Source organism: Clarias gariepinus, chromosome 1 (genome assembly GCF_024256425.1).
Source record: "Clarias gariepinus isolate MV-2021 ecotype Netherlands chromosome 1, CGAR_prim_01v2, whole genome shotgun sequence".
NCBI lineage: Eukaryota > Metazoa > Chordata > Actinopteri > Siluriformes > Clariidae > Clarias > Clarias gariepinus.
In genome coordinates, this window is record NC_071100.1 from 23,583,339 (window position 1) to 23,699,650 (window position 116,312).

At 36.9% G+C, this 116,312-nt stretch overlaps 4 protein-coding genes and 1 pseudogene across 7 annotated transcripts; 2 read left to right on the forward strand and 3 right to left on the reverse strand.

Annotated features, from left to right (window-relative positions):
• Positions 1-1,933: 1,933 nt before the first annotated feature.
• si:dkey-183c6.7 (urea transporter 1) lies at positions 1,934-16,880 on the reverse strand. Of its 2 annotated transcripts, none has more exons than XM_053491741.1 (8): positions 16,740-16,880; positions 15,422-15,606; positions 15,187-15,315; positions 14,910-15,102; positions 12,109-12,256; positions 2,992-3,126; positions 2,594-2,643; positions 1,934-2,508 (listed from the first exon to the last, which is right to left on the reverse strand). In XM_053491741.1, the coding sequence occupies exons 2-8, from the start codon at positions 15,586-15,588 to the stop codon at positions 2,332-2,334; spliced, it is 999 nt and encodes a 332-aa protein (XP_053347716.1). In that variant the 5' UTR covers positions 15,589-15,606; positions 16,740-16,880; the 3' UTR covers positions 1,934-2,331. The 2 variants fall into 2 exon arrangements, with proteins under 2 accessions (XP_053347716.1, XP_053347726.1); XM_053491751.1 differs by having other exon boundaries at positions 15,422-15,611.
• Positions 16,881-28,045: 11,165 nt separating this feature from the next.
• On the reverse strand, positions 28,046-33,764 carry syt4 (synaptotagmin IV). Of its 2 annotated transcripts, none has more exons than XM_053491735.1 (4): positions 33,550-33,764; positions 31,409-32,268; positions 29,944-30,064; positions 28,046-29,391 (listed from the first exon to the last, which is right to left on the reverse strand). In XM_053491735.1, exons 1-4 carry the CDS (start codon positions 33,581-33,583, stop codon positions 29,081-29,083), a joined length of 1,326 nt encoding a protein of 441 aa, XP_053347710.1. In that variant the 5' UTR covers positions 33,584-33,764; the 3' UTR covers positions 28,046-29,080. The 2 variants fall into 2 exon arrangements, with proteins under 2 accessions (XP_053347710.1, XP_053347701.1); XM_053491726.1 differs by having other exon boundaries at positions 28,047-29,391; positions 31,403-32,268.
• Positions 33,765-46,970: 13,206 nt separating this feature from the next.
• LOC128518549 (E3 ubiquitin-protein ligase TRIM39-like) lies at positions 46,971-87,499 on the forward strand (annotated as a pseudogene).
• LOC128518612 (E3 ubiquitin-protein ligase TRIM39-like) lies at positions 53,017-62,673 on the forward strand. Its single transcript, XM_053491796.1, has 8 exons — positions 53,017-53,113; positions 54,681-54,757; positions 59,747-60,303; positions 60,447-60,542; positions 60,668-60,901; positions 60,998-61,160; positions 61,274-61,309; positions 62,095-62,673. Exons 2-8 carry the CDS (start codon positions 54,691-54,693, stop codon positions 62,640-62,642), a joined length of 1,701 nt encoding a protein of 566 aa, XP_053347771.1. The 5' UTR covers positions 53,017-53,113; positions 54,681-54,690; the 3' UTR covers positions 62,643-62,673.
• Positions 87,500-106,640: 19,141 nt separating the features above from the next.
• On the reverse strand, positions 106,641-109,428 carry LOC128518619 (E3 ubiquitin-protein ligase TRIM39-like). 2 transcript variants are annotated; one of them, XM_053491816.1, is made up of 6 exons: positions 108,829-109,428; positions 108,593-108,688; positions 108,238-108,471; positions 107,979-108,141; positions 107,830-107,856; positions 106,641-107,195 (listed from the first exon to the last, which is right to left on the reverse strand). In XM_053491816.1, exons 1-6 carry the CDS (start codon positions 109,411-109,413, stop codon positions 106,648-106,650), a joined length of 1,653 nt encoding a protein of 550 aa, XP_053347791.1. In that variant the 5' UTR covers positions 109,414-109,428; the 3' UTR covers positions 106,641-106,647. The 2 variants fall into 2 exon arrangements, with proteins under 2 accessions (XP_053347791.1, XP_053347783.1); XM_053491808.1 differs by having other exon boundaries at positions 107,830-107,865.
• Between the last annotated feature and the right edge of the window lie 6,884 nt (positions 109,429-116,312).

Consider the following 116,312-nt stretch of genomic DNA (forward strand, 5'->3'; position numbering starts at 1 on the left):
AAGCAACTGTGTAGCCTTAAGAAAACCATTAATCAGTGAGACTATTCAGAGAAAAAGGCTTCAATTTGCTTGGGAGCATAAAGGACTGTGAAAGGACTGTGGAGCAATGGAAAAAAACATCAGATGTCCTTTTGATGGGCTCAGATTTATGTTGTTCCAGAACGATGAGAGCATCAGAAACGTTTTTTCCTTTTTTTTTTTTGCCAGGCAGTGCCTTATTATCTGTTCTTTTGATTAATATTAATAACCTAGGCTTTTAAAGTAGTATGGGGAAGCAGAATTACACACTATTATATAATAGCTAATTATAATGTTAATGTAATAATATACACATATTAGTCATAGCATTAATATGAATTTCTTGTTACAGTGGCACCTATTAAGAGATGGAATATATTGAGCAGCATTTTCGAAATGACAATTCTTCTGCTCTGTGTTTCTCGTACAGCATGCAGTGGTTAGTTTGTAAGGAGGGTAAACTGGTGACAGTGTCATGGGCACCCAATGCACACTGATGCAAATAAAACTGAATGCTACAACTTTGAATCTGGTCTCACAAAAGATCTATTGTAGAAAAGCTAAAATAGTAGAATTTATTATAACATTAGAAAAATGTTAATGCTGGCTTTGATAGAAATCTGTCAGAACATACAATGCATTGTCACTTGCAGCATGTGGGGCTGTACACCGATCAACAATAAGAATACAATGCAAAACATTATTCCCAGTACTGTGTTTGTTCCCCTGATGCCCTTTGGCAGCTCTGGCCATGACTTTACAAGACCTCTGGAGTGTGCTGGGGTGTCTGGCACCAGGTTGTTGACAGTGGGTTCTTTGGATTCTGTGGGTTTCAGGGTGAAAACTCCATAGATCAAACTTATTTGTCCAATGCAGCTCATGGGTTCTTGAGTGCCCTTGATCCAAGTATTTGTTTACTGGTATATAATTATATAGTCAATGTTAATGTGTTAACGTTAAGTGGTGTTGATGTTATAGCTGATCGGTGTATAGCCAAAGACTGGACAGTGTGCCCATTTTAAAACCTCTCCACTGCAGAAAGCTCCTACAATGAACAACTAAGCATCAGTATTGAGATTAACTATTTAGATCAGTGAAAAGAGAAACAGCAAAGTAGGCAGAAACGGAATGTAATGTAGGGAGATATCACTTCATTTTCACTTTGGTATCACATTGTATGAAGTGTGCTTTGCTCATCAGTTTTGTCTTAGCTATGGAAAAGACACCTCATAGAGTGTGTTGTTTAGAGTGTGAATTTTAGATCGTGTGAGACTGTTGAGGGCTGTAGGCGTTTCCAAATTTTTTTTTAGGTAAATTCACATGCAGTGAAAGAAACAAGGCACTGCCTTGTATTTGGCCTATGTAGTACAGAAATTATACAACTTCTCAGCACATCATACATGTAAGAATTTAAAGGGAAAAAAATCTACTGTTTTCTCCTACACCAGTTTGGCCATTTTTAAAAAGGCTTTAAATTCTGCGTAAAAAAAATAAATAAATAAAAATAAATACCAGTTTTTAAAAAATTCTAATAAATAAAATACTTATCTGAATGGCAATGTAATATTATAATTACTAAGGTGTGTTACTGTTCTCCAGGCTTGTACTTAATATCATCTGTTTGATAGTTGCTGACTTTTTAGTGTATACAATCGAATATAATTGTATTCTTTTTGTATTCTTTATTCCATAAGGCCTTAGTGACCACTGTCCAAGCCTCTGGAGGTAGCGTTATGCTTTATAGTCTTGCTTCATTAGGTCAGGACTAGACTGTCAGTAATTTTGTGTGGCAATAAAATGCCGTGTTTCATACTAATCGAGCTTTTCTTCCCTGATGGCACAGGCATGTTACAGTGTTACATGTTACATTTACTCAAATTGGTAAATAGTGTTTCTGTGGGCATGACGAATCATTTTCACACATGAACTGGCTGCTTCGATCAAAGCTAAAGTTTATTGAAGGAAACACTAGAGTGTGATTTTTTTTGGCCAGGCTGATGATAAGTGGTGACAGTGACAGTGGATCAGCCTGTGAAAAGTCATCTGTTCGAGTGGGAGGCAGAGAGTGGGACGTCACACAGAGAGCACAGAACCATAAACTCAGTTTGTCTCGATCCTATTTCCTAACAGTGTTAGCATCAGCAAAGTTGATGAGCTGAATCAAGCTGCCCACACACGCTTCTATCTTAAGAAGTGCTTTTTATTGCAAACCAAGTTTACTCCCTGTGGGATGCATTCATCAGATGTTTCCGGAGAAGCGATGATACATATTTAGTAGAGGACCGGACACGATTAATAAATATGGTGTTTGTGTCACACTGAAGTACTGTCTGTATTAGCCACAGCACATTGGCTGGGAGTGTGTAGGAGGCTTCCAGGTGAGCTGTCTCGGCCAATGGCGATGCGGTATTTGGAAAGGCTCTTCCCACTAACTAACAGCATAAGACTGATAGTTAGTGTAGATCCCCAACTGCTGGCAGGGAGACCCACCTACACACATAACACAGATAAATCAAAAGCACAAACAGTATGACTGTTCAGGTGTATCTCCAACTAGTAAACACAGCCTACTCACATTTGCCAGGAGATTGCTCAAGGCAAAGTCTGCATAGGAAGAGAGGAAAGCTGTGAATGGAGAAAGGTTTAATTAATATGCACAAGCATCAATAAATAAAAATGAATGCACTCTTACCCTGAGGCCAGTGCGTTTACCGAAATGAGAATATCACATAATACCTCTGAGATATTTCATGTTTAAATACTGCTTTGCTTAAAACAAAGGATGTGGAAGCGAAACAAAATTAATACCTTTAATTACAGGAAAGAAAGGCAGAACAAATTGATCATAAGTAAAGTAGACAGCAAAATAGACATTGAATAGACATTGAAAGATGAACAGATCTTTTTTGGCCTAAATGGATAATTGGGCAAAATCTGAGCATTATCACAGGAGGAGGAGTGTGAGTGTCTTACCACAAATAATGGAGAAGACATGAGTTTTCCATCTTAATGTGAATAAAAGCCCTCCGACAGCCATACAACCCAGAGCTCCATTAAAACTGGCCAGGCCTGTGTATAAAGCCTCCTGCTGCACTGCTACAGAAAGTCCTGCAGGGAGACAGACGCAGAGACACTGACAGAGTAAAAGTCTCCGCATCTTTCAGATAATGATTTTTTATCATTGAAATGCTTTTCACAGATATTTCTCAGCTACCTTAATTCTAATAAATATTAACTTATTTTATTTTATTTCATCATTTTGTGTAAGATAATACAATGTCAGGTTGCACTTCTTAGCACTGCATTTTTAGACATAATGTGTATAGAATAAGGACAGAAAAAAGCAGGGGATAAAGAAAGGAAGAAAAAAATTGGATAAATAAATAATAAAGGAGAGCAGGAAGAGAGGAAGAATCGAAGGGAGGAAGAAGAGAAGAAAGGAAGAAGGAAAAAGAGGGAACAAATAAGGAATAAGACGTGGAAGCAAAGAAATATAAAAGAAAGAAAATGGTTCAAATTGTTCATATTTATACTTCATTACTTCATTGCTTTAATTACTCTTAATTGCCACTTATCATCAGGAAACATTAAACGGGTATATACAGCATTTCTGCACTTGCTATAACAGTTATTGCCTGCAGGAGGCAGTGCAGACCCAGACATGGTTTCCTTGTCCTTTATCATTTTCTATCTCTCATGCTCAGTGTCCAAATCTGGTCCCTACTCCCTACAGAAAACAAATTGTAGGTATTCTTTACTCATTACAATATAATGTTTGGACACTGTCTTATGTGGGATTGAATCATATGAGTGTACTGTACTGGAATCAATCCTTCTTGAATATGTTGCTAAAAAACAAAAACTCTTAAAATACTGTACTATACTATAGGGTGTGGTTTTGTACACAGAAGATACGCATCATCTTTCTCTTCTCTCTTTTTCTCCCTTCTTATTACATCACTCTTGTTTATCTTTTTAAACAAAAAAAGGAAAAAATTTTCCTTTTCTTCCCTATCCTAGGCAGTGTCCACTGAACAGCAGTGAAAGTGTGAATGGTGAGAGACTGCCTTTGGTAACCACAGAGTAGCTTGTCAACATTCACGCTGCATCTAGCTAGACATTAAGCCTGGGGGTTTGTTCTCTCTGTACTGTCAGACTGGAGAGTGTGAATGACTGTGCACTTTGCCCCTCCGGACCAGGGTAAAGTGGATGTGCTCCACACGCACGCACGCACGCACGCACGCACGCACACACACACACACACACACACGTCACAAAGAATTAAAGGCCCACACATTGCGAGTATCATAATGCATACATGGTCAGGAATAATTTCTTTTTTTTTTTTTACTTTTTCTTTGCATAATTGCATCTTGCAAACTCTAGCATGTGTACATTTTTTATTTAATATTTTTGTTTTCAGCTTTGCATGGAAAAATACTTTGTAGGCCCTAGCCCTCTCTCACCTTAGCCTTGATGACTAGTTACTATGGAAACAGAAATGTGAACACTAGGTTTCGAAAGTTATGAGAGTAAGCTCCCGTTTCTGACTGTAGAAATTATTTGTGAGCTATTGGGGTGCTTAAGAGAGACACAGTAGTTTAGAAGATTATATGGATCTTGTTTCAAAGGTTCAGTAAAATATAATAATTTGCATTATGGGCTGATGTCCCTGGATTTGATTGAATTGGAAAGAAAAATGCAAATATCATACAATAATGGGGTGACATGCCTCATGATTGGAAATGATTGGAAATTATTACATAGAGAAAAAAGGACACGCCCAATTTCATGCCATCTATCTCTCTCTCACTCTCTCTCTCACTCTCTCTCTCTGTGTCTCTATGACCACACCTGACCACTACTGCAGCAGAACAGTGTTTCTTTTCCTCTTTTTTCTTTTCTTTATCCATCTTAAACCCAGTCAAATGTACAAATGCGCTCCATAATGCTCCATAGTGTAATACAATTCTGTTCTTCTGTTGCAAATAGCACTGTATTGTTACTGCCAAGACAAGTTGGGTTATCTTTTCACAGAATTTATGCATATTTGTAAACAAGACTAAAACGTTTATGAATAGACGATTTGATTATCTATCTCTGTATGGCTAGTATACACATGCTTGAAAAGCAATTTATCTTAATTTACTTGAAGCAATGGCATGTAGCCAGTTCATTAAGTAGAAATGAATATAGAAGACTAGTTTCATTTACACATGCTAATTCTGTTGGGTGGCAGGATGGTGGAGTAGGGGTTTGTACTGTGGATTTGTACCTCCAAGGTCAAGGGGGTTAAATCTGTGTCTGTGGTGTTTGCATGTTCTCCCCATTCTTGGTGGGTTTCCTTTTCACCCACAGTCCAAAGATATGATTAGACTAAATGTTGTTACCAAATTGCCAGTAGTGTGTAAGTGTATGTGCTTGTGCGCTCCAATAGACTAGAACCCCATCTTGGGTGTACCACACCTTGTTGCCTCAGTTTCCTGGTATAGGCTCCAGATCTTTTGCAACCTTGATCAGGATAAGCAGTATACAGAATAAATAAGAATAAACAAGTTATTTTGGGGGGGAAGGAAAGCTAACACAGTGCTATGATGAATTTATTCATGCTTTTTAAAATATTCAACTTACTCCCCTATCCATAGAGATTAAGCTATTTTGATATAGAGGGGTCTAGGTGGCTGATTTAATACTCTATGTCTCTCACCAGTCCCACAAACCCACACTCCCAGGCACTTTACCAAGGATACTGCATAATAAAATCTGTTTTTATTCCTAAGCATTTATCATTCTGTTGGTTTTTGCCCAGATGCACTAAATCAATGGTTAAACTGCACCCCAGACACAGAGGAGAAACCTTTGTGATTCATCAGTGATAAATGACTTGGGGACAAATGATCTGCCGGATGCTGGACAAAGTCACTGGATGTCTGTCTGTCCCTTAAAACAGTGATCCTTAAAAGTCATTTCGTAAATGGCCTTTAAAAGTTTATTGGGTGCTTCACCACGTTTTTTTGCCCTTATTTTTTTTTTCTTTTAATGGTTTGAACATGAGAAAAAAATGCTCATAAAAATGTATTTGATTTGCAATTTTGTTCAATTGCAATATGAATGTTAATAAAAAGCTTATATATCATCGATTTCATAAAGTGTTTGGTTACCACAAGCCAGGTGAACAGCTCGGGTGTATCAGGGCACAGATTTTTTTTTTTACTAGTCTCTGGGTCTGTACTGGTGCAATAAACACTGTTCTATCCAAAGACATTTCATAAAGAAGTCTTTTTTAATGATATAGAGAATTGTCACATTTCTCTAACACACTTGTACAAATCCAAACAATTGGGATGTGATCTAGTGATTGACAAGGACATAGAATTTGATATACATTGTTTTCATCCTGCTTAAGCTATTCAGTGACTCAGTCACTGTGAAAGAGCTCCCTGCCATCAGGGCAAAAATCTGTCCCCATAATACTGTATACAAGTGATCACTCAGAAGAACTTAGTATTCTTGTAACTGTGTATTGATTTACAGTGACCTTTCACTCTGAATAAACTAGTGGCTTCAAACCATGTCAGCACAAAATGTCACTGTTTTTTCTTCCCTTTCTGTCACACACACACACACGCACATGCACGCACACACGCACACGCGCACACACGCACACACACACACACACACACACACACACACACACACACACACGCACAGTGCCAGTAGCCAGTAATAATGACTCAGCATGTACCACATCACTTCCCATGCAAATGCTATGACTCATTCATCTCTTATTCCATTAGACGTGATGTCTTCTTCGGCATTTTTTCCTGTTTATCTTTTTATCCATCATTCTCTCCCTACCCAAAACACTTGCAATATCTCATGGAGTAAAACACAATAGCAATGGCTGCATTAGACAAAGCATCCCACACATGTCATACAAAGTCAGTAACCTAAATTCTGTGTCTATGCCCTTATACGGATTCAAGTCCTATTTTCAGCATCACCATGGTGACTGTGTGTATGCATTACTTTGTCCTGAAACTGCCTCCAGCTTTGGAGTGTGTTATATTTATTCATATATAGACAGTCGTTATAAAGACAATTGAAAATTACTTGTACAGTTAAGCCCTGGATTGTTAGCATAATTTGTTCCGGAAGTGTGTTTTTAATCCAAAGCACTCTTATATCAAAGTAAATTTCTCCATAAGAAATAATAAAAAACTTAGATGATTTGTTCCACAAAGCAAAGATGGGCCATTTACTACAATTACTAAAAAACAGTCAGACAGAAAAGAGAACCACTGGCTCAGTTGTGATCATGTGACACTAGGCAGATAAAGCATATACTTGACCCTGAACTCCTCAGATTACAAAAGGATTTGGGATTCAGTCAGTGTTAGGAGCTAGGTAGCTTTCTAGCTCACCTTAGGCGTAAATACAACAACACAAAGGCAAATTAGCAGACTCCCTTATCCAGAGAGAGACAAAGTGTTGTTTAAATTGACTTGACGTTATAATATGTGTTTTCTTGCAAAAAATGCTTCCGTGACTGGTATTGAATGTGGATTTTGTACAATACAGACCTACTTTCACCCATACTGGTAACCAACAGTTAGTTTAATTAACAATTGTAGAACACCTGGTACAATGAGTGATACATATAGTTACTGTAAAAGTCTCCCAGGATTCCGTCTTCTTATAGTTGCCCTTGATAGTTATAAATCTACCAGACATCTCTTTCAGTGTTAATGAGTGTTATACCCTATGGGTCATCTGCCTCTCTTGAATTTCCACAGAAGATGCAGATGGCTATGGAACATTCAGACACCATCATGTGTGCTGTGTGTACTGTATGTGTATACATGTGTGTATCCCTTTCTCTGTCCTGACGTGAAGTGTCAAAGCTGACAGACAAGCATATCAGAGAATGGTAGACACACCATGCAATTCTTCTCTGATTTTTATTACTTATAACCTTAACAAGCTAAAAAGATTTCACCCCATCTTAAAATGTATCCTCTATTTACTGTGACAGGTGTGTATAGTTAGTTATATTCAGCTAAGATTGGTCAATCATGGCTTATAGGAGGTTGCTTAGTTTATTATATATATATATATATATATATATATATATATATATATATATATATATATATATATATATATATATATATATATATACCTTGGTGTGACAAACTATTTGCCCCCTTCCTGATTTCTTATTCTTTTACATGTTTGTCACACAAAATGTTTCTGATCATCAAACACATTTAACTATTAGTCAAAGATAACACAAGTAAACACAAAATGCAGTTTTTTTTAAATGATGGTTTTTATTATTTAGGGAGAAAAAAAAATCTAAACCTACATGGCCCTGTGTGAAAAAGTAATTGCCCCCTGAACCTAATAACTGGTTGGGCCACCCTTAGCAGCAATAACTGCAATCAAGCGTTTGCGATAACTTGCAACGAGTCTTTTACAGCGCTCTGGAGGAATTTTGGCCCACTCATCTTTGCAGAATTGTTGTAATTCAGCTTTATTTGAGGGTTTTATAGCATGAACTGCCTTTTTAAGGTCATGCCACAACATCTCAATAGGATTCAGGTCAGGACTTTGACTAGGCCACTCCAAAATCTTCATTTTGTTTTTCTTCAGCCATTCAGAGGTGGATTTGCTGGTGTGTTTTGGGTCATTGTCCTGCTGCAGCACCCAAGATCGCTTCAGCTTGAGTTGATGAACAGATGGCCGGACATTCTCCCTCAGGATTTTTTGGTAGACAGTAGAATTCATGGTTCAATCTATCACAGCAAGCCTTCCAGGTCCTGAAGCAGCAAAACAACCCCATACCATCACACTACCACCACCATATTTTACTGTTGGTGTGATGTTCTTTTTCTGAAATGCTGTGTTACTTTTACGCCAGATGTAACGGGACACGCACCTTTTAAAAAGTTCAACTTTTGTCTCGTCGGTCCACAAGGTATTTTCCTAAAAGTCTTGGCAATCATTGAGATGTTTTTTAGCAAAATTGAGATGAGCCTTAATGTTCTTTTTGCTTAAAAGTCGTTTGCACCATGCAGGCCGTTTTTGCCCAGTCTCTTTCTTATGGTGGAGTCGTGAACACTGACCTTAATTGAGGCAAGTGAGGCCTGCAGTTCTTTAGATGTTGTCCTGGGGTCTTTTGTGGCCTCTCGGATGAGTTGTCTCTGCGCTCTTGAGGTAATTTTGGTCGGCCGGACACTCCTGGGAAGGTTCACCACTGTTCCATGTTTTTGCCATTTGTGGATAATGGCTCTCACTGTGGTTCGCTGGAGTCCCAAAGCTTTAGAAATGGCTTTATAACCTTTACCAGACTGATAGATCTCAATTACTTTTGTTCTCATTTGTTCCTGAATTTCTTTGGATCTTGGCATGATGTCTAGCTTTTGAGGTGCTTTTGGTCTACTTCTCTGTCAGGTAGCTCCTATTTAAGTGATTTCTTGATTGAAACAGGTGTGGCAGTAATCAGGCCTGGGGGTGACTACAGAAATTTAACTCGATGTGTGTTAAACCACAGTTAAGTTATTTTTTAACAAGGGGGGCAATCACTTTTTCACACAGGGCCATGTAGATTTGGATTTTTTTTTCTTCCTCAATAACGTAAACCTTCATTCATTTAATTTATGTTATCTTTGAATAATAGTTAATGGTTTTTGATGAGGAGAAACATTTAAGTGTGACAAACATGCAAAAGAATAAGAAATCAGGAAGGGGGCAAATAGTTTTTCACACCACAAAAACTATTTGCCCCCTTCCTGATTTCTTATTCTTTTGCATGTTTGTCACACTTAAATGTTACAGTGTAAGATTATTATATATATATACAGTGGTGTGAAAAACTATTTGCCCCCTTCCTGATTTCTTATTTTTTTGCATGTTTGTCACACTTAAATGTTTCTGCTCATCAAAAACCATTAACTATTGTATTTTATTAAATATTGTTTAATTTAGCTACATGTTCTTAAAATTGGATTATACAGTATAAAAATAAGACTATTAAACTTATTTCTAAGCAGATTTTACAGCAACATTGATAGTTTTATTGATTAATTTCTTGACAGGCGCAAAATTCCCTGCTGGTAGAACAAGACACCTTCACTTGCAACATTTGACTAGTAATACAAGTACTACTATTATATTACGCTTGTCATTGTCATTGTCACAAAGCAGCTTTACACAATGAAAAGAGTTATTTAAGTTTGCAGGAAATGTGAATGTGCATGAATCAAAATAAATAATAAATAAATAATAAATAAATAAATAAATAACGGTTTGTCGTGAACTTACTGTATTCTAAGAAATTATAGATTGCTTTGGTTAGACTCAAGAATATTTCCCATTGCTAAGATGTAATTTTTTGCAGTTTAAAAACAGTTTCATATTTCAACATTAAAATGTGAATTGGTTGAATGTAGATTTTCTCATCCTCTACATGGTAGAATAAAAAGAAGAAAGTAGATTGTGGTTATACTGTAAGTGTGACATTATTCTACTTTAGATTTCACTCTTTTTAACGCTCACCGTGCTTTTCTTACAGGAAATGAAACTGAATAGTAGAGGAGTGAAGTGGGAGATAGAGCACAGAAGGGAAATTGATACAGGCTGGTTCTCTTTGCAGAGATGAAGTCTGTCTGGTCAGGGCTCTCAGCCTATTGATCCAGATTCCATTTAGTAAAAGCTAAGGCTATTGCTAATCCAGGGAAAAACTATCTGTGAGTGTAATCACAGTCTTAATACAAAATACTGATCCTAGATCTGTATTTTATAGTCTGTTTACACCATTAGCAATAGTGATAGCACAGACAAGAATCAATGGGGCTAATCAATAAATGTTAGAACTGAGTAGATACTCTCTATGGCTCGCAATCTCTGGGCTATGCAGCACTCTGTAGCTGGCTTCAGAGGAAAACAATTTGCATATTTCTGATTTTGCTAAATTGGCTTTCTAACTGGCATCGGCCACCTACGCCCACGAGGCCGGGCATGCATGGCTGCTGATTAGCTTGTATCTGTGCTTTGTGCATTAGCTATGTTTTAATAAGTCTCTGGAGTGTGTATGAAAAGATTATTTCACACACTTACAGTACACAACCACAAACAACATCTTAACATAAAAATTTCACACACATACACCCACGCACACACACAAACAGACATGCACGCACGCACCCATACACACACACACACACACACACACACACACACACACACACACACACACACACACACAGTCTAGTATGACTCATTCGGTAACAGACTGGGAGGTGCTACTGAGGGTGGTGGGTGTGTGTGTGTGTGTGTGTGTGTGTGTGTGTGCTCGCGTGTTCTTGCAATACAGTGGGGTTGAGCAAGTGGGAAGAGAAAAGAGAAGGACACAATGGAGTATTAACCCCTCTATGTCTCCCCTAAAAGCCTCAATTATTTCAGCCTGATTTATCTTTAAGTATAAGGTTACACAAAAAGGGATGATTTCCCATAAGACATCAAACCAACTTATGTAACTCATGGAAAGGAGAATAAGTAAGACTTATAATCTACTAAAGTTCCTTGGTGAAGGAAAAGCCTCTGAGTGAGGATATTATCTCAGTGATACCATGGTTACATACTGTACAAGCAATTAAATATAGATGCTTTGAACAAGTGTTCCTTCCTCATAATACAGTACAAACCACTACAGAACGCACACACTGCACTATTATTTTTATGCCAACCGTAAGAGTTATTTCATGCTATTCCTGTCACTTATAATTAAATAATTTCCATGAACTGTTGTATGTAAATAACGCCTTGCATATACAGTACATCAATCATTTTTATTTTCTTTGTTTAGCAAAACAATGGTGAATGTGAGAGAGATGTGTTAGTATAAGCCTACTTAGAGCTATTATTTGTGCTTGATTATTACATTCCAGTAGGGAATCAAAGCATCTGGAGCACTGATCTAGGACTTTTTAATTGCATTTTTGACAAATAATGAACATTAGTCATCAACAACAACTCTGGTACTAATGGATGAGAAAGTATTCTAGTGGTACAGAATGAAACGAGTACCTGCCAGAACCCCGAGACTTGATCCCAGCATTGCGTGAAAGGCCTGAACTGGAGAGTACAGCAGCACTGCAGCAAGAATGACTAAGGAGGACCCTAGATTATCACAAGCATAGATCTGCCCCACTCCCAACACTGCACCCTGCACAAGCTAACAGAAAGCACAGATATGCCCAGTCATGCACCACAAAGCAGAGACAAATTCTAACACAACAACATAAACCAAAAAGAAACTACTTATATTTAGATCCAACAAAACATCATTTGGCTGAAGATATGGAAAAAAACAGCAGCATTTATTACATCATTAAAATGCATTAAAATATGAATAACACAAGTATACAGGAGCCTGTGTACAACCCTTGGACTCTACATATCTATGAGAGGCAAACTCAAACACTGATTGCATTTACTGACTGCAAATGTTTCATAAAACTCATATAATTTGCAGACCTGATTTTTAATTCATAAGGCCTATTTTATTGGGTTTTCTCAGTTTCCTGCCATCTCCCAGTCAGATAACTGACAACCCTAATTTGTCCATTATTGTAAAAGCATGTGTCCATGGGGCTTTGTGATGGACTGGTGTCGCATCCTGGTAGTAGTCCTAGTGCTACTCTGTACATGAACATGATAATGAAAATGATGCACTTAATTCAGAACTAATAAAAGCTATTGCAAAATCTTATTCTTGGTGCTCATTATTCAGGAAACCATTACACAAAGCAGAGCTGAAATGCTTTTTACCTAAATGAAATGAAGAATCTTTAAAAAATTTTTTTAAAGATTACAATTTTTTATTTAAAATGTTCTGTTTCATCACTAAACATTTAATTGGTACCACATACTGTGCATGCACCGAACATATCATTCACTGTTATCATATCTAAAAGCATCTGATATCAGGTAATGTAGTATGTCCTTCTATGCATCCATGGTGGAGTTTTCAACAACATAATAAATATGCATGATAGTACAAAATTAGTTCTATCCAATTAATCTGATTGGATGTGAGGCATTCTACGAGTGCTGAAATTGTACTGAATTGCTTAACACAATGCTGAATCACTCCCCAGTCCCTGATAAAGGGCCCTATTTGGTGTGTTGAACAAGGGATTGTACACCTTAGTGCACTTACGCTCCATTTAATGCTATTTGGGATTTAGCCCTGGAACCCAAAGCTGATATTCTACAGTGAAATAAATGGAAATACTGTATAAAGAAACCTTACAAAATGTACAGGACTGTCCAATACCGTACTTCCGTAGTTTATTCTCCTCAGCTTTTGGCTGTTCCCTTGTGCCTATCACATTCATGCTAATAACTGAAATGACAGCAATTGCTTCCATGTAATATTTCTTAATTGAAATGTGTGTGTATTTTTTTTTTGTTAGTTCAGATACCTTATATCTACTCACCCTATAATAGTCTAAAAGGTACAAAAGAAAGGTTCTTGATAACTGAGTAGAATGTACTTCCTTTTTTATTTATATGTTTAATCTAATTTTCCAACACTGTGCTATTTAAATAACCAAAAAGCGTTGTGCTAATGTTTTATATTTTTGTAAGTTCCTACGGATTAATAAAGTATTCATAAAAAATAATATAATACCATAGCTGGATTTACAATGGACCTAGTGAAAAATGCATTTCATCGCCACTGAGACTTACAGAAGTGAGTGGGAGAGCTGTGGAAATTTCCATTCGCCGAATAGGCTATTCATGCACAGGGCAGTAAAAGAGCTATAGCTGTACAAAAGTTATGACTCTTTCTTTCTCCCTCTCTTCACACCCTTTCTCCAGTGCTCGCTCTATTTTAGCTCAAGGTGTCTCCATGGAGATGTGCCGGATGCACTGGATGCTGTTAAACTGTATATTTACGAGATCTGAAAGAACCGCCACGGGGTGCAACTTCATTGAGGAGGCTAAAAGCAAATCACAGAGATGACCTGACACAGCGCAGGCCAGCGTGAAGGCAATGTGGATATAGATTCTTTGAAATTCAGACCAGCAATGAGAAGATAGAATACTGGAACATTTTGAATTATAAATAGGCTCTTTTTTTCTTTCACACCAATACACACTGAGACTTGTGTGCTTCTAAATAGAGAGAGTGCAGATGGAAGAAGTAGAAAAGTAAGGCAAAGGCATTGGCAGTGTGATGATAGCAGTATGAATACATATTCATGTTGCAGTCTACTATTATTATTATTGTGCATATTATGGTGGTAGTTCATAGCTCCACAATTCCTGAATCAAGTTTAGGTTTCTTGTAGAGTGTCACATGCTCTCACCATGTCTGGAAAAGTTTTTTTTAGGCTTACCTCCCAAAACATGCCAGTAGGTGGGTTAGTTATTTGGGTTATTGTGGGTTAGTTAATTACCCTTATTAGTGTAAATGTGCATAGACTGGGGTCTAGGGTCATTTCTCTTCACACCCTGTGCTCTGGAGACACAGACAAGGTTTGGATTTACTACAATCCTAACCAGGATGAAGTAGCTACTTAAGATGAATAAATATTTTGGGTACAGAAAATCCTAGATGTCATATCATGCCAATATAAATATTGAACAGCATTCTTTTTTCAACTAAGTCACAAAAGCCAGCTGATTTTGACACACTGGGGTCTGTTGCAAATTTAAGCCTGAACATTTTTTAACCATAGAAGTGAAAACTACAACAGCTAGGAAGACAGCTATCTTGGACAACCATAATCGCATTTTCCATATCCAGACACATTTTCTACCTTCATTACTGAGAGCAATGTTGTTCAGTCATGCACCGCTTTAGTATCCCTTCTAACCTGTGGTATGTCAAGGTGTGTGCTGTTGATGCTCAGTGTTGCCCCTTGTGGCAGGACTGGATGATTGGGGTAGTATGGGTGCCCAGGACTTGTGCAAGCCAAATACCACAGCAGGACAGTGTTGAAGGGAAACACGCTTACAGGCAAATCCCACCTGTCCAGCACAGCAGCCAGGCCACTGTGTACAAATGTACTAAGAGAATGCAAGAAAGAGAGAAATATATAGGTTTATCGAAAACTCTGCTTGTGCTACATACAGTATGTGTTAGTGTCTTACGTTGTGCCTCCAGCAAGACATGCAGGCAGCAATAACCACCAGTACCAGTCTCCTGCATTGCTGAAAACACCAATCAATAAGGCCACCAGCATCCCATTATATCCATGTTCACCACTGGAAACCTCTGCACTGTGGCACACATACATGCCCCACCATGAAAATGCCTGAAAAATTACATCAAGCTATGGTGTATGTGAGTCTGTTTATGTGTGTGGAACCTGTGGTTTTCCCTCACTGTTCCTGTCCAATGAAGATTGCCATGATTGTGGAGGAGAGGAGTCCCAGGCTTCCCAGCAGGGCCTGCCATGGACTGGAAATTGACAGAGCAGTAAGAATCAGAGCTCCACTCAAAGGGTTATTCACCATGATCACACCAGAGACACCCCGCAATAACCACTCCATCAGCTGCAAAAGGAAAGCCTGATCTGACACACAGACAGGGACAAAGAAGCAGTGGAATGCAAAGTTTAGCTTCGACCATAGTATTATTAATGGAGAAAAATGGAAATTTACATGAATATTACCATCTACTTTATCTATCACTTATAATTATTCTTAGATGGTAGAAAAAGACAAACCATCAAACAAATGTTTTGTTAAGAACTTCTCTATCCCCAAACCTCTTTTGAAAGAAAGGCATAAAAATTTATTGGACAATGTTTGTGTCACAAACCTTCCGTCGTAATATATCCACATACAATTTTACCCTTTGATTTAAATATGAAACATAACTTGCCTTTTGGGGTCGGAAATGACAAGCTCACCTGATTTAAGCAAAGGGGAAAGGAACAGTGAGATAGAGAAATAGTTTGAGAAACAGTGAAGGACTGATTCATCAATATCAAATGCTTTCACCACGCATTTCTTTACATTAATAATATCTTTGTGGGATGAAAGCTGACATTATGTTGCAGTTATTGAATTCACCTTTTTTTTATATTGCTCATGTTTTATTATATTGAATGTATTCAGCTTTTATAATAAATTCCCTTACACAGTTCTGCCAATAAATCTCTCTTTAGATGAATTGAGAGAGAAGAGGTTATATATTGCACTTATACACATTTTAATCTTCATTTTTAGGTTAGTGGTCAGTCTAAAGCAAAGAGGTGAATAACCAGACCAGCTACAGTAGCTTGTATTGTATAAGTAAAACCGTATCATTGCATTATGGAAATTTCTGACAATTATCCCTTAAATTAAACATTTATTTACTCCTAAGGAAAAAATAATCATTTGGATCTGCACTAGCAATAACATTTTGCTGCCATAAGACATAATCACAAACACTTCTCACAGAAATCTTGAAAGTATAACATTAACCAACCAGGTTTACTAAATACAAATATATATATATATATATATATATATATATATATATATATATATATATATATATATATATATATATATATATATATATATATATATATATATATATATATATATATATATATATAAACACATTTAATGTGTTTTGTGTGGTTCTTTAAACTTTGAACTGTTAGTGTTGTAGAATTTTCATGGTGTAGGGCTGTAATATGGACTCTTACCCTGCATGTACGTGTGGAAGTGCTCCATTTCTCCTGTGCAGTACAGCAGCTTCTGGATCAGGTGCTGCTTTAGACCTTTTGGCTTCTCATATAGTTTTTTAGTTTGAAACATCACTAACTGAAATGTACAATAATCACACATCTAAATCTCTCTCTCTCTCTTACTCTCTCTCTCTTTTTCTCTCTCTTTCTCTCTCTCTTGCTCTCTCTTTCTCTCTTATTCTCTTTGTTGTAAACAGGTTTATTTTAGTGTCTCTCGCTTTCTTACTCACACACACACACCCACACACACACACTCCCTCTCTTTCTCCGGCTTGGACATTCTCTGCTTTACTCTGATGGTTAATGTTAAAAACAAAAAACAGTAAGGCATATAGTGGCACTTCATGAACCGTAATGAGCAAAGTCCACTAACTTCTGTCCTTCCTTTCCAATCATACACTCTTCTGTTAATGTCTCATCCTGCATTCTGTTTTAGAGATTTTTTGTGTGTGTTTTAAATAGGAATAAATTATTTTGAACAAATAAATTATAGAATGAGGTGGTACAGTGTCTTTAGTACTATGGCTTCACATCTGCAGCGTTAAGGGTTAGATAGATAGTATACAGTAGTACCCTGTCCAGGGTGTAACCCACCTTGAGCCCACTGTAAGTCTTCCGGCTCCAGCGACCCTGTTCACAGAACAAACTGTATCCAAAATGAACAAATGAATAAACTTATAGAATAAAGTTTTACTTGCAAATACTCAGAAAGAATGAACACTAGTCGACTGAACTAAATTTAATTGATTTTCCCTGAATATATAGAAAAATACACTTGGATTTAACATTTAAATAGTTTGTTATCATTCAAGTCATTTTTATCTACAACCTTTTGACTACACCTCCTACTCAAGTCTGATACCCAGCGTAACACTAAACGGTTTTATGATGACTACTACAGTTTGGGTATATGTGACTAATTTCCTGATACGACACCACATGAGAGAAACAGAACTGGTAATAAAAGATAAATATAAATAAGATGAATGAGTGTACAGTACTGTATATATTCTTTGGTGTTATTTACACCAGCCTTGCAGCCTAAAGAAGAAAACCTTAGAAGTCAAACATGTCTTTAGTGTTTTTAGCCTGAAATGGAACACATTTTGCTTTCTGTGTAAATAAAGGCAGCCGTGGTGATGTGTAGATTGTAGATTACATGCTGAAGTCTTTTAGTGACAGCTCACTGTAGCACTAATTGTATAATACACAGTTTGGGTTGCACATTCTCATGTAATGGAAATTAACGGGTGTTAGGACTCAACGCTTTGTGTGCTTTTGGCAGGGGGGGCCGCGGGGGGCATTAACCCTTAGTATTCCCTTTTTAGTCGCTACTACATGGACCATCCCAGAGCAAGCCGATTTTTGCATTAATTTTTTAAAAGTTTCAGAGAGATAAATGCTGAGTGTGTGTGTGTGTGTGTAGGTGTGTAGGTGTGTGTGTGTGTGTGTGTGTGTGTGTGTGTGTGTGTACAGCTCCAGATGAGTCAGCCTGGTGACAGAGAGGGCAGCTGCACTCTGTGCTCGACTAATCATTGCTTTATAATCAGGTGGTCTGGCAGACAAATCTGTGTGTGTGTGTGTGTGTGTGTGTGAGAGAGAGAGAGAGAGAGAGAAAGAGAGAGAGAGAGAGAGAGAGAGTGATATATGAGCGTTAGATGTTTTAGGACAGGGTCTGCATTGACATTCTGCTCTAGGTTTAAACTTAATCAGAAGCAACTTCCCTCTTTGTCACATCAGAACACGAGGCCACCAACATTTAAAGGACACAACCATGAATAAATACATTAATAAGATGGTGGTTAAGGAGATGAAGGTGATTATTTCCAAGCCAGAAATAAAAATCTTTGAAACACACTTATATACAGTACAGGCCAAAAGTTTGGACACACCTTCTCATCTATCTGTCAATGTGTTTTCTCTATTTTCATCATGACCATTTACATTGGTAGATTTTCACTGAAGGCATCAAAACTATGAATGAACACATGTGGAGTTATGTACTTAAAAAAAAAAAGGTCTCCACAGTCACTGGACCCGAACCCAATCGAGATGGCTTGGGCGGGGGGGGGGCTGGACCGCAGAGTGAAGGCAAAGGGGCCAACAAGTGCTAAACACCTCTGGGAACTCCTTCAAGACTGTTGGAAAACCATTTCAGGTGACTATCTCTTAAAGCTCATGGAGAGAATGCCAAGAGTGTGCAAAGCAGTAATCAGAGCAAAGGGCCACCCCTATTTTGAAGAAACTAGAATATAAAACATGTTTTCAGTTATTTCACTTTTTTTTGTTAAGTACATAACTGTGTGTTCATTCATAGTTTTAATGCCTTCAGTGAGAATCTACCGATGTAAATGGTCATGAAAAAAAAAAAAAAAAACACATTGAATGAGTGAAGGTGTGTCCAAACTTTTGGCCTGTACTGTACCTTACACACACTGGCACATTGCATCAGATGTCTAATATGCAACAGTCTAAAAAAAAACAGTACGAGTTGTGTGTATGTTTGGACGTACTCTTGAAATGCAAGAATATAGAGATGTTACCACTGTCTGCGTGTGTGTGTGTGTATTAGAGGCATGTTGAACAGAATAATTTTCTCTAAAATGCCACCTGTTTGTGTGTCCCTGGTGCATCAGTTCCTGGCATGTGTGCGTACAAATATGAACACACACATGTGAACACACAAACATTGCCACATCACACCCATCTGATTTCTAACACACCTGTTTCCTGTTTTTCCCTAATCACTGTCTGCTTAATCAGCTCATCAATCAAAGGTTATTTGTTAGAGTTTGACATTCTGCCATTTTATTCTGTTTGAATGCTGTCTGAGTTTAGACTTTTTGGTATTTCTGTGTTTTGATCATGACTTATTATACTGTATAATGCCCTGTTTGCCTGATCGTTTGACGCTTGCCTTTTGTTCACCATGATTCTGTCACCTGACATTTATGCTTACGTTCGCTTGCCTCAAATTAATTAAAAATATCCTTTAAAGTAGATTTAAAAGTGTATAGTTATAATACTTAGATTTCAAACAGTAAATTTTGGATTGTGATCTTATAGACAGATTCTAGAATTTTAGACTGAAACCAATAATGGACCTGCATCCAGAAGAAAAAGGCTTTCATGCCTCTGTGGTTAAGATGGTGGACGACTCTTCAGGAGGCCACAGGCACAAATCCAAGCAATGCCAAGCTGCCTCTGCCCCTTACCCCTTTAATACTTTGTTATATACATAAAAAAAAAAAATAATAATAATAATAATAATATCACTTTAGTAAATGGTCTCTACTTTATTTAAAAAGTTAACAATCGGATCGTGTAGGCAACGTGAACTGGTAACCAGTAAAATGATAAATAAAATGTCAGATTGCTTAGTTACAGTATTTGACAATTTTCTGCTTTTTTTTTTACAAACACTACGATTCTTTATTTTATTGCTTCATTTCCTTAGATAAATACAATTACCCAATACAGACGTAAATGATGCTCAACTTATCTGTAAAGTTTTGGCCAATATCTGCTCAGTTACAGCACCTAGACTCCTACACAGGTGCAGTAAATATGCAAGCATCCATGTACACACTCATTAATGATGCAGAGGCTCAGGAGCTGGTTGCCAATCATTAGCTCTGCGTGTATCCGGATGCAATTACTTGCCTGTTTATTGCTTTTGCTAAACCCTTGGGAAAGCAAAATGCCAATTTGGGGTGAGTCTTGTCCTCTGTGTGTCTGTGTGTGGGTGGGTGTGTGTGCGTGAAAGAGAGAGAGAGAGAGAGAGAGAGAGAGAGAAGGGGAGTGCAGGGGTGCATGTGTGAGCACTGATGGTGACACATACCATAAACAATGGCCATCGCTGTCACTTTGCATCGAACAGACTGCACCTCTCAGTGCCACCGATTTTGAAACTAGTGTGTGTGTGTGTGTGTGTGTGTGTATACGTCTGTCTGTGTGTCTGTCTTTGAAGGTTATTCAGATAAATGAGTGAGGAAGCCGTCTGCAGTTTGATTACTGCTCACTGTTTTTACTGCTTTTCCAATTGAAACATTTCCTCCCCTTAACAGTCCCAGAATAAATCAGAACCAGCACAGCAATCCCCAGCTTTGGTCTGTTTGGAGGCTGATTACTAATTTCATTTCATTGCATTAAACTAAAACTGTGCTCATTAAGTATAGGGTTATTTGTGGTTAGAGCAGATAGATTGTTGTAGGATGATGGACAGATGTGTTGTGGTTGGATTAAGGATACACTGTGTATGGATGAGAGCACATAATGAGCAGTTGTAAACAATCAAAACAAGGACCCAAACACACAACCGTGACAAGCCAGTAAAAGAGAGAAGAAGAAATGAATTTACAGACTTTGTTTGTCTTACAAACAGGGTTTAAATATAATATGTCTTTAGAATAATCCACACAGTTGTTATAACTTAGCGCAGGATCTTCTTTGAAAACATGAGCTGGATAAGAACTTGATCAAAATGTATAAAAAAAAAAAAAAAAAATCAGAAAATCATCAGACCTCACAGGCATTGATAAAGACAAAGTCCCTGGCACATGGCAACAAAGACAATCCGGGAATGACTAAATACAGAACAAACTGGAAGTGGGTGCGGTCGGGGAAAAGACAAACAAAGGAAGAGGGCGGGGCTGAACTCAGGGATATGGTAATCAGAAAATGAACAAAGAAAGCATGGTGAGAACATGGATTTCATAAATGACAAAAAAAAAAAACTAAGATATGTAGAGGATGGTTAAGAATAGATAGTGAGAGAATGGTGGCACGATGGCTTAGTTGGTAAGCTCTGTCACCTTGAACCTCGAATCTTGTATCAGGTCTGTGTATATAGTTGATAAGTTGATATGCTCTGCTCATGCGTGGATGGTTTTCTCAGGGTACTCTGGTTTTACCTTTTTGACTGTGAGTTCTACATGGCTTGATGTGGAATTTATCAGTAGTCCAATGTCGGAGCTACCAATGCCTCATTTAATTAATAGGGTTAGTATGTGGGGGGTTAATGCTAGATAATTAGTATTTGGTGTAGATAATGCCTTGTTTAAAATAAATAGTATGTTTGGGGCATATAAAGGCTGGCAGGGATAAAGTGTGCGTGGATGTGTTAAATATTGGTTATTTATGTGCAGATACTGTAGTGGGTGGTTGGAAATATAGTCCATAGAAAGTAAATACTGAATTGTTAAAGGAAAATAATGAGGTTCTTTGGTTAAATAGCATATAGAAAAACTTTATACTGTATGACCAAAAGTATGTTCTCAGACGTGGAAGAAGCAAAAAGACACATAGTTTTGTGATACAATCTCGGCACCAAAATGTTTTAACAATATTCGTTACCTTCTTTTCAGAGCTGAACACACCCATCTTTCATGCCTAGAAGTTTAAATTCCAAAGGAAATTTTCACCTCCAGGATTAAGGATTTGATTCTTATCTGGTCAGTTTGCATGTTTTCCCCATGCTTGGTGGGTTACTCCAAGGACCCTGGTTTTCTCCCACAGTCCAAAGACTTTAATTATTCTAATTGGTGTTAAAATTGCCTGCAGTGTGTGATTCAATGTGTGTGTGTGGGTGTGTGTGTGTGTCTTCCTGTGTCCACTGAGATGGCCTGGCCCCCTGTTCAGTGTGTACCCTGCCTCAAGCCCTGGGATAGGCTCCAGGCCTCTCGCCACCCTTTACAGGATAAGCAGGATACAAAATGTATGAAGGAATGAATGAAATGAAAACCACTGACATTAGATATCTGCCAGAAGACCAGATTGTCAGTCAGTCCAAGAGTCGACTGTCTCAGAAACACTCACTCTCACTCACTCATCATCATTACCGCTTAATCCTGTATTCAGAGTCACGGGGACCTGGAGCCTATCCCAGGAGTCTTAGGGCACAAGGCGGGGTACACCCTGGGCAGGGTGCCAATCCATCACAGGGCACACATAGATACATACACTTACACACTATGGGCAATTTTGAGAACACCAATAAACTTAAACTACATGTCTTTGGACTGTAGGAGGGAACCAGAGTAGCCGGAGGAAACCCACCTCGCACGGGGAGAACATGCAAACTCCATGCACACAGAGACGGCAATCGAGCCTGGCCAGGAATCGAACTCGGACCCTGGAGGTGCAAGGCGACAGTGCTAACCACTACACCACAGTGCCGCCTGTCTCAGAAACAAATAGCTAGAAATCTTAAAATACCTCTTTCTACAGTACTTTTAACAGAGTTTAGGTTTAACATAAAGAAAAGAGCAACACATAAAGAGTGTGACCTGAATCTGTTGAGTGAACAACCCTCCTTATCCTTAAAAAACTACTGTAATGTGGTGAAAGAGAGAGAGAGAAAGAGAGACTTCTGAAGAGAATTTTAGCAGTTGGATGTGTCATAGAGAAAGAAATCATCAGAGAAACCTCTCTCACTCTCCCTCTTACAAACACACACACACACACACACACACACACACACACACACACACACACACACACACACACACACACACACACAAACACACACACACACTTTAGCTGGTGCGAATTTTCTAACTACAGAGAATATGTGTTAAAGCCTATGTGTGTGTGTGTGTGTGTGTGTGTGTGTGTGTGTGTGTGTGTGTGTGTGTGCGTGTGCGTGAGTGTGTGTGTGTGTGTTTGCACACTATATAATATACACACTCCTCTGTTAACACATTAATGAACAGGAACAAACTGGAAAATTGAAATTTCGGAACAACAGAGCTATTTAATAGTCTACAGTACCTATAGGTTATTTTTGTAGTGAGAAAAGGACACAAAATGTGTGTGTGTGTGTCCTGTCTTATCTCTGCAGGCTTTCTTAGTCATGCCGAGAGGAGGCATCTGTCATGCTGCACACTGCTAATGGTTCTCCTGGGCAATTGCAAAATCCACAGCAATGTTTGTGCATGCCCATGTGTGCATTGGTGTGCGTTCTGTGTGTGGGTTTATTCTACACTCTTGAGAGATCACATAGCAGAACAGCATAGTAATTTGACTACGGAGAACTGTTTACACCAGTCTATAAGTGAAGTATAAATAAACTTTCTTCCCCTTATCCATCACTCCTCATTCATTAAATCGTCTCTCCATCACCATGACAACCAGGACCATCTGAAGGTTGAGTAGGATTGCATATCTTTACTGCACAAAGATGTAAGATTCATTATTTTTTTGCATTTTTTGCTTCATATATTATTATTATTATTATTATTATTATTATTATTATTTAACTACTACATACTTCACAGCAAACCAACAGATTTTAGATATGACACAAACCAAACTTAATATAAAGGTGATAATTCTTTCTTAGCAAAACATACCTTAAAAATACATTAAATTAAATCGTTTTTAATTAATGGCATAGAAGAAAAATATGGAATCGTTTAATATTGAGTGAAAATGTATGTAATCACTTTATTTGCAAATTAGTTTACAGATTAAAGAGAATGGGCTGTTGGACCTGACTGAAATAAAGCATGACTGCAATAAAAGTGATAAAAGTGTTGTCAGGCGAAACTAAGGAAATAATAATAAACATCCTTCAAGATTAAATTCCAACACAGGATGGTGGCTGAAGATGTTGGATGTCTCCAGTTGTGTCTAAAATTTGGTGCAAGTGTAAACAAATTAACAAGGTTATAGAAGATAGAACAAAAGATATATTGAAGCATTGGGATAAAAAACCTAAAGCCATATGCTTTGAAAATAGAAAATGTCTAATTTATAGTATTATAGATGAGATTAATATAAAAATAAATATTATCCTATAAATATGATTTAAATATTAAAAAGCAAAAAATAAAAAACAGCAATAAGGCAGCTTGTTATACTGTGTGTAAACTACATATTTTTTATTTATTTTCTATACAGTTTATCCCAAAACTTTGGGCTTGAAACAGGGTACACTATGGACAGGGTGACAATCCATTGCAGGGCGTGTGCACACACACTACAGGAAATTTGAGAATGCAAATTAATTTAAATTAATTAAAAATCCAAATGTCATTTGGACTGTGGGAGGAAAGCAGAGTACCCATACGAAACCAACCAATCATGGTGAGAACATGCACACTCCACACCCTTCTGAAGGGGTATCAACCCCTTGATCGTGGAGGTATGAGTCCTCAGTGCTAACCACTATGCCACCATGCTACCTGGAGGAAAAATATATATTTAGTGTTAAACTCAATGCCATGGCCAAATGCTGGGTGAACCACCACTGGTGTGGTGATTCCATAATTTTTGCCTGGGGCTGTATTCAAATATGTTCAATATTCAACCATGTTTAGATGACTAGAATGGCCTGCAAGTGATGATAAGGTAGAGTTTACTAGATCAGGTACTTATGCATAATATCATTACAGAGACTAGAGTATCCATTTTCTCTATCATAATGTGCTCTGGCATCAAACAGGTGAAGTCAAAACAAACTTTTAATAATATTTGTTTTGTTTTCCATCAATGTTACCATTAAAAATAAAATTGAAACGAATATTGATGATCGTGGTTAATCCCCCCCCCCCCCCCCGTTAAAGTAAATGATATTTTACATCTTCCTGAAGGTCTTATTGTTTCCATGTGTGATTAGACTCCCATGCCCATATTGTCTACATACAAATTCCTCCCTTTGAAAACATATTCCTTTCTCTGAAAGGACAAACAAATCAAATTTATAGTTTGATCTGCTAATAACTTGTGTTAAAGTTGCACTACAAAAGTGCATACCCTTTTATAGAGGCCCAAAATTAGCAGTGGCTTCCATGTGACCTCCTTTACTCCAGAAAGACAGTGAACAACAACCCCAGAGGAACAGTGAAAATGGCCTCCTGACACACAGCTAAGGCACAGACTGCAATAAAGACTTATTACAGCTGTGCATTAATGTTTTTCAGTCCTTGGAGAGTTCAGCATGGCACCCTGTGGTGCTTTTCCTTGGCTAACACACCTGATTTATTTCACCGTTTCAGTTTCATGGCCTTGTGCTGGGAGGGAATCAAAGTGGAATTATGCAGTGCGGGACATTATAGCATACTTTATAGATAGCTTTACTGTTTTCCTATTTTTTTCTGTTATGATTAATCACATTTTAATGATGACAAAGAAATACACATTATTCACAGCTTCAGTAATGTGCCTTTATGCCTTCTGCACATGCACTATGATGCAAATCAATTAAACTTGCCCATCATTAACACACTGCCAGTTTTGCTAATAAAAAAATAATAAATAAAATATATACTTATGGTTAGTTTATTAACAATTAAAATTAGAAAAAAAATAATACAATCATACGTCGGGGAGAAAACAGTGCTAATGATACCAATATGATATTGACCTTGCTCAGCTCTACTTTATATGTATGTCTGGGTATATAAATTCTTTTCATGCAGAAGGGCTTTTTCTTCTCTGTGATCATGTCTCAGCTCACAATGTCCCTCTTTTACCTCTTAAAGTTTAATTGTCTTCTATCTTCTTACCTAAGTTACCCTGTTCTGCATACTAAGCAGTCATCTCTCTGTCTGTCTTCATAATTTTCATTCTTTCTCTCTCTATTCTGTTCCTCGTACAGTAGTTTCCTTATCTTTTTGCACTATACATTTTACCTTGTTTTCTATCTTATCACAGCTTCCAATATATGTAATACTTTCTGATATTTTCTCTTCTCCTCATCTCTCTGCACCTCTCTCTGCTTTTTTTCTTTAATTTCTTCATCAACTCCAGCCCAGATATTCCCATCATCTGCTGGGGTATCATTCTTTGTCCCTTTTTTTTTCTTTTTCAGCTCTGCTCTGGTTTCATATTCCATGATTTGATTTGTCTCCCCAAACACTCTTTATACTCGCTCATTTCTCTTTGTTCTCTCATTTTCTGCATACTCCCAATGATTATCTCTAATGTACCAGGTTGCTTTCATATAATTCCTTTTTTTCTGATCACCTTTTTCTTTTCTCTTGTGCCCCACCCTAGTGCTTCATCCTTTTTATACTCTCTCTCTCTCTCTCTCTCTCTCTCTCTCTCTCTCTCTCTCTCGCTCTCTCTCTCTCTTCTGTCATTGTGTGAGGTGTTAGCCCCAAGAGAAAGGCCCAGGCTCCAGGCCATGCTGTAAAATATGAGTTACTCTAAATTGCATTTGGATGCTCAAGCCATAAAATCTTTCTCGTGTCCACTCTCTATCTTTCCTTCTCTCTCTATTGCCCAATAAGTTATTCTCCAAGGCCTTTGTCTGCAGCACAAATGAGTCCTTGACTAGATTTTCTGAGTACTCCCGAGTACTGCTAAAAATACAATCCTATCAGACACATAAGCACATCCTAGAAGTAGATGATGCATTTTCCACCATTAAAATGCATATTTGATAATGGCATCTAAAACAATTTTAGGGCCTCTCTCAGGATCCATGTCTCAGAATCTGTTATTTATTTATTTATTCACTTACTGAATTAGGATGTATGCAGATATATGAAAATATTTTTTTTTCTACGATAAACCCAGTCGTTTGTTGTTTATATAATAGTAATATTAATATATATAATTTACCTTTTTTATCATCTCTTATTCTTTATTTCTTTGAAAAATAGGCCAAGAATTTAAAACTATCCTACACTCCCTAATTATACAGAGTCTTCAAAATATAGAGATCTTTAAATATATTTTAGATATTTTAAAACAAGCTGTTTTGTTGCTTTTTTTCCCTGGTTTAAAGTACACTACTGTCTATAAAAACACCAGTGGAGCTGTGTGAGCTACATATCTGAATGTTCATGAATATTTCATGTGATGGTGCAGAACTTTAAATAAAATAGCCTGGGGATATATTTGGCTGAGTGATTGCATGTGTGTTTGTGTGCTTGCAAAAAAATAATAATAATTCTCTGGCTGTTCATATGCAACCTCATTAAACAAGGAGAAGGATTGTAGTAACAGGACCTTAGTGCTACAGAGTCTAAGGTATGGGAGAGAGGTGTGTGTGTGAGAGAGAGAAAGAGAGCATCCAAACACATTACATCATACCACAGCAGCACTATCTATTTTTCAAAATTCTTGGCTCATTACTGTTAAAATCTGATGATGGAAATGGAGTAATGTGTCAAACCTCATCATTGTGATATTTAATAGGTAGCCAGTAATTTTAAGTCAATTTGTTTTATTTACTATTTGTCAATCTTCTCTTTACATTTTTACACCTTTTTTATTACATATCCATCCAGAGGACATTTTTAATTCTAGGACATACCAGTTTCTATAAACAGGAGAAAAGATATGTCAACTACTGACAAGTAACCAATCATGAAGCCATGTCTACTCACCTCTTGATCATGTTGGCTCTGAATACAGTAAGCTTCCTTTCTTGCACCAGCATTGTACTAATTGCTAGCCTAGGCAGTGCATGGATGGGTTTTGGCAGTAAAAGGTTGGTTATGTTTGAATTTAAATCAAAACAATTACTCCAGCTACCTGCTTAACAGCTAACTTTGGGAATGAAATAATTCGGAGGCACAGTGTCTTTCTCTGAACTTGACATTTTATATTAATGTACATGTACATTACATTCTGCCATTGTGCTCCTTGTAAAGATAGCTCTCTCCAAACAGAATCAAATACACATAAATGCACACTCTCATACATAATCTCACACACAAATAGGCAGAAGGGTCCCATACATACAAACAGGTATCTGTAGTTCATGCAGTCAATCGTTCATAAAAGTTGGCCTAATTTAGGCAACCGCCACATAGCTGAAATATGAGATATGACCGGCCACTTCAACTTACAAAAACACAGGCAAAATACCCTGAACCAAAAACACTTAATGGAGTACAAAAAAGAGAATAAATCTTTTAAAAGAGAATGCAATTTGATAAAATAAAAGGCCTTTACAAAATATATGGTTCATCCACATATATGTACATATATATATTGAGAGTAACTGTTTTACTGTATGTTTCCATTTTCACTGTTTTTCCCTACATTGATATTGATATTGAGCAGCAAACAGAGATAGACATGACATTTGGAACTGCACAATGTGGTGACCAATTCGCTATTAGCTATGAAGTATGAACAGAAGCATCACTTTGTGTTGCAGATTGTCTTTGGAATCATTGATTGGCTGGATACAGTTGCTTCCTTCACTTCGGAAGAAGCCCCATCGTAATTACATAGCCAACAGATGACATCACTCTAGGGTAAATTCCCTAACCACCTAAAGTCCCACCTAATTTCTTTTGCATTCTGACAGTTCTTGAGCATTTGTTGTGTGTCATGAGCTAGTCTTCAGCCAGCGCATGCCACTTGGCAATCTGCCGCCGTGGATGATCACAGATCTCGCGCCAGTGCTCGCCAGCAGTGCCTGGGGAGGACGTGCCTAGGAGGAGGCGACCTATGACAGGCGTGCGTGCCGTTCTATCAGAATCCAGCAGCAGAAGCTCCACACTGGTGTCCCGCAGACCCTCCTCTGACGGCACGTCAAAGACAAAGAGCTCGTTGAAGACGGGGTTTGGCGTGCACTTCTTTACATGTGTCTTCTTCTTGCATACACGTTTCTTACCCTGGTACAGGTTCACTTTCACATAGGGGTCTAGATAGTCACAAGAGGAAGGAAACAAAAAGAGAGTAAGAAGAAATAAAAGAGGCATGGCTGGATCTTACAGTGCAGAGATCAATAGTTGGGTCGATGCAAAGGAAATACTGAGTGCTGTTGAGAAGCAAAGCTTGGTTTGAGGTCATGACAATGCCTTTGTGAGCTATTCTGGTCTAAGAAATGGGCTGGAGCACAAAGATTTGCTCAATATACAAATATAGTTTGGAACTGAGATACACAGAACATGTAAGGTGTGATTTGCAATATTAACATGCTATGGAAATGTCTTCTAGATAATTTATACAGGTTTCAGTATGGTTTGTATTTCATGCACTATGAAATTCTCTCCAATGAGGCTATTGCAGAAAACTAGCTTTTTAAATAAACATTTATTTCTATAATACCCCAAATTCATCTGGCTCCCTTTTGATAATGTATACATAGTTTACCAGTGTATTATTGTGACTCTTGCTTACTTTTGTGCTGAGAAAAAAAAATCATTGACATTTCTCTGACTACCTTTTGTATCATTTCTACTTATTTACTCACCTGAGGGACCGTTGTGATCTGGCTTGGGCAGGTGGCGCGCCTTAAGAACTACCACAGTAAGAGTGCTGGTGGTCGACTGATAACACAGAGACAGGAGCAGCTCTCCTCTTCCTGCACTCCTCTACAGAGAAAAAAGGTGGATTTAAAAACATTTAATTTGTACTCAGTTCACAACACTTATCCAGACATTTTTTTTCTTTGTGCATTTGCAGCCATTTTATGCTTTATCCTGCTATGAACAGATATCACAATTCCTAATAGCACAATATATACCACCTAAAACTAAAACTGTTCCAAAGACTGAGAATGTGACCCAGCATCTCATCTCATCTCCATGGCCTACCCAATACAATAAACACTGGGTCTATCCAACACATACAAAGTGTGAATCTGGTGACATATTCCCATGGTAACCAACAGCAGGGTTTTTTTTTGCTGCTGTGGCAGTGACTCAGGATGTGTCTCAACCTCTGTGAGTGATTACAGTCAAAAAGAGTGGTTATATCCAACTATTTTGAGCTGTTTTTTACCAATAAAAGATAATGACTTCTCCTACTATTTTAAGTGAAGTTCATTATCTGTGCATGATGAAGGAATCATGTTGATAAAATCACGACATGTCTCTGGCATTGCCGATTGTTCTGTGTTTTGACAGAATGTGTCAGGCATTACTATGTGAGTCATCCAGCCATGAAAATCAGCATGATCTAAATCAATAGTCAAGTGGGTGCTAAGATCAGCCCATAAATCATCCACTGCTGAAAAAGAAATTAGCTATCCTTCCCCTAGAAAAAAAAATCACAAAAAACACTGGTCCAATTTCCTGATTTGTATATCTTAAAAAGGTGCTTCAGTCTTGTGCTAAATAAATGGCAATCATACATCCTAAATGTAAGTGAATGTTTAAAATTCACAGCATGTACACTCTAAATATGGTATGTATTATTCATACCCAAATGTATTTATAAAGATTCTTGCCAATATTTCAGTGGTCACCCTTTAATGTGTATAAGAGACATAGGTTGTTCTGTTAGAGTTATAATTAAATATTTAGAGCTTGTGATTCAGTGGTTCATATTTGCCTCAATATATCAGACATATAATCCTTTTTATTGATCCCACCACACTCAGCCATAGAGTATTAAGTGTCTTAGGACTTATGGGTGTGTCTTTAGCTCTCTGTGTCCTGTAGGCCTAATATTGAGCTATTTTAATGGTTAATTAGTGAATAGAGGACATGGTAGCTCGTATAAATGTTTGCATTGATTTGATATCATCACATAGGTATAGGCTACAGTATGTCACTTTGAAAGTAAATTATTACCTATATTTGCTTACTGTCTTGCCATGAGAATTATTATGCTACACATTGTTTACAAGCTAATACTATTTTAAAAACATGAAAAATCCTCTTTAGTTAGTAAATACTTGTTAAATTATATCAAACCCTAGGCCTTACCCTTACATTCCTCTTGATGATATCACGACTCATTAGGACCCTCCCTTCAGCAAGGTCGACATCGGCCAATGGTACAAGTGTTTCTCCGATTACCTCATCGCGGGAAAACCGGTCAAAACTCAATACCATGAAGTGCAATGCCAGCTGAGAGATACGAGTATATGGAATGCCATAAAAGCTGAAGGTCTCATCAAAAGCGGGATCCAGGGTTTTTCTGAGTACCCGTGTCTTCACCTTGTGCTTTTTTTCAGGAAGCAGAGTGAGCTTTATGTAAGGGTCAGAGGTCAGAGACTGCTCATCAGTAGCAGATAGGCCATGGGCTTCTTTGATATGCACAATGAAGGCCTTCTTCTCAAAATTGTACTCAAGTGAGAATGAAAGTGTGCCTACACCACCACTGTCCTTGTCCTCAGTCTTGTCCAGAGCTGGTGTGGGTGTCTGACTTGAGACATTGCTCTCTGAGGTTTCATCTTCCTGGTATCCCCCATGGCTCAAGTCAGGGTGTGGGGAAGAAATGTCCAAATCTGGAGAGCTTCGGACTTTGGGATGAGCAACAGGTGGTACAAAAGTGAAGTTGCCATTTAGGTCTCGTTTTTCCAGGTCTAGGTGAAGTGCTGGGCGCCCACTGCTGGGACTTGGGCTTGTCTTTCCCTGTGCTGGATCTGCCTTTTGCTCTTCAGCAAATTTTTTCTTTCCATTTAAGCTCTCAGGGTAAATGTCCACACCCTTGAGCATGTGAACAAATTTGTATGGTGGGGTCTTGGCACTGCTCTTGTTGGTCTTGCGCTGGCAGCAAATCCAGGCAAAGGCAGAAACACTGAAGACAAGACCAAAGACGCTGACAACAGTCACACTTAATGGGACCTCTGCAGGGGAAACAACACAAGACACATTAATGTCAGCTAGTTTATCTTAAAAAGAGCAAGCATAATAAAAACAAATGCCAGCTTAAAGCATATTAAGGAAGGTCTCAACCCAAGTTGCCACTTTTATTCAGAAAATATGGTTTGTTGTTTGTCCCAGAGAGTCAAAAAAGGAAACATGAGGGTGTGAAAAACTATGATTCAGACAGTCTCAGGTTCAAACCCCTGTACCACCAAGTTGCCACTTTTGGGCAACTAACTCAAAAAATAAAAATGGAAGCTGATCTGGTTAAGGGTGTCTGCCAACTATTGTAAATAAAGCCATTAATTTTGCCATAACCTGATGAATGTGGGGAACATAATGTATCTTTATTTGCCAAATTAAGTGAGACTTGTTCAATTATGGATGTATATGCTGGTGCTCACTGAGATTTGGTTACTTCCCCTATTATTTTTCTCTTCTTTTTACAGTACATAATCCCATTTTGTAAAATCTGTATTGTTGCATCAAAGCTAGCAGACAAATAACAACAGCATGACTGACGTAGTGAAGCATGACTCAGAAAAACCACAACAAACTGAAAATAACACATCATTCACTCACAGGAATAAAACCTCTCAAGAGATTGATCCTGTTTGTATATTATAGGCCATGTATCACTATAGTCCACTGTGGTGTTCATACAGTGGTGGGGAGATCCTCAGCATTCATTAAACATAGGTGAGTCCTTAATGACAGGTTAGTGGTCTGGAAATTTCCTACTGCATGGTGGATGTCTCTCTCAATGGAATTGCATCTCAGTGGACATCCACACCCACACCCACCTACACCTCCCCCACACACATAGGATTCTTCCAAATCTAATTTACCATGTCCCCGCAAATATTACTTACATTTTTATTTATGTAAAATACTGTTTTTAAATTATACTATCCATGTATGGACATATGGACCATACCAGACATCACCTATTACCACTAAAGTACCACAGGCGTACACCCACACATATGCAATTGCACACAAATTCATGCATTGTACACCGCAAATAGGTACGCTCCAAACAATTACGTCATTATCTACTTATAGCTATCTCGCGCGTCAGAGAAACCACAAGCACGCACAGAAACAGCGCCCGCGCCATGTAATTAACTTAAGAGTTAAATATAATTCAGGAGGAACAACGATCTAGGATTCCCCAGCCTATAGTTTATGTTTCATATTTTACTGTGCATCTATATATGTATAACACACATTATCTCCGAGTCTGCCTTCAGGCTACTCACCGACATGCCCTCCTTCCGCGCTTACAGGAGCCATTGCGGTCGCTGTTCGAGGTGCTGAAACGGCCGTTAAATCTCCAACGCGGCCAGAGCGAGATTAACTGTAGCTTAGTTTCTGTTTTTTCCCAAATTAATTACTTTCCTTTCTAAAATGTTCTTCTTGCGCTACAGGTTTTGTTGCAGTCGTCCTGTGGAGATGATCCCCGCGCTGAGACTGAGACGTTATACACACAAACACACACACACACACTCTTACTCTCTCTCTCTCTCTCTCGCTCTTTCTACGTGTGTGTGTGTCTCATCTGAATTGGGCTCTGACGCAGTTCTGACGAACACTGGTGCTCTGAAATCACCGCCCTCTGCACAACAAGACCCAGTCAATCATTAAGACTGCTCAAGGTTTCATCGGTGTATGAGTGTGTACGCGTGTGTCTGTAAGTCTGAGTGACGAGGACACAGGATTGAGCTGCAGGGTCAGTATTACACAGTGACAAACACCGTAATATCCTCTAAAAAACATTTTTTAGACAGAAAAAATAAATAAATCCTGGGATCAGTTTTTTTGTGCAGGTAATCAGTACTTACTAGTTATTATGGATGTGCATCGGTGCACATTTTGCTAATTATTCTATGCTTTCCTTTTGGATGAAACAACAATATTCTGCATTAATATTTAATGGGAACATTTCACTCTTACCCCTGTTGTTTCTCACATAGAAAAAATAAAAATACTTGGTTATCTCAGTTTATGTGAAACTGTGCAATAAAAAATATAAATGAAGGGAGGACACTGATATTCTACATCTAAAAAAACATGAATATCATGAAAAAGTTGATTTTTTGTAATTAAATTAAAAGAAATGAAACTCATATATTTTTTATTCGTTACATGTATATATTTCTTGTCATTTCTGCTTTAATTTTGATTATTATGGCTTACTAAATATAAAGCTATAAAAATAAATAAAATAAACAAATATTTAAGTCTGCCTTTGATTAAATTTCTACTGATAAAGGATAAAGACAATGTATCTCTCAGTGAAGTTCATACTCATACAGACTTGCTGACTTGACAGTTGGCCAGAAGATGATTGTCAACACCTTCCACAAGGAGGGTAATCCACAGAAGATCATTGCTAGAAGGGCTGGCTGTTCACAGAGTGCTGTATCAAAGCATATTCATGGAAAGTTTGACTGGGTGGAAAAGTATGGTTTTACAGTTTTTCTCGATTGCTGAGACACATTCCTGGAAAGCTGCTCTCCTTTTCCCTAAACTGTGAACACAAAACCCAATTTTCAAGCTACATTCACAAAACCTTTGGCTCTTCTTGCAAAACCAAACTTTCACCCCAAAACAGTTTAATCTGTGCTCAAAACTTAACTTTGCTGTCAAATCATGCCTCAAGTTAATATAAATTAAATACTCTACTGAGTAGTAACTAAACACTACATAGAAAAAGGAAAACACAATGCTCAGGACATGAAGCGGTAGAAAAAAATGTTTATTTAGACTAAATGCATGTTGCAAAACAAAACACCTGGGCATTTTAACACTTGTACATAGAAAAAAGAATTAGCAAAAAAACCAAAAACCTGTGCATTTACATGTAGCACTTTTACAGAGAATTAAAGGAGAAAAATATACAAATGAAGTACAATGAAAAGAAGTGCACTACTCCGCCACAGCATTATTTCTTCACGCTGGGTCAGGCCACAGGACTTCATCCACATCACAGGCCACATTTTCTCTGGCCAGGCCGGGGGGAAAAAACCCTGGCATGCGGTGGACCATGATTGCTGATGGCAGCACACAATGTGACATTGCCACCACGCTGCCCAGGGACACCAACAATGGCCCGTTGTCCAATCACACTACGGCCTCTCCTTCTCCTTTTGGTGAGATTATACCCAGCTTCATCCATGTAGATGTATTCATGGAGTTTTTCCATTGCATCCAGTTCAAAAACTCTCTGTAGAAATAGATATATATTTTTGTAAGTGATGTAGGCCAACTACAATAAATCATTACTTACAGTAACCAACATTTATGTGTCTGGACATATACCAACCTGTACATACTTAAATCTTTGCTCTTTGACTCTGTCAGAGTTGCGTTCAAAGGGCACTCTGTACAGCTGTTTCATGCGCAGTCTGTTGCGCTTGAGGACACGGTCAACAGTAGAGAGACTGACACTGTCGATACCCTCAAAATGCACATGGTCCTCAATGATCCTCCGCTGAATTTCACGCAGTTTAATGGTGCTGTTCTCACGGACCATGTCGACAATTAGCGTCTCTTGGTGTGGGGAGAACATAGATGTCCTGCCACCCCCATGTGGCAGTCTTTCAATTCTACAAAAAGAGAACATGCACTTACAAAAATACATAGATGGAATAGGCCTACAAACAGTCAGACTAACCCTTCATTACAATACTACAGTACACTGGCACAGTGATGTACTAAAACATGTTTACTGTGGTACAGTATATAGTACAGTCATTGTACATATGTACTTGTTGTCAACATTTACATATTATAATGTCAAAAAAGGTAACTACCTGTTCTCTTCTCTAAATTTTCGGATTATGGTGGACACAGTGAATCTACTGATGTTTGGTTGTACCCTTAGTCCGGCCTCCTTCACGGTCACACCATGGACAAGAACATGGTCAATTACAGTAGCTCTGATTTCATCTGATATTACTGTTCTTCGTCCTCGCTGACCACGCCGACCACCTTGACCTGCTCGACCTCCTCTCACACAAACTCCTCTTCTTATAGATTTTTATCCATTGTGGTGCCTCACAAACCAGTGCTTTGGCTTATATGTACCCTCACATCATTAGCCACAAGTGTTATAAATTTTGAGTTGTTGTGTTCAACTGGTGACACCTGAGCTTTAATTGTGACTTTTGCCACCTGTGCTCACCATTATGCAACACAGGTGCATCACAATGACAATGTGTTGACAAGATGTGTCTAAACAGGTGAAAAGTGCTTATGGTTTTGCCAAAAGAGTGACTGATTTAATAAGTGGGTTCATGCAACTAAGAATTTGGTTCAGACAATAGGGTTACGTGTTTTAGCAATCGAGAAAAACTGTAAAATCTGCACAAGCAACAGGGATGACTGCAGCTTTAATAAAATTGTCAAAAACTAATTTAAGGACTTGGGAGGGCTTCAGAGGGAGTAGAAAAAGGTTGGAATCAGTGCACAGTGATTAACTTTTCTGTTTCATCTGTGTCTTTATGATGAACCTGTACCAGTAGTGAGACCATATGCATTTGTACAAGAGGCATTACTTTCACCTTTAGTGCTTTTGCAGTCGCCAGTGCAGCCAGTATGCTCCATGATGTCTGTGCATTTTTATTAAGCCCAAGAGCTCTCACTTGGGCAACTATACTATACATACATTCAAACAGTGTATCCAAATTTAGTATAAACAAATATTTTAACATCACCCTGCAGCACATTGAACTTCCTGAATACCACTATGATTTACAGTAGATGTTCTGGTGGGTTATTAGTACTCTCCACCAAAGTGGGTCTCAAGCTTAGAGAATGAAGCATAGCCACTTAAAGTATCAATCACAGTATGTGAGATGTAGGCCACTATGCTCGAGTGCACATGTTTCTATGAACTATGCATGAGTTTTGCACTTCATCGTGCTATTGCATGCCATTTGTGCTGCCATCAAATGTACTCCGAATGCCAAGATGGTAAAAAGACTTTTCCTATATAAGACAAATCATCCTGTTACATTCTCCTTTTTAATAAATATTTCTATTTTCTTATATATTTGTTGTGTATCTTCATCTGCAATTATGACTTTATGCCACTAGTTATAACGAACACTTCACCAACCAGCCATACAATTTTGATCAATTACCGAACATTAAGAAGCACCCAAAGCAATCAGGAGCAAATCCTTTTAGTCCTGTAAGCTGTGAGGTGGGGTCTCCATGGATCTATTTGTTTTTCCCGCACATTCCACAGATGCTCGATTGGATGGAGATCTGGAGAATTTGGAGGCCAAATTAACACCTTGAACTCATCGTTGTGTCCTTCAAACCATTCGTGACCCATTTTTGCAGTGTGTACACCAGCGTGCTTTTTCCTACAGTGCATCCTGCCATTTCTGCAGGTAAGCAACACGTACGCACGTAAGTACACATTACATTCCACATGTTAAAAAAAAAAAAAAAAAAAGGATAATTTATCAGACTAGACCACCTTCCTCCATTGTGCCATGGTCCAGTTCTGGTGCTCACATGCCCATTGTAGGCTCTTTGGGAGGTGGGCAAGTGTTAGTATGGGCACCCTGGTTAGCAATTTGAGTAGCTCTTCTATTTAATCAGACTACATAGACCAGCCCCCACATAAATTAACGAGCCTTACTGTAGATGCCCATGATCCTGTCCTTTTCTTAGGTTCAGACCACTGCAAACTCGGGACATCCCACAAGAGGGACAGTTTTGTAGTTGCTCTGACCCAGTCATCTATTTATCACAATTTGGCCCTTGTCAACATTGCTCAGATCCTTACCCTTCACCATGTTTTTCTGCTTTCAACACAACTTCTGGTACAAAATGTTAATTTGCTGCCTAATATATCTCACCTATTTCCAGATGCCATTGTAACAAGGCAATACTAAATGCAGACACCACAAAGTGATTAAGTTCATGGATAGTGGTCACATGAGGTAGTTTTTACTTATAACTGTGTTCTGTCATTTGGCACAATCAAAAGTACCATTTTGACTTGAACGCCACTCACAAATGCTGCTAAAATTAAGTTTTCGAATTAGTTGTACTTTTGTAACAGGCATTATTATGCTACTCTCATATCACCTTTTGATTGCTCTTAACTTCAGGATATGATGGTTGGATTGTGCCCCCTAGTGGCAACTCTGTTGCACTTATATCTTATTTGACCCAATACACACTACAGGAGTCCAGCAAGCTAGGTGCCTACTTCGGCTAGACTGGACTGTTAATTGTTGCTGTAGAAAAGAAACAATTAAAATGGCATTTTCTATGTTAAAGGCAAAGTTCTTTTTTCAAGTTTGATAGTTGATAAGGTTGATCTGTATATAGATTTATACTTGCCTCAATGTGATAAGTAGAACACTAACTTCTATAGAGTCCTAAATTAACATTTTGTACTGTATGCAAATTTTGAAATATACAGTAGTCCTGTTGATAGAAACATCTGTAAACAATATTTTGCATTTAATAAACAAATTACAGATTAACATTTAAATGCAGCATAAAAATCACGAGTTGTGTATAGAGTGATTAAAAACAACACAATGCATATTATGATATGGAAAATCTCGGGAACAATGCCAATTTTCAAATCTGTAAAAGCTCAGTGGTTCACGCACAACCTTTTACTGGCAAGCCTTTCTCTCAACATGCTGTTTTCACAGTGGAGGTACGAAACACACATGTCGGTTTATTAATCTGCGTTTTTACACATAACCCCTGGGGGCTTCGTAGGTTCAGGTTTTTACACAAAAAACTGTGTTTTGTGAATCTCTACACTATTAAAAACGAAAGCAGGGGCGTTTCTAGGATTTTCAGTTAAGGGGGGCTCAGCCCCCATAGATGTTTAACACATTTAGCTTGTTCAGAATCAGTACTCAAATGAGTCTTCTTGATCACACATGCTGTTTACCGTATAAACCTTTTTCCATGTACAGGTACAATCATAGAAATGTACCCAGAAAACAGCATATAACTTTAAACTTACATTGATTAGCAATATAAATAACACACCTATGAGGCTGGACAATGGAATAAACTGTGTGGGTGCCAATAATGCCAAACACTTATCTGTTACTTCTTTGACAATACTGCTGCTTTTTGTTGGAAACTGGCAGACATAAAAATATGTGAAAAATAATTTCTTTTACAGTGACAATTAATGTTGGGAACACAGTGTTAATGTGCCTAAGAGGCTGCGCTTTCAGAGAACTGAACTGTAGAACTGAACAGAGAACTGTAGATGGAAGGTTTTTCAAGTCACATGGGAGTAGGTCTCCAAATGAGCAGCAGGTAAGAATAGAACATCTTTTTTTTTTCATGTGCATTGAAAAACCTTCCAAAATATAAACATTAAAACTTTGATCATCATGTTTTCTAGGTTAATTTAGTGTTTTAGCTACATAAATAAGACAGTAGGTTCTCTATGCTACTAGGCTATTTATTTAAATTCATTAATATAGATAAGCAAACAAAGCATCTTTTTAATATAATTCTTTTTTGTTTCTATTTATTAAAAAGGTAACTTTTTCTTTTAAAGGGGACGATGGGCGATCAGCAATTTGTGTGAAGTTTATGGAAAATGTTAAGGGGGGCTGAGTATAAATTTAGGGGGGCTAATGGCCTAGAAACACCCATGAACTAAAGTATTGCTTATTGTACATTCTGAGCTTAAGATGAACATTAATTGGTAGTCAGGAAAATGAGAATCACATTCAAAACATAAAGGTAAACTTACCTTGAACACGCCAAACTCCAGCTCCAGCCACGTCGCGCACTACTCAAGAGTTCAGTGCTTTAAAGACGTTTTTAAGTATGTTGAACCAAAAAAAGTATTCATGGGCAGAGACGAGAACAGAACTGAGAAATTTGCCTATTATGTTCCTGTGCTAAATACTTTGAAGAATATACTGAAATCTAGTTTTTGGCAAGGTCTCATATCAGTGGATCCTGATGTTTAAGATTAGATTGTTTCAAGGATTGTTGTGATGGAGATGTGTTTGTGTCAAGCACATTTTTTAAAGAAAATTTAAATTGTCTCAAGCTGGTTCTATATCAGGATGCATTTGAAGTAGTGAACCCACTTGGTTCTGCAAAAGAGAAGCAGAAGGTTTTTGCTGTGTACTTATCTCTACTCAACATTCCTCCCCATGCCCTGTCGAATGCTGATCATATGCAGCTAGTTTTACTGTGTAGGGAGAAGGATTTTAAGGAATTTGGCCATGACAACGTTTTTTCAGAACTCCTGAACGATTTGAAAGTACTAGAGGAGAATGGCATAACGATGGCAGACAAAACTTTTGTGAAGGGAGCTCTTTACTGCATTGCTGGAGACAACCTGGGGCTCTCATTGTATTGGGGGTTTTACAGAGAATTTCAGTTCATCAGTGTATTTATGCAGATAATTTATTCTGTTAACTCGAACTGAATTTCAGGGTGCTGATCCAGCAGTCTGTGGACCTCAGAGGACTCCAGAAACCTATAGTTCTGCCACAGAACAGCTGGAAAGAGAAGATGTGTTAGAAGTACAGGGGATAAAGTTCAGGTCTGTGTTTAATTCTTTACAAAACTTTGATGTTTGCACACCTGGCATGCCCCCATGTCTTGGTCATTTTGGACATTTTTGAAGTGTCCTCTCATACGACCTTGCTCTTTACCTCAAATATTTTGTCTGCACAAATAAATGGTTCAGTTAAACAGTTCTGAACAAGCAATTTAAATACAAAGGAACAGATACATTATCCAAGCTTTGTGAGGTAAGTAGAAAAACATTAAAACTTAGTGGACAAGCTGTTCAAAATTGGAACTTCTTGAGACTTTTACCTCTCATAATTGGAGACAAAGTGCAGAACCCTTAAGATTATGTATGGCAGTTACCGTTGCAGCTCAAGGACATCGTTGACTTAATTTGTGCGCAGCAAATTACCAAAGCCCAGGTTACTTATCTGGATGCTCTAATCCAAGAATATTTGGAAACTAGAAAGGCATTGTTTCCTAATACCAACTTAAAACCTAAACACCATTACTTACGACATTATCCAGGGCTAATCCTAAAATTTGGTCCTCTCATCAGGCTTTGGACTATGCGCTTTGAGAGCAAACACAGTTACTTCAAAAGATGCACAAAGCATCTGAAAATTTTCAAAAACCTGTGCTTGACTCTTTCAGAGAGACATCAAATGTTTCAGGCCTTCCTGTCTGCTGGGTCAGTCCTCCAGCATTGCAAATAAAAGATGGGTTACCATTTTACTTGGAGCTTTACAGTGAGCAAGTTAAAGACGCAGTCTTACATTGTGGTTTTACTGAAAGGAATACAAAGATTCCAGTTGATGTTCAGAACAATGGCCTTGCTTACAGGAAGGGCCAGTTTTTTTGTCATGAAGTATGATGAGTCAGTGGAGTTTGGTGAACTTCTGCTGATTTTTGTTAAGGATGATTCAGCTCTTCATGAGAGTTTATGATGCTGAATTTATTTCTTACTAACACATGTACTCAGTAAAAAAAGACACATTTTTAGAGTGCAGATTAGAGTGCAGACTCATCAGTGAACTGATTGACTTGTGGCCATTGTCATCTCATGAGAAAAATGGTTACTAGATTATTCCACTGAAGCACAGCATCTTGTCAGACTGAATGTCTTAATTTCATTGGACCAGAGACCAAACACTTTGTTTATGTGTCTTAACAGATATGGCTGAATCACAGCTGCTAAAGAACATAGGAGATGCGAAAGCAGGAGTGCTTCCGGACCTTTCTGATCAACTTGAAGATGCTTTGAAAACACTTGGTGCGGCAACCACATATGATTTAAAGTACATCACGAAAAACGATTTGCTGCCAGTGTTAAAGCCCATACGAGCCCGAAGACTCGAACCCGAAGACTGGACCCAAAATAGTGAGTACAGAACAATGTCATCACACCACCCAATGGCACACTTGTTAACATGGTGTTGAGGTTAGAATATGAATTTTTATGAGTCTAATGATAATGTGATCACCATTATTTCCTGAATAAATGAATGTTACTGTGCAAGCATTACTCAATGTTTAATACTTTCATATCTTTTTTTTAGTTTCTGTGAATCTGATGGAAACCTTCCTTGCCAATGTAGACACAAAGGGGCACGTCTGTTAAAGATCCTGAAATATGTTGATGCACAAAAAAGCAAACGAGTCCTAATGAGCAATCAAAAGCGGATTCTCAAGCTTCAGACTGAAAGAGGTCAGTCCAGTGGTTGCTCCCAAGAAGTCATTGAGATGCTGCTTCTTTTACTGGCTCATTTTGATGAGAAGGAAGCGCTTTTGTTTCACTATGTTGAGACAACAAGCCATGCAGAGGATGTTCAGATGGAGAAAGTGCCACCAACACCTTTCATTATTGCTTGTGGTAAGTAAATTGAGCAAAATTCAACTGTTTTTTCAGATGTAACTGCAATGTTATTGTACTGTTGGCTTGTTTAGTATAATTTCCCACAATTTCTATAACATTTTTTATAGTCCAGAGGACTTTACTACATTCAGTCATTTATTCATTCTTGACACATTTGATAGCTTACATACTAAAACACTGGCTAACACAACCTCAGAAGCTCAGCCAGTAAGATGATTCATCCTTTAATGTATGTAACTATTGAAGATGGATCCTGCCTTAATTGGCAATAAAAAAATAACTTAATACATGGCTTGATTAATTATTGTGCCAAATATAGCATCCAAAAAAACTTTACCAACTTATTTTATTATACATTGACAGATCAGTATTTTATCATTTTCAGTTTAATTTAAAATTAGCACTGTTATTCAATTTTAAATTTTATTTCCAATCTTATTATAATTTCCTTCCTTTTTATGTAATATTTTTCTTGGCACATTAATTACTTTATCAAGCCAATTATTTGTTTACTACCAATTGGCAAGGTCCATCCTCCAATTCGTTTCAAGTTCCTGATATGTGTGTGTGTGTGTGTGTGTGTGTGTGTGTGTATATATATATAATATTTGACATTGAAGCCTGTTTTGAAACGTTTGAATAACTTTTTTATTATTATTTCTAGGTTCCTCCTGCTTCGTTGCTGAGACATTTATGTTGAGCATCGACAAGAGGATTGTCAACGACCACATCACAACCTTCACCTCCGCCATCTGCCTGATGTTTGGCAGTTATTACTGCTTTAACATACACCACCCAGTGGATCTAAGATCAACACTGGAGTTCCTCCAACGGTAAAATTTCTGTTTTTTAAGACACTTTTTAATTTAATTTATTTCATTTTTTTAAATAAAATCAAACATATTAATCTGGTATCCCATCTCAGGTTGTTAATTTTCTCAATCCCCCCCCCACCAATGTGATAAAGGTGTGTTACAGACTCTACAGGTGTTTTTGTTGTTGAAACAGTTGTTACACTGTCACTGATGTCACTGAAAAGTTTTTAACAATTTGGAGTTTTATTAAACAAGATTTGATAAAAAGTACCTGTTAATTTTTTTTGCTTGTTAGTTCCAGGAGTTTCTTAGATTATAATTTTGCTATGGTAATTGTGCATTCTAATGATGTAAAAAGGTGGCTGCATGTACATCACTAGCTACTGTAGCATTTTGTAAATTAAAAACTTCTGTAAAGTTCTAAGTTTTTTGTTTTCCTTTTTTTCAATTACATGATGCAGTTTGAAGATGTACAGTTTTAGCTTTACTGCACAGTTCTGTGTGTAAAATAAGTCAAAGTTACTGATTTTCCAGAATTTCTTGAATTCAGATTTTATTGAAATAGAAAAATAGTTTGTTTTCCTATAACTGCATTTGCATAGTTTAATACAAGGAATATTTTACTTGTTTTAACATATTTGTAGAGCAAACAGCGCCAATAACACTTAAAGTTCTTACTTAAAGTTATGGTAAATGTGTTTGCAAATTGTAATTAAAATAATGTATCATCAAACACTGGTTTTGCACAATTTGAAAAAAAACTCATTGAGACAGTCCTTGGTGATTAGTGTTGCATTTATAAATGTTAATATATTAATGCATTGTGTATTAAGCTTACAGAGTAGACCAATTAAGAGAACTCCTTCTGAAAAAGGTAACTACTAAGCAGGCTTAATAATTTACTTGGACTTAAAAATTATTTGTATGCATGAAATGAGGTAGTAGTTCATTTATTGTAAAATAACCAGCAAAAGGTGATCATATTTCATATATTTCATTGGGTAAAACCTTTGTTAGGTTAAGTTTTCAATGTCACCTCTAAATTATTATTTATTATAATTATTAATTAGGGAAAACTGCAAAGCATTTTTTTTATAAATTCTGGGAATTTTTATGAAATAAAATTGTATTGAATTTTTATAATTTTTGATAGTTGATTTTACAAGGAATAGATGTTGTTTTTTGTTGCACAAAATAATTTTATAGGTTGTTTTCTTGTTCCTTTTAAGGAAAAACACTTTTTCTTAAGTTAAAACTTTTTCTTTTACAGTAAAACATTGACTCCAGCACCAGATTTAACCGTAGAAACAATAACAATGTCTGCCAACCGTAAAAGAAAAAAATGTTTTACCTGTTATTTTACGGTGGAATTCTGGCAACCCCAGCTGCCAGTGTTTTACCGTAAAATCTACTTTTTTTTTTTTACAGTGTACCTCTACACATGCCACCTACCAGGACCTACAGTTTCCTCTTATGATTTCTCTGAGAAATAACACAAGTAATTTTCTCATGCTGACCGTTTGCCTGCTGCATCCAAGCATTTCGCCAAACCATTCTACCTATAATTTTTTGCTGTTTAATGGTTTTGTCCATGCAAAGACCAGGCCGCAAGGGAATTGTTTTACTCATTTTATTGATAATGTGCTCAGAGCATTATTTGATGGTATTATTTGTCTATCTGAATATGCTACCGCTAAATTCTCCCATAAATATAGCATTTTTTTAACAGGGTAGTGCAAGTAAATCATGCTGTGGTAGCAGATAAGGCAGCATTCTTGCCTGCATCAGAAAACACATTCTAACTGTCAAGGGAAGCCTCATTAATATTCATGAAGGAAGCAGTAAATAACTGGCCAGTGTGTAAGGGTTAACCCCTAGAGGGCGCCAAAGCGCCCAAAGACTGATTTTAGTGGTGTTAATTTATGTTTGTAATTTTGTTTGAGTTAAACTTCATTTCCCAGCCTGCACCTCGGTCAGGTGACGCAAGCATTCACCTGAACCGAGGAGAGTAATTATGTTAATTATAAATAGCCTGACTGAAAGCCAGTCAGGCGTCTAGCTTTTGTTGTTATTATTTATGGTTTATGTCGGGTTTGTTTTATTTAAGCTGTACATTAAAGCTTGAACGTGCTCTAAATGAAAAAGCTTTACTTTTGTTTTTGTGCATTAAGCTTAAATAAAAGCTTTATTGAACTGTCAGCTCGCCTCCGCAGTTATGCCACTAAAACACACACGCCGATTGAGGAACCGTGACACAGTGATGCCTTTTTTCTCTATTGTTTCATGTTGTTGAACACAACTGTTTTATAATTGCTGTGAAAAGATATCCTGAGAAGAGATTGCAACTGATTAGTGCCAGAAACAAGTTCGACAACTTAAAATATATATTCATTTATTCATTCATTCATCCATCTTCTTTAACGCTTATCCTGGGTTGCGGGGCCTGAAGCCTATCCAAGGAGAATTTGGGCATAAGGCAGGATAAACTCTGGACAGTGTACCAATCCATCTCACACGCGCACGCACGCGCACGCACACGCACACACACACACACACACACACACACACACACACACACACACACACACACTACAGGCAATTTGAGAACTCCACAGTCCAGAGACATCTGCATGCCTTTGGACTGTCAGAGGAAACTAGACTCCCCAGAGGAAACCCACCAAGCATGGGGAGAACATGCAAACTCCATGTACACAGACCCAAAGGAAGGTATCAAGCCTGGACCCTGGAGGTGTGAGGAAATCTATATATTTTATTTAATGCTTGTGAACAGCCAGCTAGCTATGCTGTAAAATTACATTTTCTCTAATGTGGTTTTATTTAGTATATTTTACCAATTGACATAAAATTTAAATGTTATTATGTAATAAAAGAGTAAATGGTGAGCAGGAAAGTAAGTCACTGTAATTTTATTCTATTTTGTAGTGAAGGGATCATCAAGGAGGATTACTTTTGCATGTACAGTATTTTAATTAATATTTCTACTTTTTTCTTATTTTTTATATATTTTTTTTTACTTTGCTTGTGGTTGCCATGGTAATTGATATTACGCGATAAAAAGTCAGATCGGTTTTCCAGTTATTCAGTTTCTATCTTCCTACGTCACCTAAAATTAAAAAAATAAACTGTCAAAGTAATCAACAATAAAATACAATAATTCCAGCATGTGATCCTAAATGTATGAATGAATCCCCTATATAAGCCAATATCCACCAGAAATTGATTTATAAAATTATCACTATAGTCTGCAGGAAAAAAAAATGTTATTTGTTATTTTATATTCAGTTAAATTATTGTGTATAAATACACAGGCGCAGATGTTAAAGTGGTGGAGACACACTACACTGTGATCATATATAAACCTACCCTTTTATCACCCAATGAGAAGTGAAGAAGGAAGCGACTGAAGTGAAACTGAAAGGTGTTAGATCACATCGAGGAGACACCAGTGTTTTCACATTAATTTCTAAAATTAACTGCAGGATATTCACTTGTTAATGTAAATTCTCTCTCCCTGAAAAGAGGTAAAGGTAAAGGTATGTAAATCTGTGGATGTTTTATAGTCCAGAGGTTTTGTGTGTGATTTATCATGATAAACTGCAGATGTTAATGTCAGACAGAGAAAGGGTCTCTAACACATTGCTGTAATACTGACTTTGAAATACAAACTGTAAAAAAATAAACTATACTGTAAAAAAATAATGAGGCAAAAACAACAGCGCGGTTTAATTCGCCACCACAGAGGGAGGATTAGGGCAAGGTGTGTGTTTTTCGATAAATTGTTATATTTGCATCAGTGCAGTCCTTCCTCATAAATATAGTTCACAAAATGTCATGACGGATTAATCAGTTAAATCCTCGCTGTGTTCACCGTCATCACACCAGCTGTTTCCTCTAGTTAAAATGAAGCCCTTAATACATACTCTATGATCCTATAGTTTACTTTATAAAACAATCATGCCGTTGCTGTTTTAATTGGAAAACCTAACTAAACTATATAAAAACATTGCACAGTGCATATGGCATTAACTACCATAAAGTTATGCACATTAATGATTAAAAATAGTGACAGACAGCATTCAGTGCACTCGTTTTAACTGCATAGCAGTGTGATTTACAGAGATAGATTTTTCACATTTTTTATGTCTGCCAGTTTCCAACAAATGCAACAGTATTTTCAAAGTATTAACAGATAAATGTTTGACATTATTGGCACCTACACTGTTTATTCCATTGTCCAGCCTCATAAGTGTGTTGTTTATATTGCTAATCAATGTAAGTTTAAAGTTATATGCTGTTTTCTGGTTACATTTTTCTGATTGTACCTGTACATAGAAAAAGGTTTATACGGTAAACAGCGTGTGTGATCAAGAATATGTGTTAAACATATATGGGGGCTGATCCCCCCTTAACCGAAAATGCTAGAAACGCTGGTGTGCCCTATTAGTCCCATTAGTAAGACTTGTTCTTCATTCTTTGTCACTAGTAATGGGAAAAACCCACACACACATTTAAATTATGCATTAGTTGTTCCACGTAGACTGTAGAAGCCAAAAGTGCAAAGTGCATGGGTGGATGGGTAGAAAGAGAGTGAGTACTAGGTTTTGCCTGTTTACCAAAACTGGGTAAGAGAACACGCTCGGGGTAAGGGAACCTCTGGAGGTAAATCAAGTTAGGGTGCAAGGGGGAGTGTAACAAGCAAGGCCTGCATCAACTATGAGATAGTGGCACACATGAACTGCCGAGTAACAACAAAGCTAAAGGAAAAAACTCCTGTTACGTTGTAACGGGTTCAACCCTTTTTGTAAGGGCGGCACCATAAAACACAAAACGAGGTCTTACGGGAAAAGGGGTAATTTATTTAGGATAAATGGGGTAGGAATAAATAAAGGGTAGGAGGAATAAAAGGGAAGGAAAGATGTGAACGTGCAGGAACGTGAACTGCTGTCAGGCGGGCACAGGCTGGTGAGCGGCGGTGGCGGGCAGTGTGGGCCCGCGTGGGCAGCAGCTCCTGAGCTATTCACTCGTGCTGGCTCTCCTCTCAGGGGATGGCTGGACCGGACCCTCCCAGCTCTCCTGTGGGCACTGCCCTTAGACGGGAGTCCTCTGTAATGTCCGGCGGCTGGGCAGCTTTCCCCGGCTGGGAACAGGCGGCCGTGACGTGGACCTCCTAGTGGCCTTTTCTTCCTTGGTGGCAGAGTCATGAAATCCGACTCCATGCCAGAATTAAAGAGGCGCGGGAGCTTCGGCAGTGAGCTCACGGTTGTCCTTGCTGCGGAGATCGAAGGCGCATTCCACTCGCCTCTTTGAAGTCGCTGGGGATCGTTCCATTGCTGCTCTTCCGCGTTTTAGCACACGCATCACACACTCGGCTTAGTAAGTCCAGTAGCCCAACAGACCCCGAGCTACACCCGCCGATCTGTTTTATAGCACGGAGAGAAACGCGAGATCCATTAACGGAGATAGCTCACCAGCCGTGCCTATTCCCGCAGCCCCGCACATTCGCACTCCCGCAGAAGGGGGAGCCGCCAACTAGTGAGTGAAGAGCGATATTAGATTTGGGCGCACGCCATGATAATGTTTAAGAACTATGGTCCTAAGTATGTAACACAAGTAGAAATGTGGATTTCCAGTGAGAAAACTGGAAACCCCACCAACTGCTCCTGACCACCCTTCAACCTGTCATTCAGCTCTGCAGCACACACAGAAAGACCAGTCCTGACCTCACCTGTGTGATCGCACATCAGAGAAAGAGAATAAACAGACGCCAGGCAGTGGACTCAGCAGTGATCCGATGCTGTTAAATGCTGTTAAATTATGTGGTAACGTGTAAAAGAGCTAGATACACTACAGCTCAAAAGACCTGGCTAGGCAAAAGATTTGGTTATCAGTATGTGAAGCCTTTTTTGATGATGATTTACATTTATTGTCGCTCGCTAAACTTTATGGGCAAGCATGATGTATGTTTAATCAAGGGAATTGAACTGGTGGTGAGAAGCCCAAAGTCAAATTTATATAGCCTGTTTAGGCTATTGCTGAAATAATTGCAGTGTTTAATTCTTTATTTAAAGCTTATGTCATAGTTATCTAAAAAAAACAAGGTCATAAAGCAAACTATATTAAATCTATAATTCGTATAAATGCAAGTTAAATCTTTAGGACACATTGTTTTGGCAAAGATGATCCAAAATGTCTGATCCAAGTTGTAGGGTTTACATAATAAAGACAACGAATGACGGTCGCATTGTTCATCAATAAATGTAGACATTTTAATGTGGACACAATGCCAACGCATCCTTCACCATTATTAATATGTAATGTTTAGCTCTGGGTCAGAGTTGTATCAAATCTTTAATGATTCGGGTCAATTTGATTAACTGAATCAAAATTTATAATGTACACTTTATTGACTACCCGTCCAGCGTTTAGCACAATTTAGTGTATCTTACCAGGCCTGCTTATCACGTGGCCAAAGATGATACACAAAATCTAGTATTTAGCAATTATAAGCAAGGTAACAAGATCTGGGCAAATGTATAGACTTTAAAATACATGACCAAGATGACAGTTCTTTATAAAGAAATGAGAATTTATTTGACTAAATTAATCTACGATACATGAAACTACTCTATTTAAACGCTTGCACACACACACACACACACAGACACATACAAACAGTTTGGAAGGTGAAAATTAATGAAGTTATTTTAGTACTGTTTACTAGATCAACGAAAGTCACAAGAGCAGAATCTTGGGTTTAATCTTACAGTTTAGTTATGAAACGAGCACCAACTTCAGCAAGGTATGCAGCTTTGTTTGTTTACTTGTGTTATGTTTCATTCTCATCTGGTGGTTCGCCTGCAGCGAAGGGAATCACGCCGTTGCTGATTGGTTGGTGCGCTGTTGTAGAGATGGCGTTGGTTGCCTGGTTACCGATAGCTGCGCTCTGGAACTTCACCTGGGACACACACACACACACATATATATATATATATATATATATATATATATATATATATATATATATATATACACACACACACACACATGTATATATATATATATATATATATATATATATACACACACATATATATATATATATATATATATATATATATACACATATTATGGCAAGCCGTTTAGGAAAATATTCATGAGAGAATTGAATGAAAAATCTATATTTATTGAATGAAAAGTCTGAATATATTGGAGGGATTCTGAATATATTGAAGGGATTCTGAATATATTGAATGAAACACGATATATATTGAATGGATTCTAAATATATTGAATGAAAAGTCTGAATATATTGGAGGGATTCTGAATATATTGAATGGTTTTTGAATATATTGAATGAAACTCGATATATATTGAATGGATTCTGAATATATTGAATGGATTCTGAATATATTGAATGAAAAGTCTGAATATATTAAATGGATTCTGAATATATTAAATGAAACTCGATATATATTGAATGGATTCTGAATATATTGAATGGATTCTAAATATATTGAATGGATTCTGAATATATTGAATGAAACTTGATATATTTTGAATGGATTCTGAATATATTGAATGTTTTCTGAATATATTGAATGAAACATGACGTCATCAAAACACAGCGCCATCTTTAGGAGAAATGAGCGAGTCCGCGAGAAACTTGGTTGTTGCGATTATGAGAAATGCAGAGGTGGTCAGCATGTTAGTGAGTTGCATGTACGGCCCAAAGTCCATTTCTTCCTCCTTTCCCCGTCCGAGTACTTACTCTAGTGTTGTATAAAGTGATGTTTGGTAGCGAGAGTGAAGACAGTTACACTCGCTGATTCGTATTCAAGCCAAAAACAAAGGCAATCAAGCCGAAGCAGTTAAGAGTCCAGTTGATGTGCAAACAACAGAATTAGGCATAAGGCGAGCTCGTAGCCAAGAACATTCATAGAGGGCGAAATTAATTAGAGCAAGCCACAAAGAAACTGGGTAACAGCCCACTTCACGCCGAAACGCTGGGCTTAAACACAATCCAAATTAACTGGGAAAACCAAACGCAGCTGTAACACATTAGGGAGGAAAAAGTAATAACAACTCGTGGCGAGTTTAAACGTATTTGAATGTGGAAATCTGTTATTGAGTGCGGCTTAAAGCACCACTTTGGGCCGTACACGCACTCACTAACGTGATGACCATCTCTTCATTTTTTAGAATCGCAGCAACAAAGTTTCTCGCGGACTCACTCATCCTTCCTAAAGATGGCGCTGTGTTTCGATGACGTCATGTTTCATTCAATATATTCAGACTTTTCATTCAATATATTCAGAATCCATTCAATATATTCAGAATCCATTCAATATATATCGAGTTTCATTCAATATATTCAGACTTTTCATTCAATATATACAGATTTTTCATTCAATTCTCTCATAAATATTTTCCTAAACGGCTTGCCATAATATGTATGTATATATATATATATATATATATATATATATATATATATATACACACACACACATATATATATATATATATATATATATATATATATATATATATATATATATATATATATTACATTTTAGCACATGTAACAGGTAGCCATGTTCATTTTTTTGAGTTTATATATATTACACATACACACTACATGCAAATTGGGAATAAAATAACCTAATCAGCATTTCTTTGGACTGTGGGAGGAAACCAGAGCACCCAGAGAAAACACACCAAGCATGAGGAGATCACAGACCCGAGGTAGGAATCAAAATCGAACACTGGAAATGCAAAGGAAATTATATAATTTATTTTATGTTTGTCATCCAGCTAGCTATGCCGTAAAACTGCATTTTCTCTAATGTGTTTTTTTTTTAGTACATTTCCGACTCAGACATAAAAATGAAAAATGTGATTATCAAAAGAGTAAATGGTGAGCAGGAAAGTACTGTAAGTTACTCTGACTAGTCTGTTTTTTTAATAATTATTTTTGCATGTACGTTAATGAATCTTTATACTTTTTCCTTTCTTTCATTAGATATTTATTTTACTTTGCTCATCGTTGCTATGGTAATTGATATGCGGGATAAAATTTCAGAGCAGTTTTCCAGTTATTCAGTGCCCATGTTTCCCATTTTTCATTCCTCAAAATATTAAAAATAAAATGTCAAAATATGTTAATCAGTAATAAAATACTGTGTGTTCAGCATGTGACCCTAAATAAATGAAAGAATGAAAGAGCCTCTATTTATGGCAGGGACCCACAAGAAATCAATTTGATCAAATAATCACTATAATCTCCCGAAAAACAAACAACATTATTGTTATGTCATGTTCAGTTTAAATGAGTCTATAAATACACATGAGCAGAGATTAAAGAGATGGAGACACACTGCACTGTGATTATATATAGAACTGTTCCTGTATCACCCAATGAGAAGTGAAGGAGGAGGTGACTAAAGTGAATGTGAAAGGTGTTAGATTACATCGAGGAGACACACTTGTTTTTACATGAAGTTCTGAAATTAACTGCAGGATATTAACTTGTAAATGTAAATTCTCTCTCCCTGAAAGAAGCTAAAGATAAAGGTATGAACCATATCAAATATCTGTTTATGTTTTATAGTTCATAGAGCTTTTGTCAGTGTGTGATGTGTGTGTTTGTGTGTCTGAGTGTGTGTGGTGGGGGGGAGGGGGTCTGTTTGTGTGTGTGTGTGTTTGTGTGTGTACAGAGGTCAGCACTGGGCAGGGCCGGTTCTACGGGCGTGGGGGGTTGGTGGGGTGAGGGTCTATAGAGGGGGCAAATAAAAATTTTGAAATGTTGAGAAAGAACATGTTAATATACTCACAAAATAAATATATATTACGTTGATAAAATATATTCCGGTAGCGGAAAATTTGTGTATTCATTCACAGGCTGCTATATATATATATAGCCCATCTGCTTTAACTTGACAACCTTTTAGTTTGTAGTTATAGTGTGTTAAGTTTTACTTTAGATTAAACGTTTTTGAGAATTAGACCATCCAGCTAAGATAAATGTTATGTCGTTGATTGATTTAAGGATATTTAATTAAATTTTATTTATTTTTTTATTTTAATTTTTAATTTTCCCCCCTGAGTGAGCTATACCAGCAGGAGCTTAGTCTTCAAGTGGGACACCCAAGTTAGACAGGTCTGAAGGTAGAGGCCTGACAAAGTGCAATCCACTTCTCCAGACTGTGGACGCAGCTAACAACACAATTAAGCAAGGACAATACTGTTACTATAAGCACAGGGAAAAAAACAGTGCTCGAACATGATGTGTACACATGATCACATTTTTGACTGCCCCCCATATGTGCTTGTCTAGATCCGGCCCTGGCACCAGGTAAAAAACAAACACTTATACAAACATATCAGCAATTGTATAATTGTGTAATTATATAAAATGATATAACTATTTTCTGTAGCATTTTCACTACGGGCCAGGGACTGTCAGTAGTTCCTGGTTAATAACATTTTACACTTTGATACTTCTGTTCACACAACTCAATGTTCTAAATGCAATATCTGATTATAATTCACTTGTGCAATACTTCTTTTTACTTACACTACAGTTCTAGTGCAATATGTATCTAAATTATATGCCAGAGCTAATTCTATTCTATTTTATTTTATTTCTATTTATTGTTATTTTTCCTTCAATTTTTACATTTCTATTTCTTTAATTTTATTTTCCTGTCTAATATATATATATATATATATATATATATATATATATATATATATATTAGACAGAAAAATATTTTCGTAATCTAACTTTCCTTGCTTCCCGGTAAATTAAACTGAGCAACTGTATAACCAAGAGCAATTTCCCTCTGGGATTAATAAAGTTCTTTGAATCTTGAATCTTAAATCTTGAATTGAGAAACTGTCAAAGGTTCAGTTACTGATCTGAGAGCTATGAGAATGTTCGGTGAAATGCTGTTTATTATGATCTAATAAACATGAAAAATGTTTGTGTTTCATATCAGAGTGTAAATTTTTACAGTGTCACTGCTTATGTTTAACACTGTAGACGTGCAATCATAGTTTGACTAGTCAGTAACTACTAATCAGTTACTTCTCATACTGTTAAATGTATAAACTGAATGATTTGATTTCTTACTTACAGGAGGAAGTAAATGGCTGAATCTTCACTACCAACACAAGGCAGAAGAAGGAGGACCAGCATGGATGAACCATGTTCATGTAAGTTATACAGATAATGCAACAAAAGTTTTCTATTTCTTTAGTTACAATTAATTTACAAGAGCTTGTACTGTATCCAGGGACGGATTATGGGTTGTGTGGGCCCCTGGGCAAAACGTTCGCGAGGCCCCCCCTCAAAAAAATGCTACGTCATCATGCCACTTGTGGGTCCAAACTAGTGCGGCGTATGCGTACCGTGTTGTAAAAGCAGAATGAACTTGACAAAACTATCTTTTGTCGCTTTTTACCTCGAAAAAAGTGAAAAGAAGGTGGCTTAAGTTGGATACAGTAAGTTGGATCTCAATTTTTAATCAGTACAGCCTAATGCCATTACCTCACGTTAATGTTAGCACCAGGTTACCCATCTCTGTTTATAGAGACAGGTAGCAACGTAGCACAATCAGATTGTACCATAACAAACATTATTTGTTTGTATTATCCAGAATGTGCTAGTTCGAAATAGAAATATGTCTATAAAAGTGAACCAAAATGCCATGTACCTGTTATAATCTGCAATTGTTGCTTTGCAGCTTTCCCAAAGAAGACAATTACATCCTCGTAGCTAGGGGGCAGTCATATCATGCGCAGGGCCAGGAACAAATAAATACAAGGACACCAACAGAATGAAATGGTAAAGTAAGCGAAATCACAAATACTACCCACCCGTGTCATATTTAATAAACCAATAACTCAGATAAACAGCAGGTTTAAGTTTCTCCCCATGATTTACGCATTGCAAGTTCTCCAATGTGAAAAAAAAAATGTTATTAACACCAACTTTCTCAAATTAATTCAAATATTTATTATTTGGAATGTCATTATTGATGTCACGTACATTCACATCAGAAGAGACCAGAGCGACGAAAGTCATTATTTCTTTATGGAGAGTCGATGAATTGGCTGAACAAAGCAAATTCACTGGCAGCGAAGCGAATTGGGCGACCAGAGCGAAAAAGAGAAGTTAAAAGTCAGTTAACCTTATGTAATGAGTTATGACGCGGTTCGATGAAAACCAATTCTAATATATAGATTTACCCACGCCCCACGGTAACAGGCTAAATCAAACATTCCAATGAGCGAACAAAGTGAATAAAGCAAATTTAACAACGAAACTTCTTCAACAACCTTGGCGACATGTTCGCTTTGGTCTCTTCTGGTGTGAACGTACAGTGAGAGCCATGTTGGGGCACGGTTAGTGATCACACTACATGTGTACTGTGTCCAGCTGAACCATGCCAGAATCCACCTGTGTACATATCCCCGTACAGAACGGAGTGATCAGGGGTGTAATGGTAAAATAAGAGTTGGGTGAACTATGAATTCTTTGATCACAGTTCAGTGCATAAACTATACTATGATGTACATTTAGATCAATTGAGAAGTGGGTAAACTCTAATACTGAAATTTCAGAGGTGGGTAAACCGTGTTTACTTGCGTTTAGCCTCTACTACAGCCCCGGGAGTGATTACACTGGTCAAACTCTTACACTGCTACACTGGTTTGGGGGCCACTTTAACCGGCAGGTTAACCGCCTCCATCCCACCATGCTACCACACTCTAGTCAGAGGGCCTTCTGTGAGGCTGTTAAAACGACCCCTCCCCTCCCCCCAGAAGCCAGGGGCCCCATGGTAGGGGCCTTTGTAATTAGATGGCCCTCTAAAGGTACACTACACCCTCCTCCCAAGGGCCTTCTAGTAGCGACCTCATAATCTGAGGCCCCTCCAAAAGCCCCCAAAGCCCCCATCCTTCCTAGGACCCCCTGGTAGCCAGAAGCCAGGACCATAAAAGGAGGGCCTAAGTGGGCCTTCTAAAAATAGGCTCCCATGTACTCTTTTCCCTTTAAAGTTCCTATAGCAGGGCCCTGAATGCAACGAACCCCCCCCCCCTCTAAAATAGACAAACGAAAATACATTGTTGATAAGCGTTGCAAATAGTTTCGGGCTAGGGGCCCCCTGTACCCCAAGGACCCCTGAGCAGCGGCCCCGCTGGCCCGGTCCGTAATCCGTCCCTGACTATATCTGTCGCGCTGCCAGTTCACAGAGGCTGTTCAAAGACCTTTTCACCCCTTGACATTTCCTTTCCCACGCTGTCAGATTCTCCACCACGCTGTCATGTTTTTCCCAGACAGTCAGTCTGCACACCGGTCCCGCATCTCGCGCTGATTACTCCGGCGTTTAAGCACGTGCTGCTGCTTAGCCGGTTTACTGCGTGTCTTCAAGTCCAAGTCTTTCGCGGTTTTTGATTGACGATTTCACGTTGCCAAGTTTGTTTTGTTTTCTCGGCCTCGTTTAACGAGTTGGATTCGTCACCTTGCTCATTAATTTCTCCGGTTTTGATGTTACTATTTCTCTTTTGACTACGTCTTTCGCAGACTGGTTTCCCAGTTTTGAATCCAGTTTCCGTTTTCTCGACCACGCGCTCACTTAACCATTCGTCTCCGCTTTCTCGTTGTCTGGTGCCTCGATCGTCTCTCTCTCTCTTTCTCTCTCTCTCTCTTCTTCCCGAGCTCATATTTGTCAATATTAGTTATAAAAGAAGAAAACCTGAGTAATGCACACACATCTCACTATTGATCCTGATTAAATGATTATCTGACATTTCTATATTATGACAAATATAGATAATTTATATAATACAATAATCCAGTGACATGATTAAATGATTGTAAGCTAAGTTATAATGCAGGACAAAATAGATTAAAAATGAAAATATACAGTAAGTTCAAAAATCTGAGAGGACCAACAAAAATATTGTAATCTAAAAATGAGGATTTTTTTGTTGTTGTTCACAATGTAAAGTAGCTATAGAAAAAAAGGTTTGGCTTTGTTCATAAAAAAGTGACTGTTGAAGCACTTCACTGATTCTCTATAAGAGGGGGGAAAATACTACGCATGTAGTTGTATAAATTTTATGTGTAAAAAAAAAAGTTTTTCAGTTTTAGGAAAATAACTTTATAACCACTCTGTCATTAATTATTTTGATGCAAGTGCTTTTATGTTTTGCTCGTTATGTACGAGCTACAGCACACATGTAAATATCTGGCCTGTTAAATTAATGAATGTGCTCTACGAAAGTTATTTATGTCACGAGCAAGGTGCAGTGGCAGGTGTTGATCGCCGTGGACAGTGTTAGCAGGCACAGAGGCAGAGGGGTGTGTAATCAAAAAAGGATTGAACACAATCCTTTAACCTTAACACAAAATATAAATAAAGACACAAACTTAAACAATACTTAACTCTGTGCTAACAGGGGCTCTCTGGCAAGACACAGACTGACACAGACAGTCTGCGAAAGACATATGTTACACACGTCCTGTGGCGAGACACAGGCAGGAGGAGGACAAACACATAACAGGACACACAAACTATGCGTGGAGCTGAAACTGGACACTAGAGGGGCGACATGTAGAGACTAGAGGGGCGACACGTAGAGACTAGAGGGAGACGGGACTAGGGCTAAAGACATGGCAGTCAGCTAGGCATGGCTTTTAGCTAAACATGGTTAAGATTGCTCTTAACCATGTGTGAAGTTTTTCTAAAGTTACGTAGTAGGAGAGGCGAGTTGCTCGGTCTGTCCGCTGTGCTTCGGTAAGCTTCTCTGGCGCCAGGAGAGACTCAGTCAAACACACACACATGTCTGTCAGAAAGGTCTCCGTTTATTAACAGCAAAAGATGGGGTTTATATATGTTTGACCAAACGCCTGTGCCATAGACATATGTTACTACAAATAACATGAACCACTAAATGTCCTGGTGAGATCCTGAAGAATCAAAGGAGAGGAAGATAGAGAGGTGTCCGTCCAGAGACAGATCACAAGATGTTGGCTCGAGTTAGGGGGAGAGGGGGAAGGAGACAGAGGGGGAGAGAGAGAGAGAGAGAGAGAGAGGAGGAGAGAGACATGAAGAGAGAATAGGAAGGTGAGCGTGGGAGCGTTCACACCTTAAGGAGCAGATGCAAGAGGAGACAGGAAGATAGCAACAGGAAAGATTTAACACGTTAATATCAGATCTATGAGGAAAAGAGCAAGAGAGTAGAAATAACTCCATATATAAAATAATTCTAACACCATGGCAGTCAGCTACACATACACCTAACTAAACATGTCTTCAGCCCCAACATGCACTAAGCTACACTTGCCTAATAGCTCAACACACACTAGGAAATGGGGGCACAGAAACACAGACGGAGGATACCCAGTGGCTAGGCGAGGCGGCCCTCTAAGGCGGCACTAACAAGCTAGTCGGTACTCCAAAGCTAGGAGGGGCGGCACTCTAAAGCTAGGCGCACTGGGACACTAGGGGGACAGGAAACAGCTAGAGACACAAAGGGGCTATGGCTAGAAGCATGCTAGTTAGCTCAACAGAGATTTTAGCTAAACACGCTCCTAGCCAAACACACACCTAACTACTTACCTGACTCTAGCTAAACACACAAGAACACAGGAGGACAACAACCACAGTACTTACATACATTTAAGACAGGACTGAATCAGCTCCACAGACACAACAGAACATACACAGAAACATTGCCAATAAGAGAGCCCAAGTCAACACAACTAAAATCAAAATACAAACTAAACAAAAACAAACTAAAACAAAATGCCCACACAAATGACAGTGGTGATACCAAAAAATGCTCGACCCAGTTTCCCAGACTAAACAGCTATTTATAGCGATGGATTGATGGCTACCTCGGTTCAGGTGTGCACTCGCATCACCTGACCGAGGTGCCTGCTGGGAAACTGTATCAGCCAACAAAAAACTACAAAATAAAAAACAGTGACCTCTAGTGGTGGACCCTTACAATTTAAACATTAACACCCAAAACACAAGTGTTTTTTTAATCATCAGTACAGGAAATGTCAAAATTGTTTAGTTATTTTACACTACAGATTCAGTGTACTGTACAAAGACTATGTAGAAAAATAACAGTATTTCAACCTAATTCATAAACAAAGTGGATTTCTTTTTTTAAACAACCCTACTGTAGTTTCTAGTGACTCCAGCGATCTCCTGTCTGAAAAGCTGCTGCTGTGTTCCATCTGTCTGGGTGTGTTCACTGATCCAGTCACCACTCCATGTGGACACAACTTCTGCAATAGCTGCCTTACACAGTGCTGGGAGACGAGTCAACACTCTCACTGTCCATTATGTAAAGAGAAATTCACCAAGAGACCTGAACTGAAGATTAATATAACACTGAGAGAGGTTACAGATCACTTCAAGAAGAAAAGTGTTCCTGACAAACCTGAGGTTCTTTGTGATGCCTGCACTGGAGAGAAGCTGAAGGCCCTGAAATCCTGTCTGGATTGTGGACTGACTTTGTGTAAATCTCATCTAGAACCTCATAATCATGTTCCCAAACTTAAGAAACACAAACTAATAAACCCTGTGAAGAACCTGGAGGACTACATATGCCAAAAACATGAGAGACCTCTGGAGCTGTTCTGTAGAGATGATCAGACGCGTGTGTGTCAGTTCTGCACTGAAGGAGACCACAAGAGTCACAACACTGTTACTATAGAGGAGGAGAGCAGAGAGAGGAAGGTGAGAAACACTTATTAACATCAATTTTAGACATTGTTATAGAAAATGCAAATACATTTTTCCAATAGCGGATGAGACTGGCAATTTATAATTCCAGGACAATGTTAATGTAATGAAAATAAAATCTTCTGGACTGTCCTCAGACTCAGCTGGGAAAAACACAGAAAGATTTGCAGCAGAAGATTCAGGACCGACTAAAGAAGATTCAGAAAATAAAACACTCAGTAGAGCTCAGCAAAGTATGGCGGAAATAGTACATGCATTTTTAAAACATATTGTTCACTGTAGAAATGTCAATCTGCATCAAACATTATTTCACTATTCAGTGTTATATGATTAAAGTGAAAATGTGTTCCCTCTTTAGAGAGACATAGAGAAAGAGAAAGCAGACAATGTTGAAGTCTTCACTGCTCTGATTCGCTCCATTGAGAGAAGTCAGGCTGAGCTGCTGGAGGTGATGGAGGAGAAGCAGAAAGCAGCAGAGAGGCAGGCTGAAGGACTCATTAAAGAGCTGGAGCAGGAAATCACTGTGCTAAAGAGGAGAGACACTGAGCTGGAGCAGCTCTCACACACTGAGGATCATCTCGACCTCCTACAGGTCAGTGTTCCTCTCTCTGCTCACTGGCAATGCAGAACATCACAGAACAACACTCACCATGCTGAGGGATTTCTCCTCTCTCCTGCTCTACTGTAGATTTCCTCCTCCATGTGCAGCCCTCCACACACCAAGAACTGGACTGAGATCAGTATTAACACTGATCTGAGTGGGGACACTGTGAGGACAGCTCTGTCTCAGCTTCAGCAGACTCTCAATGAGAAACTCACTCAAACACTCAATGACAAGTTAAAGGAAACAGGTGAGAGTTATTTATATAAAAGTGATGATTATTATTATTGTTAGCTTTAATTAAATGAAACATTACATTATACAATCTGCGTATTAATGAAAGTGATGTTTTGTTGTATTTAGTTTCCACAGAACTGAAGAGGATTCAGCAGTATGCAGGTACAGTGAGGTTTCTGATTTTCTTTTATATTAAAATGTACATATCAGCATTACATCACTGCATCATCAGACTCATTTTAATCTGTCTAGCTAATGAAGACTTAAAGTGTCTCTCATTATTATCCTTACTATGGCTCCCTGTTCCTGACATGTGCTAAAGCCATTAAATCTATTTCTACTTAACAAAAGCCTTTTCAATGTACATTTTCCTAATAAAATAATGTAGGAAATCTTTATGTTTAGACAGAAGTTAACTTTTTTAAAAATATATAAAATCAGTTCTTTTTAAAAGATTGTCATTTTAAGGATATACAAAACAGTCAGACTTTTACACTCATGCAGTTGAAATAAGAAGTAAAATATATTGTTTTAAATCAGTGTCTCCATCATTAATATTAGAGTCGTGTTCTTATCCAAAAGCTAAAACCAGATATTTATAACTAGTCACTCATTGAACTCTTTTTGTCCATCAGAATTAATTTTTTCCTTAAATGTTTTTCTTTTCTGTTCTGTCACACTTCCATATTTATTTACAGAAAAAACAAAAACAATGCAAACACAATTATATCAAAAATGTAATTTTTCATGATGAAAGCATTTCTCATGAATTTCTCCTATCCATAACAAGCTACTACAATAAAATCTTACTTAAAAGTTTTCTGTTAAAATATATCAATTTAATCTTCTACAAACCCTTTTAAAATCCTAATGAATATGATTCACTGTGTGATTATTTTATATTTTGTATCTTCATACTCACATCACACACTGTGTGTTTCTCTCAGTGGATGTGACTCTGGATCCTGATACAGCTCATCCCACTCTCATCCTGTCTGCTGATGGAAAACAAGTGACACATGGAGACACACAACAGGATCTCTCTGATACACCACAGAGGTTCAATAAGTGTGTTATGGTTCTGGGAAAGCAGAGTTTCTCCTCAGGGAGATTTTATTATGAGGTGCAGGTCAGAGGGAACACTGACTGGGATCTTGGAGTCGCCACAGAGTCCATTAACAGGAAGGGAAAGATTAAACTGAGCCCTGAGGATGGCATCTGGACTGTGGTACTGAGGAATGAGAATCAGTATAAGGCTTGTGCTCGTCCCTCTGTCCCCCTCACACTGAGAGAGAAGGTGGAGAAGGTGGGGGTGTTTGTGGATTATGAGGAGGGTCTGGTCTCCTTTTATGATGTGGAGTCCAGATCTCATATCTACTCTTTCACTAGTCAGTCTTTCACTGAGAAACTCTATCCATACTACTGTCCATGTTTAAATCAAGGAGGTAAAAACTCAGCACCACTGATCATCTCTCCTGTGTGTAAGACTGAGTAAAATTTTCACTTCACAGATTAAATAATTTATTAAATCATGTGAATAAAATATTTTTTTCTTTGATTAATTTAGTAAATTTTTCTTGTCGTTTTACATGTCATTTGATTGTTTTTTTTAGCTTAAAGTTGTCATGATCTCTGGGTAAAGAAACGGACGCAAGATGCAGGTATGGGTTGAAACACACGTGAGTCTCTTTTTATTGTTTTTGGTAAGCTTTCCCACGTATCTTGAACTCTTCATAAACTGAGATAATATAAAAAAAAACAATAAACACAAACACAAAACAGCCTCCTCAGGCTGGGTCTGCAGGCGGGCACGAACACACAAGAGCTGAACAGCAAACTAACAGAAATGTCACGTGGGCTCTACGCTGCGCTTGGCTGGTGTCTTGACCGTGACCTTGACCCTAGTGCCTGGTTACAAAGGCCTTACCCCGACCCTGCAGACTCGGCTTAATCCTGAGGAGGAGACAGGAGGTTATAGTGAGGTTGGGAAAACACGTGTGAAACAAACATAGCAACAACAGTGAACGGACAAGACACTACGGGTTCGGCTGGCTTAAATAAAGACACACAGGGGAGAGACACAGGTGTACATAATTTGTGTTCAGGGGAAGACATACCAACGTAGACACACTAGGGGAAGACAAAGCCTCGGCTCAATAGTCCGGGGAACCGGATCTCACTCCCCCGGACTGTGGTGGCACAGGTGTGACAAAAGTAATTATTTTATAGACTGTCATGGATCTTTGTCATTACAAATATAATTAAAGATTATTTATAGTTTACACAGTTTTATGCAGAAATTAATGATATAGGCATTTCAATCTAATAAAATTTTTATTTAATTTAGCTGCTGGGGTCTGTGTAAATAAAACCAAACAAAACTGTGTTTCTCCGTAGAATTTTATTAGAGACAAATATCGTCAAATATATAAATAATTTTAAAAAATGTCATTGTGTGATAAAGGGATAAATCCTGACCTGGACAGAGCTGAAACTTTAATCTGTTAAAGTGAAATCAGCACAAATCACAGGTGAAGGCAGAGACAAGTGCAGACAATGTATTAAGTAAAGTTAAAACAAAGTAATCAAAACAAAACAGGAAAGTGTGTGTGTTAGTGAGGTGTGAAGTGCTGTGGATGATGTGTGGTAAATTCCACGTTGTCATTACCATGAATTCTTTTTGTTATTTTTTTTGCATGTCTATTAGATAAAAGCACTTAGATGACAAGGTCTCAGCATATATTCATCTTCACAACTTCTATAGTGAAGCTAGAGGGTGAGGAAAAGTTCTCCATGAAGCCAGATGGGGTAATAAAGTCCAAGGTAGTCTCTACACATAGGTTATGCAAGTGGCTGAGCATTTATACGTGTAGGAAATATTTGATTTTAAGTGTTTCATGATATTCTGTGTGTGTGAGAACAGAGTGTTTTTTTTCCTTTTCTCACGACACAAGCTGCACTTTCGATAAACACACTCTATGGTAGTTTATGTCAAAGATCATAAAACTGTTAAATGCTCATAAATGCAAAGCTACTCCTAAATTTATGTTCTTCTTTACCTTATCTTTTAAAAGCATTCCAGACTGGATGTAAACACTCCTGCATCCACCTTTTCTTTGGTTCTTTGTGTGTGTGCGTATATATACACTCCTGTCTCCCACAATAAACTTTGAACGTCTCACTGAGCGCTGACTTGTGTGTATCATTGAGAGGTTCCCTGGATCCAGGCGGGACAGACAGAATACAGGCTGAGCACTGAGTAGACAAAAGGTGGTCTACCAAAATTCAAGAAATCCTTACAATACGTGTACACTGGTGTTTCTGTGTCTCTCTGTAATTACATCACTAAACTACTATCTGACAGTGGCGTTTCAATGTCACTGTGCTGAGTCTCTTTGCCACTCTGATGAGTTTTGGTGTGTGTGTGTGTGTGTGTGTGTGTGTGTGAGTGCTGTATATGATGGTAAATGAAACTGAGCAGATCTTGTTGGAGTTGGAGCTTATAGATCTTAAACAACAGTTACTGCAACACAGAAAACAAGCCGAGACGTCTGAGTAGAATGATTTTCAACACAATGAGAAAATGTAGAATTAGAATCCGTAAATGCGACGCTACCACGTGGACCTATCACTGTTGTCATGGTCTGTGTCACTGTCACATGTTGTTACATTTTGGGGGAGGTGCACATAAGGCTAAACCGTAAGGGAAGGGCATTCTGTACACAGTTATGAGAGTCCTACTGTATAGACCTGATACAGAAACATAAATCAGCCTATTAATACCTGTGTTAAGTCACCATAAGGAGATAATTAAAAAAACTATGTCAGTTTCTTTGTGCCTTATTTGTGCATGCAGAAAACCTTGATTTTTAGGGTATTAAACATAATTTTTTATGCAGCCCCTAAATATCCATCACAGCGATGTTACAGGCTGGTAGACACACTGATGTTGCATCGCTTTTCTCATGAGGCAGTTGAGCTAAAACAGTTGTTCAACCAATCAAATCTCATCATGCATGTTTGAAGTGATTCCTGCTGTTCAAAATAACAATGAAAGTGTCGTTATATTGCATACTGTACATGTCATGCTATTTCTTAGAAATATTCAATAGAAATCATAAAATATCATAATAAAAATCATAAAATATGATGTCAGTTATATTAATATAAAAATTAAGACATTTTAACATACAAATCTTGCCATGTAAAACACAAATGCGGGTAAATATATTTTTCTAAAGCTGGCAGCATTTACACTGATCCCCAAGTGGGTACTGAGGGGTTTTGACCTGTCAATCTTGCTATGACTGACATTCCAAAAATTTAATTGCAGGAAGCATTTTTTTTTTTATTATTTCTCAAAAACCAAAGCAGAAATGACCAATTCGAAGTGATTTGGATGATAGAGGGGCGTGAGTAAAAAAAAAATTACTCTTCTTAAAAAAAATTAATGAGAAGAAATGTTTCTCACCAACAGACAATTTTTAGGAGAAAAGCATTTTTCATCAATATTTCTCATCCTTGAAACAGCCCTACCATAAACTATGTGCTTTTTTTAAAAAAAAGAAAATAATATATATTAAATCTTTAACAAACTCTTTAAAAATCCTCAAGAACATGATCTACTGTATGATAATTTAATATTTTGTATGTGCATATTCACATCACACACTGTGTGTTTCTCTGTGTGGATGTGACTCTGCATCCTGATTCAGCTCATCCATTTCTTATTCTGTCTGCTGACACACGACAGGATCTCCCTGATACACCAGAGATGTTTATTAAAAAGAAGGGATAGATTACACGGTGTCCTCAGAATGGATTTTGGACTGTGGTACTGAGGAATGAGAATGAGTATAAGGCTTGTGCTGGTCCCTCTGTCCCCCTCACACTGAGAGAGAAGGTGGAGAAGGTGGGGGTGTTTGTGGATTATGAGAAGGGTCTGGTCTCCTTTTATGATGTGGAGTCCAGATCTCATATCTACTCTTTCACTGGTCCGTCTTTCACTGAGAAACTCTATCCATACTTCAGTCCATGTTATAATGAAGGAGGTAAAAACACAGCACCACTGATCATCTCTCCTGTGTGTAAGACTGAATTTAATCTTACAAATTAAATCATCTATTAAATGGGATATTTTCTCCCCAATGGATTATTTTTCAAGTAGCTATTTGTGCTGTAAAGTTTATTTTAACGCCTGTTTTATTCTGCATACACCAATTATTTTAATTAGATTTTTTTTAAACAAAAGCATTGTGGATCTTTTTTCATTACAAATATAAATAAAGATCATTTACTGTTCATGCTTTATACAGTTCATGCTTTTTATTGCAGACTTTAATATGATGTAGACAATTTAATATAAACAAATGTCTGTGAAGATTCGACAGCACAAAACTGTGATTCTTCCTAAAACTTCATCAAAAACAATTTTAAACAACTGCATATTTTATTTAGAAAGAAAAAGTCTTAAAAGACAAAAGGTTTGTTGAGTTTTTTTTATGAAAGGACTAAATTAATAAATTAATTCTTTCTGATTGGTCAGTAACACCTGTTGGCTCAGTTGTTTTATGATGGTGGACGCGCCTGTTTTCTGATTGCTGTTTAACGATATGATGAGTAGATTAAACTGACTAAAGAAGAAACACAATTAACCAACAGGAAAAATTCAATTTGTTTCATTTTCACTTTTAAAAATGTTCTTTTTTGTTTTCATAATTATTTGAATCTTACTGCAGTTTATTAAATACACTTAAATTATGTAACACATTGAGGTTACTTGGACAGTAAGTCATTGCAACTTTATCGTGTTTTGGAGGGAAGTGATTTCTGCATGAATGGGAGGTGAAAACAGATGCAAGTGCAGATGAAGTGCTAACATGAATTACAAATTAGAAACATAGGAAGAATGAGGTTAAAGTTACTTTAATGCTGTTGTGCTTTTTCTAACAATCTGGTCAGCTGTCTTTTTATGTTTAATCTCCTTTCTTTACACTCTCTAATCACGATATTAATCATTAATTTTGTGAATATTATAACTGATACTGGTGTTCTGCCAACCCATGCTCCCTACAGTATAAGTTTTTGCTGTTTAATGGTTCTGTCCATTTAAAGACCAACACGGATGGAAACTGTTTCACTCATTTTGTTGATTATGTACGCATTATTTGATGAAGATATTTGATCTGAATATAAATATTTTTTTTAACAAGGTAGTGCAGGGGTCTATTAATTCACACCATGGTAGCATTTGTGAAAAATGCAGCTTCTTTACCTAAATCAGAAAACACATCCTGACTGTTAGGAAAAGCCTCATATTTATGACGGAAGCACCAAATGATATTAGCCAGTGAATAAGAAAGTTTCAGATTGTTGCCTGTGACTCTTTTATATTTGCTGTGAAAAGATATCCTGAGAAGAGATTGCAACTGATTAGTGCAAGAAACAAGTTTAATAACTCGAAATATATATTCATTCCTTCATTCATCTTTTATAACTCTTATCCTGGGGGCCTGATGCCTGTCCCAGGAGACCTTAGGTAAACTCTGGACAGTGTACCAATTTATTGCAAAGCACACAGAAGCACACACACACACTCACACACACAAACATATACACACACTCACTATGAAGGTCTAGTCATAGGACTGCATACAGCTAGAAGTAAGATTTTAGATCATAATATTACCAGGATAGCATTCTTTCACCTCAGAAATATTGCCAAGATAAGATATACAGTGTCGCTAAACAATGCAGAAAAACTAGTTCATGCATTTATCACCTCTAGGTTGGACTATTGTAACTATTGTAATGCCTTACTGTCTGGTCAGTCTTAGTGTTTAAGTCCAGGCTGAAAACTACACTGTAAAAAATGTCAGTAAATTTAACGGTAAAATACTGTATAAATGCTACAGAATAAAACCGTATTCCACAAAACATGCGATAACCGTAAAATTTACAGTCAAAAACTGTAATTAGTTTTACAGAAGTAATACCTTACATTTAACAGTTAAAAACATATGAAAATATGGTTAAATGCAGTAAAATCAACAATATACTGTATTATCCCTTACAGAAAATACATGAATTTTACATGTTTTTACATGTGCAAAAATGTGTTTTTAGAACATTTTTGTGTGAAACCCATGGGATCACATGTGAAAACCCATGAGATAAACATGATGTTATTTTTTTTTTTTTTAATTAAACCTGCTTGTGTTGATTTCAGTCAATGCTCTCTAAAAAAACATCCTGGAGAAAAGCGTTTTAACATATTTTTGCCTAGAATTTTTGTAATCTGTACAAATTAGAAAAGAATTTAGTTGAAAAATATTTAGTTGTTATCATAAAATATTATATTGTAGTGTTTTAAAAAAACAGTAAACACAAAAAAATTTACAAGGCAGGTTGTGAACTTTACATAATATAATTACTTTCATATACTCAAAATAATCGTATTTGTTCACGTAAAGTGTTGTTTTTTTTCGATTTAGGGTAAAGTAATTTTGTAATTACGGTCAATTCGACCGTACAAATTCTTAATACGTTGTCTAATCACAAACCATTCATGTTAAGGCAACATTTCATACAGTACAGCAGGGGGCAGTAGCGAGACCCCAGCTGTCATGAACCGCTAATGAAACAGAAGAGCGAGACAATTCAAACTACACCTGCGCTGGAGTTAATTGACTCTCCGCCCGCGCGCGCGTTACCCTCAGCAGTTCTGTCCGTTTTAACAGAGGAGGTCAACACACGAAAAGGTAAGATATTAGATTTTTTTTTCGCCAGTACATATTTTTATATGTGATAATATATATATATATATATATATATATATATATATATATATATATATATATATATATATGGTATTTATCTTTGACCTGCTTCTGTAGTTTTAGAGAGTGCTAGTGTTTTAGACTGAAGTAAGCTAACGGATTTAGCCACGTGTCACAGACGAGGCTGAAGCTCCTTATTCGCCTTGTTACTAACGGGAGTGTTCACGTTGGCGAAAGCTGCGCAGTTTATCAATAAAACGTTATTTTGGTGGCTTAAACCATTCTGGCCAAGCGAATATGTACTATACCATACCGAGCAGGTACCCAACTATATAGTAAAAGTGAAATTGTCCTGGCCCAGATTGATTTTACACTTTAAAAATTAAATGGAAATATTTGACTATTTAATTGTATTATTAAATCGAGTTTTGAATTAAATATTCGTTTTATTCAATTTTTTTCATTGTTTTTTTTAAATGTTAGTAATTTTAATGTCAATTAAACTTAAGAACAGAATTTTCCAGTGTATCGAGCGCTCTGACTAATTAATGGATATGTATTAACTATTCAGCAATCACTATATTTTTACTATTTGCCTATCCCTTACTTGCTATATACACTCGCTAAATTATAAGTAGGAGAGTATGCTACTATTCAAACTGATAAATTTTAATTATTTTCTACAGCCCATTAATGATTGTAAAAATGTTGCACATAGCAATGATAACTAATAATAACATTTATTAAAAAATTACCCAAACAGATATTAACTATACAGAGATGCACATCCAAAATGCAATGACAAACTATATGGGATTATCCTAAAATTTTTTACAGTAAACTAATTTAATTTTCATTGTATCTCTTACATTTTCCAAAAACACCAGCATGTCCTTCATTTTGGAGAAGACAAATGAAAAATTCACTAGAATATCTTCTTTTGCATCTTCTCCAACATTTTCTAGTGTGTCAAATTTACACAGGGCCGTCTCTGCTTCATCCTTGTTCATGTACAAGAGGTGAAGCAACATTTCCACCAGAAAATTTGTTTTATTTTCATTGCGCCACCCCATGCTGGTGTTTTTGGAAAATGTAAGAGATACAATGAAAATTAAATTAGTTTACTGTAAAAAAAAAAAATTAGGATAATCCCATATAGTTTGTCATTGCATTTTGGATGTGCATCTCTGTATTGTTAATATCTGTTTGGGTAATTTTTTAATAAATGTTATTATTAGTTATCATTGCTATGTGCAACATTTTTACAATCATTAATGTGCTGTATAAAATAAATAAAATTTTTCAGTTTGAATAGAAGCATACTCTCCTACTTATAATTTAGCGAGTGTATATAGCAAGTAAGGGATAGGCAAATAGTAAAAATATAGTGATTGCTGAATAATTAATACATATCCATTAATCAGTCAGAGCGCTCGATACACTGGAAAATTCTGTTCTTAAGTTTAATTGACATTAAAATCACTACCATTTAAAAAAACAAACAATGAAAAAAATTAAATAAAACAAATATTTAATTTAAAAGTCGGTTTAATAATACAATTAAATAGTCAAATATTTCCATCCTTTTTAAAGTGTAAAATCAATCTGGCCCAGGACAATTTCACCTTTACTATATAATTGGGTACCTGCTAGATGTTGTATAGTTCATATTTGCCTGGCCCAGAGAGATTTAAGCTACTAAATTGGTCCTGGAAATCCGGCTTCTTATTCACACCATTGTGCATAATAGAATGACATATTTCCATTTAATTTTTAAAGTGTAAAATCAATCTGGGCTTGGACAATTTCACTTTTACTATATAGTTGGGTACCTGCTAAAATAATGTTTTATTGATTAAACTGCGCAGCTTTCGCCAACGTGAACACTCCCGTTAGTAACGAGGCGAATAAGGAGCTAACTTCACCCGCAGAGTGAGACGCTGCGCAATAAGAAGCCAAACGAATCGGAAGCTGCGAATAAGGAGCTAACTTCAGCCTCGTGTGTCACAGGTCCACTGCATATATTTCCATTATTTGGCAAAAAGTATATAATTATATATAGTAATAATTATCTTAACTTATATCTGTGGTTTGAACAAAACAACATTGTAATAAGATGCTTGATAAAAGGGCTGGTGGTATAATTACCAAATTTTAAGATACCATGAATTAAACATTGGCCTGTTTTTACATTTTATTATTTTTTTTTTTACAAATGCTAAAATAATGGTGTACAATATGAAAATGGTCTTGCAATAAAGTATATTTTTGTGTATAGTGGGCAAATTTTTATACTTGATGTTAACCTAATTAAAATGTTAACGTCTTTATAATTTTTTTTTCTTTTGCAGTTTTTCTGGTCCCTAATAAAAGGTGTGCTTTACTCGCAACAGGTAAGATCTATGTCTACTTATGGAAATCCTGTTTCTTACATGACATTTCATTTGTTAGTTCTGAGTAGCTTGTTACTTTTTATTTAGTTTTATTTACGACATTAGACATGTGCCTAATTTTATAGTGAAATGTTGGAAATCCTGTTTCTTACATGACATTTCATTTGTTAGTTCTGAGTAGCTTGTTACTTTTTATTTAGTTTTATTTACGACATTAGACATGTGCCTAATTTTATAGTGAAATGTTACTCACTTAATAGGATTGTATTAAGTATATTGAGTGCTTTTTTTTTTTTTGTTTTTTTTAAGAATGCAACTGTTGAGAAGAAGAGGGAGTGCCTCATCAAGGCACTTTGTGTCTACCTAAATGAAGAACCGGACAGTCTCTTCAAAGAATATCTGGTAGGTAATGCTAATGATTACTGCAGAAGTAATGGTATCATTGGGCTCTTCAGAATATCACTATCCATTTAGTCTTCCTAAATTATAAGTTAAAGCTGCTATTAGATGGCATCAGATCACAGGTGTACTTGAGAAAGGAATGTGAGAAATCAGTGTGGACCAAATGTTAGTGATTTAAAGACTAGAAAAACAACTACCGGGAAAAATGCAATGCAAACAGGCTCTTTGGAATTCTGTATTAGTCTAGTGATTTCATTTTTGCTTTTTTGTGTATCAATAGGATACAGATGGCTGTGCTGCAGAGAGGATCTTAAACATGTTGTATTTGGCATCTACAGCATCAATGTTGGATGTAATGCCACTACCTCTCCAGCTGATGTTGGAATTGTTATTGAGGGTGTTGAAATGCTTCATGACGTGGGAGACATCGCTACTGCATGTACGGTCTTAATGTCTCCAGTTATTCTCAGGAACTGAAAACATTCTCTGAGGTACTGCAGAAGATCTTCCTCCAGCTGGATGCTACCAGACTTTCACCAAAAGTACAAATGCTTAAAAACAAACTTTAAGTATAAACCAACATCAAGCACCTGAGTTGAGTTCCCAATGAAGGCCTTTTTTCACTTTTTTGAAAATGTTTGGATGTTTTGTTTTGGATGCAGTATATTTGGGCTTTGTTTGTATTTGATAGAAAAAATAGGGGTAAATGATCTTAATTTTGTTAATATGGTAAATTAACAAATGTTTAGTTGGTATTATTGACGTTAAGGACAGGGTTGTGCATTTTCCTTTTAAAAAAAGTTTTTTGTTTTTTTTTAAGATTCATACAGTGAGCTTGTCATGTCAAAATACATGCCCGCTGCAGACATCTCGAAAAGGTTTAGGATAAGAGATGATCGCCTTTACAATATACTAGAAAGACACCTGCTTAACTCTGATTTCACAATAATATTAAGCGAGTATACAGCAAACTCAAGTGTCTCTTTTATCATAAACCCCTTTAATGGATCTGCAGACATGTATTTTCACAAAAAAAGACAATTTATGATTTAATTTAGGTTTGTCAAAGTATTAATAGTTTCTTAAAGGTAAAATTTCAATGTTTAGCAATGTAACTTCTATTTTTTTCTTGCTCCCAGCTTATGTGATAAAATAGTGCTTTGACAGAATTGCTGAATGAATTCACTTATGTTCAATTTATTTATATTAAAAATAAGTTTTTTTCCTCAGTTTAAATGGTTTTCTGTCTGCTTTGTGAAATAATTATAGGTTTTAACTGTATGTATTACAACATAATCCTTTAAATTAGACAGTTCTGAACTGTAAAAAAGATGTTCATGAACCGTAAATATTACAGTGTAAACCCTGGAATTTGACGGGTATAAACAGTTTTTTAGCAACATAAGTATGTTAATTAGACAGTTATAAACTGTAAAAAAACAATTAAAATCCGTAAAATATACAGTACAGTGGTTGCAATCCCGTAAAACTAATAACGTTGCTACCGTATTTTTGACGGTAAAGTTCTGGCAACCACAGCTGCCAGTTTTTTTACCGTAAAATTTACGGTTTATTTTTTACAGTGTAGGTGCATAAACATTTACATTACATTTGTGCATTTGGCAGACACTCTTATCCAGAGCAACTTAATTTTTTTTTTTATCTCATTACACATCTGAGCAGTTGAGGGTTAAGGGCCTTGCTCAAGGGCCCAACAGTGGCAACTTGGTGGTTGTGGGGTTTGAACCTGGAATCTTACGAACCGTAGTCCAATGCCTTATCCACTAAGCTACCCCTGACTAAACAAGCTTCAGCTAGTCCAGAATGCAGCAGCGAGAGTCCTCACTAGAACCAGAATATACGAGCACATCACACCTACAGTATCTTATCTTCACTTCATTGGCTCCCTGTAAAATTTTGCATTGATTTTAAAATACTCCTCTTGACGTATAAAGCATTAAATGGTCTTGCGCCGAAGTATCTGAGCGAACTGCTAGTGTCTTACGATCCGTCACGCCTACTTCAATCAAAAGATGCAGGCTGCTTGTCAGTACCGCGTATTATGAAAACTACAGCTGGGGGCAGAGCTTTTTCTTATAAAGTCCCAAAGTTATGGAATAGTCTTCCAAATAGTGTTCGGGACTCAGACACAGTCTCAGTGTTTAAGTCCAGGCTAAAAACCTAGTTATTTAATCCAGCATTTTTATAAATAGATTTGCCTTAGGTAAAGGAGCAGATCTGGGGGACTCATGGACGTAGGATATTAGGTGAACTGGTATGTTTAGATGCTGTCTTCCTCACTCTCATTGATCACTTAGGTTTGTTGACGGTGAGGTGATTGTTAGCTTTACACCTCATGGAGCCCTCATGTCTGTGTTTCCTTCTGGCTCTCCCTTTTAGTTATGCTGTTATAGTTAGTCCTGCCGGAGTCTCTGCTTGCACTCTACAGTTAATATACATTCATATTATACATTATGTGACCATACCTAACTGTTATCTCTCCTCTTCTGCTCTAACCTATTCTCTCTCACTTCCTTCTCTCCACTTCTCTCTCTGCCGAGCTACACATGTTGTTCCTGAGCTGCCAGTGATCCAGACTCCCTCTGCCCTCCAGACCCGTCTGACCCATCCTGGTGCCCCGCTTCTGGTTGGAGATCTCTTCACATGGATGCCCCGTGTGTCTCTTTTAAGATGCGTCTGGGGTCTGGGGATGGTTTCACTCTACCATGAAGACAGTTCTGGCCTCGACTGGTGTTGACAGCTGTTTCTCTGAGGACTTGACAGTCCGATAGTTCAGGACTGGATTTTCCTACAAGCCTACCTGAGTCTCCAATAACTACCTGGACTCCATATCAAGATCACTTAACATCAACTGTTATGCTGAACTGCCTGCCAACTAACACACTGTATGAATGCAGATCAAGTCCTGCTCTTTGTTTCACCCAAATGAGGATGGGTTCCCTGTTGAGTCCGGTTCCTCTCAAGGTTTCTTCCTATTACCATCTCAGGGAGATTTCCATCGCCACTGTCGCCCTCGGCTTGCTCACCAGGGACTATCCGACCATTTTGATTCATACACATTCACATTCTATACAAACTTAAATAATTCTTTTGATTGTGTAAAGTTGCTTTGCGACAATGACAATTGTTAAAAGCGCTATACAAATAAAGTTGAATTGAATTAAACAATGGCCAATTTGGGAACGTCAACTAACCTAATCTGCATGTCTTTAAACTGTGGGAGAAAACCAAAGTACCTGGAGGAAACTCACCAAGCACAGGAAGAACATGCAAACTCCATGTACACAGACACGAGACAAGAATCGAACCCGGACCCTGGAGGTGCGAGGAAATGTGTATGTATGTATTTTATTTAATCTTTGTGAACAGCCAGCTACTCAAGCTACTGTATGCCAAAAATTTTATTTTGTCTAATGTGGTTTCACAATTCCCACACTGACATAAAAATGAAAATGTTGGTATTTAGTAAGAGTAAATGGTAAGCGGAAAAGTAAGTCACTGTAACTTTATTTAGTTTTTTGTAGTCAAGTGATCATCGAAGAGGATTATTTTTGCCTGTATGTCAATGAATCTTGACATTTATCCCAATGCTTGCCATTTTAATTGATATTGCGGCATAAACAGTCAGTCCAGTTATTCAGTGCCCATGTTCCCCTGTCACCCAAAATTTTAAAAAATGTCACAAATAAAATACAGTAATTACAGCATGCGATCCTAAATGAATGAATGAAAGAGGTAGAAAGATATAATAACCTGGTCCACAAGAAATCAATTTTATCTAATAATCAGGATAATTTACAGAAGAAACTATGGTTTAACAATGATCATTGTCTCAAAGCAGCTTCACAAAATTAAAATTAATTGCACTGCGATAATACGTGGAACTGTCACTTTATCACCCAATGAGAAGTGAAGAAGGAAGTGACTGATATGAAAGGTGTTAGTTCATATCGAGGAGACACCCGTGTTTTCACATTGATTTCTGAAATTAACTGCAGGATATTCACTTGTTAATGTAAATGTATGTACATCTTTGGACCTTTATAATTCAGAGGTTTTGTGAGTGTGTGGTTCCGATTCACGTTGACATTACCATGAATTCTTTTTATTTATTTATTTTTACACATTTTATTAAATAAAAGCTCGTAGTTGAGGAGGCCTCCAGCATAACTTATATAACTTATAAATTCTCTATGAAAGCAGAGGTGGTAGTGAAGGACATGAGAGACCTAGAGGTTAGATGTGTAGTCCTCTCTGAAACTGGGGAGTTGGGAGTCTGACACACAGTAAAGACTAATTCATGCTCCTACATTGAGTCGAGTCTCTACACGTAGGTTACACAAGTGGCTGAGCATTTATACGTGTGAGCTGGTCACTCTGTAATTACATCGCTAAATTACTAGCTGTCACTGTGCTGAGTCTCTTTGCCACTCTCTGAGTTTTGGTTGGTGCGTGTCCGTGTCCATGTGTGTGTGCGTGCGTGTGTGTGTGTGTGTGTGTGTGTAATGTAAACAATATTGAATAAAACTGATCAGATCTTGTTGGAATTGGAGCTTATACAGTAGATGTTGAACAACAGTTACTGCAACACAGGAAATGAAACAAGACATCAGAGTGGACGGCCAGCATGATTTAAAAAAAAATAAAAATTGATCCTACCCTGTGTACCAATCACCATTGTTAAGGTCTGCGTCACTTTGACATGTCATTACATTTTTGGGGAGGTGGACATCAGACTAAGTGCTGGGGGACAGCATTGTGTACACATTTATGCACATCCTACTGTGAAGACCTGACACAGAAACATAAATCAGCCTTAAGCATACCTGTGTGAAGTCACCGCCCACATTAACAGAAAATTAGCAAAACCATCTCAGTTTTATTGTGCATTATTTTTGCATGCAAAAAGGGATTTTTACAATTTTGTAAGAAATAAATAAGCAAGTATAGTTACTCTTGGCCTGCTACAATTACATTTTAAACTTAAAGAAGATTTCTGTCACAAATGGCACATGAAGGTGGAAGAAAGTAGATAATGTATTAAATTATTAAACACTTAATGACAAGTTAAAGGAAGCAAGTGAGAAAATGACTTTTTTTTCTCGAAATATTCATGTTTATGTTAATTCACTTTTTTATGTTTATATCTTAACTTTTCACTTTATAATGCAAAATAATTATCCCAAATCTAATAAATGTTGTTATTAGTTTTGACAAAACTGAAGAGGATTCAGCAGTGTGCAGGTACAGTGAGGTTTTTTGATTTCCTCTCATATTATAATGAACATATCAGCATTACATCACTGCATCATCAGAAGATCTCTCCAGCTAAAAGGAAGTCTTAACTGTTTATTTTTATCCTCCTCTTTGTCTTAATTGAATTCAAAAAAATAATAATAACAAACAGTCCCTGACATTTATTACTAGAGACACTTAAACATTTGTCCATTTTTTATTTTAGTAACTTGTAACTTTAGTAATTGTTGTAGTACAAAGAAATCTCTAAGCTAAAGTTTTAAAAAAATTTATAGGTCTGATCTGTGACAGGCTCCTGGCAATAACTAATTACGTATAGTAATTATGTGCATTCTACAAATGCAATGCATGACACGAGAAAATGTGTAAAAAAAAAAATCTTTAAATATGATGAATATGTACAGTATGAGCATATGATATGAGCTCATACTAAGAAAATACAATACATAAAGTGATGTCTCTCTCTTTTGGATTTGTATTTCTCTTTTGGATTATCATTGTGTCTGACCCCCATGCTTTCACTGAGACTAATTATAACTTTGCAGAACTGTGCCTTGTACTACATGACTGTCTCTTCCTGAATTTTTACCTGCTATCCATTTTTGCCTCCCACTTTCCCACCTTTGCTGAAGGGCCACAAACTGTGAAGTTTGTTGTAGAAAGACTGCTGGTTACAAATCACCTTCTGTTTCTGGACTCTTGGAATCCCTTCTACATCTGCAGCTACGTCCATGAAGGGATTTCCCTAACTGAGAGGATGTGAAGTGAGGCGCCAGTCAAAGTTAACTTAACTCAATCACTTTCAGGAATTTAACCCTTAGGAGTCAACACTTGCAGTTTTTCCTGGTAACCGTGAAAAAAAAAAATTTAAACGCTCATGTTTAATAATACACATAAGTGTAGTACATCATTTGAATTTGTAAAGGGTCTACTTTTATTAATTTAGACCCACAATAACCACAAATCAGTGTGCTTTTGTAAAATAAAGAAAACAAACAGGGTGCGCTTTCAGCCGTTTCAGGCTCGCGAACATATGTTTGAAACACTTCACTAAAATGAACTGAAACTCCATGAATACTGCACACACAGAAATATATCTATAGAAACTTGAAGTGTCTACTTTTAAATGATGCAAGTCACATTAAAAAAAAATATTCTCAGTTTATGTACTCCGTGTGAAACCAAGGAGAGGCTCAGAATTTCCATCGCACTTCATTATCTGAAAATGACCCGAGGCAGGACACGCCCACACGCAATTCACACGGAAAACAGTCTGTGTACTCCACATACATGGCCACGCCCCCTGGACACCGGCATAAAAACACGCACACACACGGACCGGTTTGTATGGAATAAGATCACTGACAAAAATATTCATGCGTAAAAATTTGTATGTAATTCTGTCTTTTGTCTGAGTTGGATTCCAAAATCTACGGCCACTCTGACTGTTTACAGACACAAAACTCGTTTTTACAAATCCTCTGTTACACGGACGAGTTGCGAAATTACGCCCACGAATGCTGTGTTAAACCACTGTCAAAAATACTTCATCAAGGCCACATGCACAGGCATTACTATCCGAGGGAAGAGGAATCGATTTGGCGCATGCTCCCCGCGACCGTTTTAACCTTCTAAAATCTTACCTACTATTGTTAAAACATCTCTGTAATTTTACTTCTCTTAAACATGTCCAAATCTTAAAAAAAAAAAAAAAAAAAACTTACCTGAGACGATGAGAGAGCGCTCAGCTACTGATCCGGCATTTTGGCGCCAGTGGTTTAAAACAGTGGCAGGGAGCATGCTCCGAATCGATTCCTCTTCCCTCGGATAGTAATGGATAGTGGTTTAACACACAGCATTTGTGGGCGTGATTTTGCAATTCGTCTGTGTAACAGAGGATTTGTAAAAACGAGTTTTTTGTCTGTAAACGGTAGAGTCGTATATTTCAGAGTTGTATTGTAACAAACACTCAAAATCTCGTATCTGTAAGCTGTTGTGGCCGTAGATTTTGGAATCCAACTCAGACAAAAGACAGAATTACACACAAATCTTTTTTTTATGGACGAATATTTTTGATAGTAATCTTATTCCATAGTTTAAAAACAGTTTCCACTCAGATTCAGTGAGTTTTCTGCTTATTTGGAAGATGGCACGCGCTACACAGCCGAGGAAGTTCTTCAGAATGTTCTGGACAGTGGGAGGAGTTTATTTTTCCCTCCGAAGAAGATTGTGACTCTGATGTCGAACGGGAGCATTTTGATGAATTAATAGATCCAGCAGAGGACATTCAAGCAAGCTGTTATGACAATAGGTAAGTTTTTAAGTCTTATATAACTCTTATTCTGCTAATATAAAACTAATATTAGTATATATTTTCCTCACTTCGAATAGATTTTGTCAGCTTATGTGAAACTTTGCTTTTTAAAGCCACTTACATAGTTTAGTGTAGCATGTAGCTAACACTGCTTACATGCTGCCTTATGTAGCTTAGCACAAAATGTTATTTCCCGGTGGCTAAGCTAATGCCCTATGGGGTTTATAGATGTTTGTAAATGTTCTAATGTATTTCAACTCGCTTTGGATAGCTTTGGATTATGGTTGCTAATAAATATTTGGCTCAGTTTTGGTTAGCTTATGACACTGCTATCGGTAATGTTTTTTAGCACAAACAAGGTAGCTCCAGTTGGCTAAAATACTGCCTTATGTAGCTAGATGATTATGAATTCTTCTGTAGTTTAAATGTTCATACTGTCTTTTGTTTAGCTTGTATTTACAAATACCTTAGTATTTGTATTTGTATTACCTATGTTATGCAGCCTTTTTATCTGTGACTTTAAGCTTTTGAACTATATCAGTGCGCCTGAGTCTGTGATCCGGTTCACCATAGTAAGTCGGTGGTGAAGTTGGTTTGATGTTGTCATTGATGCAGTATGTGGTCTGGCATTGTCATGTAGGAAAATGCAAGGACTTCCCTAAAAGAGCCGACGTCTGGATGGGAGCATACTGTATGTTGTTCATCCTTTTTATACCCAATTGACCTAATAAGTTGCAAATTAGTCCTCCAGCTGATTCTTATATGTACATTTAACTTTTCCGGCCTCTTATGCGCTACTTGCACACCTACTTCCGCGTTCTTTTCAATAGGGCTCAGTCAGTTCCGGTTTAGCAATGGCTACGTTCTACCCCCTCTGTCTCCAGGATCTCCCACGGATTAACGTTACTGACGTGCATCGTATTTGCAAAACAACCATATTATATAAGAATATATATATATATATATATATATATATATATATATATATATATACTATATAAAAACTTATTAAAGTCAAAGTCAAATTTATTGTCAATTCTGCCACATGTACAGGACATACAGATAATGGATTAATAACAAATAACATTAAATACATAAAGTAGAATTTCAAAAATACAAAGAAAAATATGAATAAATACAATTATACATATAATATTTAAAAATAAATAAATACAATATACAAGTAAGGGCACGTGGCAGACAGAGAGTGCAAACCAAACAGTAGTGCAATTGCAGACATACTGTACTGTATAGTGCAAATAGAGCTGGTAAGTATGAAAAAGTGATAAAGAGCAGTCCTGTAACAGACAAGAGTCTTATGAGGTAGAGGTTTGAGGTTTGCTTTACAGGCAAAAAGCACTGGTACAGCGCTAGTTACTTATTTTTTTCGTGCCTTCTGTGTTTGCAGTTCAATAATCTAATCACTGCTAAAATATTTAAAGTTAAAGTTCCGTTGAACGTCGCAGAAGATGTACACAGCGGAACACAACAGTGTACGTTGTATACCTTCTCTAAAATCTATAAACACACTTTTTTCTTAACATTTCCTCCAAACTCCAAATCAATGGCTGACAAACCAAAACTCAGCGAGCCCTTTTACTTTAAAGCGGAAGTACGTAACGAGTCTGCGTGCAAGTAGCGTATTGCTACCTGTCCCAACTTTTTGGGAATATGTAGCTTTCATAAAATCCAAAATGAGCCAATATTTGGCATGATATTTCAAAATGTCTGACTTTCAACATTTGATATGTTATTTATATTTTATTCTGAATAGTTGTACAGTGTCCCAACTTTTTTGGAATCGAGTTTGTAAATGTGTACCGGGTTTTCCATGTATACGTGCAAGTGTGCATAAGCTGTGCAGCAAAATATTGTGTGAGGGCCCCAGGCGTTGCATCCTATGGCAGCAATTCCTAACCTGTCACTAATGATTTTTTAGGGCATGCTAGGAAAGCCAAAAAGACCTGGAGGCTGGAAAAACAAGAGGGCCCTTCATACACTATGATGTAATAGGGCTGATGTCATAGTGCTTGGTCTCTAAAAAATAATAATCCTTAAAAAAACATGAGGCTCCTTCACACACTATGACGACATAATAGGGCTGATATCACAGTGCTTGGGCCCTAATTATAATAATCCTTAGAAGAACAAAAGTGTCCTTCATACACTGTAATGTAATAGGGCTGATGTTCATAGTGCTTGGGCCCTATTAAAAAAAAATAATCTTAGAAGAACAAGAGGGCCCTCAAACTGTAACATAATATGGCTTAATTATTAATAAATATGAAAAGTGATAATATTGAATAAAAAAAGGTTGTGCCCTATGCAGGACAGGTGGACACACATTGTAGAATAGACTTTGAGGCAATAGATCATTTATTTATTTTAAATATGTTTATAATATTAATATTATCCGTATCAGTCTGACAGTAATTTGCAGACAGTCCCTAACTCACGCAGTAGGCGCCATGCTTTAGACTCTGTTAGCAAATCTCCGCTACAAATCGGAATCTGGAGATCGGATCCGGCTCAAATATCCAACGTCCAACGTCAAACCAACTTCACCACAGTGGGTCCCGGACCGTGACAGATCATTTTAACCTGCCATCTGAATCTGCTGAGCTTACTGCTGCTTTAATGATTTCCAATATTTAAATAGTTTGTTATTCATAAAAGATGAATAAAATACGGTAGATGGTAAATTTATTTTATTTTATTATCTTTCTCCATTCCCAGATCAGTATGAATGGTCCGGGGACAACCACCAAACTAAGCCATGGCTTTTACAAAATAACTTTACCTATGACTACACCTATGTGATTTTTTTCCATTACAACTACAAATCACTACATTTCAGTGATTAACCTGTTCAGCCCATTCTAATGCCATCAGTAATGCCTACGGCTCCACAGTACAGACACTCAGACAATCAGAAGTTCTCATGCTACTCTCCCATTTGTAATAGGTTTAGTAACTGCAGGTCCAGTTTTCTCTGAATCCTGGTCCTTAGACCAATCTGTGAAGACCTGTATGCTATCTTTGTAATTCTGGTCAATATATATATATATATATATATATATATATATATATATATATATATATATATATATATATATATAGTATTTGTTAACAAGGTCAGGTTTCCCATCAACATGCTTGATTGTTAATATTTTCAAATTAACATTTGGTAATACCCAGAGGGGACTAAAAGGACACACCACAGTTGCATCAAAATCTTTACCATACACACCAATCTCTATTGCCAGCTGATCCCCTTTCCAACCAAAACTTTCCTTCAGAGACATCTCCTTCCTGCACTCTCTTCGGCGGGTGGATTTCTCCTTGCCGTCTTAGATTGAGGCAACAATGAATCGCTAGCTGTTTTTACATAGCCACAATGGCATTTCACCCACTTTAACCTGGAGAATATGTTCTGGTGGTCCTAACAGCTCCTAAACACACTCTTAGAGCCCAAGTTGCACCACATCCAGGACTGACAACTCAGATTTAGCTGCTGATCCATAAACTATACTGGGATAATCCATTTTTGTTCTTATAAGGGCCGTGTATATATATGTATGCTTCAGAGACTCAATACAGTACTATCCTCTCACTTATTCCCTACAAGGCATTTCATGACATTAATCACTTTTTTGCATTCATTAATTACAAATCTTACATGCTTTCTCCATGTCAATCCCTACCAAAATATATTCCCAGAAAATGAAAAGTCCTAACTCTCTCTCTCTCTTCCATACATTATTAGACAATATACCTTGATTTTATTTCTTGTAAAGTACACAGCTTTTGTTTTGTTTTTTTGTTTTGTTTTTTTCCAATGAAAAGCGAAATTCCATATATATCAATTTCATTTATTTCACTTTGCAGTTTCTGGGTTATGTATTCAACATTTCTTACCAATTTTCATAAAGCTCCAGCATTGACAAAAAGCGATTTCCCTATATCTGCTGAAACATTTCCAAAGATATCAGTACTCATAATAGAGAACAATCTGTTACATTATTTAAGAAAGATTGTCACAAGGTTGGACTCAACACACTCCCCTGGGGAGTCTCATTTTCTACCTTACACTGGCTTAATACTTCTGAGCCTAATTTCACTTGAACAGGTCTTCTGTCCAAAAAGTCCTTAACCCAATTAAACAGGTTCCCAGCATGTGCCTTTTTATCATTTCAGTATAATTATCAGTGATTAATCAAGACAGAAAAACTGATAAATAGGGCCAAAGGTTATGATGTTTACTAACTTCTTAAAAGTGGAGTGTTGAACTGATTCCAGCATGAACACAAGTTACAATACAATTATTATACTTTATGTCTAATGATTATATTTGCCCAAATATGTGAGCTAAACTAAGCTAAAAGAAGCTAAGATAAATTAACAAAAAATCAGGTGTGTGTGTGTGTGTGTGTGTGTGTGTGTGTGTGTGTGTGTGTGTGTGTGTTCATTACAATCTAATAAAAGTGAGGAATGTGTGTGTGTTATATATCACAGTGTAAATACTTCCAGTGTTACTGCTTTATTTCAACTCTGTGGACGACCAGAGTCTAATTAATCAGTAACTACTAATCAGTTACACCTCATACTGTTACATGTCTGAACTGAATGACATGAATTTTTTCCTGAAAAGGTTAAAACACAGGAGGAAGTAAATGGCTGAATCTTCATCACCAACAAAAAGAAGAAGGAGGAGCAGCATGGAAGAACCAGGTTCATGTAAGTTATACAGTTTATACATGGAAAGCTTTCTGTTTCTGTAGTTACAATTAATTCACAAGAGCTTATACTGTATGATGGATCTGTTACATTATTTAAGAAAGATTATCACTATTAAGAGATATTGACCAAATTATTTTTTCTTATTAACATGATCTCAATATATAGTTGCGTTTCATTGTTTTCTGTTGACATTTTTATATTAAGTGTTTGTAATGCACACACATCTTACAAAGGCATAGACACTGATTATGTAACTATGTTGGATTTGTCAAACTAATTATTATTTATATAGTACAATAATTCAGTGACAACATAATTAACGATTGTTGACGAATAAATGATTGTAAGGTAAAATCTATACTGTAATGCAGGACAAATTATAATAAAAGGAAAATATTCAGTAAAGTCCAAAGATCTGAGAGAACCTACAAAAATATGGTAATCTAAAAATAAACACTAATGTAAAGTAACTACAAAGAAAAGTTTTACTTTGTTCATAAAAATGTGTTGTTAAAATTTGTGTTGATACTAAAAATGATTTAAACACTTAATAACCACCAAAAAGTTTTTTCTAATTAGTACAGGGAAATGTGTAAAAATTCTGATTTATGACTTTCACACCTACACTACAGGAGTGAACTGTATAGAGACAAAGTAGAGACAAATTACAGTATTTCTACACTATTTATAAACAATGTGTAACCTTTTCCTATCACACTTAGTTTCTCGTGACTCCAGCGATCTCCTGTCTGAAGACCAGCTGCTGTGTTCGATCTGTCTGGATGTGTTTACTGATCCAGTCATCACTCCATGTGGACACAACTTCTGCAAGAGCTGCCTTACACAGTGCTGGGAGACGAGTCAACACTCTTACTGTCCATTATGTAAAGAGAAATTCACCAAGAGACCTGAACTGAAGATTAATATAACACTGAGAGAGGTTACAGATCACTTCAAGAAGAAAAGTGTTCCTGACAAACCTAAGGTTCGTTGTGATGCCTGCACTAAAGAGAAGCTGAAGGCCCTGAAATCCTGTCTGGATTGTGGACTGACTTTGTGTAAATCTCATCTAGAACCTCATAATCATGTTCCCAAACTTAAGAAACACAAACTAATAAACCCTGTGGAGAACCTGGAGGACTACATATGCCAGAAACATGAGAGAGCTCTGGAGCTGTTCTGTAGAGACGATCAGACGTGTGTGTGTGTCAGTTCTGCACTGAAGGAGACCACAAGAATCACAACACTGTTACTATAGAGGAGGAGAGCAGAGAGAGGAAGGTGAGAAACACTGATTAACATCGACTTTAGACATTGTTATAGAAAATGCAGAAACATTTATGCAGAAGCAGAGAGTTCAAATTCCAGGACAATGTAAATGTAATGCAAATAAAATATTTTGTCTTCTGCTCTGTCCTCAGACTCAGCTGGGGAAAACACAGACAGATGTGCAGCAGATGATTCAGGACCGACTAAAGAAGATTCATGGGATTAAACACTCGGTAGAGCTCAGCAAAGTGTGTGGAAAATAATTTATGCATTATTCATTGTCGAAACTGCATTAAACATTATTTCGCTATTCAGTGTTATTTGATAAAAGTAAAAAACATTTTTCCTCCTTTAGAGAAACATAGAGAAAGAGAAAGCAGACAGTGTTGAAGTCTTCACTGCTCTGATTCGCTCCATTGAGAGAAGTCAGGCTGAGCTGCTGGAGGTGATGGAGGAGAAGCAGAAAGCAGCAGAGAGGCAGGCTGAAGGACTCATTAAAGAGCTGGAGCAGGAAATCACTGTGCTAAAGAGGAGAGACACTGAGCTGGAGCAGCTCTCACACACTGAGGATCATCTCCACCTCCTACAGGTCAGTGTTCCTCTCTCTGCTCACTGGCAATGCAGAACATCACAGAACAACACTCACCATGCTGAGGGATTTCTCCTCTCTCCTGCTCTACTGTAGATTTCCTCCTCCATGTGCAGCCCTCCACACACCAAGAACTGGACTGAGATCAGTATTAACACTGATCTGAGTGGGGACACTGTGAGGACAGCTCTGTCTCAGCTTCAGCAGTCTCTCAATGAGAAACTCACTCAAACACTCAATGACAAGTTAACAGAAACAGGTGAGAGTTATTAATATAATAGTGATGATGATTATTATTGTAAGCTTTAATTAAATAAAACACTACATTATACAATCTGCCTGTTAATGAAAGTGATGTTTTGTTGTAATTAGTTTCCACAGAACTGAAGAGGATTCAGCAGTATGCAGGTACAGTGAGGTTTCTGATTTCCTCTCATATTATAAAGTACATTCATCAGCATTACATCACTGCATCATCAGACTTATTTTAATCTTTAGATCTCTACAAATAAAAGGAAGACTTAAAGTTTCTCTTATTTTCCTCCTCACTACAGCTCACTATCAGTGACATGCACTAAAGCCATTAAAGCCTTTTCTACTTAATGAAATCCTTTTTGATTCACATTTTACTAATAAAGAAATGTAGGAAAACTTTATGTTTAGACAGAAGGTCACTTTATTCTTTTTAATTGCATGAGTCTAAACTCATTCAGTTCTTTTCCTGTCAGATGATGGTCATTTAAGGATATACAAAACAGTCAGACTTTTACACTCATGCAGTTGAAAAAAAAAGTATTTACATATGTATTTGCATAAAAACAAAAACAATACAAACAAAATGTAAACTTTTAGGAGGAAAGCATTTCTCATCAATATTTCTCATCCATGACAAACTCCTACAATAAAATGTACAAGTTTTATGTTAAAATATATCAATTTAATCTACAAACCCTTTTAAAATCCTAATGAATATGATTCACTGTGTGATTATGATGATACAAAATATAAAATACTCACATCACACACTGTGTGTTTCTCTCAGTGGATGTGACTCTGGATCCTGATACAGCTCATCCCACTCTCATCCTGTCTGCTGATGGAAAACAAGTGACACATGAAGACACACGACAGGATCTCCCTGATACACCACAGAGGTTTAATACAGGTGTCTGTGTTCTGGGAAAGCAGAGTTTTTCCTCAGGGAGATTTTATTATGAGGTGCAGGTCAGAGGGAAAACTGCATGGACATTAGGAGTGGTGAGAGAGTCCATTAACAGGAAGGGAGAGATTACACTGAGCCCTAAGGATGGAGTCTGGACTGTGATACTAAGGAATAAGAATCAGTATAAGGCTTGTGCTGATCCCTCTGTCCCCCTCACACTGAGAGAGAAGGTGGAGAAGGTGGGGGTGTTTGTGGATTATGAGGAGGGTCTGGTCTCCTTTTATGATGTGGAGTCCAGATCTCATATCTACTCTTTCACTGGTCAGTCTTTCACTGAGAAACTCTATCCATTCCTCAGTCCTAGTTTAAACCAAGAAGGTAAAAACTCAGCACCACTGATCATCTCTCCTGTGTGTAAGACTAAATAAAATATATTTCTTTTCCCCTCTACTTAATTCTGTAAACTTTCCTTTTTAAGCTGCTATACATTTTATTGTAATACATGTCTTTGTTCGTTTGTTTGGTTTTAGCTTAATTTTTTTTAAATCTATTGCTTTTTATAGACAGTATGTGGGTGGGTAAATAAAACCAAAGAAACGTTTAAAGTTTCTTCTTTAAATTTAATTAAACCAAAAATAATCAAGTGTGTGTGTGTGTGTGTGTGTGTGTGTGTGTGTCTGTTTGTGTCTGTTTGTGTGTGTGTGTGTGTGTGTGTGTGTGTGTGTGTGTGTGTGTGTGTGTGTGTGAGTGCTGTATATGATGGTAAATAAAACTGAGCAGATCTTGTTGGAGTTGGAGCTTATAGATCTTAAACAACAGTTACTGCAATACAGAAAACAAGCCGAGACGTCTGAGTAGAATGATTTTCAACACATTGAGAAAATGTGGAATTAGAATCCGTAAATCCTACCTGTGTTAAGTCACCATAAGTAGAAAATTAGCAAAACCATGTCAGTTTCTCTGTGCCTTATTTGTGCATGCAGAAAACCTTCATTTTTAGGGCATTAAACATATTTTTTTTTATGCAGCCCCTAAATCTCCAGTTCAGCGATGTTACAGGCTGGTAGACACACTAATGTTGCATCGCTTTTCTCATGAGGCAGTTGAGCTAAAACAGTTGTTCAACCAATCAAATCTCATCATGCATGTTTGAAGTGATTCCTGCTGTTCAAAATAACAACGAAAGTGACGTTATATTGCATACTGTACATGTCATGCTATTTCTTAGAAATATTCAATAGAAATCATTAAAATATGATGTCGGTTATAATAATATAAAAATGGAGACATGTTAACATGAACATCTTGCCATTTACAACACAAATGCAGGTAAATATATTTTTCTAAAGCTGGCAGCATTTACACTGATCCCCAAGTGGGTACTGAGGGGTTTTGACCTGTCAATCTTGCTATGACTGACATTCCAAGGATTTGAAAGCAGGAAGCAATTTTTTTTTATTTCTCAAAAACCAAAGCAGAAAAGATCAATTCAAAGTGATTTGGATGATAGAGGGGTATGAGTAAAAAGATTTACTCTTAATATCTTCAAAATTAAATGAGAACAAATGTTTCTCACCAACAACAGATGAGATCGATTTAAAGTGATGATAATTTTACTGAATAAAAAAAATAAATGATTAATATCTCAAAAATGGATTGAGCAATAAAATACAGTCATTCCAGCATGTGATCCTAAATGAATGAATGAAAGAGGTAGAAAGATATAATGACTTGGTCCACTAGAAATCAATTTTATTTAATAATCAGGATAATCTGCAGAAAAAACTATTGTCATTGTCTTTAAGCCTCACAACATTAAAATTAAAAATTGGTGTATAAATACACACGAGCAGAGGTTAGAAAGGTGGAGACACACTGCACTGCGATCATACATGGAACTGTCACTTTATCACCCAATGAGAAGTGAAGAAGTGACTGACGTGAAAGTGAAAGGTGTTAGTTCACACCCGTGTTTTCACATTGATTTCTGAAATTAACTGCAGGATATTCACTTGTTAATGTAAATGTATGTACATCTTTGGACCTTTATAATTCAGAGGTTTTGTGAGTGTGTGGTTCCGATTCACGATGGCATTACCATAAATTTTTTTTATTTATTTATTTTTACACGTTTATTAAATAAAAGCTCGTAGTTGAGGAGGCCTCCAGCATAACTTATATAACTTATGAATTCTCTATGAAAGCAGAGGTGGTAGTGAAGGACACGAGAGACCTAGAGGTTAGACGTGTAGTCCTCTCTGAAACTGGGGAGTTGGGAGCACACAGTAAAGACTAATTCATGCTCCTACATTGAGTCGAGTCTCTACACGTAGGTTACACAAGTATTTATACGTGTGAGCTGGTGTTTCTGTGTCACTCTGTAATTACATCGCTAAATTACTAGCTGGCAGTTTGGTTTCAATGTCACTGTGTTGAGTCGCTTTGCCACTCTCTGAGTTTTGGTTGGTGCGTGTGTCCGTGTGTGTGTGTGTGTTTTTGTGTGTCCGTGCGTGCGTGCGTGCGTGTATGTGTGTGTAATGTAAACACTAGTGAATAAAACTGATCAGATCGTGTTGGAATTGGAGCTTATAGATGTTGAACAACAGTTACTGCAACACAGGAAATGAAACAAGACATCAGAGTGGATGGCCAGAATGATTTTAAATAAAAAGAAAATGTAATCCTACCCTGTGTACCAATCACCATTGTTAAGGTCTGCGTCACTTTGACATGTCATTACATTTTTGGGGAGGTGCACATCAGGCCAAGTGCTGGGGGACGGCATTGTGTACACATTTATGCACATCCTACTGTGAAGACCTGACACAGAAACATAAATCAGCCTTAAGCATACCTGTGTGAAGTCACCGCCCACATTAACAGAAAATTAGCAAAACCATCTCAGTTTTATTGTGCATTATTTATGTATGCAAGAAGGGATTTTTACGATTTTGTAAGAAATTAATAAGCAAGTATAGTTACTCTTGGCCTGCTACAATTAAAACTTTAAACTTAAAGAAGATTTCTGTCACAAATGGCACATGAAGGTGGAAGAAAGTAGATAATGTATTAAATTATTAAACTCTTAACGACAAGTTAAAGGAAGCAAGTGAGAAAATGTAATTTCTCTTTTCTAGAAATATTCATGTTTATGTTAATTCACTTTTTTATGTTTATTTCTTAACTTTACCCTTTTAGGTAACACTTTACGGTAAGGGTACACGAATTACCATGAATTCATGCATAAATTCATGCATGAATTATGTGTTACTTCATGCATTAATGCCTCATGAATTATCAGGAACTAACATGAGTTCTAAGTCTTTCTATCATGAATTCATGAAAGATCAACCCTTTAATTACAACATTAACTAAGGTGGGTACATCACCATGATTTATGGTTTATTACACATGATCATGATGTTTTCTTTTGTTCACAAAAAAAAAACGTCTTTCTTATTCACTGTCGATTAATCTATACTTTTGGTAGATGACTCATCTTGAATTTATGCACAAAATAGGATTATTTCATACATGTAAGACTACTTACCTCATGCATGCATACAGGTTAGAACAGTATATGTCAATTAAACAGTATGTAACTAATGTTTTATATTAATTATGAATTGTCAAGCACGTTCATGTCTTCATAGTAGCCTGCAGTAAATGGTCAGACCCCAACACTGGTCAATCACAGAACATAGCTTGTATATTCCGTTGACATCCAAATACAGTAGTCATAATTAACTACATATTAACTTCTTATGAGTTCATCATGTGTGTGGCCCCTCAACTAAAGTGGTTACCAGACCCCAACATTGACTAATCACAGCACATAGCATGTGAATTGTTGACATCCAAATACAGTAGTCATCATTAACTAAGCATTAATTTCTCATAAGTTCATCATGTGTGTGGCCCCTCAACTAAAGTGGTGACTTGGTCCTTTTATATACAGATAAATAGTGTATTATTGATGTAGGCATAATTGTGAAATGACATGAATATGAACATGAAAGTTTAAGCTTTTGCACACAGTACACTGAGGACACAAAAGGTACTTTGATCTTAACTTTCTGTTTTATTCTTTTTTAATAATATAAATAATATAATTTTTATTCTGAAAATTTTTTACAAAGCCATTAAGCTGTTAAAGAATTTACAAAAAAAAAAAATTAAAAAGATTTCACAAACAGCTTGATCTTTTTAAGGTACGGAGACAACTGATATGGACAGTAACAAGCTACTGATGTGGACTCCTCAAGAAATATTTAACGCTAAACATACATACATATATATATATATATATATATATATATATATATATATATATATATATATATATATATATAAACAAAGAAATGGCATAATCTCATGGCATGCAGAACATATGCAAACATGTTTAGATCAAGTAAGGATATATTTTTTTTTTCTTTTTTTTTCATTCCGAGCTGAAAAAAAAAAACAAAAAACCCTGCAACTAAGATATAATTCCAGTTTCAACACTTCTAAACGACCATTAGCTAACAGGGAAACTGGTGCCGAATGTCCTTTAATAAACGACCAAGTAATCTTTCCTTATGCTTGTTTCCAAGCCAATAGGTCCATTCTATAACGGCGAGATGTTCCTTCAAAAGCTTGGCCCTTCGGTTTCCCCTCAATCTCCAAATTATCGATTTGTATGTTAACCATGCCCTCTCCAAGTGCTGTGTGTGTGCTCCACTAACAGGATCAACAAACCACCTTGAATGATTCACGGTAAAATGCCTCTAGCCCAAGTTGGTAAGTGCACCCCTATATGCTCTCCACTCATCACTAAGCATTAATGTCCCAGGCCGCACATGCTTCACCACTAAGGGGATCAGATGGTGCCGGGACCTCTTCTTGACCAGCCTCAGAATAGGTCTTCGATGCTTTCCTTTTACTCCAAGCATCCCAAAAACCCACTTTTTGCGTCTCCAGGTGCTGGATATTCTGCCACAAGCATACTGTAAAAAACAAAACAAAAAAACATATTTCTTAACATCTGACACTTCACTTCAAAATTAATATCATATTAGTCATATAGCCTGACCTTAAGGGTCCTAGTTTCCTATCATGTATCATGTCATGTGCATCATGTACAGCCAGTCACAAGCACAGTAACTAATATATATATATATATATATATATATATATATATATATATATATATATATATATATATACAGTATATATCAGTTAGCTTAGCTTACACTTTTTTTTAGCTTTACACGTTTTTTTTTATTATATAACACATACAAAAGAAAAACAGAGAGTAGAAAAAGAATAAAGCCAGCTAATGTTAGAGGTTTTTTCCCTTTCTTTTTCTTTTTTGTTGATTGTATAATAAATAGGAAGAAGTATTTTTACAGAATACCTTTCGTTTATGGCGGAAGTTGCGCTTATCGATGACAACAAACTCTGTTTCTCCTCCAAGGTGTTTTCCTGCTTTGTTTTCATATCGCCTCATTGCATGTCTGCACACTCTTCTTACACAGGATGACATCTTTGAGAGTGTTGCTGAGCTTTTAGCTATGCCATCTGTCTTCATATCAACCTGCGTCATTCGTAAGCCTTGAGAAAACCTGACAAAGAAGCTAATTTACTTAAATATTTAACAAGAATTATGGAAAGCATAGAGATGTTATAGACTATATATAAAAATGTACTAAGTCTGTCATTGACCATGTGCACTGAACTCCACTACAGTTTTTACAGTTTTACTGATGTCCAAATATTGTCGTGTGGGTTAAAGAACCAAAGCCTTCCAAATCTATACGCCTTTAGAGAGAGAGAGAGAGAGAGAGAGAGAGAGAGAGAGAGGTGTGTGTGTGTGTGTATCATTACTTAAAAGAATGGATGATCTGGAATACCTGTAAAAAAAAATTCATCCATGAAAGTAGACTGCATCTTGACTTCTCAAAGACTAATCCTGATCTGACAGTCTTGGTGTTTTTTTTGCCTCTGTGGCTATTATGTCGGCAAACCCTTGAAAGAACAAATAATAATAATAATAATAATAATAATAATAATGTACAGCCTGAGCCTACAAATCCCAAGAAAAAAAAAACATTTTAGCAAACATGAATTGAATATGAAATGGTACAGTATGCTCTTTCTGTTGGCTGAAAGCTTGAAATGCCCTATCTAAATGTAATGAGCATGCTATAGCATAACTTGAAGACTTATCTAGTGTAAGAGTTATCTAATAGATCAATAAGATTAGATAAGTACATAATTACTAATTTTGTTTAATCAATTTAACCATGCACATAACTTACCACCTGTAGACGTCTGTTAAGTTGTCTTTCTTTATTAACTTCATTCTTTTCTGACACAACCTGCATCTTATTCTATTTTTCAAAAGCTTTTTTTTTGTAACCATTTAATTAATTTGGCTGTCCTCCTCTTGGTTGGCTTTCCCTGTATTAAGGACAAAATCTTATCTCCTAAACGCATGATTTTATGTTAGATTGTCTTTAAATTTTAAGTTACCAAGGCAACTCCCGCTTGCATCTGTGATGTGGTGTTGCGCGCTTGAACGTTCACGCGCACGCATGTGCAAAACAGATCAGCCACTGGCACGTATAGGACACAATCCTTCAGGGACTAATTACGTTACGACCCCCATTACATTTGTTGTAGACAGCAGGCATCCAAATAAAAGCATTATACAATTTTTTAATGACATTAAAATATATGGAACTCCCTTTACTCTGACAAAGATATCATACTTTGACAATACACGGGAAATACAGGTCCCTACAGAGTTCCTTTTTGAAATGAGGCTACGAACAAGAAAGACCTCTACTGTTTTACTTCAACCAGTAAGCAGGAAACAGGAGGAGGAAGAAGAAGAGATGCGCGCCAAGTCCAAACACACACATCAAGGTAACCGCCTTATATAGCGCGCGCGCACGCACACACGACGATATCAGTTTACAATTAACATGGAGTCTGTGGGAATGCGAAGAGGCAAAAGAAAGGCAAAATGCATTGGTATGTGGACTGACAACCTCAAATGTGTGGATATTGATGTATGCCTTGAGTTAGTTTTGTTTGAAATTTATGTCCACTACTTAAAGGGGTCATACAGGCCTACATGCACTTTTTTAAGCTGTTTGGACTGAACTGTGTGTTAGGAAAATGCGTACACAACCACTCTACGATGATAAAAAGCCGCCCAGTGGTTTTCTTTTCATTTATTACAATAACACGCCCCTTCTGAAATCAGGCCAATCTCAAATGCCTTGCCATGTGACGCCACACCACAAGAGGTCGTTCCTACACAAGTTGATTGACACTGGTGTTTTAGCAAAGACCCGCCCCGAGTGAGAAGAAGCTGTCGGCCATTGTTTTTCGCCGCTGGAGCAAAATGGCGCCTAAGCGAATGTTGTGTACAGTTGTTGGGTGTAATAGCGAACACAGCAGTTGTCATTCACTACCTAGGGTTAGTGACCTAGGGTATCTACCTAGGGTACCTACCTAGGGTTAGGTATCTGAGCCACTGAGGACGCAGTGGCTGAATTTAGTTTTTAAAGCTAACGTCCCCGCCGATTTACCTAAATGCGTTCATGTTTGCGATAATCATTTTTCACCAGACTGCTTTATAAACGCGGGTCAATATAAAGCAGGTTTTAGTAGGAAGCTGCTCCTAAAAAATGGATCTGTACTAACACTTCGTGTTCCTGCTTCATCTTCACCAGGCTCGGTGAGTGTGATTTATTTTACTATGACTCTTTGCAGATCGCCTTTTCTAATAATCCCGATGAATGCGGAGTGTAAGTTAACTTATACTCTCATAGAACATGGTTATGGCTTCTTCTCTATGTACATCCGTCTCTATATAATCCCTAATCGCCCGTTTATAATAAACAATGCATTAAGGTGATTGTCTAGTTGCAAACTGTGTACGTAGTCGGAAAACTATATTATGCTTACCTTTGTTACGTTAGATGGTTTATAACGATGTCTGTCGAAAATTAAGAAGTCATGTAAACACATCAGTAAACACATCGCGTCCGTATCTCTCTCGGTAAGCTTCTCCTGTTTTTGTTGTTGTTGCTCGCGGCAGCGCAACAGCCCGTTAATTCATGCCCATGCAGTGATGAGAAAGAAAAATCGAGTCGATGCATGTCCATTCTTTTAATTTCTGCGTTGTCAGGCGATATTACAAACTTCCGCGTAGGTTCCGTACTTAAATCAAACCAAAAACGACTGAAGAAAACAGGCTCAGGCTCTATAATCCATCGTTTTCCAGTTTGGACTGCATTACCCACAAAGCACTGCGTTGTGGGCAATGCTTTGTGGGTAATGCAGTCCAAAGCATTGCCCGCACTGGACTACACTTCCGTGGCTATACCCCACGTGTGTGGGGAGGTCATGAGCATTTAAATTAGCATGTACTGAAACAGGTTGCTGAGAACAGAGCTAGTTTTTACCAGGTAAAATTAGTGTTTTTTTTACACAATAATTTTGAATTTTTAATTAACGTATAATACAAACTTTTCATTAGGACCCTAAAGATCATATTAACATTTAATGAAAAATGTGATGTGTAGGACCTTTAATAGCTAGGCGTTGGCTAGCAAGCAGTTTTTCGATGCCTAAAGTATAAAGTATTAATCGGCTGCAAAAGCTAATTACCTTTTTCCCCTCATGTATAATGAAATACAATAAATCTAAATAATTTACCCATGTTCACTATCCCATGGGAATGCAAAAGTTTACATTTGTAGCTGATATAACCATGTTGGAAGTAATATAAATGAATATATCAGTAATATAATTACTTTATGTATTAGACTGTACGTGCCAGTTCATTGAGTGAAGTAAAATGGGTCTTCAAACAGCTTAGGTTCATGTTATCGTCCAACACTTTGTTTTATCTTCACCAACAAAATAAGAAGTGTTATGTGATGTTATAAAGTACTGTTTTGATATTATGTTTGCTTTATGTGTTCTAATCTTCCACCCAGACCTGTCCTTACAGCAGTCTCTACAAGATATGCCACAGACATCAAGAGTCGAGAAAGCTGAAGAAGGTAGGATTCATTAATGCCAAGGATCAATGTATATTTAAAGGCTTTCAGTGTATTATTACAAAAAATTGCGACAACAGTAATAACTCAATGCACAGGAAACTTAAATAGTGCTAATATGAAGACATTTCTTGCCAAAAAGGAGGCTTTAGCAATTAACGTTATTAGGCTAACTGCTGAAAACAACATTTACTGTGGTATGTCTTAGGCTACTCATTTACTTATCTGATGTGGAAAGTGATGTTGATTAACTTTCAAGTCATAGGTGGTTTCTTAATATTAAAGTAGCCTGTTCCTTAGTATTTCTAAATTCTAGTAGATCACTTTCATTACCATTCTAAATTTTACATGTCATTTTTTGTGACACAGCCATGATCAGGTATCTCAAATAATAATAAATAATTAATAATAACGTATGTGCATAATTTATAATGTACATTGAATTTGCATCCCTGTGTCACAGTGCCATCTACACATTGTGTTTAAGTAAAAGCCATATGCTTTGTCAATATACTGTCTTCTCTCATCTTTTACCCAGGCCTGTTTGTGGTTCAGTCTCCACAAAATCAACAAAAGCTATCTTCAAGGACCAAAAGTAGTGAGAAGGGTAGGTTAATTTTACTTTATTGCCTACTGTTATTATATATTTAAAGAAGTGATATAAAAATATTGTCCCTTTTAAGAATATAATTTTGGTTTCAACCCACATTATTGTATCTTACGTTTATCCCCATAATACAGCATTATACAATAAAAAGTGGAGGTTGAATGTATGTTATTAATGGTCGAGAGTTTTTTACCTGATTCAAAATCACCTCAGTCGCAAGTATTTTTTGGAGATAAACATAAATGTAAAAATACAGCTGTTTTGTGTGTCCAGTTGAGTTTCAAACTGTTGACCTGCCCAAACATTAGACATTAGCATACATCACACAGATTAAATGAACACTGATATCTGTAGCTAAATTTTTATCTTTGTCTGTCATTGAAACTTTACAGTGCTTTCACCTCTGCGGGATCACCCACTGACCTCTGCAGCAGCAAAGGCTAAAGAAACTGGTGAGCATATTTCAGTCAACTACATTTAACAGAACTTTTAAGTATGTGATTTTTGTGATCTCAGTATTGCTTTTTATGTGCTTGTATGCTTCTTTGATCACTTTATTGCTGTTTAAAACTGATGTAAATAAATGTAAAGTGTTAATGTGTACATCTGCATCACAATATCTCATTATGTGGTCTTTTTTGATTACAGGAGCCCCCACTCTGCAGACAGGTCTACAGGAGGCTAAGCAGACGATTGAGGATAAAAAAAAGAGATTGCCATCCTAAAAGACTGGGTAGACACACTTAAAGAGGAGCGAGATTTTCTCAGGGTAAGACTCAAAGAGGGTAAAACTGATTAGAGAATATTACAGCTTTAAAATTACTTTGTCAAAGAATTCCTTAACCTTTTGATTTTTACAGCTTTTGCAGTAAGAAGTGATAAGGGTGGGGATGTGGCCAGCAATATTCCACCTATAAGGCAGGCACCTGGACAGAGGAAACTGGAGTCAAATGTAACTGATTCATCATCCTCTGATTCATCATCTGATTCAGAGCCAGATTCTGAGTCCTCAGGGGCTAAGAAAACTAAGAAGAAAAAGTCCCATCAAAAAAAGGCCAAAAAAATGGGCAAGAAACTAAGAGGTATGCAGTCATACACAAATTGATATAGTGGGGTAATTCTCTGATTTGCCAGCAGGTCAACAATGAATGTAAACAATTTTAATGTACTTTACATATACTGTACCTATACTCAGGGCTCGAATTGATGGGGGATACAGTGTGATGGCTTCCCATTTGTTGAAAAAAATGACAAAAAGCATCCCCTATGCAAAACCACCATCTCCCTTACCATCACCTTAATAATTAATAATGTTGTGTAAAACTTGTCATGCATCAATTCATTTGGTGTAATGCTTTACGAACTAAATAACAGTGATTGATAAATCAGAACCCTAATATTCCAACAATGTTTACAGATGTGTCCTAGTAGGATCAGCAAAGCTAAAAAAAATAATAATAATTAAAGTGTGCTACTATTGTACTATTGTAATGATAATACTGAATTTCCCACTGCCCATTGTCACATACAAATCTATATTCTATGGACCAATTATGAATTTTCACCTCTGTTTACCACTTTAAAGTTTGCTTATTTTTGTTCAATGATTATGTATATGTAAAATTGTAAACTGTATCACATTATATTACACTGTATTACTTGGCTGGTTCAATTAAATATAACTCAGCCAATAACGCGTTCTCTTGTCCTACAGTCAAAACCCCTGACGACTCCATCCGCCGCTACAACATGGTGTTGGAGAAGATTAAAAAGGATCACATCAGCAAAGCTGAAGCTTATGCAAGGCTTGGGGTAGATCGAAATACCATCGTGTCGCAGGCTCCGATTGCCGAACTTGCAGCCGCTAACCCAGATCTGTTCCGCACGTTGAGGTCCACTTTTAAAAGAAAGGACAGCCTGAAAGGGTTTGCTGAAACTTGCAGGGGTTTTTGTGAGCAGGAGCCTACAGCTTCAGCTATCCTAAAGAAAAAAGGCGACGGATCCTTACTGGATATTTACAAGAACTAAGCTATGTTCTGTATGCCATGTGTTTGTGCTATTTATTTATTTGTTTACTGTATTTTTTTTTGTTTAGCATTAAATATTTCATGAGGAGTTAACGTCAGTAGCTTGAAGGTGGCTTCTTTCCTTAAAAATACTAAGCTGTTGTGTTCTGTTGTTGCTTTTTCTTTAATCTTTTTTTCTCTCTAAAAGTTAATGGTAGACGTTCTGAATTTCTTCTCAGCTCTTTCCAGGCGTTGATGTTGATTTTACTGGTACCAGGACTGGGTTACTGTTCAAGAATAAAACAGAAAGTTAAGATCAAAGTACCTTTTGTGTCCTCAGTGTACTGTGTGCAAAAGCTTAAACTTTCATGTTAATATTCATGTCATTTCACAATTATGCCTACATCAATAATACACTATTTATCTGTATATAAAAGGACCAAGTCACCACTTTAGTTGAGGGGCCACACACATGATGAACTCATGAGAAATTAATGCTTAGTTAATGATGACTACTGTATTTGGATGTCAACAATTCACATGCTATGTGCTGTGATTAGTCAATGTTGGGGTCTGGTAACCACTTTAGTTGAGGGGCCACACACATGATGAACTTATAAGAAGTTAATGCGTAGTTAATAATGACTACTGTATTTGGATGTCAACGGAATATACAATCTATGTTCTGTGATTGACCAGTGTTGGGGTCTGACCATTTACTGCAGGCTACTATGAAGACATGAACGTGCTTGACAATTCATAATTAATATAAAACATTAGTTACATACTGTGTTCTGCCCCTATATGGTTGCTATAGTGAATTTCTGTGACTGGCGCATTTCTCAGTCTTTCCACTAGGGTTCAGTAGTATCCCTTAAGTTTGTGGCTTCTTCTTCAGTTGTTTATTGTGAGTGAGAAGAACCTGTAGCAGAAACACGAGCTGCTCAACTTTAAGCCTAATTTACATTGTTTGGGAGTTTGTTGAGCCATAATCTGTAAGCAATCAATGTGTAACTTCATTTTCTTCAAGAGTTGTTACTTTTCTGTTACTTATGAGGTTATTGAAACTTATAAGGAAAATGTTATGACGAACGTAAAACATACGAAGTGCTGCGTCACTGACGTCTGTTGTTGGTTTCAAACTGAGGCGATACTGATGCTTATGTATTGTTTTATTGTATATTCACAGTCTTACAGAATTAAAAGAGGACAAACGGTCTTCAGTTAAAGACATACAGACGAAGCGATGTGTCTTGTCGTTCCTGGAACCACCTCCTCTTATGTTTAGCTCGTTGCATAGGTTGAATAGCCATACATTCAACTGAGGGCAGCAGATACTGTTTAATTGACATATACTGTTCTAACCTGTATGCATGCATGAGGTAAGTAGTCTTACATGTATGAAATAATCCTATTTTGTGCATAAATTCAAGATGAGTCATCTACCAAAAGTATAGATTTATCGACAGTGAATAAGAAAGACGTTTTTTTTTTGTGAACAAAAGAAAACATCATGATCATGTGTAATAAACCATAAATCATGGTGATGTACCCACCTTAGTTAATGTTGTAATTAAAGGGTTGATCTTTCATGAATTCATGATAGAAAGACTTAGAACTCATGTTAGTTCCTGATAATTCATGAGGCATTAATGCATGAAGTAACACATAATTCATGCATGAATTTATGCATGAATTCATGGTAATTCGTGTACCCTTACCGTAAAGTGTTACCTAAAAGGGTAAAGTTAAGAAATAAACATAAAAAAGTGAATTAACATAAACATGAATATTTCTAGAAAAGAGAAATTACATTTTCTCACTTGCTTCCTTTAACTTGTCGTTAAGAGTTTAATAATTTAATACATTATCTACTTTCTTCCACCTTCATGTGCCATTTGTGACAGAAATCTTCTTTAAGTTTAAAGTTTTAATTGTAGCAGGCCAAGAGTAACTATACTTGCTTATTAATTTCTTACAAAATTGTAAAAATCCCTTCTTGCATGCATAAATAATGCACAATAAAACTGAGATGGTTTTGCTAATTTTCTGTTAATGTGGGCGGTGACTTCACACAGGTATGCTTAAGGCTGATTTATGTTTCTGTGTCAGGTCTTCACAGTAGGATGTGCATAAATGTGTACACAATGCCGTCCCCCAGCACTTGGCCTGATGTGCACCTCCCCAAAAATGTAATGACATGTCAAAGTGACGCAGACCTTAACAATGGTGATTGGTACACAGGGTAGGATTACATTTTCTTTTTATTTAAAATCATTCTGGCCATCCACTCTGATGTCTTGTTTCATTTCCTGTGTTGCAGTAACTGTTGTTCAACATCTATAAGCTCCAATTCCAACACGATCTGATCAGTTTTATTCACTAGTGTTTACATTACACACACACACACACACGGACACACGCACCAATCAAAACTCAGAGAGTGGCAAAGCGACTCAACACAGTGACATTGAAACCAAACTGCCAGCTAGTAATTTAGCAATGTAATTAGAGTGACCCAGAAACACCAGCTCACACGTATAAATGCTCAGTCACTTGTGTAACCTACGTGTAGAGACTCGACTCAATGTAGGAGCATGAATTAGTCTTTACTGTGTGTCAGACTCCCAACTCCCCAGTTTCAGAGAGGACTACACGTCTAACCTCTAGGTCTCTCGTGTCCTTCACTACCACCTCTGCTTTCATAGAGAAGTTATATAAGTTATGCTGGAGGCCTCCTCAACTACGAGCTTTTATTTAATAAACGTGTAAAAATAAATAAATAAAAAGAATTCATGGTAATGCCAACGTGAATCGGAACCACACACTCACAAAACCTCTGAATTATAAAGGTCCAAAGATGTACATACATTTACATTAACAAGTGAATATCCTGCAGTTAATTTCAGAAATCAATGTGAAAACACGGGTGTGAACTAACACCTTTCACTTTCACGTCAGTCACTTCTTCACTTCTCATTGGGTGATAAAGTGACAGTTCCATGTATGATCGCAGTGCAGTGTGTCTCCACCTTTCTAACCTCTGCTCGTGTGTATTTATACACCAATTTTTAATTTTAATGTTGTGAGGCTCACTGAAAAAAGTAAACTGCTGTGTCATTGATACAAAGTAAGTTTTCTACATTGATCTGATGGAAAAAAAATTATTTCCTATACGAAACTGATATTTGTACGTTGCTTAAAAGCAAACATTTCAGCTCCTGGTTAAACCTAAATTTAATTTGTTCACTCAAAGGACAATTTCTACTTCAAACCAAAAGTTCCCGTGTCACGTGACCTCATGACGTAGTATTATCGCGGACTGAATCCCGTTCTGCTGGCGGCCATCGTTTTTCAAAGAAAATAACAGGTAAGAAAGCAAACTCATGTCATTTTTATGTTAAATGTATCTCTTCCATGAGCAAATTTATGATTTATGTCAGGAACAACTACTTTGTAGGTTGAGTTTTGCGTTCGTGTTTGCTGGCTAAAAACACATACAGTATTACCTAGCATTAGCAAACTAACGCGGTTATTTTTGAAAACACCGGAGTTTCTACGCTAAGTCGGCTGTGCCGAATAAAATAAAATTAATTATATTTAACTACCGTTGGTTAACGATGTAAAAATTAATAGGAAAGTGACCTAAACATAGAGCAAGCCAGTTTGGAGTGAGTGATGTTTGTACTGTACTTATAGTTATGATTAAAACCTTCTGGACGTTCTAACGTGTAAGTAATGTAATATCACTGAAACTATATTCCCTCGTATGAAATGGGGCATTAGCACATGTTCCTGACATACTGGTAACACTTTATCACAAGTTTTTAACGTTATCAGTATATAATCCCTAATACTGGCAGCAATTTTACACATTGATTTAACGTTACTATAAGTAAAAGTACAAAAGTCCACAAGTTGACCGATTAAATTAACCATGTAAATTAAATAAAATGTGAAATAAAACACAAAAACAGTGTGTGTATATATATATATATATATATATATATATATATATATATATATATTCCATTTTGCTTGGTATTAGTAGCACGGATTAATTGGCGGAGCACTGTCCCACTTTGAGCTAGTGGTCACTTAGACCAACAAGCTGAGGTTAGCCATTACTGTGAAGTTTAAAAGTAAACATGAAATCTCTATTCACTTTTGTGTTTAAAGGCCGGTTAGCTTTTCTGAAAGGGCATTATTTTACCCATACTGCAGACATTGATAAGTCCCAGAATCCACAAATAAAAACCCTATGTGAATAAATTTTGAAATGGAAATGATACAATATATTTGCAGTGAATTTAGTAAATGTCAGTGTAATCTAAATATCCTAAAATAAACTCCCTCGAAATGACAGAGCACTGAAAATTAGTAGTTGAATTATCTGATAATATCAGAGAATAATTTCAGTTATCCTGCAAAACTGAATTATGTTCATTGGTTTATTGTATTATCAGTAGTGAGCACTTACAAAGCAACAGAATGCAGTTATTTTAAAGGTGTGTGTGTGGTGGTGATTCTTTCTATACATACTGTAATTAAGATTTACTAAGAACTTGAGCCAGTCCAATTTTTGTTTTTACTTCTTTCTTTTTTTTAAGATCAGTAATGAGTTTCTGAGAATTACAACTGCTCCACTTCAAGCAAGATTGCTGGTTTCCTTGGACAAGCAACACTACAAACTCATTGAGATCATCAGAAACAAGGGAGGAATTGTCATAGGGGAGGCCAGAGATATAATCTTCATCTTCAAAGTTCTTGATCTGGTATGTATTTGCTCAAAAAAACAGAAATTAGCTTGGTGTCAAATGTAACATTGTGAATGGAAGCCACAGGACCTGAGCAAGGCATCCAAATCAAGCACCATAACCCTAGGTGTTTTTCTGCACTCATAGGGAGCATTAAGTGATTTTTACATTCATACATCAGACACTGTTTTGCCAAATAGAGCAACTTGTCTAACAAATGTGCTTTATTTTATTAGGTTGTTCAGAAAGATGAAGCTCAGGCTGAACTTGAGAGGTGCACGATGGCCCTGTTTGTCCTCAGGGAGGAAGAGGACTGTCTTCAGCCACCACAGGAAATCGTGATTGTGACTTACAGTAAGTTTCCATCAGTCGCACATGAATGTTCCATGTTTGGCCTTATCTATGCATTAAACTTGAGCTATCCTGGTGAGCTCAAACACACATTTGTGGCCCGGCAGAAAATATTTAGGGAACGTATTCTATATTGACATTAAAATATAAAATTTTGGTCACACTATTTGTTAAACAATTGTCAGATTTTCACATGGTTAGCAAATAGGATTATACAGTTTTTAAGCTTAAGTTATAAAAAATGCATTGTTTTATTGATTTTATTTTTTATATTGTCTTTTATTGGAGAAATAATTTAATAGTACAACATGGTATGGTTTCAAGGATGGTAAATGTTTTTGGAGGAGAACTTATTTGTTCATTGTCTTCATTAATAAATGTAACTTCTCTACAGCTGCAATTTTTTTAAGTTGTATCTTTTTTTATATTATTAAATTATGAATGCCTTAAATCTTTATTTGATGCAACTTAAAAAAGGTAATGTTCTCAAACATTTAAAAAGTGGTTTATATCAAGTTTATAATTTCAGGTTAGATTTAGCAGAATATTTAGATTAAGTAATATAGCCAACTAATTTATTTTGATTTAGAACAACTTAAAAAATTTGGTTTGATTTACCTTCAGAAATTAGTTTACATGAACTTAAAATTTTTAAGTTACATGGAAATGGTTTATTTACATTACATCAATGCAAAAAAATTAGGTGTGACAGATTACTTCAATTTTTTTAAGTTGAGCCAGTGTTATATTTTTTCAGTGCTGCTTAAAGACAATGACAATAGTTTTTTTTTCTGCAGATTATCCTGATTATTAAATAAAATTGATTTCTTGTGGACCAAGTCATTATATCTTTCTACCTCTTTCATTAATTCATTTAGGATCACATGGTGGAATGACTGTATTTTATTGTTTAATCCATTTTTGAGATATTAATCATTTATTTTTTTTATTTAGTAAAATTATCATCACTTTAAATCGATCTCATCTGTTGGTGAGAAACATTTGTTCTCATTTATTTTTGAAGATATTAGGAGTAAATCTTTTTACTCATACCCCTCTATCATCCAAATCACTTTGAATTGATCTTTTCTGCTTTGGTTTTTGAGAAATAAAAAAAATTGCTTCCTGCTTTCAAATCCTTGGAGTGTCAGTCATAGCAAGATTGACAGGTCAAAACCCCTCAGTACCCACTTGGGGATCAGTGTAAATGCTGCCAGCTTTAGAAAAATATATTTACCTGCATTTGTGTTTTAAATGGCAAGATGTTCGTGTTAACATGTCTCCATTTTTATATTATTATAACCGACATCATATTTTAATGATTTCTATTCAATATTTCTAAGAAATAGCATGACATGTTCAGTATGCAATATAACGACACTTTCGTTGTTATTTTGAACAGCAGGAATCACTTCAAACATGCATGATGAGATTTGATTGGTTGAACAACTGTTTTAGCTCAACTGCCTCATGAGAAAAGCGATGCAACATCAGTGTGTCTACCAGCCTGTAACATCGCTGTGATGGAGATTTAGGGGCTGCATAAAAAAAATTGTTTAATACCCTAAAAATGAAGGTTTTCTGCATGCACAAATAAGGCACAGAGAAACTGACATGGTTTTGCTAATTTTCTACTTATGGCGACTTAACACAGGTATTAATAGGCTGATTTATGTTTGTGTATCAGGTCTATACAGTAGGACTCTCATAACTGTGTACAGAATGCTCTTCCCTTACGGTTTAGCCTTATATGAACCTCCCCTAAAATGTAACTACATGTCACAGTGACACAGACCATGACAACAGTGATAGGTCCACGTGGTAGCGTCGCATTTACGAATTCTAATTCTACATTTTCTCATAGTGTTGAAAATCATTCTGACCATCTACTCAGACGTCTCGGCTTGTTTTCTGTATTGCAGTAACTGTTGTTTATGATCTATAAGCTCCAACTCCAACAAGATCTGCTCAGTTTCATTTAACATAATTTACAACACACACACACACACACACACACACACACACGCACACACACAGACAGACAGACAGACAGACACACACACACACACACACACACACACACTGTTTATTGTTTTGTATTGATTACTTTGTTTGAACTTTACTTAATACATTATCTGCACTTGTCACTGCCTTCACCTGTGATTTGTGCTGATTTCACTTTAACAGATTAAAGTTGCAGCTCTGTCCAGGTCAGGATTTATCCCTTTATTACACAGTGACATTTTAATTTTTATTTCATTGTAGCAAATCTGTCAAATATAATTACAGCACGATTTAAATACTTAAGAAAGTTGATAAAAATATAAATATATTAGTTAGTTGGCCTTTAAGGGGGGAAATAAAATAAAAAGTATATTTCTGGTTGGTTAACCCTGTTGCTTGCACTAGTCAGTGTCGTCTCCTCAGAAAGATTTTTAACAGCAGTCCACCATCACTGAACAATCAGATAGTGTTTCCCTCATGATGAAGAGACTCCCTCTGCTGTCCAGTGTTAAAGACATTTGCTTTTAGTTCAGATAAGTATGTTGTATTTCTTTGTAGCAGCAGATGGCAGAGTTTAACACACACACACACACACACACACACACACACACACACTTGATTATTTTTGGTTTAATTAAATTTAAAGAAGAAACTTTAAACGTTTCTTTGGTTTTTATTTACCCACATACTGTCTATAAAAAGCAATAGATTAAAAAAAATTAAGCTAAAACCAAACAAACGAACAAAGGAAAGTTTACAGAATTAAGTAGAGGGGAAAAGAAATATATTTTACTCAGTCTTACACACAGGAGAGATGATCAGTGGTGCTGAGTTTTTACCTCCTTGGTTTAAACTAGGACTGAGGAATGGATAGAGTTTCTCAGTGAAAGACTGACCAGTGAAAGAGTAGATATGAGATCTGGACTCCACATCATAAAAGGAGACCAGACCCTCCTCATAATCCACAAACACCCCCACCTTCTCCACCTTCTCTCTCAGTGTGAGGGGGACAGGGGGACCAGCACAAGCCTTATACTGATTCTTATTCCTTAGTATCACAGTCCAGACTCCATCCTTAGGGCTCAGTGTAATCTCTCCCTTCCTGTTAATGGACTCTGTGGCGACTCCAAGCTCCCACTTAGTTTTCCCTCTGACCTGCACCTCATAATAAAATCTCCCTGAGGAGAAACTCTGCTTTCCCAGAACCATAGCATAATAATTAAACCTCTGTGGTGTATCAGGGAGATCCTGTCGTGTGTCTCCATGTGTCACTTGTTTTCCATCAGCAGACAGGATGAGATCAGGATGAGCTGTATCAGTATCCAGAGTCACATCCACTGAGAGAAACACACAGTGTGTGATGTGAGTATGAAGACACAAAATATAAAATAATCACAACTGTGAAACATATTCATTAGGATTTTAAAAGGGATTGTAGAGGATTAAATTTATATATTTTAACATAAAACTTGTACATTTTATTGAAGGAGAAATATTGATGAGAAATGCTTTCCTCCTAAAAGTTTACATTTTGTGATATTATTGTGTTTGTATTGTTTTTGTTTTTATGCAAATACATATGTAAATACTTTTTTTTTCAACTGCATGAGTGTAAAAGTCTGACTGTTTTGTATATCATTAAATGACCATCATCTGACAGGAAAAGAACTCAATGACTTTAGACTCATGCAATTAAAAAGAATAAAGTGACCTTCTGTCTAAACATAAAGTTTTCCTACATTTCTTTATTAGTAAATGTGAATTAAAAAGGCTTTCATTAAGTAGAAAAGGCTTTAATGGCTTTAGTGCATGTCACTGATAGTGAGCTGTAGTGAAGAGAAAAAAAGAAACACTTTAAGTCTTTCTTTTATTTGTAGAGATCTAAAGATGAAAATGAGTCTGATGATGCAGTGATGTAATGCTGATGAATGTACATTATAATATGAGAGGAAATCAGAAACCTCACTGTACCTGCATACTGCTGAATCCTCTTCAGTTCTGTGGAAACTAAATACAACAAAACATCACTTTCATTAATAGGCAGATTGTACAATGTAATGTTTAATTTCATTAAAGCTAACAATAATAATCATCATCACTATTATATTAATAACTCTCACCTGTTTCTGTTAACTTGTCATTGAGTGTTTGAGTGAGTTTCTCATTGAGAGACTGCTGAAGCTGAGACAGAGCTGTCCTCACAGTGTCCCCACTCAGATCAGTGTTAATACTGATCTCAGTCCAGTTCTTGGTGTGTGGAGGGCTGCACATGGAGGAGGAAATCTACAGTAGAGCAGGAGAGAGGGGAAATCCCTCAGCATGGTGAGTGTTGTTCTGTGATGTTCTGCATTGCCAGTGAGCAGAGAGAGGAACACTGACCTGTAGGAGGTGGAGATGATCCTCAGTGTGTGAGAGCTGCTCCAGCTCAGTGTCTCTCCTCTTTAGCACAGTGATTTCCTGCTCCAGCTCTTTAATGAGTCCTTCAGCCTGCCTCTCTGCTGCTTTCTGCTTCTCCCTCATCACCTCCAGCAGCTCAGCCTGACTTCTCTTAATGGAGCGAATCAGAGCAGTGAAGACTTCAACACTGTCTGCTTTCTCTTTCTCAATGTTTCTCTAAAGGAGGAACACATTTTCACCATCATCATAACACTGAATAGCGAAATAATGTTAATGCAGTTTGTTCATTTCTACAATTAACAACAAATTAAAAATGCATAAATTATTTTCCACACACTTTGCTGAGCTCTACTGAGTGTTTAATCTCTTGAATGTTCTTCAGTCGGTCCTGAATCATCTGCTGCACATCTGTCTGTGTTTTCCCCAGCTGAGTCTGAGGACAGAGCAGAAGACAAAATATTTTATTTGCATTACATTTACATTGTCCTGGAATTTGAACTCTCTGCTTCTGCATAAATGTTTCTGCATTTTCTATAACAATGTCTAAAGTCGATGCTAATCAGTGTTTCTCACCTTCCTCTCTCTGCTCTCCTCTTCTATAGTAACAGTGTTGTGATTCTTGTGGTCTCCTTCAGTGCAGAACTGACACACACACGTCTGATCGTCTCTACAAAACAGCTCCAGAGCTCTCTCATGTTTCTGGCATATGTAGTCCTCCAGGTTCTCCACAGGGTTTATTAGTTTGTGTTTCTTAAGTTTGGGAACATGATTATGAGGTTCTAGATGAGATTTACACAAAGTCAGTCCACAATCCAGACAGGATTGCAGGGCCTTCAGCTTCTCTTTAGTGCAGGCATCACAAAGAACCTCAGGTTTGTCAGGAACACTTTTCTTCTTGAAGTGATCTGTAACCTCTCTCAGTGTTATATTAATCTTCAGTTCAGGTCTCTTGGTGAATTTCTCTTTACATAATGGACAGTAAGAGTGTTGACTCGTCTCCCAGCACTGTGTAAGGCAGCTCTTGCAGAAGTTGTGTCCACATGGAGTGGTGACTGGATCAGTGAACACATCCAGACAGATCGAACAAAGCAGCTGGTCTTCAGACAGGAGATCGCTGGAGTCACGAGAAACTAAGTGTGATAGGAAAAGGTTAGACATTGTTTATAAATAGTGTAGAAATACTGTAATTTGTCTCTACTTTGTCTCTATACAGTTCACCCCTGTAGTGTAGGTGTGAAAATCATAAACCAGAATTTTTACACATTTCCCTGTACTAATTAGAAAAAACTTTTTGGTGGTTATTAAGTGTTTAAATCATTTTTAGTATCAACACAAATTTTAACAACACATTTTTATGAACAAAGTAAAACTTTTCTTTGTAGTTACTTTACATTAGTGTTTATTTTTAGATTACCATATTTTTGTAGGTTCTTTCAGGAACTTTCTTTCTTTTTTGGACTTTACCGTATATTATTCTTTTAATATAATTTGTCCTGCATTACACTATACATTTTTACCTTACAATCATTTATTCGTCAACAATCATTAATTATGTTGTCACTGAATTATTGTACTATATAAATAATAATTAGTTTGACAAATCCTCCATAGTTAGATAATCAGTGTCTATGCCTTTGTAAGATGTGTGTGCATTACACACACTTAATATAAAAATGTCAACAGAAAACAATGAAACCATGTATTGAGATCATGTTAATAAGAAAAAATAATTTGGTCAATATCTCTTAATAGTGACAATCTTTCTTAAATAATGTAACAGATCCATCATACAGTACAAGCTCTTGTGAATTAATTGTAACTACAGAAACAGAAAACTTGATGTATAAACTGTATAACTTACATGAACGATGTTCTTCCATGCTCCTCCTCGTTCTGCTTTTTGTTGATGATGAAGATTTAGCCATTTACTTCCTCCTGTGTTTTAACCTTTTCAGGAAAGATTTCACGTCATTCAGTTCAGACATGTAACAGTATGAGGTGTAACTGATTAGTAGTTACTGATTAATTAGACTCTGGTCGTCTACAGTGTTGAAATAAAGCAGTGACACTGGAAGTATTTACACTGTGATATAAAACACACACACACACACACACACACACACACAAAAATGTATTCATTAGACATAAAGTATAATAATTGTATTGTAACTCGTGTTCATGCTGGAATCAGTTCAACACTCCACTTTCCAGAAGTTAGTAAACACAGTAACCTTTGACCCTATTCATCAGTTTTTCTGTCTTGATTAATCCCTGAACATTAAGGACACATGTGTTTAACAATTATTATTGATAATGTTGTTAGCAGTTTATCCTGATAAATTACACACTGACAAAACCTCCAAACTATAAAGTACTATATAAACATCCACAGATGTACATACCTTTAGCTATTTTCAGGGAGAGAGAATTTACAATAACAAGTGAATATACTGCAGTTAATTTCGAAAATTAATGTGAAAACACGGGTGTCTCCTCTTTAAGCTAACACCTTTCACTTTCACTTCAGTCACTTCCTTCTTCACTTCTCATTGGGTGATACAGGGACAGGATGACACATGATCACCTCTCCAGCTTCACTTCCGCTCATGCGTATTTATACACTCATTTAAACTGAACTGATAAAAATGCACATGATGGACAGAAGACCTGTGCAGGTGAAATTAGGCTCAGAAGTATCAAGCTAGTGTAAAATAGAAAATGGGACTCCCCAGGGGAGCGTATTAAGTCCAACCTTGTTCTCTATTATAATGACTGATATCTTTTATAATCTTTCGGCAAATATTGGGAAATCAGTTTTTTAGTGCCTTGCAAGGAATGACTGGGAGGATAGTTTTGAGTCTCTAAAGCATATATACAATATATATATATATATATATATATATATATATATATACAATATATATATATATATATATATATATATATATATATATATACAATATATATATATATATATATATATATATATATATATAGGAATGCTCTCCCATTCTTGTCTAATACAGGCCTCTAACTGTTCAATTGTCTTGGGCCTTCTTTGTCGTGCACCTTCCTCTTTATGATGCACCAAATGTTCTCTATAGGTGAAAGATCTGGACTGCAGACTGGCCATTTCAGTACGCAGATCCTTCTCCTACGCAGCCATGATGTTGTGATTGATGCATTTTGTGGTAATTGCAGTCTTCCCTGAAAGAGATGAGGTCTGGATGGGAGCATATGTTGTTCTAGAACCTGAATATATTTTTCTGCATTGATGGTGCCTTTCCAGACATGCAAGCTGCCCATGCCACACGCACTCATGCAACCCCATACAATCAGAGATGCAGGCTTCTGAACTGAGCGTTGATAACAGCTTCGGTTGTCCTTGTCCTCTTTGGTCCGGATGACATGGCGTCCCAGATTTTCAAAAAGAACTTTTTGACTTGTGACTCATCTGACCACAGAACAGTCTTCCATTTTGCCACACTCTATTTTAAATGATCCCTGGCCCAGTGAAACCGCCTGAGCTTGTGGATTTTGCTTAGAAATGGCTTCTTCTTTGCACTGTAGAGTTTCTGCTGGCAACGACGGATGGCACGGTGGATTGTGTTCACTGACAATGGTGTCTGGAAGTATTCCCGAGCCCATTCTGTGATTTCCTTTACAGTAGCATTCCTGTTTATGGTGCAGTGTCGTTTAAGGGCCCGGAGATCACGGGCATCCAGTATGGTTTTACGCCCTTGACCCTTACGCACAGAGATTGTTCCAGATTCTCTGAATCTTCGGACGATGTTATGCACAGTTGATGATGATAACTGCAGAGTCTTTGCAATTTGTCGCTGGGTAACACCTTTGTGATATTGCTCCACTATCTTTTTGCGCAACATTGTGGGAATTGGTGATCCTCTACCCATCTTGGCTTCTGAGAGACACTGCCACTCTGAGAAGCTCTTTTTATACCCACTCATGTTGCCAATTGACCTAATTAGTGTTAATTGGGCATCCAGCTCCTCGTTATGCTCAAATTTACTTTTTACAGCCTCTTATTGCTACTGGTCCCAACTTTTTTGGGATTTGTTGACACCATGAAATTTTGAATCAACATATTTTTCCCTTAAAATTATACATTTTCTCAGTTTAAACTTTTGTTCCATGATTTATGTTCTATTCTGAATAAAATATTAGAAGTTGGCACCTCCACATCATTGCATTCAGTTTTTATTCACGATTTGTATAGTGTCCCAACTTTTTTGGAATCCGGTTTGTAATTAGGGCCCAAGCACTGTGATATCAGCCCTATTATGTTATCATAGTGTGTGAAGGAGCCTCCTGTTCTTCTAAGGATTATTATTTTTTAGAGACCAAGCACTATGACATCAGCCCTATTACATCATAGCGTATGAAGGGCCCTCTTGTTTTTCCAGCCTCCAGGTCTTTTTGGCTTTCCTAGCATGCCCTGAAAGTCATTAGTGACAGGTTAGAAATTGCTGCCATAGGATGCAACGCCTGGGGCCCTCACACAATATTTTGCCGCACAGCTTATGCACACTTGCATGTATACATGGAAAACTCGGTACACAACTACAAACTCGATTCCAAAAAAGTTGGGACACTGTTTCAGTGACAACTATTCAGAATAAAATATAAATAACATATCAAATGTTGAAAGTGAGACATTTTGAAATGTCATGCCAAATATTGGCTCATTTTGGATTTCATGAGAGCTACATATTCCAAAAAAGTTGGAATATGTAGCTCTGGAAAAGTTGGAATAAGTAGCATGCAATACGCTACTTGCATGCAGACTCGTTACTTACTTCCGCTTTGAAGTAATAGGGCTCGCTGAGTTTCGGTTTATCGGCCATTGATTTGGAGTTTGGAGGAAATGTTAAGAAAAAAGTGTGTTTATAGATTTCAGAGAAGGTATACAACATACACTGTTGTGTTCTGCTGTGTACATCTTCTCAACGGAACTTTAAACATTTTAGCAGTGATTAGATTATTGAACCGCAAACACCAGAGGCACGAAAAAAAGTTAGTAACTAGCGCTGTACCAGTGCTTTTTGCCTGAAATGATTACGCTGTTAAAGCATCGCGGTCCAGTGAGAGGTATCCGTCAAACCCATACCCATGGATGTAACAATAGATCATGATTACTGTAGCATTCCTGAGCCTTCATTATTAGACCTGGTATGCGCTAAAATAGAAGAACTTTCTAATGAAGTGGAGAACCTGAAAAAACAGCTACAAGGGCTACATGTTCAGCATGACTGCTGCATTTACAGAACACAGTACAGGGTAGTATTTACAATGTGTTATCTGTATATACACTACTCTTAGTCTACCTCATAAGACTCTTGTCTGTTACAGGGCTGCTCTCTATCACTTTTTCATACTTACCAGCTCTATTTGCACTATACAGGATGTCTGCATTTGCACTACTGTCTGGTTTGCACTCTCTGCCATGTGCCCTTACTATATTATATGTATAATTGTATTTATTCATATTTTTCTTTGTATTTTTAAAATTCTACTTTATGTATTTAATGTTATCTGTTATCCATCCATTCTCTGTATGTCCTGTGCATGTGGCAGAATTGACAATAAAGTTGACTTTGACTTTAATAAGTTTATATATATATATATATATATATATATATATATATATATATATATATATATACATACAGGTCCTTCTAAAAAAATTAGCATATTGTGATAAAGTTCATTATTTTCTGTAATGTACTGATAAACATTAGACTTTCATATATTTTACATTCATTACACACAACTGAAGTAGTTCAAGCCTTTTAATTATTTTAATATTGATGATTTTGGCATACAGCTCATGAAAACCCAAAATTCCTATCTCAAAAAATTAGCATATCATGAAAAGGTTCTCTAAACGAGCTATTAACCTAATCATCTGAATCAACTAATTAACTCGAAACACCTGCAAAAGATTCCTGAAGCTTTTAAAAACTCCCAGCCTGGTTCATTATTCAAAACTGACTGCTGTCCAGAAGGCCATCATTGACACCCTCAAGCAAGAGGGTAAGACAGAGAAAAAAATTTCTGAACGAATAGGCTGTTCCCAGAGTGCTGTATCAAGGCACCTCAGTGGGAAGTCTGTGGGAAGGAAAAAGTGTGGCATAAAACACTGCACAAAGAGAAGAGGTGACCTGCCCCTGAGGAAGATTGTGGAGAAGGACCGATTCCAGACCTTGGGGGACCTGCGGAAGCAGTGGACTGAGTCTGGAGTAGAAACATCCAGAGCCATCGTGTACAGGCGTGTGCAGGAAATGGGCTACAGGTGCCGCATTCCCCAGGTCAAGCCACTTTTGAACCAGAAACAGCGGCAGAAGCGCCTGACCTGGGCTACAGAGAAGCAGCACTGGACTGTTGCTCAGTGGTCCAAAGTACTTTTTTCGGATGAAAGCAAATTTTGCATGTCATTCGTCAATCAAGGTGCCAGAGTCTGGAGGAAGCCTGGGGAGAGGGAAATGCCAAAATGCCTGAAGTCCAGTGTCAAGGACCCACAGTCAGTGATGGTCTGGGGTGCCATGTCAGCTGCTGGTGTTGGACCACTGTGTTTTATCAAGGGCACGGTCAATGCAGCTAGCTATCAGGAGGTTTTGGAGCACTTCATGCTACCATCTGCTGAACAGCTTTATGGAGATGAAGATTTCATTTTTTATCACGACCTGGCACCTGCTCACAGTGCCAAAACCACTTGTAAATGGTTTACTGATGGTACTACTGTGCTCAATTGGCCTGCCAACTCTCCTGACCTGAACCCCATAAAGAATCTGTGGGATATTGTAAAGAGAAAGTTGAGAGACGCAAGACCCAACACTCTGGATGAGCTTAAGGCCGCTATCGAAGCATCCTGGGCCTCCATAACACCTCAGCAGTGCCACAGGCTGATTGCCTCCATGCCACGCCGCATTGAAGCAGTCATTTCTGCAAAAGGATTCCCGACCAAGTATTGAGTGCATAACTGAACAATATTATTAGAAGGTTGACTTTTTTTGTATTAAAAACACTTTTCTTTTATTGGTCGGATGAAATATGCTAATTTTTTGAGATAGGAATTTTGGGTTTTCATGAGCTGTATGCCAAAATCATCAATATTAAAACAATTAAAAGGCTTGAACTAATTCAGTTGTGTGTAATGAATCTGAAATATATGAAAGTCTAATGTTTATCAGTACATTACAAAAGATATATATACTGGTCCTTCTAAAAAAATTAGCATATTGTGATAAAGTTCATTATTTTCTGTAATGTACTGATAAACATTGGACTTTCATATATTTCAGATTCATTACACACAACTGAATTAGTTCAAGCCTTTTAATTGTTTTAATATTATATATATATATATATATATACAGGTCCTTTTTAAAAAATTAGCATATTGTGATAAAGTTAATTATTTTCTGTAATGTACTGATGAACATTAGACTTTCATATATTTTAGATTCATTACACACAACTGAAGTTTGGGTTTTCATGAGCTGTATGCCAAAAGCATCAATATTAAAATAATTAAAAGGCTTAAACTACTTCAGTTGTGTGTAATGAATCTAAAATATATGAAAGTCTAATGTTTATCAGTACATTACAGAAAATAATGAACTTTATCACAATATGCTAATTTTTTGAGAAGGACCTGTATATATATATATATATATATATATATATATATATATATATTCTTATACACTGTAAAAAATGTCAGTAAATTTAACGGTAAAATACTGTATAAATGCTACAGAATAAAACCGTATTCCACAAAACATGCGATAACCGTAAAATTTACAGTTAAAAACCGTAATTAGTTTAACAGAGTAATACCTTACATTTAACAGTTAAAAACATATGAAAATACGGTTAATTGCAGTAAAATCAACAATATACTGTATTATCCCTTACAGAAAATACATGAATTTTACATGTTTTTACATGTGCAAAAATGTGTTTTTGGGACATTTTTTGTGTGAAACCCATGGGATCACATGTAAAACCCATGAGATAAACATGATGTTACTATT

Coding starts and splice junctions, on each gene's coding strand:
- si:dkey-183c6.7 (XM_053491751.1), bottom strand. CDS start 16,851: ATGTTTCAAACTAAAAAACTATATGAGAAGCCAAAAGGTCTAAAGCAG. Junction 15,103..15,186: donor TGTCTTGCTGGAGGCACAAC/GTAAGACACTAA, acceptor GCATTCTCTTAG/TACATTTGTACACAGTGGCC. Junction 3,127..12,108: donor AAGTCTCGGGGTTCTGGCAG/GTACTCGTTTCA, acceptor GTCTCCCTGCAG/GACTTTCTGTAGCAGTGCAG.
- syt4 (XM_053491726.1), bottom strand. CDS start 33,583: ATGGCTCCTGTAAGCGCGGAAGGAGGGCATGTCG. Junction 32,269..33,549: donor CGCGGAAGGAGGGCATGTCG/GTGAGTAGCCTG, acceptor TTTCCCCTGCAG/AGGTCCCATTAAGTGTGACT. Junction 29,392..29,943: donor AGATCACAACGGTCCCTCAG/GTGAGTAAATAA, acceptor GTGACTATCTAG/ACCCCTATGTGAAAGTGAAC.
- LOC128518612 (XM_053491796.1), top strand. CDS start 54,691: ATGGCTGAATCTTCACTACCAACACAAGGCAGAAGAAGGAGGACCAGC. Junction 60,902..60,997: donor ATCATCTCGACCTCCTACAG/GTCAGTGTTCCT, acceptor GCTCTACTGTAG/ATTTCCTCCTCCATGTGCAG. Junction 61,310..62,094: donor GAGGATTCAGCAGTATGCAG/GTACAGTGAGGT, acceptor TGTTTCTCTCAG/TGGATGTGACTCTGGATCCT.
- LOC128518619 (XM_053491808.1), bottom strand. CDS start 109,413: ATGTCTAACCTTTTCCTATCACACTTAGTTTCTCGTGACTCCAGCGAT. Junction 107,866..107,978: donor TGACAAGTTAACAGAAACAG/GTGAGAGTTATT, acceptor TGTTGTATTTAG/TTTCCACAGAACTGAAGAGG. Junction 107,196..107,829: donor GAGGATTCAGCAGTATGCAG/GTACAGTGAGGT, acceptor TGTTTCTCTCAG/TGGATGTGACTCTGGATACT.